The sequence below is a fragment of the Astatotilapia calliptera genome, chromosome 11, assembly GCF_964374335.1.
Source record: "Astatotilapia calliptera chromosome 11, fAstCal68.1, whole genome shotgun sequence".
Classification (NCBI taxonomy): Eukaryota; Metazoa; Chordata; class Actinopteri; order Cichliformes; family Cichlidae; genus Astatotilapia; species Astatotilapia calliptera.
The window spans coordinates 7,608,306-7,730,201 of record NC_137432.1 but is presented as its reverse complement, the minus strand read 5'-3'; the positions used below and the strand labels follow the sequence as shown (position 1 = coordinate 7,730,201).

Sequence of the window (121,896 nt, the reverse complement as noted above, 5' to 3'; positions counted from 1 at the left end):
GGGTATGAGCCAAGAAGCTAATGAAACCAATTGCGCAGATTAAATTTGTTGGTGTTACCTGAAACAGATGGAAGAGCGGAGGCAGACGAAGAAATATACCAAAGAAATATATCAAACACACCAAATAGTCGGCAGGATTAAAATTGTAGAAACTGTCCAATCATGTTGATTGCCCATAATAACGAGGAAGGAATAACAGCTAAGAAAAGGATGAAGAGTGGAAAGGCAGCTGATCCAGATGACACACCTGTGGAGGGTTGGAGATGTCTAGAAGAAAGATCATTGGACTTTTTAACCAGATTGTTTACTACAGACGATGCCTGAAAAATGGGGAAGAAACGTGCTGGCAAAGTATGTAAGGGGTGGTGCAGGACAGGTATGAGGGCAGTGAGATAGTGGTGAGCTCATTCTTGTTTGCAAGGTCAGATTGGAGTCTCTGTGGACTATGACGTTTACACATGACTTTGTGATCTGTAGCGAGCATAGAGAGCAGGTGGACAAGCTGTTTTCTTCCACCTACTCGGCGGAGCATTCTTCTAGAGCGAATACGAGGGATACAGACAGAAAAGTGAAGTTCCAAGGAGTAGAGGTACTGACGATGGGTAAATATAAATACATGAGATGAACATTTTGAAGCAAAAGCGACACAAAAGAGATGAAGAAGAGAGTGTAGGGAGGGTGGGGTGAGTGTCAGAGGTGAAATGTTAAAGGGAATGTTTACAAGATGATAGGGAGACCTGCTATGATGTATGATTTTGAGACAGTGGCACTTACAGAAAGGCAGGAGGCCAAGTGATTGACCAGATTGGAAAAAAATATGAAGGACATCTCAAGGTCAGATGGCTTGGACATGTACAGAAGACAGACGGTGGAGATACCGGACAAACAATACTGAATTTGGAGCTGTCGGTTAAGAGGAAGCCCACAGTAGGTCATGCAGATGGTTGGAGTAACAGAAAATGATGGAAGGAACAAGATGAGATGGAGCAGATGCTGTGGTGACCCCTAAGAGGAGCGGCAGAAAAAAAGAAGCTGAGCTTCCATTAAGTTTCCACCTACTGTAGGGGAACCTAAGGCAGAATTTAGCAACTTTCAAAGTTAAAAACACAACTTGGTAATATTAATATAAAATAACTTTATTCAAAGGCTATACATTACATTTTGTGGACAAAGATATGATTATTACAAAAAGTAAAAACATGGCTGGTTGTCAGTCCAGACTTTAGCAGTGTTACAATGTCAGTGGTTAATGACCAACAGGTCCAAATGTATTGAAAATAGTTCCTTCCAATGAATTAAAACTGTCTTTGCCTGCTATGATCAACTTATATAAAATAAGGTAAAGTAAGATGATGTACGGTGTAATTTAGTTTAGACTTTGCAGGTTCAGAGCTGAAACAAACCAAAGAGCACGAGACTGCACTTGGGATTGTTTTCACATACACCATAGAGATGACAGTGAGACAAGTTACACTGCAGAATACATACAATAGCTGTGCACAATTATGTCACATGTATTACTACAATGACCAACTCTGGGGACAGGAGTTCATTAGTGTTGTCATTTACAACACCCAGTGCAAACCTATTTTCAGTCGACATACCTCTTATAATAGGATCAAAGGTAAATATCCAGATGTTTACTGCAGCAGCAGAGTAGGAACATGGAAAGCTTTGCAGTGATCAGACGTGTAGTGCCCTGTCTGCAGAGCTTTTACAAATTTTGCACATGACAAAAACTTATTTGACACAAACAAAATTTGTTTCATGATAATCTGAGGGGTAAATGCAATGCACAATTTCAGCAACTGTGCAGGACAGTGCATTTGACACATTTTTCACTTCAACAACAATAGACTCATTAAAAAAATAATGGTACCAAGCCAAAAAATATATGTGTTTATATATATATATATATAGATATATATAATCAGTGCAGATTAGAAGTAAATCTGAATCTAATAGAAAGAACACAGCATTAGTGGTTATGAATGTGACTTTGCAAGGACATTAATGAACTCTAGTCACATTCTGGATAACTATTATTTTGACATCAACCCTTCTGCATCACAAATCCATCTCAGTCAAAACCCATAATGGATTTCACATTACACTGGATTTGGCAGATCACTTCCAATTATCATCATCATCTTTGTTCATTTGAGCCAGTGCCAATTCATCTTGTATTCAAAGCTTGCTGTGAAACAGTGGGAGACCTGAGATGGTGGTGGAGCCCATGGACAAGCTAGTCTTGTGAGCATAACATTTTGAAATGATCAGATTTTGCAAATATTGCATACAATCAAAAGTGGAACACATACATTTATGCCAAGAGAGGGTAGCTGTCTTCAGTCCAATTGATTGTGTAAAATCCCTACATAAGCACACCCATACATCAGTTAATCATCATGAGCAATAACTGAAGCTGTACTGAAGATTATCTGAAACACCTCAAAATGTAGAAGCCTGTCCTGAGTTGGTTCCAACTGCCTTACAGAAAGAGGTTAATCCATTACGCCTCCACACCAACCAACTCTGGGGGCATTGGAGACTTTGGATGTTTGCTTTCAAAGTGCTGCTTAAAGGTCTTCGGGTCGGGCATTTGTGTCTGGTAAAGGAAAAAAAAAAAAAAAAGACGACATCAATGAGAATGACATCAGTTTACTCAGATATATCAGCAAAACCATAATATGAGACAAAAGGTGTTTCACAATATGATCTCGACTGGTTGGATATTAGATTACATTACAAACACCAGCTTGTTTAGTCATTGTTAAGGCTTTGAGCTGCTGCCGCTCTGTAATCGCTTGGATAAGTGATAAATGGCTAGAGGAAACACAGAAACTTATTTACAGGTAATACAGAAAGTCACGTTGCCTGGTGAGTTTTCCAGTTAAAACATGTAAACAGGATGTAGCATGACAGCTCATGTTTGACTTCAACCTGGTCAGTCAATCCAGGAGCAAACACAGACTGGTGAAGAGGAAAATCGCCTGGAGTTCTGACAAATTTCAAAAGCAGTCCGATTCTGGACAAGCACTGAAGAGAACATGACTGTGAAATGGTCTCAGAGACAGAAAATCTGTTTGTCCCACTGAATGCAGGTAAAATCAAAAACAAATTGCCTGCATTTGTCGCTTCATTCTTCCAGGAAGAGCAGAAGCTGATGTCATTTATGCTAAACATTGGGCAGTGCTGTGCCAACCGAGCAGCATTGCATGCCACCACCTGTGTGTCAGATGACGGCAGTGACAAGAAAAGCTGACCGTCCTTGGCACAGGTGTGAAAAGAGAAGCAAAAGGTGTATGAGGGTATTAGAAAGGGATTTTAACCACTTTCCATCACACCTTTCTAACAATCGTAGAGATGTAGTTGAAACTTGAAGGGGGGTGGGGGGGCTGTAAGATTACTATGACCTGTTAGCTTGGCATACTTTATCAATAAGCTGTCAATTATAAACCTGCACAAATCCATGCTGTCCAGGTAAAACAGCACTGGGATGAATCCAATCTCGGTTGTGATCTGCTTTCAGCTTGTGACTCACTTCTGTTCTACTCTTAATGTTTTATATTTGATTGTTTACAAAATATAAGAAATGCCAAGCAATTCTAACTCAGTCTAGGAAAGCTTACTGACCTAGACTTTACTGAAATGAGATCATACCTAGTAATCACATAACATGGTGAAGTTATTTAAGGTAGCTGGCTGGGAGGTATAACTTCCAACTTCAGTGTTACAGTGAAGTGTGAAATGAGATATGGTATAGGTATTGACTTAATCACATTGCAAACAATATGATCAAATCCACTGCAGTGATTTGCCAGCCTCCTGTGTAGTGAGTTCCATCCTAACTACATGGTTAAATGTTAGCTAATGCTGCTAATGTCAGCTTTAGCCCATACCCGACACACGGTGCATGTGTATACTAAAGCAGCCTTAGCTGCAGCCTTCTGGTCATGGCCTTTACTCTTCTTGATCTCTGCCTGCTTTTTGGCGTTTTTCTGCTGGGACTGGAACTTTTGGTGCCCACGGGCCATTTCTGATGTTCCACCTGCCAAAAATATACAACAATTTAATCAACACAGCACTAGCAAGAAGATGACAAGCCTCTAATACAATGACTTTAGGGAAGGTGAAGGGAAATGCAAGGCACCAAGGGAATAAAAGCCACACCATCCTGAAATGCAGAGAAGTGACAGCAGCTGAGGGTTTGGCTTAAGCACTATTAATTATTTACAGCTGAAGCATACCTGTCTCCTAACTTAACTAGACTTCAAGACGTGCAAGGCAGCAGCGGCTGTGAAACGCCGTTTGGAACTAGGCTAACTGTTGCTTTTTGGGTCACATGCATCAGGCAATTATCTCGGAAATTTCCCCAAAGAAAATCTAAATGCTCATTTTCAAAGTTATTATAGACAGACTATAAGATTTAGGTCAGTATTGTAGGGACTGTATGAACTCTGTTTCTGAGCGACATTTTTAAAGCCGAACTCGTTTACTATCATCAAACCAGAATCAGTCAGCTATTCGAATAATAAGCACGTCACAAAATAAGTGTTGATGTCTCTTTTCAGTTGCCACATTGCATTACCTTAATCAGCAAATATTTAAGTTAAAATATCGTCCACCACTGACCACCGTGGGTGATGTAAGGACAGTCCTCGCCATGCAGTGCCCATTCAAGGCTAACGTTATTTGAAAATGCTGCTTTAGTCTTAACAACTTCAACTACCGTTTTTCTCACTTCGGAGACATCTTGATAACACTAAAATAACTTTTTTTTTTAGAAAAAAAATGTAACCATACATTTCTTTTCGTACTAATTCAGAGACACTAGCATTCAGTTAGCCGGTTGCTATCCGGTAGCTTGGATAATACATTGACACATACAATGAACACGACTTTAAGTAGACACTGAGCACTAAAACGTACTACTAGGCGTTTTGTAAATACCTTACCAGTTAAAAAAAGTACTTGTATCAGTGAAGACAATCACTAAACTGAAGCAGCACTACGCTGAGTCCTCTGGAACTCTCGCCTATCCCTGCCGTTTGGCGTCACCGCACTAGTGCGCATGCCCAAACCATGAACTATGATGCATTCAAAGATTTCCAGTAAACCCCATATCATAACAGTTCTACACGAATCAAGTTGGGGGCTTTACTGACAGCACATGAAGGCTCCATCTTTCTTTACAGGAGGAACATTTCCCAGGAAGAAAAATTGGCGTAATAAAACGTAAAGTAGTTATTTAACCACAAAAATACATTTCCGAACGAAACAACAAGAATAGCAAAACACCTTTGAACTCAGCAAATGTATAACAGTTTTCCCTTCAAGGTGCAAGACAAATGCATGCCACAAGGTGTCGCGATACAACACGAAGGAACAGCCACCATAGTTTTCTCTTACGCCAATTAACAATTAAGATGATATTCATAAGCTTTCGTAAAATACATTTTATGACACCGTTAATATCACCAATATAGCCAATTAAAATATCAAATTGAGTTGGAAGAGCGTGTGTTTTCGTTTTTTTCTGTTTTGCTGCTCACGGGCTTGTTTTTAAACACACACAGAACCCCACCAAAAAACAACACGTACATACAACAACGTACATTATATATAATTTAACGTTGGGCAGTCCACCTTTTACCTATTTTTCAAGACACGCCTTTCTGCTTTCCATTCACCAATGGGGAGCAGTCCTGTACTACGACGCTTAGAAGTATATCACCAATCACAGGGATAGCTTTCGTTTCCTCGTTTATCCTGCCTTAGGTGCTGTACTACCTCGGTCTTAATTGATCACCTTTTCCAAACAGAATACACCCCTGTCTCCATTTATACGGATTATTATCGATTTGTTTTGTTTTTGTTTGTTTGTTTGTTTTTAATATGGACATTTTCTTCTTACACTATGGGCATCGGGAAATGTGTTCGCGAGGATCCAGAGGATTTCATTGGCGGTTTTTAGTGAGACCTTAAATAGAGCCAGCCTTTCCCGGGCTCATTTTTGCAGTTTCCCACACAAACTTACCTGCACTAACTTGAAAGTCCAGTTTCTCTAGCAATCCTAGAAAACAGCAGGGACTTGAAGCAACATGGACCTGGACAGGTAAGAGAAAGTTTTAGCATCACTGATAATAACTTCTGTCAGTTTTAGTCCAGTTCCTTTTAGATATATTTTTTGTCTTCTTGCTATCAGTAGATGTGCACTGGAGCCTATGCTATATAAACACCCCCAGGGACACAAATTACTAAACTAAACTAATATAATTTATTTTAGAATGAGTTAATTACCGTTCACGTACCTGCACATAAACGTTACTGGTTTCGTTTATGCTTTCATTATTATGAAAGATTTCACAAAAATTTGAAAATTAAGAACTACCACGATGTCAGACGAAATTTATCTTCATGCCAATATCTCTGAATGACTTCATTTCCACTGGTTCATTTTTAAAGATATACCAGCAAAAGTGGACTTAAATAAACATGCTCCACATGGAGCAGGCAATTTGAGTGAAGTCTGGTGAGAAACAGCCTGGGGCATTTTTAGTGGCTTGGCACTGGCTTCTGTTAATGAAAGAATGACTTTGTAGTAATAACATGCCTCTCTGTCTTTTCCCATCGGTCGTTCCCAGCAAAAGGCTGGTGGTGGTGGTACCAAACGAAGTGTCGGTGGCCCATCGCAAACCGCTCGGCAGTGAGGATGAGGCATGGAAAACCTTCCTGGAGAACCCACTGACAGAAGCCTCAAAGGCCATGATGAACATCAATGGAGATGAGGACAGTCCAGCAGCTCTAGGGGTGCTGTATGACTACTATAAGGTATGAAACAAAGAAGAATAAAGGATATTGCCACTTATAATTATCTGATTTATTTTAGGCATGGAAAATCTTCCTGGAGAACCCACTGACAGCTGCCTCAAAGGCCATGATGAACATCAATGGAGATGAGAACAGTCCAGCAGCTCTAGGGGTGCTGTATGACTACTATAAGGTATGAAACAAAGAATAATAAAGGACATTGCCAGATACAATGATCTGATTTATTTTAGGTCTGAATTGCTTCTGGACTTGTCATAATCCTTTCAGGTTCCCAGAGAGAAGAGGTATACACCCAGTGCCATTAAGCCCACAGAGCCTTCTGCTCATGGGCACAGCAACTGCGGAAAGTTGGACATGGTGGGTCACCAGCTTCAAGCTATGGTGTCACTGCCTGTTAACCTCTCTTTAAACAACAGCACAACCACTGAGCACCAGCAGGGCTACAAATATGGAGCTGAAAGCCACGCAGGAGATTCTAGAGAAGGAGATGGTAAAGGTGGAGAGAATGGACCTCTTGCTCTGGTCAAGACAGAAAGCCAGGCCCCCATGCCACTTTCATTTTCTGGTGGCACCTGCCAAAAAGAGCCTAGAGACCAAATAAGGAGGCTGTATGAGCAAAGCTGTTATGATATGTCCCTCACTGGCTATTTGAAAGACGAACAGAGGAGCAGTCTGGACAGCACGTATGAGGAGCCAGTGGAAAAAGAGGTCAGACCTAATCTGAATAGAATTGTTGGTTGTTGCTATACAAGTTTTGTTGATACTGATAAGATTTTTTTTTTATTTGATACAAACTCCTTTTTCATTATTATTTCTTTTTACATGAATAGTTTGCTCATTAGTATCTTCTTTTACAGATGTACCATAAAAATTCTTCCTCGGGAGTCGATGAATTTCACCACAGTCTACCAGCGTAAGTTTAAAAACATGGCGATACTACAAAAAATTAGAATAACATTTATGTGCACACATCTTATCCTGAGAGAAGAATGACTATGAATTTTAGGTGCTTTTTAAAAAAAAATTGCCAACAAATCTCATGTGGGGAAAAAACATAAACACCGTTTAAGTTTCCCCATTTACTGTGATTGTTCTGTGAAGCTGCAACCACATTCATTGCATCACGAAGGGCATCCTGCGTAAAGCTATCAAATCAAAACATGCAAAACATTATAAACAAAATAAAACCTGTAAAGTCAGTCACAGTTTCCTTAACATGACACTGCAGGCGGAACTTATGGAACTATTTTCAGCATTGGATTAACCCTCATTCAGTGCTTTGGAAGAATGGTGTATGTGGGGGTTTAAGTCTAAAGAAACTGCAATGTGTGTTTTTTAAGGTTAACCAGGGTTTCGGTGTGTTTCAATGAATCTATGCGGCCCAGACACACACTCACTGGCCACGCTGTTTGGTACAAAATGCAATGCAATGTTCAATTGCTTGTTAACACAATATGATCTGATCAGCCAATCACTTGGCAGCAACTGGATGCATTCAGACAAGCAGACATGGTCAAGATGAATTGCTGAAGTTCAAGTTAAGCATCAGAATGAAGAAGAAAGGTGATTTAAGTGACAGAGGTTGGAGGAGAATGGCTAGACTGCCTTGAAATGATAGGAAGGCAGCAGTAACTCAAATAACCACTTGTTCCAAAAAAGAAGAGCATCTCTGAACACACAACACACTGAACTGTGGTTCAGTGTGCTGTGGCTACAGCTGCTCTGCCCGCTAAGAAGAAGACAGTAGGAATCAAAATTGGACAATAGAGGATTGGAAAAAACATTGCGTGGTTGGATGATTTTGATGATTTTGGCTCCAATAGGTGGATGGTTAAGACCTAATTTAAACAACATGAAAGCATGGATCCATCCTGCACTGAATCAACGGTTCAGGCTGGTGGTGGTGTGACGGCGTGGGAGATATTTTCTTTGCACTGCAGATGCCTTAGTGCCAACAGTGTCGCTTACACTCCACAGCACTACCTGAGTGTTGTTGCTGTCTACCTCCATCCCTTTGACCACAGTGTACCATCTTCTCATGGCTGCTTCCTGCAGGATAATGATGTCAAAAAACTCAAAGCATCTCAAAGCGGCTTCTTGAACATGGCAATGAGTTCACTGTACTCGTGTCCGCAATTATCAGATCTCAATCCAGTGGAGCAACTTTGGGTAGAACTGGAGATGTTCATCGTGGATGTGCAGCCCCGGAAATCACGGCATGTCATGGCAATGTGGAAAAAAAAGTCTCTGAGGAAATTTTCCAGCACTTTGTTTAATCTACACTATGAAGAATTAACACAGTTCTGAAAGCAAAAGGGACACTAGTAATAAAGTTTTTGTTGAGTGTATGTTGGGCTCAAGTTTGTTTAGAGTCATAAGTGTCTTTAAAGAGTTCCTCGCAATCTTCTTATCTGCTCATTTCACCCCCCCCCCACGATTAAAATGTTGATTTAAGTATTTACCTCTGGACAGTAATGTGTTTAGTATGTCAAAGGTGATGCTGACTATCTGCTGTTGCTTGACCTCTTTTACTGAGTCACATACACCAGCATTAATCTGCTCTCCTAGAGTGAAAGTTTTAAAGTTTTAACAAGTTCCTCCATTTGGCTGTGATTGCTTTAATTTGATAATATGACAGGAATAGAGTTTTTCTAGTGCACAAGCATCAACTTAAAGAGTTTTTCTAAAATGAAAGAAGCTGGTATATAATTTGATTTTTAGATTAGGATGTCCTTCATTTTAAAAGATTGTCTTAAGTCATTAATTTTTATCAAATATTAATATTGTCAAGGATTGCAAGAGTTCAATGACTGTAGTCCAGTTTCCTTATTGGCACACACAGGATTTAGACTTCAAAGCCTAAACTATATATTAGGAAGAGTGTATAAGGCTATATTTAATAACATTCAGTTTTATATTTTACTTTCACCTGTCATTGTTTTAGTAGTCATCTTACCAATGGCAGTTATGGAGCCCATTATGTCCTTACAGTGACAGCTTCCGGTACAACCTGGAGGCCACGTTATCTCTCCGGCCACGCCAAGGAGAAGGACCCATGGCCTACTTGAACCGCGGCCAGTTCTACCCTTTGACGCTCTCTGCGGCCGGCTTCAGATCATCCCTGCATCAGCCCAGAGGGAAAGTCGGAGTGACTGGAGTGACATCATCCCATGGAGCTGATAGGAGTCTATCCAGGAGTGATCAGTGCACCGTGGGAGGCTCTGAGCTGCCACAGAACAGTATTGTACAGGTGAGTGAGGGAAGATGGAGGAGGCTGAGGACTTGATCACTCAGTAGTGTGAAATATTTGACCTTATTCTACTTCATATTTTCCTGTAGAGTGTTATCATGGTTGTCTTTGGGGACGACAAGGGCAGAGATGAGCAGCTGAAGAATTGGAAATACTGGCACTCAAGGCAGCACACTGCCAAGCAGAGAGTGCTGGACATCGGTAAGACGTTCTGTCCTCACTACCTGTACAATAATGGTGTAGATGGGGACTACTAGATATTTTCACCTAAACCTCACAAAACCATTTAAGGAGAGACTAAGTAGGTGGCAGTCTTACAGGAGGCTCCAGGAGAATCCTGTCACATATCCAGAGCTGAAACCTGATATAATTTGAATAACAGTCAAGCCTGAATTCCCACAGGAGTGCTGTGGAAAGACGCTTATGGGTCTATGTTTGCATAGACGTTAACAGGAGAAATAGGTGGGGGCTTGGATTGTAGCCATATCATGTGCGTTCAGCAAAAGACGTGCCCCAGCCTGTGGCTTAAAACCGAAAGGAATGAACCAGGTGTCATAAACTCTGGTGAATTTTCATGGCAAGTATTGGCATGAACTTGCCACAGACAAGGTGGGAGAGTGAAAATAAGGCAGTGTATTTGGAGTTAATGGTGGAGTGTTGTGAACTGTTGAAAATATGAGATAATGAAATAGACATGCTGCCTGTAATGGGATTTAAAGACAAAATGCTACTGTAGGAGAGAAACGGTGGAATGTTAACTGTTATTGTTGTTCTGACTCAGAGGGAGCAGTTTCCTAGTTTGGGAAATGATCACTGCCTCAACCACTTACTAAATAAGTATACTGTATGTCTTTATGAGTTCTTGGATCAGTATGAACAATCAAAAATTTAGTTGACACTCAGTCAGGGAACAAATTATTTGAACCTCTACTGATTTTGTAGCTTTGCCCACTAACAAAGAAAAGATAAGTCTATAGTTTCAGCGGTAGGTTTATTTGAACAGTGAGAGACAGAACAATAATAAAAAAGAAATATTCAAATGTTCATGAATGAAATAAGTATTTGCTCACTGTCAATCAGCAAGATTTCTGGCTCCCAGGTATATTTTATCCAGGTAACGAGCTGACATTGGGAGCCTTCTTAATTTGTTACCTGTATAAAAGATAACTGTCCATAGAAGCAATCAATCCATCCAGATTCCAAACTCTGCACCATAGCCAGGACCAAAGAGCTTTCTGAGGATGTCAGGAACGAGACTGTGGAGCTACACAAGGCTGGAATGGGCTACAAGACCATCGCCAAGCAGCTGGGGGAGAAGGTGACGACCGTTGGTGCGATTATTCGCAGATGGAAGAACCATAAAATAACTGCCAATCTCCCTCGGTCCGGAGCTCCACGCAAGAGCTCACCTCATCGAGTTTCAGTGATAATGAGAACACTGTGGAACCAACCCAGAACTACTCGGGAGGAACTTGTCAATGATCTCAAGGCAGCTGGAAACCCAGTCACCAAGAAAACAGTTGGAAAGAACATGTACAGACCACTGAACATCTCAATGATTCAGAGGAGGACTGGGTAAAGTGTTGTGGTCAGATGAGACCTATTTGGCATCAACTTAACTCGCCATGTTTTAGGAGAAAGAATGTGGCTTACGACTCCAAGAACACCGTCCCCGCCATCAAACATGGAGGTGGAAACATTATGCTTTGGGGGTGTTTTTTCTGCCAAAGGGACTGGATCAAAGGAGGAGAGATGGGGACACGTACTGTCTTGGGTGAGAACCTCCTTCCCTCAGCCAGGACATTGAAAATGGGGTGGGTGGGTATTCCAGCATGACAATGATCCAAAACACGAAAGGCAACAAAGGATTGGCTCAAGAAGAGGCATGTTAAGGTCTTGGAGTGGTCGAGTCAGTGTCCAGACCTTAATCCTATAGAAAATCTGTGGAGGTAGCTGAAGGTTCCAGTTGCCAAACATGAGGCATGAAACATTAATGACTTGGAGAGGATCTGCGAAGAGGAGGGTCTCTCTCTCTCTATTATATAGAGATATATAGCAAGATACAAAGATAAATGTATAGTTGTTTTTGTTATGCAACTATGTTTTGAAAAATTCATACACAAAAAAGAAAATGTGCCTCCAGACAGGCAAAATGTTAACAGATCTGACGCCAAACTTCTCCTGTTTCCTCCGTTTGCCTTCAGCTGACTACAAGGAGAGCTTCAACATCGGGAACGTGGAGGAAATTGCCTACAATGCTGTGTCTTTCACATGGGATGTCAGTGAAGAAGCCAAGGTGAGGGGGGGGCTGTATGTGTCACACCATGGAAGCTGAACAGGTCAGACGACGTAAACTCTTAGCCCTGTGTGGGGAGGATTGCTTAATAAAAGCGCAAGTTTTTGTCTTTAGGACTCCTGGTCTGTGCTGAACCGCGTCAGTGGACTGTTTATACCTCATACTCTCACTCTAGTTGAGGGATCGTATGACTGGCCCCGATGACGGGAGGCGTGTCTCCTGCTTTGTGTCAGGTTATTTGGGGCTGCAGAGACGCCGGGTACAGGGCAACAAACCCTTGAAAACAACCCTGCTCAGGTTTCTACGCAGTGACGTCGGTTAGTTGGATGAAGACAAATTGCACACAGCGTGTAAACACACCCACAAACACACTAAAGAATGAGTCCACCCTAAGGTGTTTTGAGCCCTGGGGCTCCCATTCAGCTCCAGTTTTAATGGGAACTTCTCAAACTGCCTCGCTGACAGACGGGTAATTGCCGTTTTGCTGGTTTGTGGATAAATATTTACTGTGTGGCGCACACGCTTTTCACAAACCGTAATTGCTTTAAATGTGTGTTCAGGCGGTACTGTGACGGTACTGCATCGAGCGGTGTGTGTGTGATTGTACACCTGACCACAATCGTGTACCACTGTGTACGATTAGTCTTACAGAAAGGGAAGTGACTGTCTCGGATGGCACCTTTTATTATTAGTAGTTAAATCACTTTTATGTCAGGCTACATACTACAGGTGCAAAATTAGAGGAATCTTAGTCCTTTTAATGTGAGTGAAACTCAAGGAAGTCCCTGTGAGGTTGAACTTTTCTCTCAAGCTCTGGCCAAAATTCCATGGTAGCACCTTCATGCATGTTAAACAAATAAATAATGTTCAGTTCAGTTCAGTTCATTTTTATTTCAAACATTTCAAACATGTGCCTTCACAATCATTACAAAATATCATTCCATTATTTGTTTGAAAAGGAGTAGGCTGAAGTGTTTACTTATTTGTCCCTACCCCCTCAAATAATAAATAAATAAATAATGTAACCAGCATGTTTGGATTTTTGCCAGTATGTATATTCAAAGCATGGATGATCCTGTAGTCTGGCCTCTTGTTTAGAGGTGGTAGGTATTTTGAAAGTGAGAGCACTGAGGATTTAGCTTTTAACTGTGACAATATCCTCCCTTCGTCATCATTCACAGTTTGTAATAATCCCTTCTTCTGGGTTTTGCATATGATCTGCTTTGTCTAATGAATACAATTTGTCCTACTAAATATCAATTAGGTCATTAGAAGCACTGATTACACTGTGTGGCTGTGCTGTAAGATGTGAGCCAAGTGGTTCTCACCCTTTCTGCTGCACTCTGACTCACAAGCCTCCAGTATGAGGCCAGACCCCACCCCCCAGGGGAAATGAGGTGGAAAAGGTTGAGGACAAAACAATAGGGTTACTGTGAGGAAATGTGAAGCCTCGTGTCACTCCTATAATCTTTTTTTTTCTTTTTAGAAACGTAGCTCTCCACTGCTAATTTGACACCAGTTTAGATGAAATAAATATATCTATACTTTTTTTATTTGGTGGACACGTTATGTTTTGTTTCTGCATGCTTTGGCTGTTGCCAGGTAACAGTTGGCAACCTCCTTGTTACAGAGTGTGAAATGTGTTGGTTCGGGCGGGAGATGAGTGGCTTCCTGCTGCACACAACTCTTGTTTTCGTGTTTGTTTGTGCTGGTTGAGCGGATGGCACTAAACAGCCACTCTGCAGTGCCCTCGTGAACTTTGTTTCTCACCCCCCCCCCCCCCCCTTTTTTTAGGAAGGTACGCTTACACATGCGGATCGCGCAAACACAACAAGCCTCCCACGCACACATACACACGCTGCTAGCAGCAATGCGTCCAGCGCTTGTGGAGAAAATTGAAATGGCTTGGGTCTGTGGAGGTGTGAATTTGTGGAGGTGTGTAGGAGGCTCATTTGTGCTCCAGGCTTTTCCAGCAATCAGCCCTCACCTCTGCAGGTTCAGACACGATGCTGTTGATGCTGCGTAGTGGGAAAATTGGTGTTTAGCCGCAGTTATGAATCCACCGTGATCAGTCTCTGCCGACCTGTTGCTGAAGCTGCCCGTCCTGTTTAGCTGGGAGATTCATGTGGAAATTCTGTCCGTTTGGATGATTTGGCACCAATCATGAGAATCTGTTCCATTGTGCAATTAAATGTGTTAAGATAATGACATGTATTATTGCTTAAAGAGCACACTAAATGATTAAAATAGTGGTAGGATGGTGCTGTTACTTGGGTGACATTTTGTGAATTCTTTTCACAAGCTTTTAATAACCTGCAGATCTGCAGCTATGCCCAATTACTTTAGCTCTGGGAAAGAGGAATGGGTGGAGAAGAGCCATATATTTCTGAAATCTGGGACACTCGCGGTTCTGAAACAATATTAAACAGTTGATTTCTTTATATAAAATCCCACATTCTTGTACCTCTGTGTCTTTGAAGTGTTTTTACTTGACACATGCGAATTTGAAGGAGGCTTATGAGTTGTTGTGGCCTGTGAACTGCTGTTGTTGTGATTCATGGATCCTCTAAACTTTCTATCATTACCACACAGTTTGTGAGTCAGATACAGCTTCATTAGAAAACATATTGACTAATAACGGGCTCTTATGGTTAAACTAATGCAGGAATACCTTTTAGTTAATAGCAAGTTGCTGTTTATTGCTTTACAGGTGTTTACAAAAGTGAAATGGAATTCTGTAACAAAGATTTTCTTATTTGAAATGCACCATTTTTATGCCTGCCTCTTTAGGGACCCCTCCCTAAGATCCCACATTGTTCTGATTGGCCAGTTTCTGGAAACTTTGGTGCAGCAGCTAGTGCCCATAAGCTGTGCGGCATGTACTTTATGCTCTGCTTGTAGAAGTTGATTATATTGAAATTTGTATTCAACCTGACATCAACTCAGGACTATAATAGAAAGAATATGTTCTAAATAGAATACCCATGCTGGTATGAGGCCTGACTTGCTGGCCATTTTATTATTATTAGCATATCTCTTTCATTGCTATACAGATAATACCCAGTTATATCTATCTATGACAACAGCCAGATGACAAAAATCAATTGATGAAAGTACAGGCTGGCTTGTCTAAAAGACATAAAGACCCATATGTCCTGTAATTTTTTTCTCTCAATTTCAGACAAAACTGAGGTTGTTATATTTGGCCCTAAAAATTGTGCCTAATTGGTAGGGGTGCAACGATACTCGTATCGATATTGAACCGTTCGATACAGTGCTTTCGGTTCAGTATGCATATGTATCAAACAATACAAAATAAAATTTTAATGTATTTTATCAACTTTCCTTCTGACGATGCTGTCTGTGTTGAGCGCTCAGTGGATCTGCGCTCGACAGTGCAGCTTAGGCTGAGTAGTCAAACGCAGATTCACTGAGACAGAAGTTAAGCTCTCCTTGCAACATGGCAAATTGAACCTCCCCCACCCTCATTCAGATCTGGCGTTTGGAACTATTTTGGGTTTCATGTGACGTATGACCCTGAAGATAAGCGCCATGGACTAAAGTAAAACAGTATATTGGATGTGCCACGCAATGCTCAATTACATGGGTGGGAGCTAGTGTGTTAGCGCAGTTAGCTTGTTAACATGTTGGCCGTCCAGCCCCGGGCCACCCGCAGTAGCTCGTTAACAGAGATTTGCCGTGTTGTGGCGTTAACGTCATTTCAACGAGATTAATGCTGACAGCACTAGTGGGAACACAACAAATATGACAGCACATTTACACCGACATCACCCTAGTGCAAAGACAAGTGGAAGCAGACAAAAACGACAAGCACGCATGCTACAAACTTTACCCTTTACCCGAGTCATTTAGACAGCGGTTAGCACATGATTCTTCTTATGGGGACCTGATATGTTTAATATGCTGCTGAGAATATAGCCCAGAAGAAGCGTATAGTATAGCTTTTATTTTGGAAAGAGACATTTCTCTGTAATAAAGTCTGTTTTCCAAAGATGAGCGATTCCTCAATCAGATACAGGGCTCGCAAAATCGCCTGCCCGGGCTAGCGATTTTTCCAGTCGGGCTACCAAAATCTATCTCTGCCCTGCCCGTCTGCCTATCATAGGAAGGAAAAATATATGTCAATGCTTTTGCATTCTTTCGGAAATGTAGCTGGGTAATTATGTCATTGGCATCGGTGAGCCACTGTCAATATGTGACATATTGAAGTCGCGTTTGAATTTGCGCTTGTTTTTTGCTTTCACTTTGCAATCGCGCGAACTGTGTATAGAGAGCGACAGCACTGATTGGTGAGTGATGATAATTTGTGCACCAATTCCTCTGACATCGTCTTATCAATCGTTAGCTTACTATGCAAACATGACAAGTGAAATCTCCCGCAGCAAGCTTAAACATGTGAGAGGTTGATCGCGCAGAGAATCGCTGAGCTTATGTGAGTGCGTGTGTAAAAGCAGCAGGATATATATTGTAGAGGGTCAGGGCTGTTCGGGGTTCTGTTTGTACAGTTATGTTTTGTTTATGTTGCCATAGTGACGGGTGACGCCCTCTCGCTGCGACGGTGTGTCCTTCCGGGGTCAGAGGGCGCCCTGTGTGGTGTTGTTGTTGTTGCTGTGATGTTGCTGTGCTCCCTGGCTAGCTCACGGGAAGCAAGACAAACGATACCTCCGTCTCCTCCTTGTCTGAGCTCGCCACATTGGTGTCAGAAGTGGGATGATGGTGGCACCCCATGTTCTGACCCGAGTGACTTTTCCCCCGCCGGTCGTGACCGGCCGGTGCGCCAAAAGAAGGCACCTGGACATTTGCAGGACTTTGTGTGGGGTAATGAGGTCGTCGGGGACGACTGACCCCTTAGGTGGGGGCTATGTAGAGGGTCAGGGCTGTTCAGGGTTCTGTTTGTACAGTTATGTTTTGTTTATGTTGCCGTAGTGACGGTTGACGCCCTCTCGCTGCGACGGTGTGTCCTTCCGGGGTCAGAGGGCGCCCTGTGTGGTGGTGGTGGTGTTGTTGTTGTTGTTGCTGTGCTGTTGCCGCGCTGAGCAGTTAGCTAGCGGCAGTGTTCTTCTGCAGATGTCAATAAACGGCTGTGCTCCCTGGCTAGCTCACGGGAAGCAAGACAAACGATACCTCCGTCTCCTCCTTGTCTGAGCTCGCCACAATATTTTAGTTCTGCTGAGCCAAATAAGACAGGTCAGGGTGAAGAAGTGACAGCCAAAGAAAAGCTTACCACAAAACGGAAAAGTTATGACAAATCAGACTATAAGGCAAAAAGAAAGTGCAGCTTTATGGTTTCATGGACAAAAGAATTTCTGTGGCTGCAATATGACAAGCGAAATAACCAGGGCTTCACATAAGTGGTCCGCAGGTGCGCATTCGCTGTCAAAATAAAAAACGGGCACAAGATATGAAGTTGCAACGCGTGTTTGCATACATAAGATTTTCAGGAGGAGGACAGACATTTGTTTAGAACTCTTAAAGATTTCGAAGAAGCTCCTTTAAGCAATTACTGTGATGTTCCTCCACCTCCAAAGAAATGTCAGAAGGAGTCCGAACCACAAAAGAAGCATGTATTCTCGGAAAAGTAGTTGCAGGAGGTGAGCTGGCTTCAAACAAATGATGAACGCACAGAGATGTGGTGCGGAATGTGCCGTGAAAATTTAATAAATGACAAATTAAAAAGGCATGAACATTTTTTTTGTATCGAAAAAATATCGAACCGTGACACCAAAGTATCGAACCGAACCGTGAATTTTGTGTATTGTTGCACCCCTACTAATTGGATACTTTCTCTGCCAGAAAAGTGAGGAGTGTCCTCTTTGGGTCAGGGATGAGTTTTTGCCCCAAGTGGAGGAGTTTAAGTAACTTGGGGTCTTGTTCACGAGGGAGGGGACAAGGGAGTGGGAGACAGACAGACAGATTGGGGCAGCGGCTGCAGTGTTGCAGATATTGCCTTGTCCCGTTGTGTTAAAGACAGAGCGAAACGTCAGAGCGAAGCTGTCAGTCTACGTTACTGTCCTCACCTATGATAATGAGTTCTGTGTAGTGACCAAAAAAATTAGGTCGCGGATACAAGCAGTGGAAATGAGATTTCTCTGAAGGGTGGCTGGCCTCTCCCTTTGAGATAGGGTGAAGAGTGTAGTCATTTGAGAGGTGCTCAGAGTAGAGCTGCTCCTCTGCATCAAAAAGAGCAAATCAAGGTGATTGGGCATCTGACAAGGATGCCTTTTGTGTGAGTTGTTTTGGGCATGTCTCACTAGACAAAGGCCTCCTGGGCAGACTCATGACACCCTGAAGAGATTGCATCTCTCAGCTGGCCTGGGAACATGTTTTCCCAGATGAGCTGGAGAAGGTGGGGAGAGGGAGGTCTGGGTGTTCTTGCTTCTTGTTCCTGCCCTGCATGGCATGGATTTAGCAATGTTATATGATCATCATCTCTGCTTCAGTTTAAGTCACAAAATTTAAAAAACGGAATGTTTTGTTTTTATTTCTTTTTTTGTTGCTTCCTAGGTCTTTATCTCTGTGAACTGTCTGAGCACAGACTTCTCCTCTCAGAAGGGTGTGAAGGGGATGCCTATGATTATTCAGATCGACACGTACAGCTACAACAACGGCTGTGGCAGCAGGCCAATCCACAGAGCCTATACTCAGATTAAGGTCTTCTGTGACAAGGTAAAGAAGCCTGCTAGCACATGTGCTCAACGGTGAGCTAATAACATGGAATTGGATAAACCTTTTTAACCTGTTTTTAACATATTCTGACATTTTTTTCTGTTTGCAGGGTGCTGAGAGGAAGCTTCGCGACGAGGAAAAAAAGCAGCTCAGGAAGAGTATGAAAGGTGAAACCTTTTTTTGGTTTTGTTTGTTGCTAAGACGTGATTACAATTTATTTACAGAAATAAAATTGTTCATATTGTTTTAAAATCCACTGAAACAAGGTTACAAATCCTTGACCTTAGGACACTGAGACTTAAAAAGGTTTGCAAATGTAATCAATTCTGTACTTGAAGTTGTCGCTTGGCAACAGATGTTAAATTCACACTGCCTCTGGATTAGGGAAAAATGGCAGCTCGGGGTTGACCACGATAAAGAGGGCTGAAAGTGCGCTGTTCAAAAGCATTGGAGACCTGGACTCCCAGCCCGTTCTCTTCATTCCAGACGTCCACTTTGGAAACCTGCAGAGAGCGGGGCAGGTGAGGGACCACGCTCTTTCCAATACACACACACACACACACACACACACACACACACACACACACACACACACACATTCGTTTTGACATTTTAGTGAAGACAGAATTGACATAATGGTTTTTTTTTTTTGTTTTGTTTTTATTTTGTTTGCAGGTGTTTGCTTTCAACACTGAAGAAGTTGATCGAAATGGGTGAGTCCCACAGTGGCTTTGTGTTAGTGCACACTGCTCCACACGCTTAGACCTTGAGTTTATTGTTGAGGGTCTCTCCATGGTGAGAAGATTACAGAAGGTTGGACAAAGGCTAATTTTGTTTTTATCCTTGTTTCTACCTTAGAAGAAACAAACTGTTACATGTCAGGGAACCAAGAGCATTCCCATAAAATGACACGTGTTTCTGCATGTGTGTTCATCAGAGGTGTTTTAATGAAGAGGGTTTCATGTGTTGGCCAGGAAGACCTCTGTCCACCTGCACTAAAGAAGTCCAGAGTGGAACCAGAAAGAAAAGGTAACTTATTTCTCATTAAGAGTTTTTGTCCTTGTTGGTGTCGTGGTTTGACCTAATATTGTCTTCCTATACCTTGACTTTTCCAGTTCTACTATATGTGAGGAAGGAGTGTGATGAAGTGTTTGATGCTCTGATGCTGCGCAGCCCAACCCTCAAAGCTCTGATGGAGGCTGTGAGTACTGAGAATACATTGCTTACAAAACAGAAGTCCTTACTTCTACAAACCAATAGTTCACTGCCAAACGGTTTGTAGATGGGTCAAAGCTAATGTGACCTGTTGGTTTGCAAAGCCCTGTTTTTGAAGCATCATCTGGAGCATCTTGGTTGTTACCTTGTTAGCTTCTTCAAACCAGACGTCACAAAATGAGCAGTGGATCCAACAGTCGCAAGATAGACCTGTGCTTTATCCTCCTTTTGGCTAGTAATGTTCTTCGCTTTAAGATGTGAAACTAGGGATTGAGACCATAAACTCATCAGGAAAGTGTTTTCTGAGACTGAAGATGTGAGAAGTAGTTATTTCTGATCCTTCTTACATCTTACACTTTTCTGAAACCGGAATAGTCGCAAGAATTGAATTCATGCATGTATAAATGGGGAGAGAGAGAGAGATTCAGTTTTGTTAACATCTACTTTGTCTTCACAGATCTCTGAGAAATATGCGGTGCCTGTTGAAAAGATAGCCAAGGTTTACCAAAAAAGCAAAAAAGGGTGAGTCCAACTCAATAAAAACAGTTTCTTCTGCTTTTCACTCGCTTCCATGTCTGTTTGCTTGTTGGCTTAAGGTAGCTTTACATGCCAACCAGTGTCAGTAACCCTTGCTAATGAGGAGAAGAAGAGATGAATAAATATGCCCGTCTTACATTTAGAAGGCATATTTTAGCATAAACCAAACTTCAGGACAAAACTTTGAAATTAAATGAAGTTGTAGGGAAGCCGTGTGAAGAACAGCCGAGGGATCATGTATGTAGAAATCAATTTGCAATAGAGACATGAGCTGACCAGATCAGTTATTACCGTTAAATGTGTTTACTGTCTTTCCCAGGCTCCTGGTGAACATGGATGACAACATCATCCAGCAATACTCCAATGAGGACACCTTCATCCTGGCTATCGAGAGCTCAGCAGACTCCTGGCGTGTGACTCTGTCGGAGATCTGATGGCTACTAACCCCTGCACTGTCATACTCATTATGCTCCAGACGGAGGTTGATCAGTGCTTGGTGACTCTTTATCCATTTCATGTGCACAGACTCATGAACGCTGTTATCAGTGTTGTATGCTGGAGCCAAACTGTTCTTTGAAATCACACGGGAGTCTCTGCAGGCTTTCCTGTCCTGCATGGATCATTTTGAACATTGGCCCTTGGCTCTGGGGACACAGGCTCAGCAAACGTTGAAAACTTGTGGATTTGTTTTTAGGTTAGGAAAAATCTTTTGATCTTTCCTAGCAACCTTACCAGCTGGCAGGAATGCAGTTGTGAACCCTTTTTGCCCAGCTGTCACTAAAAACAGGATTCATCCCGGTCCGCACAAAGACAGCAGCAGCTCTCTGTGGTGTCAGGAAGAAGACGTCATAACAGATTAACAGCACAGAGCACTGCTCCGGGCTTCTCCTGCACCTTCTGTTATCCTCCCTGTACTTCCTCCTGTGATCGAAACTTTGAAATGACGTGACGGGCATTTGAAAAGCCTTTGCAACACCTTTGAGTCGCGTGGCACTGCTCTTTGCTTGCTACCTTCCTAATCAATTTTAGACATGTCTCGACTTTAATCTGAAGTGATGGTACTTTAACTCTTATTAGCATCCATTATGTTATTATTTTTTGATTGGTTATATTTTTACTGCATGCTAAATGTTTCCTGTTGGTGCCAGTGAAAAAATAACAGTTATTTATCCCAGCTTGTAACTACATGCCACTGTCCTGGGATCTATAATTAGATTGAGGCACCGTTATAGAACAGGACTTCTGGTCTAAATTGCTCTTGTTAAATTGTTCTGCTTCCTGTGTGTGTGTGTGTGTGTGTGTGTGTGTGTGTGTGTGTGTGTGTGTGTGTGTGTGTGTGTGTGTGTGTGTGTTAATTGCTTTTCCTCTCACTAAAGAGACTGCAGTCATTAGTATTTATGACATTCGTTAGGGACTCGCAGGGCCCAGCCGCTCTATCCGTTTACTCCTTTGAGGCTGCAGCAGCCGATCAGAGCACAGCAGCGGAGCGATCCTGTTCCAGCTCGGTGCGTCTGCCTGTATCCTTCATATACTTCACATGCAGTGAAGTACAATTTTTACGATGTGCAAATAAAAAAATAGTTTTCTATAAAGTCACTTCTTTCTGCTTCTGCCAAAATCTACAGCGTGCGTTTTTACAGCTCAACAGTGGCTACAACTGTCACCTGAAGTGTGATGCTTTCAGGTTTCCCTGTCTCATTTATGTAAATATAACATTTAGGAACTCCACCGATAAAATAGACATCCGAGATATGTTAAAAACTGTTACCAAATCAGTTTTACACCCATCCCAAGTGTCACAATATGAAGGCAAAATCACACATGCTATGAGCAGCCCTCTGATTGGCTACATCATAGTTCGGATGGCAAAACTGCATGAATTTAGTATCTTAACAGAAATGAGCACTGGTGTTCTGCATTTTGAATCAGTTTTCTGATAATTCTCTGGGGAAAACTTTAAGAAGGCCATTGAGTAAACATTCGTAAGCGAACTTCTCACGTGGGATAGGTCAGAGCAAGTTGTACCGGTGTCCTTTAAACTGCGTTTTAATACCAGACTCATCTTCTAGCTGTTATTCATTTTATGTCAAAACAGCTTTCTAATAGGCATATTTTAACACTCTCACATGGCGCTGTGAAATGGAGAAATGACGCCTCTATGTAATGTTCTGTATTACAGTTTGGACAGATCGCACTGATGGATCAACTTTAGGTCCTGAACATGGTTTTCAAAGTCTTTGGAATTTGAACATGTAGAAGGGCCTGATCACAATTGATGTTGTTGCTCCGTTGCCTGTTCACACTGTAATGAAGATGACGTGTCCAATAGAGGTGAATTATCTCACCTTTATCTTATCTGCTTACCATCATGGTAATTTAAGGGTTTGTAATTTGTGAAATTTTCATAGGAAATCACTTCAGACAGTTGACTTCCATCCACGGCTTAGCCTTGAGATAAACACTCCCAAATTAGAAACTGAGGGGAAATGGAATAACTTAAGATGTTAATTGATTTAAATATTTGTAATTACAGGAGTGGAAATGTAAGTCAGTATCTAATATGTACACCTGTGTAGCCAATTTATTACAACACTGGTTTACCATAATCAATAGCGTTCACACTGCACTGCTTAAAAGCCTTTTGGAAAAAGAATTGGAAAACACCATACATATTCATACACATCCTATTCATGTCTTTTTCATTCAAACGCATATACTGGTTACCAGTGCACATCTACAGTACGTGTATTAATGTTACTGTACCATTAAAACAAACTAACAAAAACAAACCCCAAACGGATCCTGAGGCAGTCAGGTAGGATGGAGTCATTGATTCATTTATTTTTTTAATTGAATGATCTTTGTTGTGATCACTGTAACCTAACACAACACATTTTGGTCATTTCAAATTAACATACTTAATTATGCACAAAGGTCACATTGATTTTTACAGGTTAATTATACTTTTGTTTGGTAATAGTGCAATTATATGGTAAAAATTGGTGTCTGTATAAAAAAGGCTGAGCATGACCTTAAAATGAATGTAAGCAGTCACATTCTTTAACTTCCTAAGTCTAAGGTTTTTAAAATGTAGCACAAAAAAAAATATTGTTAATGAGTTACACAAAAGTCGTACATTTCTATTGTCAAAATGTACACAGTGGTTTCAAACAGTGTACTTGAAAACTAACTGATCCAGGGATGTGTCTATATGTAAGGTTTCCTTTCACATGTTAAGGATTTGAAACTGCAGCTATTACGACGTGTCACTTACAGGCTAAAAGGAGCTCACTGGGCTGATTTAGAGTATGCACTTGTAACTTTGCAAAAGTCTTTTCTGTGTTTGTTAACATACAAACCTAAGCCATATTTCAGAGTTTATTAACCCTCCTTAAAGAAACTCTGTAAAGTAGTACCTGCCTTGAGGAGACCTCAGGTCAGCTGGAAGCAACATTATACAACAGGATCAACGAGCTTCTGCCAGTGTGACAGGTTAACTGTGACAGGAAGCTGAACGGAGTAGTTTTCAGTGGATGCTGGAAATGGTACAGACAGTCCTAGAAAGAGCAGTTTGGGTCAAAAATTGTATGTAATTGTAGTCATGCTAGTGATGTGACTGTGTATCAGAATATTGATGATCTCTCACTTCAGTTCAGACTGAAATCTTTAATCGGTGACTCCATTGGCATTTTTAGTCATATCATAAAATACTGGCTACAGGTGTACACCTCAGTGGTTTCTGAGGTTTTTGACTATGCTAGCATGATTAACAGTTGCCTAGTGGTCTTTGCATCACATTGCACAGCAATATTAGCACTTTAGGAATATAACCAGAATTCAACCAGCTAGCAGCCAGTTGAATTGAGTCCCCTCAAGTTGTGCTCATTGACTGATGGCAACATGTTTATGAATTAGACAGTAATTTTTTCCAAACCTCCAACAATGTCTCTGAGAGTGTTTGCAATCAGCCCAAGTCAGGCTTTGCAGAAAGATTGCATCTGGTGATGCCTTGCAATGAAAGGTAGTTGTGAATGTGCAACAATCTCGAGCTCTGAGGTGTAAAGATATCCCAAACATTTTGCTATTAGCTTATTGGGAATCACCTCATTAGTGATTATCTCGAATAATATCTTGTAATGTTATGTTGACTCAACTAAAGATGGTAACAGGCTGCCAGTAACAAAGTGCCTGAGATACAGTTATTTGCAGGTAGGAACACTGGTTTGAGTGGTGAGTCAAGGATGCCACTGAGGTGAAAAAGTAACAACCTAAATACTTTAATCATCTAATTCCACAATATTCCACAATTAAGCAAACACCACATGATTACTTGCACACAATATATTGTAAATTTAATTCTTGCCTTTGAATTTGACCCCAAAAGAAGAAAACAGAATCCTGTGTTCCAAATCTGTAGTCACTAAATACAATATACCATACAAAACCTACAAAATGCAACAATTACAAACATTTTGTTCAACGCTGAACAATTGTACAGTATAAATTTATACAATACTGTTTTTTTTATTTTATTTGGCACTTGACCACAAGATGCTTTCTTTACGTTTTAACAGAAACGATCCACATGACAGCGTTTTTCTTAAAAAAAAAAAATCATAAAAAAATAATAAATGTGACACATTATGACAGTATCATTGCAGTAGTTGTGATTCTGTTTGTTGCTCTGCATCTTTTTTCTCTTTACATAAAAAAAACCAAACAGCAGTTATTATACTGAACATTCAAAGCTTTTTCTAATTGGAACATGTTGCAGTTACTGAAACGGCTCGGCTGGGGCCTGGAGGAGGGCGGGGTTACATTCAGGGGTGGAGAAGTTTGGTTTTTCTCTTTTCAGGTTTTCTTTGAAAGCAGAGTGAAGAATAGAGAGACAAAGGAGAGGAGCACGGATTGAAATTATGATATTTATCCTGCGTGTGAGACTGTGGGGCCGCTGCTCACGGTGTGTCACGTGGCGCCGTGTTGGAGACACGATTGAATGGTGATTTAATGATGGAGCTCTCAGCTCTGATAGCTTAGTGCTTGTTTACAGTTGCCTCACTGATGTTGTGCAGGGAAGTCAACCTAAAGAGCTTCTTCTGTAAACCTACAGACGCGTCAGCTTTGTCGATCCACACTCGGTCAATAACACTGACGACACAGAAGCGAGCACAGGGCTGAATAGCGCTACCGTCTTGTTTGATATCCATAAACACACACTAAGAACACACACATGCGTGTAAGTCACATGCATATGTGCTATGTTAGTCTACCCCCCCGTACCCGACAACTGGTTCAACATGCTGCCTTTAAAAACATCAAAAGTGAAGAAAAAGCGGTTTTGTTCTTCACGCAATTAAAAGAAAAAAAGGTTTGCATGCTCGATATCTCGCCACAGCTTAAATAAACAAAGATTTAAAAAAAAAAATTATTATTAATATTTCACGACGTTTGTTCATTGAGCACTGAGCGCTCTGGACTACATGGGTTTGCTATACAAATGTAGAGATGCACTTTAAAATATCTACACGGTACTCAAATACTTGTTAAGACTACTTTTCTATTTCTGCCTTAAGCTAGCGCGCGGTGACGGCCTCGGCGTTGCCGCTGCGAAACACAGACAACGGAGCAGAGGGACGCTTTCTATCCTTCAGCGAGACCTCACAAAATGAAAACTACTGATCAGGGTGCTTATGCATAGTAGCGTAATATCACATGTTCTTGTTGGCCCAGCACAAAATATGAAACAAAGTCTATCAAGTCTGCAAAAAAAGAAAAAAAATACACAAACACACGTACACACTCTCACAGTAGAAAAGAGGAAAGCGGTACTCGTTCCGAGTGAAGGACAAACTTCACAGGTCTTCTCTGCAGATAAAAATGATCTTGCCTACAGTACTAAACACCATCATCTCTCTCGTGGTCTTGTGCACACTCTGTCTATTATACATGTTAGAGTGATGGAGGCTCTGTGCGGCCCTGGCCGGAGCCTGGGGGGGTTACAGAGAGTCAAGCAAAGACACTGATACAGAGACTCCAGTTTATACTGCGTATGTACAACCTACTGTAAACCTTCTTTAAACTTGGAAATGCCTATAGGAGAACTGAGGAATGCAATTACAATCAGTGGGGTTTAATAACCTGATGGGACATCAGTCTTAGTTGGAGTTCGGAGGGTTTCGGATAAACGGCTTGACAGAGGGGTGTGGGAGGGCTGGGAAATTTGAGAGTGTAGCTCCTGTGGCCATCTCCTGTGTGAAAGTCCTCAGTGCACATTGAAAGGCCTGTCTTCTTCATCCTCATCATCCTGTCAATCTTCATCATCAGACTCTCCACAGTGGAGAGTTGTGGGCATTTAGCACCCCAAAGAAGCACTGTGGAGACACAAATGAAGATCAACAGTCACACACAGGTGCTGACATGTTCAAAATATGGAAGTGTTTTTGATCAACACTTCCGGGCTTCTTCCCACTTCTTCAACCATGTGTTGCAGGCTGGTGTTGTTACAGGTAATATAAAAGCAGTTGAGATGCAATCCCACGTTATCTCATATCTAAATTAAATCTCTAATCTTTTTCCCATTTTTCCCGGTTTGCTGACCGGAAACAAAATCCTACATACTTGAATATGCTATCACATTTTAGAGCAGATTACGCCAGGCTAGGTTGGTAAGATTGCAGTCAATATTCTGTTAACCCTGCGAGGTGTAAGTGATCAGATGTGCTAGCCCTAATCCCACCCTGCAGCTGCGGAGAGCAGCACCAGCCACTGGTGGCAAACAGTGCTTTGCAATATTAAACTAAAATAAATACCTGAAACCCCAAACTCTTTTGAGATTATCTACAATAAAACGCTGAATGTGTTTCAGAACATTTTTGCTTTTGTATGTATTACTTTACATAGTTGAAGCGTATCATTATCACATGAGAAAATGTCTAAAAAGCCCCTGTTACAAACGTGTCCACAGCAGAGACAACATCAGCATGTCTATTATTGTTTGCATGAAACTCCTTATAACTGCGCTGTTACAGTTTGATGTTTGCACTTTCAACACAAGCTGAAACAGAGACTCAGCGAGGCTGCGTCTTGCTGCTAGCTCATCTTAAATTGGTCATGTGACTTGGACGCGCCGTTTGATTCCAGAGGGTTACGTCGACTGAGAGCCTCTCGATCTGTTTATGACAGTGAATTAAAACAGAGCATTTAATTCTGTTTTAATTGAATTAAATATAATTACTACCAGATACATCTGCTAATTCATTTTCAGAACAGGCCGTACTCGCTCACGGTACATTTCGTGCTTCCTCGCGTTAACTTTCTCTCACTGGTCGTTTGTCGGTTCAGTTCTGTTTTGTACTGTGCTGAACTTGGACTGCTATTAACTGGCAACAACACAAGAGGCCAGAAGTTCAAAACAACAACAACAACAACAATAAGTGTGTTCTTCCACACGTGAACTCTTATTATGAAGGAGTAATGTGGGCCCTCACACATGCTTCACAACACGTTTCTAATGTTTTGCTGATAAGGCGAAGTGGAGGAGAGACATTTGATGAGAAAGAACTTAACAGAGGATTCTTCTTAAGGGGCTTGAATTTCGTATTATACTTTTTTCTTGCAAACACACCTACCTATTCTAGCATTTACTTGCAAATTCAAAAGCCTGACTACAAAAATATGGTAAATGGCCTGTATTTATATAGCGCTTTACTAGTCCCTAAGGACCCCAAAGCGCTTTACATATCCAGTCATCCACCCATTCACACACACATTCACACACTGGTGATGGTAAGCTACATTGTAGCCACAGCCACCCTGGGGCGCACTGACAGAGGCGAGGCTGCCGGACACTGGCGCCACCGGGCCCTCTGACCACCACCAGTAGGCAACGGGTGAAGAATATTTGCGTGCTCTGCATTTCTTGGGCGTCTTGTTATCCTTGGTGGCTGTGGGTGCCATAAATAGCTGCAGTCGTGTGCAATAGCTTGTTTTCTTAGTGTGAAGTGTTGTTTTTGCTTCTCGTTTGCAGTTTGAATATTTATCCCAGGTAGAACCCCCCCGTTGCTTTTTCCTTCGGTAGTTAGATTTCCGTTCATGGTTCCAGATTGAGACTAACGTGTTTCCTTCTCTCTGCTTCACGAGAGTCAAATTCCTTTTATCCTTTGATGTTGTTTTAATCATCCATCCATCCATCCATCCATCCATTCATCTTCATCCGCTTTATCCGGGGCCGGGTCGCGGGGGCAGCAGCCTAAGCAAAGAGGCCCAGACCTCCCTCTCCCCAGCCACCTCCTCCAGCTTATCCGGGGGAACACCAAGGCGTTCCCAGGCCAGCCGAGAGATATAATCTCTCCAGCGTGTCCTGGGTCTGCCCCGGGGCCTCCTCCCGGTGGGACATGCCTGGAACACCTCACCCAGGAGGCGCCCAGGGGGCATCCTTATCAGATGCCCGAACCACCTCAGCTGGCTCCTTTCGATGTGGAGCAGCAGCTGCTCTACTCTGAGCCCCTCCCGGATGGCCGAACTTCTCACCCTATCTCCAAGGGAGAGGCCAGCCACCCTTCGGAGGAAGCTCATTTCTGCCGCTTGTATCCGCGATCTCGTTCTTTCGGTCACTACCCACAGCTCGTGGCCATAGGTGAGGGTAGGGACGTAGATCGACCGGTAAATTGAGAGCTTCGCTTTTACACTCAGCTCCCTCTTCACCACGACGGACCGGTGCAGCGTCCGCATTACTGCAGCTGCAGCCCCAATCCGTCTGTCGATCTCCGGCTCCCTTCTCCCATCACTCGCGAACAAGACCCCGAGATACTTGAACTCCTCCACTTGGGGCAGGAACTTGTTTTAATCAGTCTAATTAATTCAGTCTAATAACCTGAGGTGCAAACTGTGATCCAGTGATGAGAATAACGGCATGTCCACATCTATTCACAGCTAAAGATGGGAGGGGAAAAGGAGTCTGCGTATGGGTATCACCACAATCTCACAGGATGTAGACAGGATGCATTGTTTTTTTGCCCTTTGTTGGCACAACCAGTTTCAGTTCTGAGTCCAGAGCTTTGTTTATCAGTCTGCAGGATCTCTTTGGTCAATCCAACGCTCAGCTGGCACAAAAATGCCAGTTGTTTGACATTTATTTGAGCTAATGTATCACATTCATCTGTCAGTCACAGCCACAACTATTAAAATTTAAAGTTTTTTAAAGCAATGGATTTTTAAAATAGCATAGCATTTATATTTGCACACATTAACAGAATTATTTCCGAAAAAACAAAAATGATCACAACCAACATTATTAGTCCCCAGAATAAGTCAATCACTGGAACTCTGCACAGGAATGGACTGTGAGGTTGCAGACCAAGAAAAACTCCACTTCTGCAGAAGAGAACAACTTCAAGCCTGAGTCAAGTATGTTAAGGACAACACGGAAGAAGATTATGCTTACTGGAAACATCCGCTTTGGAAAGATGAGATGAAACTAGAGCTCTTTGGTAACACTCTTTGGGATGCTTCAGTGCATCTGGAACTGGGAATCCTTTCAATGTGGAAGGAATCATGAAGAAAGAAGCCTATGTGAAGATTTTCAGAGAAAACTTCAAGCAGTCACCAGCAAAACCGGCTCTGGGTCATCGCTTTGACATTCAACACAACGACTGATGAAGAACTACCTCCGGAAGACCAATGTGAACATTAATGGCTTTCTTGCACAAAGCCCATACTGAAAATCTGTGGGGTGAACTGAAGACCATGAAATATAGAGGAGCTTGAGAGATTCTCCAAAGAAGAATGTGCTGGGATTGCTCAGGAGACGTGTGTGAGGCTTGCTGGAAACTTCAACAAATGACTGTAGGCTGTGAAACAGCAAAAAGAGTTTTGATATATTTTAATTCATATTATCCAGGTGATTGAGAATAAAGTCTGCAGTGTTTTTTCTGTGCAAAATACATTTGGAAGAATCTTCCAACATCTTAAAGCTTTTAGCATGAAAAATTCTGTCTGGTTATGCTCTACAGCAGCTCTGTGAGAAAGGACGGCTGGGGAAACCTACAGAAATCATCATCAGCTGTCAGCTGCAGGGAAGAGTGCAGAGGTGATGATGACACGACAATGATTCTCACAGTGCTATACACAAACACTGAGAACTGCCAGGCTTCTCTTTCTCCACTGATTTCAACACACCACAACCTCATCTTGTGACACTCTGCTGTCAGATTGCTGTTGTAACTCATCTGTTGACTCACAGATCTCCTCTTCACATTATCTGATTCTTGGCTCTCGAAGTTACAGCTGACACCGGGAAGGTTTGTCTTGTAGTGCCGCAGGTCCTGCTGAAAGCTCAGAACCATCAAGACAGAAAAAAAGAGAGAGGTGCTCACAGAAACATTGTAGCTATCCTACACACGGGGGCTTTAAAAAGAAGAAGCTTCTTCTGAGCATCAGCACCTGCTCCAAAATACCAGGCCACCTCCTACAAAGTCTCTCATGTCAGTCCATGAATTACATGCAGCCACAAAGTCACTGACACTGTGGATGACCCATCCCACATCCTACACTGCGCACGCAGCCTCGGAATAGATTCCCTCCAGCAGACGTCTTCTCTGCCTGCAAGGCAAAACCGCTCGTAGGAGAAGCGCGTTTGTTCCTGAGGTTGAACCTCAGCCCTCCACCGATCCGACCACACAGCAGCACCGTCAGCGCGAACAGCACGACTCTAAACTGAGCACTCTTTGTTGGATCGGTGTTTCTTTTTTACACTCTCAAGTTTAAATTTACATTTAACTTAACTTTAACTTCAAAGACAGAGACAGAAGTGAATTTTACTGCTTAAAGGAGCCTTACAGGTTGTGTCGATGCCTCAGATTTAGAACTGTCCAGCACTGCTGGGGTCACACTGCAACAGGCGCACGATGGAGGGGTCGCTCTTTGCTCCTTTGATGAACTCTTCCAGAGACAGTTTGCCTGAAAAAAATCAGAACAGAAATGATCTTTTTATCATTCATATTTACGTCCACAGCATAAAGCTGAAGAAGAAAGAAGCATATATACCAAAACAGTGTGAGATAAAGTGCAACACACTGGTGAAGAAAATCCTCAAACAGGAAATGTTCCTGCATTTGTCTGGCAAGTGTGACTGTGTTGAGTCCATTAACATTTTAAGTGAGATTATAACAATTTCAGGGTTAATCTCTTATGCTTATTTGGTAGCATCTTTAGTTCAGAGGCTTTACAACATGAACGGTACATCCTAATATGTTCCACTTCTCACCAAAAGGTGGCAGTGTTGAGACAGGTCCTCTCTTCTCTGATCACTAACAGACAGACTACAGCTATCTCCCCACGAGTTGCTCTCCACTTGTGATTCTCATTACAAGAAGTAAAAGACTCTTCCATGCTTTAGTCATTGCGCTCTCTTGCTCTCGCATCATCTTGCTCCCATTTTTCTCCCTTTTCCTCTCCATCACTGCCCCACCCAGCACCATCATCCATCTTTCTCTTCCTCCTGCCTTATTTGTGCCTCTCCTGTGCTGAAGGATCACGACACAGAGCATTACTGATGCATCAGAGAGCTGCACAAGCATCCAAGTCTAACTGTGTGTGAATCTCAAGTGTGACGTATGTGAACGGTGCTGGCAGAGCAGAGCTTCTTTATCTCGTATTAAAGAAGACTTTGGTGACAGCTAATCAGGTGGTAGTTGGATGGAATCACTCAAACAACAAACTTTTCATCCAGAGTGATAAACATCCTAAAGCAATTATCAGTGAGAGAGATCAAAGATCAATACACAGGGAATAATAGTCTTTGTGCACTTTATAAACTAGGCTGTGTGAAGTGTGGATAATTTCATGCTTTTATGCTGAAAGTTAAAACTACTGGAAGTAAATGCTACATCAGAGTACTTCTTACCGTCTCTGTTGGTGTCCATCTGCCTGAAGATCTTCTCTGTCCTCTTCTCAGGTGTCGACTCATCCTCAGGCATCTTCATCACGGACGACACCATCTTATATATCGCCTACAGAGAGACACACACAGTAAGGTCAGATGAGCCGGGTACTAATTTATGCCTTCAGCTGTAGAATCTCACACACATTTGAAAATGATTGCAGCTGACAGGCGTGATTCTGGCCGGCATTTTTCTATTGGTTGACACGACTTTTCATTGTCGCAGCAGATCTGCTGAAACCTCTTGTCTGCTTCTGCCTGCGTGTATCTTGCGTTATGTGATTGGAGATGTTTAGTGTCTTTTTAAAAACATTTACTGAATGCTTTATTGCTTATTTTCACTGCTGATTAAACAATGAACAGCTGAGTGTGAGGTCTGTTTTGCAGGCTGTAGATAATGTATGGCAAAAGGAGGGATTCCTGACGCAGTCTATGTGCTGAAGATTTTGACCTGTTCAGTTTTGTAAGAGATCGTCTATTCTATTTTTGTAACTAGGAGACTTTCTGGGTCATTATAAAAACTCTACTACAAAACTACAGTTTGAATAGCTCACTCCCTGCTTTTTTAAAGGTTACCACATTTGCAACTACATAATCTTACTTTTGGACACCACTAGAGTAGCTTTGCATAATTCGCAGTTCATAATAATGCTTATTTAAACTAAACATTGTGATTGGCTGTCCCTCGCACATATACCCCCTGGTTTGTCCATCCATTCGTCCTTTCACTTAACTACTTATCCAGAGAGTCCCCTGTGATATTTGCTTTATTGATATTAGGGACATTTATGGTGACAAACACGCCGGTTATTGAGCATATTTCCACAGTATGTCCACCTGTTCAGAAGTGATTCCAATATGCCAGCTTGTTGCACTGCGTCGCCGCGCTGTGACTGCGTATTTGTGCTTTAGGTAGCGAGGCTTGGAGACCAACACACAGTCTATTTATCAGTGTTGTGTCTCCTTTGCTTTCTGTTGCATTGCAGGCTGTTTGGCAGTAAACAGTGAAATCACAGCCCACTCTGTCTCTAATAAGGAGGCGGTTTTGAGGGGAATGGGAGCTGACATGTGAACAGATGAGGGATGATTGTGATTACAGTGCAGCCAGAGCTTTATATAGGTGCTGGTTATGCTGCCTATTACCAAAGCGGCAGGGCAGCTCGGGAGTTCAGGGACAAGAAGCAGCCAGAGTGACTTCACTTTGGAGATGGGTCTGTTATTAATTGGCATCCTTCGAGGTGCTGTGAGTAAAGTGAGCTGGTGTTGCATGTTAGGGATTTAGCTGCTCATCTAATCCAGCGAAGCAACACGCTGTACAATAAGCTCACATTTCTAAATCCCCAAATTACAAGCAGCCAGTAAGAAGTGAAGCGACGTGTGAAGCTAAGGACGCTGAGCCCAAGAGAGTCGGAGGATTTTTCTTCAGAACTTTCTAAAAGGATGATTCTGTGAATACGATACTTGGAAATTCCACCTTTTGGTTTTTCCAGTAAACTATTGTTTGCTTCAGCTTCATCAGGGAACAAACTATACTGGTCTGTGCACTCAATTTGGTTGCCCCAACAACCTTTGTAATAATTGGATTCGTTTGGTGTGTTTCATGTTTTGAACAGGCTCTATATAAGAAGCCAACACCAGAGGACAATCTTCTACTTCTTATTTTAAAGGTTTAATCACTGCTAACCAACTAACCTCGGCCCTTCCTGTCTCACTTACGACTTCACTGAAGATGACATCATTCAACAGCCGAGGCATCTTTTTCTTTGGAGCTCTGTTGCAAGTAGGAGGAAAATACCGCAGAACAAGGACTACCAACGAGAGCTTTAGCTTCACTGGGCCTTGGATTTCAGCAGTTATAAATTCATTTTTTTTCCCGGCTGAGAACCATGGCCTCGACTAATAGTCGAATATAGAAAAAACCAGAAGGGGCGTGTTTGGAGGTGTTGTCTCCTGAAATTCAGATAATTTATCTCCAATTACAATGAAATTACCACAGAAATGAGAGATTGTTCATTATTCTTAAGCTTCCTTTTAAATGTGCTCATATGTTATTTCATTAGACTGACATTTCAAATTAGGAAGTGTGTCATCAGTGACAGTTGTTCATTGGAAAAGTGAGTATTTTTTCCTACATAGTCACACTTTTTGTTACTGCAAATTTTCTAGAAATACTGTGATAAATTTAGAGGCTATATCGCTACCTGTCATGTTACTGAATAACACCGGCTTTACCCGAGTTAGCCTCCTAAACCAAAAGTAAAGCCAGTTCCTCAGCCTTTGTCTTTCTTCCCCTGCATCCAAAGACAACAATCTTTGTCTTAATAAGTCAGGTCTTTCTGTGGTCTTTCTCTTCACATATGACACCCTGCCAAATGCTGTATCCTCCCTACAGTAATTGCCTGTCTCCATATCAACTCTCACTTCCCACTCTTACTTTGGATTCTTGTTATATCTCCTGGACTTAGCCTGGGCATTTTTTTCTCCTCCGCCAGTAAATATCTTATAATTTATCTGTAGCACCTGTGTAGGTTTCTTTTTTTTTAAATTGTAGAGTCAAGCTTCAGCCATCTAAGTAGTACCCATTGTGCAGCCTGAATGTCACAGGGAGAGAGAAGGCTCTTTCATGTGCCTTGAGCAAGCACACAATAATGTCTCCAGTGAAGCCAGAAACAAAGGCACAGGTGTGTGAGGGCAAATACAGAGAAAAAGACCTAGCCACTTGTAAGAGTGAAGGAGAAGAAAAGCAGGATTGCATAGGGCTCTTGGTTTTTACCTTCCCTCCGTATAATACAGGAAATGATGTGAAAAAGGCACCATTGACAGAGGAAGAAATGCAAAGAGTGAGGGAGGGCTTCAGCTTGGTCAGACTTATTTGTGGAGCCGGCTGAGCACCGTTTGAGTTGGTCAGCAGTAGCTACACAAACACAACACAGAGTCTCTCGTATCACCCTCACACCATAGCTGAATATGTTTCCCACGGCGACTTTATCCGCCCGAGCAGCCGTCTATTCATCTACTCTGCTATTCTGTTCAGTCCCTAAATTACTAGTATGAATGCTCTCTGCCATCTTCTTTTTTGCCAGTGGAGACAATGGACGTCCCTCTGTGCTCGTCTGCTCTGCTGAAGGCACCTGGTTTCAGATGAAAGGTAGACAGAGGGTAGATATCAACTATTGATGAGACAGAGTTCAGATTTTGTCATTATCTGAAAAGGATGATCCGGGCTGGCGGTGATCCATCCAATTCAATTACTCTCACAGCAAAGATAATTATGATCATCACCAGCATTTACACACTCTCTGCAGGAGAGAGCATTAGCTAGCTGGGAAAAGCTGGAGCTCCCAGGCACAATGGCGAACGGAGGCGAGAGTGCATGGGAAATATGAAGACCACAGTGGGGGAACAGACAGGGTCCTTAGAGTGAAGCACTGGCAAGTGATATTAAGATAAGATATTCTCACATGAATATAGAGGAGAATATGAATGATCACAAAAGAAGACAGAAGAGCTCGTGTGATTATTGTACTTGAGTGAACAAGGCTCTGTTTGGATGACGTTCAGCATGTTTAACATACGTCCAGCTAGTTTTGACCATTACTACGCCACCATTTGTACATGTGAGGTTGAAGACACTGTCTTATCTTTAGAGGTATTTGGTAAAGCACATTTAAAACGTGATAATGGTGCTAGATTCAGCCATTGGACCAACAAGGTGATTGCAATTCATTCTGAGCTAGACAATAATGTATATAATAAACCAAGCAATACATGGGAGCTGGTGCTGGTGGTGCTACTTGGAAATATCAGGGAACCAGAAAGGTCTACAGGCACTTGGATGCAGGGCTACTACTGTTAATCGTTCACCATTATCACCAGGACACAGATACACAGGAGAAAATGAATGCATTTACCTTTATGAGTCACCTGTCGGATCTGCCGTCTGATTCTACTGGAAGCAGCGTGTGACTGTGATCACACTAATCTGAAGGCTTTAGTCAGATTCAAGGATTCTTTTTTAACTTTAGCAATTCCTTTTAAAGGTCTGTCTGAAACCTTTTCTCTAAAATAACGTTTTCAAAATCAGAGGCAGAGCCTGGAGCTTCCAGACCCCTCTTCTGTGGAACCAGCTCCCAGTCTACCTTTAAGCTTAGGCTTAAAACTTTCCTCTTTGATGAAAGTTATAGTTAAGGCTTAAGGTTTCCCTGAATCCTCCCATAGTTAAGATGAAATAGGCCTAGCCTGCTGGGGGCTTACGCTTATGCCGAGTGTTTCTTTGTCCCTCACCTCACCTATGTGTTCATACATGTAATTTTCAGCAGTTATTAAACTCTGGCTTACTCTCTTATGATTTGCCTTTTATCTAATATCTCTCCTCTTTTTCCTCAGCTGGTCACGGGCCATGGCTGCCCCTCCCTGAGCCTGACTGAGGTTTCTTCCTGTTAAATGGGAGTTCTTCCTTCCCACTCTCACCAAGTGCTTGTTCACTGTCTTATTGTTGGGGGTTTGTTCTAATAATGTGCAGTTTTATCTTACAATATAAAACACTTTTGGGCGACTGTTGTTATGAATTGGCGTGATTTAAATAAAGCTGAATTAAACTGAATTAAAGCAAGCCTTTTCTCTGCAGAGGCAAGGGGCCCTAAACCAGACCACAAGCCAAAGACGAAAATAGATGAACATAGCGTGCGCGTCTGCACGTGACACTAAAAAGTTAAGATGGCACAGAGTTCTTCATAATCATGCACTTCTTAAAGCGTTACCATTTGCAACATACTTGCACTCACACGTGCTCCTTCAAAATTCATTCATATTCACATCAGCTGAATAGACGCGAGCATCTGAGTCACTGCTTTCTGTTCTTTTGTCCTTGTGAACAGTGACACCTTTTACTGGAAAATGGGCAGAGGGTTTATGGCGTCAGTGTGTAGAAAGAAGTGCCAGTGTGAAGTCTGACTAATAGTGGTCTTAAAGTAATGGGACTAATTTAGCCTTGAATCAATGATAGGTGAAGCAACACAGCCTGGCTAGCTCAGGTTTAAGGCATTGTCATGTAAACGGTGGTTCAGATTGTGCTGAGAGAAAGTAAAGCCACCATGCATTGGTGAAAAGAAAATCAATTATATTCACAGCACTTATTATTATAGATGCCAGAATGAACATTTTTAGGGCAACAAAGAGTTAATCCACAGCACGCTGGATGGGATGACTCATAGAGACCACCCCAAACACAAATATCATCAAGCTGCCTTGTGCCGTAAACTATTCAGACCATGTTAGCACGTATCAGTTTTTATTTCATTACAATTATCCACCAATATATCACTGCTTAATTCCTTTTAGTCACCTCCTCCTCAGCCATATAGAGCCATAGTAACACACACAGATGTATAGTCACAAATGCGCACACACTGCATTCCTTTTGGGTTAATCTGTAAAAAATAATTGCTTCTTCTCATTGCTTCCCGTTCTTCCTCCATCCCGCCTTCCCCTCATTATCAGGATACACAACATAAATGGCCTGTTTTGAAAATGGCTCACACACTGAAGATCTGATGAGAGTAATTTGAGTGAAACTGCAGTGGGAGAGACTGGCCGGCATGTAATTGTGAAGGAAGTCAAATATAAACTGTGTTTGTGCGTGTGTACATGAAATAGTCTGTTTACACGAAAGGCTTTTGCAGGAAATGCCACCCACGCTCGGCTTTTATCCTGCTTTTCTGTCTTAAAGGTGAGCTGTACCTGGCTACACGGATCAGAAAGCAGCTGTTGAATTTTTCACAGAAAAACAAAATGTGGCTTATTTCAAAATGATCAGAGTTTGTATTGCATTTCATCTGTTTCTTTTATTTCCTTTTCTTTCTTGGACGTTTGAAAGTCTGCATAGTGTGCTGCGCTTTTTAGTCTGCCTTCATTATCTTAATAAATAACAACAGGTGAGCAAGCAGTGTGATTTAATACAGACGTGCCTCCTCATCTGCCCAGCGCTGTAGCTTATTCTGGTGAAACATGCACTCAAACATGACAGGGCAAGAAATAATAGAACCTGCAAGCCAAAAGGATACTGAAAGCGATGTAGCCAGTGTGGATTAGGCTGAGCCCGAGTTCCATTTGTTCCTGTAAAAGGTGTGGAGCAGAGGGAAAATCTGCTCTTCTCCTATCATGACAGGGCTACAAGCCATATATAAGATGGAGCTGAGCTAATTAATCTCTGACTGTTTCCAAAACTGCTTTTACTTGGCAGCACAATGAATGTTTCCAATCAATCCAAGTGTACCTTTTAAGTACACTGACATTTTAATGCTGGCAATAAATAAGGGCCTGAATGACGTAGCTCTCAAAAATCATGTCAATGTGGAGTCACATCCAGCACCATGAAGAGTGCTGGAGGCCACAGTGATGTTAGATGTTCTCCTTGGTAGGAAATTTTCTGTATTTTAGACACTTTTCCACAATCTACACAGAAGACTCACCTGCACAATCTCCAGCATCTCAGCTTTACTGATGTACCCGTTCCCGTCCAGGTCGTACATACTGAAGGCCCATTTCAGCTTCTGCTCCAGCTTGCCGCGCGACGTCACACTCAGCGCGATGATAAACTCCCGAAAGTCTATTGTCCCATCCCCGTTAGCGTCGAACGTGCGGAAGACGTGTTCGGCGAACTTTGAAGCGTCTCCGTAGGGGAAGAAGTTACCGTAGATCTTCTTGAACTCCTCCATGGAGAGGTTCCCGCTGGGGCAGTCCCTGAGGAAGCCCTTGTACCACTCCTGGATCTCGTGCTCGGTGAAGTCGGTGCTCTCCAGCAGGTCCTGCATCACCTCAGGGCGGAGCTTGCTGTTCTGCTTCCCCATGTCGTCGGTCCTGTCAATCACTCAGCTCACAGCTGGGAACACAGAGAAGACAACGAGCTTGATTTTGAGATGTGACAAAAGTAATAATGTATTTTCTAGTGCTTTTAGCGTTAACCGCTGCAACCATCTTTGTATTTTCCCATAACTCCATGAGTCATGTTACACATCCACGAAGAACAAATGTCTATTAGTGTGAGACATTCAATGAAAAAAAGTTTTGCAAGGGCGACTGTTGCATACATTTTTCCACTGAAGAGTTGCTCAGTTTAGACCTGTGCTGTGTTATCAACTAGTAAAATCAAATGTGTCTGTTTTTCTTTATAAAGCACAAGTTCATATTTGGACTATCAGCTACACAGATGAGCTAGCTGCTGTCTCCTTTAGTAGCTTCGCCTGATATGAAGCAAAAATGTAAGCAAGCCCCTCAGACGTTACGTTGATCACTCCTTTTTTAAAACTAATGGAACTTTCCATGGAAAATAAAAATAGCTCTGTGGACCCTGAGTGCACACAGCACCAAAAGTACATGGATTTAATTACTCTATAAAATCTCCGCAAACACACTTAACTGGCTTAGATGCGCTGGAAGGAAAAGGCAGTACAGTCAAATGATTTGGAGACTGATCTGCTTAACAAACATCGTTCAGATTCATAACCTCTCGAGAAAGACAATTTCTCTATTGTCTTCCTGGAACTTGTGATATCAGTGTTTGCGGTCCAGGGCCCGTATCCCTAAAGATTCTGAGAATCCTCTCAGAGAGCTCCTAACTTAACCTAAAAATTCCTTGCCAGGAGTTTTAGCTTAGAAGTGATTCCAGAACATTTTCAGTGAACTCTGAGCAAGGAATGGATGGAAAATCCTATCTTAGTGAGGAGGTGTGGTTGACCCCGTTGCTAGGTATGAGTCATCATTTCAAAAGCCGTGATTGGTTGATCCTACAAGTTTGATGGAAATGAGCTTTTGGTGATAATGAGCAAAGGATGTACCCTCAAATCAATAAACATATTATATACTCTAATCTTATGCTGACTGTAATTGTAAATAATATTTCACATTCAAGAAAATATCTGGAAAATGAATAGTAAGCTGTAGGGGTTATAGCCATTAGAATCTAAAATATGTGAAAACTTAAACTCATTACACCCTGTTCAAATAATGATTCGTGTCTTATTTGCTCATATTAATATCCTAGCTGGCACATTTTGTACTTTCACTCCCATATGGACCCCGTTGAAAACAAGATGGCCTATCTCAAGAGGCTGTCCTTAATGAAGTAGAAATCACAACGTTACAAGTCCAGTGTGGTCTTAACGAGGGTAACACGGCTCAGCTTTTAGCAATGTCTGTGATTGCAGACCCAAGTCATCACTGCTGCATTGTTGCATTTTCCCGGTTGCCAAATACCTCGGGGTTGTGATTACTTTCGTCTCCGGTGTAATAGCGTTGTGGCGTCGAGTTGGTGAAGTAATTGCATCTCTAAGGAGATCCACCACAAACATGATTCCTGCACGATCCAATCTGTAGCATCTCAATAATTCCCTGTCATCCAGTGTTTGCAGGACATCTCTCCTGCCTCTTCTGTTGGCCATTTTGTGCAGCTGCTTAGGGGAACTCCTAAGCCACTAAAAGTCCTCTTCCCTGCTCTTAGCAGATCTCGCCTTAGGAGCCCTTTTAAGCGCTAGGAATCTTGAGGAATAGCTTTTATATTAACTGGGATTGTCGTGTCACTTTTAGGGGAAATTCTAAGAAAACGTCATGACTCTGAGAATTTTCTTAGAATTTGGCCGCTAGGAGCCACTTTTTGCACAAAGATTCTTTAGGGATACGGGCCCAGATCTTTATAAAGAGGTTAAAGCTTTACGATCCCCATCTGCAGGCTCTGAGCTGAAATGTTCATGTAAAATGAGAATGTTTACTTAAAGTAGCGACAATGATGATTCATTAACTGGGCCTTTATTTGAGCTAGAGCAAATGGACCATTGTATTACTTTTAAGACAGTAAAAGCGACGGCGCTCATAAAAGCTGCTCATTAGATTTCGTGTTGAGCAATTGGTGACTGCTGGCTAAGAAGATCATGAAACTTCTCAGGGAGCTGATGTTTATTTGTGTATTTACTTTATTCTTTTATGTGTCTTTAAATCACCCAGTATTTCACTGTTTCCTAGTTAGGCTATATAAAATGAAAATGCTTAACAGCTGGGTCATTCAAATACCCAAGCACACTGTTTCTTCTTAAAATGTCCACTCCCAAGCACAATCGTGTTATATAATGCCACTTTTGTTTTGTCTGCAGTCAATTATGATATTATTTCTTGATGACGCGTTATTTATTTTCTTTCTTACTGCACTGGAGACTCAGTAAGGCATGGAAATACTAACAAATACAGCTTTTAAGTGGTCTTATCTGCCCTTTTGGTGACACAAACAGGAAGTGCTTGCTCCTAATCTCAGAGAGATTGCGCTCTCATTACACTAACTATAGTGTCAGTGTGTATGTGAGTGTACAATATATGCACAGGCATATTTTTCAGTATGAATGCAATCAAAGTATATTTAGAAGTACCAAGCTATGGTGACTGCATATGCTTTGGAATTCATGTGTTGAGGCTGTGTACATTTGTGTACAGTATATATTCAGCTCTGTGCGATGTGCTGTTAGGCCTGCCTTGGCCTGCACTCTGAAAAGGAAATTAGTCACTTATGTCTTCAAAACCACCATGAATAAAAGCATGTTTTAGGAAACCATAGGAAATGAAAGCCTCTTTTTTTACGTCACGACGAACAGCTCGTTCACAGTACTGAATACTGCAATCTCAGAGCGAAATGAGAACTAAAAAAAGAAGGTGACTTCTTTGCAGTCCCACCCACCAGCAAGTTCAGGTCATATCAAGGTATGACTAAGGCCGTCACCAAGGAAAAATATCCCCAGTGTAAGCAAGGCTATTTGAGAAGTGATAAGTTAAGTGAGTGCTGAATTATCTGAGCTGCAGCCGTGCTCTAAATCATGGTACAATAACCAGGCAGGCGCTATAGAACAGCTACCACTTCTCTTCAGTAAACATGGCGATGAAAAGTGCCCTGATGCTTGGGGTGCTATGGTCATAATCAACTGCTTGAGTACCATGTGACTGATGACACTTATACAATCGCCTTTGTTTACTTTTTATTAAACGACTTCTGCTAACACGTAGGGCACAACAAAGAACTGCAGTGGACTGAAAATGTGGGCCGGGGAGATGTTAGCACATACAGCATGCGCGCTATAATCCCAAAGTATGAATTCTGACAAAAGTTAAACAGGACTAAATGGTCAAAAACTTTACAGCGGTGTCAAAGAGTATGCAGGGCTTGAACTTCTCTCCTTTTTGTTTGTCACACAGCTGTTTCTCTAGCTTTTCTGTGAGCAACCAAACGCAGCGGTACGAAGGCCTACGGCAAGAGAATGTCCCCATATCTAAACAATTATCACGTCTTGCCTCATGATATTACAGCTGGCTTTTTCTCTCCGAGTGGCCAATATAAACACTGTATTTCCAACATGGTCAGACACCACAAATTCATTTTCTTTTTCTTTCCAACTGCTCTAAAAAACAGCAGCTATGCAAGCAGCACTAAAGGTGGTCCTAAGCCCAGCTGCACTTTGAGCTACATTCTTAAGATGCGAGGCCGACATCTTAAGATGTCTACGGAATAAAGATGCAACAGCAAGATGTCCATTATAATTTCAGGCCTCAGTGAGACTGGATGCATTCAGACTTATATCATGTTCAATGTTGCAAACAAGATCAGAAGTTTTACAATTAATATTTAAGGGAACATGAATCCAGCAGCAGGTAATGGAAATAACATTGGTATTTATCCAGTATATATACTGGGAATTGTGTGTGTCTTTAGAGAATTTCACTGCAACCTATCACATATGGTAGATATTACACTGTGAAGGTGTAACATCTACCATAGAGAGATGCTGCTAATGTAACCAAATGTGGCTGCAAAGCTTGTACAGAATATGAAACATTAAGCTATTTGTTTCTACACCAAGTCTTTAGTTACAATTTTGACACTATTCGGAAATAAAAATGAAGCAGTGCTTACTTTCAGGTGGTTTCTTCAGTGTGCAATGGTGCACTCTCTTTTATTAGATGATTCATAGAAAGAAATACATTCAAGGCCTTTAAAATTAAATGAAAGGAAATGACGGACACATGTGATTTTTCATTTTTCTTCTTTGAAGCAGGTGAAGCTGAACAAAGGTTTTGGTTGAATAACTTTCAAAAGCTCTGACTTAGTGCCAATTACCACACTGACCGAATGTCAGCAACGGACCCTCGGAGCGGTTACACCAGAGTCTGTCGCCAAGCACTTCACCTAATGAAATCCACAGCCGTGACCCTGTCTGCTGCTCTAACACCAGCCTGCGTACACACACAGACACATGCACACTTACAAATCTGTAATTAGTGACCCACTGTGCCCTGTCACCTGCTATTTCCAGCGCGTACATATACGCTCACACAGCCCACTCACCCCACACACCGCTGCAGCCATGAAACCACTCTGCCAGTCCCGATGACATGCTTAGCCAACCGAGGATGCTCCTGGCAACCCACTTGATGATGACATGGATTTTCAGCTGAAGCCTGTATGTGTTTTTTTCTGGACCACTGGAAGTTCTACGTTTTGTGGTGGTTTCATCTTCATGTGGTCTTTTTTTTAATGACCAAAAAGTTCCTCAAGGAGAGAAAAAACAAAACTGGCTACTTCTATAATGGATAGCGATTCTTGCGAGTAACATTATCATTAATAAATTCGTGTTATTGAAAAGTGATTTTCGCTATCCTTGGTAAAAATACACAAAGGGGAGTGTAAAACTCTGATCTAAAGGCCTGGCAATCCTTAGGACAACAAATCAGATAGATGTCTATGTATATGTACTGCAATGTGCACAAAGGATTGACAGCAGCTGACATTAAAACGAGTAGGCACTGCTGAGTGACAGGACACGTGTCAGAGCGTCTCAAGGCTGCTGCATCCTTCAGTGTGCTCTTCAGAACGTCAGACAGTGGAAAAGCTGGTTTCTTGCATTTCAGGCTGGGGGTGCTAAGTCCTCATAATATGTCCTCCAAAAAAGCCTACACTCTTGTGTTAGATAGGCTAATAGATGGTCCCATTTGAGTTTTGGGCTTCTTCTAAGCTTTACTGTAAGCTGTAGTTCCAAGCATGCCTAGGAACCCACTGTCATGAGCAGATTATCTACTGTGTGGAAGATGGATAGTGGTCCTGGATAGTGGATCCAGGCCAACGTTAGTGATTTTTGCTGGATTTTAAGACGTTTAAACTCTAGCAGTGACCTGTAGTAGTCGAAATTTTTCAGGTTTTCATCCTAGATGTCTTTTTATGATAATCAGTTGCAGGTTAAGCAAACAGGGTAAGGATCTTATCTTGGTTTCTAATTACTACACATGGAAAACCTTGAAGGTAATGTAGTGACATCCAATTTCAGCCTCAATGTAAACACAGGGATTAAGTGGTTCCAAGGCACAATGGGGGCTTGGCTTAATCACTGACACTGGGTAAGAGGTAGGCTGTGTGTTGGACATGGCGTCGGTCCAGATACTAACACTCAGACCTTCACGATCACATCCTCACCTCCGCTGCTAGGATCACCAATTAATCTAACATGCATGTCTTTGGATTGTTTGAGGAAACTGGTGCGCTTGGAGAGAAGCCACGCAGGCACAAAAAGTTCAAGTGAGAGCATCAAAGACACTTTTACTGTTGAATATGACTTCAGAAATTGACTTCTACTTCATCAGTTGATTTATTTTAGTTGTTGTAGGGAGAGGGAGACAGCAGCTGCAGCATTCTTTAAACACCAAATGAACTATCATTCAAAATGAGCACAGTCATTCAGATTGAAGTAAAGTCTATGCACATCTGGTTGACTACGGCTTGGATTCACATTCACAATTTACAGTCCTTTCAGCTTTGCTGAAGAGACTTTCTGATCACTTCCCCGGTGGACAAAATCATTTCTTTGTAAAACAAAGGTTGCAATCAAATTGTATGAACATGTTTATGAGACAAGTGAAAGAAGAGAATACATATTCAGTAAATATTTGTAGTATCGATATGAATCTTATAGAGTCTTTCATCTTTTTCCTCTTTGATTCATAAACTCCTCACCTTTCTCTTGCACCTTGTTTTTCCATTATTTAAATGCTCTTCATCCTCAGCATTATTTCAACCTACACAGGACCAGCTCTCTCTTATGAGGCAATTCCACTGCAGTTACCATAGTAACATTCAGCAAAATCATAGAGCCATTGATGAGATTTCTGGCTGCATGCACAGCAGACACATGCACATGGGTAAAAAAGCACACACACACACACACACACACACACACACACACACACACACACACACACACACACACACACACACACACACACACACACACAGTACTCTCAATCAAATACACTGTGCTCTGTGTGTAGGTGTATGATAATGGTGGGGGGTGCAGAAATGTGAGGTGCAGTACCAACTGTGGTTAACTGCTAAACAAATTCAAAAAAGGTAATAAAATGTTAAAATGGAAAGAGAAAGTCAAATAACCGTAATCACAACTGGGTAAAATTGGCCAACGCTACAGTGGTCTGCATGAATCCTCCATTTGAAGCATCCATTCAGTTTTTTATACACCGATCAATTCCAGATAGAGACGTGCAGCTTGGTAACTACAGTTCTTAATTCCTTGAGGGATGTAAACAGGAAATCTAATGCTGCAACATCTTGAGGCCAGATTTCTTTTTGTCTATTGCTGTCTCATACGTGCCATTCTTCTCATGCTTGCATTCACACTGACACGTACGACTACATGCACAAGAAATACCTGCGTGGTGGACCTGGAGCTGTCAAAAAGTCGAGTGGAGAATGATGCGCACTTCTCATTCTCAGTATTTGCAATCTTTGCTGCGTAGCAGAAGAGGAGGAAGCAGCAAGCAATTTTTGTCCAGAAGGAGGAATATACTGCAGATGGTAATATAAATGTTAGCTAGCTACGTTTATCTTTTTTTTTTTAAGACACTGATGTCTGTGGATTGGTTTGCTGTTTAGATGTCACCATAGCTGTTGCACAGAATAATACATGGTCTAATAAGCATGATGAATGTAGAATTTTAAGGATTGATACCAGTATCGATATTTGGCAATGTAAAAATCAGATATTCTCATAAATCTGTCGATGCTGTTTTGGGTTTTTTTGTGTTTGCGGTGTTCCAAACATCTGCATTGCCAACAGGGAATTTGCAGAATATCATCTGGTGGATAAACTATGCAAAATCAACATGGTTGAAGGGTGTTTCTCCTGCCTCTTCTTTACTTTTTTAATTTGATTGTTTGCTTGTTATATAGTTAATATCGGCCGATACTGTCGGCCTGCAGATAAATCGGTCAACACTTACACTCTGTGCAGTAAGTAAATAGTATACATGGAAAACAAGACGAAAGTGTACTAGCAACCCCCCCAAACTGAGGCACAATGTTTTTATTCACATAAAATCAGCTGGATGTTCTGAGTCCTGAAGCAAACAACATATCAACAGCCCATTCTTCCTAAAGTGTACATTATGAACGATTACAGATAAAATATTTTTACAGTAAAACCCAAACTATACCTAAACTGCCCCAATAGCTGCCCCTTATTGAAATCACAAGCAGCAGCACTGCACCAGTTGCCCGTGTAGACAGAATCTTGAATGGAGAAGACTAACAAAAATAAATGTGTGGATTTTAAGATGTGGGCTTGCTGTGAAAACCTGATAACTCTGGAGAAACAATAGTTGTCTCACAAGTAAGGAGGTAAATTTTTCCAGGTTTTCTCACCAAATATGCCACGAGATGTTGAATTTTTCTTTTTAAATGAAGTCGAAAATTGTTGCTTGAAATATTGTTTTAGCTGTGTTCTCTATAATTTCCGTTCCTTTCTTACACACTGACCATTTTGAGAAAAACATACAGTTAATGAACAAAATCTACCAATTCATTTAGTCATTGTTTCTTAAAAGTAAAAAAAAAAAAATTACTCTAAAAGACGTTGCTGTTATTTTGCAATTTGTGATAAAATGATGTTCTATTTCTTCAACCAATCCAATAAAATTAGCTAATTAGCTTAACTGTATCTTCTAATTCAACCTTGTAAATCCAGTTTTTCACGAATGCCTGGGTGGTATAAATGACTATAACACCTTGGAGAACAGGTACAGCTATCAATGCAATGTAGTTGGAATCATTTGTATTGTAATTAACTTTCACTGGTATCTTGGTTTCCAAAACTGAAGCGTGCTGAATTAGCTAATCACATCAGACTAGCACAGTAGTGAACTCACTGTGTTTACCGTTTTATTCCCTGGCTATCTTTTAACAGGGACTAGACTGTAAAAAAGAAAAACAGAATCTCAAAATTGCTAGTTTTCCTCCCATGTTGGAAAAAATGTTGGTACAAAGTGGCATTTGGTAACTGGTAGCTGGTTAGCATGCTAATTCACCAGATTACTATCTAGTATATAGATTGTAATTTCAATCAGAAGCCGTAGTAGTATTTCTAGGGTAAAACTGAAGCGCTGCAATGTAACAAGTTTGTAGAACTGGGCTGTGATGCCTACACACAGGGATGCAGTCACACATGGAATACCTGGGATGCTTAACTCCATGTAACTCATTTGCTTATACAGATACAGATCCTGTTTTTATGTCAGGATCCAAAGACTGCTGTTCTCTTTGGATCTGTTGAAGCTATATCAGAGAGTTCTGTCAGTTTTACTCCCTATCACCTCAACTCGTACATACACTGTCTGACTCGTACAAGGGTGGCTGTAGCTCAGGCGGTAGAACAGGTCAGGTTTCAACTGATTGAAAGGTTGGTGGTTCAATTCCTGGCTTCCCCTAGTCTGCATGCCAAATATCCTTGGGCAAGATACTAACCCCAAATTGCTCTCTGATGCATCCATCGGAATATGAACGCGTGTGAATGTTACCTAGAAAAATGTCACTTAGAAAAATGTGCTAGTGTGAATGGGGCTATATAGGAACCAGTCCATTTACCATTTACACTATAATACATGGAATCCGTGTTATGCAATGGTGATGTTATTGATAAATGTGGCAAACAAATATGAGATTTTGAGTATAAGATACAGAAACCTGTTCTAAAAGGTTTTCATTAAGTGCAGGGATACTTCATTTGGAAAGCTTTCTTCTATTTGCTAAAGCACTTTGCATGACACTGCTAATTTTTAATTCATAGGGCTTTTATTATATTATATTTATATGCCGCATATATCTGAATGGAAAGTGCAGATGCAAAATCTGCACTTGGGAGAGCAGTTTGGGATGCAACCCCTGAATAAAACATATATATTCATCGGATCTCCAAGAGACTGTGAGGTGCAAATATAAAGCAGTCATTTTGTTGTTTTTAGGAGAGTGACTGAAAAAGAAATGGCAGTATTGTTAAAAAAAGAGAGAGAGAAAGTTTCCCATGTTTTTTTTAGAAACATCTGCAGCAGTTTAAGTCTCCAGAACAATGGACAGCAGGAATGAAAGGGGAGGGGGAGTACAACAGAGAAGGACACACAAAAATAGACATTAAAATAAGAAAGAAAATGCTGAGGAATGGATGACTACTCTTTCTGCTTATATCCTGCTGAGCCTGAGGAAACCCACCTCCTGCCCCAGCAGGAAAACTGTACAACAATTCAAATTATTCATCACTTAACTTGGGGGGGTTAAGGCCTTTGGTACATGTTTCAAATGAATCTTCATTAACTACAGTAGTAAGGCAAATCTCTAACCAGTCTGTAACTTCCACTGGTACCAAAGAGGCCTCCAACTGGCTAGTCAGCAGGTGGATAGAAGGTGACTCTAAAACCTTTAAAGTAGGACGTGTGAGTTTGCAGCAGTTGGAGTGAAGTCTGTCTTTCTAGGATCGAACTCCTTGTTTCGTCTCAGTTTGTTTGGCTCTTTCCCGTTAAGTCGCTACCAAACCAGAGACAGCATTTGAAGTCTTGTCACATTGATTGTTGCTAGCTGGTTAGCTGCCCACGATCGTTATTTTCAGCTGTTATACTTTTAAAAGGCCTTCTTAGTCTTCATTAGGTTGCTATGGTAACAGACCTGATAGCGGGTGGATGAGTAGGCAACCGCACACACTGTAGTGTCTATTGATTTAGGAGCAAAAGGAGCGATCCAGTGAGATGCACAAGATGACACACTTCCTCAAGTCAATTTTATAATCAGCTTAAAGGTTATGTAATTCAATCTGTGAAGCTGCAGTGCAGAGATCTGTGGCCATGCTAAAGGTATTAAACATTAATTAATTTTAATAATTATTTATACAGGCTTGTTTATTTGCATTAGATGTACAAATGTATGATGGCCCAATGAATCTGTAGAATAACAACAACATCTCAGCTCAACTATTTTGACTGTTATGAGAATCAGGTCTGGTTGCATGCCTGTGTGGAAAACTGTTCTTCTCTTCTGTGTCCGAGAGAAAACGACCCCTGCCTTGTACTCCGAGGTCGTGTCTAATTTGCTTGGCTCTCCATCTGTGTAGCCCTGGTGGGAGCGCTCTGTCTGCCTGGCACTAGATCATTGGACCTGCTAAATTGGTTGGATGACTAACTCCTGGGGCCCAACAGGGGGAAACAGAATAGATGTCTGCCCTGCTGTTATTGTGGTGATTACGTCTGAGGTCTGCTGCTAAATTTCATACAAGTGAGTTTTCTCAAATCCCAAACAGACCCCATTTAGCTCAGCTACTGAGCTTTGCACTGTTACACAGCTCTGTGGGTAGAGGTTGTCTTTGTCAGAGATAAAAGCCCAACTTCAGCTTGGAAGCTAATTGAGCTAAACCTAAATCTATGAACTTGCTTAAAACTCTACAGTCACTTTTCTATTGCACATATATTTTAACCCTTGTATGGTGTTCAGGTCTGTGAGACCCGTGTTCAGTTTTTTTCAAAAGAAAAATTAAACAATTAATTATTTTTTCACGTGTAAATGTGTTGTGTCTTTCCACTCACTCCACTTGATTATAACTGATTTATTTATAACATTTTATATAAAAGAAAAACGAGAAGCACATTAATTCATAAATGTGATCTAACAAAGTTAAAGGGAAAAAATTAACCATGTTTGCTGTTCATATGTCTTGTAATTGGGATGAAGTAAACATCTGTTGAGTAATTTAACATAAAATTGTTTGATAGTGTTAATTTGGAAAGCCAAAACTCTAGCGGGTCCACCAGACCCATGAACACTGGCTGAGTAACAAAAATACGAACACCACACAAGGGTTAATACAAGAACCCAATGAAAGGTCCTGAGATCCTAGCTATTTCATTCTACCGTATGCCTATTTCAGTTATTAGCGCATACATTTATAGGTAACTATAATTTGTGATTAATAATAAAGTATAATGTTAGTGATGGTGATTATAAAGCGTTACCAAGAAAACTTCACGGTGCTGTGTACTACCACATGACAGCACTGTGGAATAAACCTTTAAATGTTCTCCTTCAGACGAGTCAGGACAGCTAATGGCACAAGTTCATAGTGACATCCCAGAGAAAGCAGCAGAGGATGACAAAATAGCACTCTAAGAATAGCAGTCGCACTGAAATCATTCCAGAGTTGGACTAGAACACAAACTTGACGTAGAAATCACCCAAATTTCCAAGATTTATGGTATCACGGCTTTTGACTTTCATGGACTGATTCCCAGAAGTTGCATGTGGTCGGTTTACATTGTCATAACTGGTGCAGACATCAGTTCCCAGATCCACATGGATCTGGGAAAAATCTGAACTAGATGTCAACCTCTTATTCCACGCAAAAGGAAGAGAACAGATTAAGCAGCTTGACATTTTTCCATCACTATAATGTCAACTTTTGCCTGTGTTATTCTTTTCTTTCCAAGTGAATTTTCCGTACGAATGACGGCTGATAACAAGAAAGAAAAGCACCTGCTCAGCAGCGATAGAGTGACATGGCTGTAAACTGTGCTGAACTGAAACTGATAAAAGCTGTTTGCAGAGTAATTATAGGAGCAGCTGGGGAATGCACGTCTGTTACAGGACTGAGGGTGCGGCCTGTAACACTGTATGCATTAATGAGAGAAAGAGTGGGAAGAGAGAGAATGTGACGTGGGCAAAGCCTGAGTCTGGAGATGGTTCTGACTGAAGAATGCCCCTGGGGATGCAACAAAGCTGGCTCTGCTTCCTGTGGTGTAAGAAAATATAGAAACAGGATATAACATCACGGAAAATAACAAACAGCAGGGAAGTTACATCACAGTGTGAAGGTCAGGGGTCAGGATTAACCCGGGGAACCGGGCTGTGTTGAAGAGAGATTTTGGGGCATTAAGATTTCTGGATATTCAGACTGTCAGTCAGCTTGAATAAGTCTGTGTTGTTCCAAGTAAACTGACATTTTCTAACTGTTTGATATTAACATAATTTGCTTTAGTTTTAATGGAGCTTAATCCTGTACATTTCAATCTGTTGCCAAGTTAAGAAAGATATTTTAGGTTTGTGGCAGCAGTAATAACGACGGCCCTTTGTTTGACAGAAGAGAAACAACCGCAGGAGCTAGCTAACCAACAAAAGCCAATATATTTATTATTAAAAGTAAAGCACCTGACGTGGTCTGCAAGAACAAAAAGAATATCTTGCACAGTATCTGAGGCTCTTATTTTGAAACAGTGAACATTTGATTCCAAGACTGGAAATAAAGCCTGAAATTTATACTTATTTATGCAACAGGTTGTTTAATTTAAACATGTGCAGATTGAAGGATTTAGATATTGTTAATCATCTTTACATCAGCCTCCTGGTTTAAAGTATTTCTTTCTTATCTTTCTGTGTTTCTTTCTTTTCCACATGTCGCTTAGATGAGTTCACCTGTGCAGTAGGCCAGACTGGGTTTTGTAAATGTCAAGTTTACTGCAACATTTTTTCCCCTTTTGCTATGACTGGTATGTGGCTTTGTAAATACTCTCCCTCCCGCACTGATGTGAACATTCTGCGGACAGCCTTCTTTGCAGAATGATGTCTGCCAGCCTAGACGTCCACTATCTTTATTTGCTGTTTGGAAAAATGACATAATAACACTGATATATACTGATCTCACAGACACAGACATAACCACAGACAGACACACACATGCACACGGAAATCTCTCTTTGCCCTTCAGCGGGAGATAAAAGCTGAGTAACCATCAAACGCACAAGGTTACCACCTGTGATGATGAGGCAGAACAAAGGAGACACACATTATTGTGCGTGAGTGGAAAACAGCCACTGCAAACTGCATTAAGAGGTCAGTGTATCGTAAAACGTTAACCACAACTGTGCTCAGTGTCGTCTGTTACTGGCAGTAAAAAGGCGCTACAACGTAAACGCAGACGCAGCTAAGTGATGTTGAATCGTTTCAAAATCTATGTTTATGTTTTTTTCTCCAAAAAATAAAAAATGTAAAATGTCGTCACAAAGACAGAGCTGGGAGACACTGGGCCTCAGTCGCAAATATGTGAAACTGAATCAGCCAGAAAAGGCAGAGCTTTCTAAAGTGTTTCCTCTGGAGTGGTTAAAAAAAGCTGCAATACTCGAGAGTTTTTAATGAATGTGTTTAAAAAAAACAACACAAAAAAACCACTTACAGATTACAAATGTGATCACAATCGCAGTGTCAGACTGCCTGGACTTTTAAGAAAGTGAAAGTGTAGTAATCTCTGTTTTTTAATGTTTATAATATCCCAAAGTCCAATTTGAAGCTTTGACAAGTAAATACAAATAACATTTCAAATGCACATTAATACATGTTATGTTTTAGATTTACAGAAAAAAAAACTACCCAAAGATTTTTAAGAACAAGTTAATATCGACTGAAGAAGGACCAAAGATGCAAGAGGAAATTACTGTGTAGATAACTGATCACACATTATGAAGGAAAGTCATGAACAGGATTTGTCATGTGGAAAAAGACACTCATAATCTATGGTAGACTAATCTGTGTGGATTTACAGCAGTTCTGTAACAGCTCACCTTTAATAAACGGCTTGAGATCAGATTTTCCAACCCGATATTTAAATTCAGCATTTTTTTAGTGACAATTCGATGATAGCACTCATCTGCTTATGCCTCACATACCCTAGTAAGGCATGCATCCTGCCTGCCAAAGGTCTCTGCGAGCACTGAGGAATTCCAAGTAGCTATGGATGTGAGATTCATCACGTAGTTGCCACCCAGTTATTTGGATCATTCCTGATGGGATATAATTTACTGTCTATACTGTGAATTATTAAGTGCATCTGGTGTGAAATTTAGAAAAACAGAAAAAAAACTTTAAAACTAAAAAAATCTTATTAAGGACATCTCATCGCAATATGTAACATTTTGTTTGCTGTTGTTCTTGTATAAAATATTTGTTTCATGATTATTTCTGACTACAAATGAGAGGAAAACATATATTACTCTTTTTGAACGTTACTTTTGTGACCAGGACAATAACATTACACAAAAGCAAAGTTTGAAAAAAGATAATGCTGATGGTCTGATCAGACCGACAACAGTAAGAGCCACTTATTTATACCACATTCATTTCTTTCAAGCTCTCAATTTTTAAGCAACACATTTGACTTGGGGCAGCACAGTGGCACGGTGGTTAGCACTGTTGCCGCACAGCAAGAAGGTCCTGAGTTCAATTCCACCATCAGGCCGGGGTCTTTCTGTGTGGAGTTTGCATGTTCTCCCCGTGTTTGCGTGGGTTCTCTCCGGGTACTCCAGCTTCCTCCCACCGTCCAAAGACATGCAACTTGTGGGGATAGGTTAATTGGATAATCCAAATTGCCACTAGGTGTGAATGTGAGTGTGAATGGTTGTCTGTCCCTATGTGTTGGCCCTGCGACAGACTGGCGACCTGTCCAGGGTGTACCCCGCCTCTCGCCCAATGACAGCTGGGATAGGCTCCAGCGCCCCCCGCGACCCTGAAAAGGACAAGCGGAAGCGAATGGATGGATGGATGGATGGACGTTTGACTTGCTTTTGTAGCACTTTGTGTTATTTTCAATCCTCACCGTGTGTGCTTCTAAGCTCCTCATCTGAGTCAGGCCATCGGTCTCTACTCAAATATTCTGAGCTCGTTTTCTAACGGCATCATCGTCTGCATCTTGCTAACATGAAACGCTATGTTGCATCACATGGATGATTTTCTCTTTTGTTTAAAGACAGTCAACATTAAAGGTTTCTTTGTAGTAGAGCAAAATAAATAAATAAAACAACAACCCAACAAAATTATAGATTTTTATTTCAGACGGCCATCATTATTATCCTAAGTGAGTAAGCAACCACAATTATGTAGCGTCTGGCCAGTGTTGTTCTGCTGGCAAAAGTTTACTTTCTTAATACTTCACTGTATGAGAGCTGAAACTCAAGGACAACAAATACATTCGTGGAAGGAATGCCAAGACTGCTAACCACACATTCAAGAAATATGGAAATATTTAACTTGCAAAGCCCCCATGGGGAACGCAGCAAATAAGACGACTAAAGATAGAAAAGTAAAGTTTCTTGTGCTTTCACATTGTTTTACACCCTGAAGATAATTTACAAAGTGTAAGCAGAAAGTAGGAGTGTGCAGTGTAGTGAAATGAACTCAGATAAACATTCTCAAGCACACACAGAAAACTTCTCAGTAAACCTAAGACAAGTATTCTCCAGCGAGGAACTCCCATCTTTTGTGTCCCGCGTCTAGCATGACAGTGTGCGCGTGTGAATTCCATTCCGCGGCTAAAAATAGAACATCTGTTTCCCATAGTTCCTCCCCACCAACACACGGGAGCCTATAGACCACGGCCATCCTTCAAAAATGATCTGTGAGCGTAACCTTCTGTGGGACCTTTTAGCTGCAGGCGATCCTTCAGAGCCCTCTGCTCTCCTCTGGGGCTGGATTTCAGCTCAGTGACCTATGACCTCTTCATAAAGAAGCCCTTTGGAGAATGACAAAGAGCCTGACCGACCAGCTGTCCCTCTAAACCTCCATAATCACTTGTCTGTCAGCAAGCGCTCACTCAACATGTATATCACAGACATGAATGCATTCAAAAGGGAATGGGAGCTTAAAGTATCTGCACAAGCTGCTCTGGAGCACACTTTGTTTTTGGGATCAATTTATCACCGTTGCCATTCTCTTTTGTCCAACACATATAAACTGTCGCTCAAATAAAGCCTAAAAATAAATGTTAACACATTATAAGCAAAGTGTTTTTGCTTTTTCAATTAAAAAATTGAAAATCCAAATTGAAGACTGTCACTCCAGAGCAACTCTCGAAGCCACGGTGAAGTAATTCCGTCCATTAATAGACCTGTGGTCAAATATACTAACGTGTTGCACTAAAAAGTACTGTCGCTATTTACAGAGAGCGCAATCACAGACTGTAAGTGGTGGGAAATCTGAGATTTTTGCGACTTAACCTGTTTCATATGTTTTTCTGGGAGTTCCTTTTTCACAGGACAAAATATAAACAGAAGAATATTTAGATCACGCGCACAAATTGATTTAGAATGAACTGTGAGTGCACCAGTGAGTGTTCAGAAAACAGGGCAGCCTTTGCAAATCACCCATAAAACTAACCACACCTACGAGCGCCATTATGGGATTCCACTAACGCACTATTTTAGTCCGTTTAGGAAATCTGTCGTAAATGTCATAATTCTGACAGTCTTTGAAAATACCCAGGTCCCAGTGCTAGAAGCCTCTATTCTCAGACAGCCAGGCATGTAATAATGTATCCCATCTGGTCAATTATTAAAGTTGTTCATCTCAAGTGTGGCTGGAGTCCCTGCCTTGTGAATTCTTTCATCCTCTCCATGCACCTTGGAAGCAGGTGAAGTTGTGCCAGAAAATTTTTGCTGCGATTTTCCATCTGATCACAAAAGTCATACATAATCCAGTGTAACAGCACATTATTGCAGGGTCTTCACCTTATAATATAAAGCGCTTTGAGGAGACTCGGTTTGTGATTCAGTGCTACATAAATAAAACGGAATTGAATTGAATTAATAATGACATGAAAGGAAACGTGCTCTTGACAAGTAAAGACTAAATTCGACCTGTCTTTGCAACGACACTAACCAGAGTTTCCAGACAGACGTGCACCTTCTAAGTGCATGTACCAGCGGCAGCATAGACTGTTTGTTGGCAGTGACGGTGTAACAGTGCAGGTTAAAGAAAGCAATGTGCATCGATTGTGATGACAACAAAACACGGCTGTACGTAATGAATGTGCGACGCATCCATCTAGCTTGATGGCGCATTAACAGTCAATGAGCAGGAACGCTTCACCCAGAGCGAACTTCAAACTCAAACCACAACGCCTCGGCAGAGGAGTGTAATTGCCTCTTAAGTGGCCCGGTACTTTTTGTTTTGACCTTTGCGTTGAGTGCACGTAAAGTAGTGAAAAATGTCACAGCTGCCTAAGTGCAGTAATCAAAGCCACTGACATTTCCACACTCAAGTCAAACGTGTTTCTCGGCACCAGCTCCATCAGTAACACTGGGACACTACACACACACACACACACACACACACACACACACACACACACACACACACACACACACACACACACACAGAAACAAATAAATTCTGTCTGACTAAAAGTGCAACAGTGAATATCTATATTGTTATGCATATCTTTTAGATGTTAGCACTGATGCGAGTAGCACTCTTGCATGTTTATATGAGTGGGCCCATACTTTCAAAGTGTTTCCACCTCAAATTAAAGCCACGTGCTACACAAAAGCAGAAATTATAGCATAACACTTTGTTTTTACGCCATTAAACAAACCATCAGCGGCGCTGCGTGTTTGCATGAGCAGCCCTTTATTGATTTTGTGGCATGTTCTCCTGTTTGCACGCGACAACCAGGCAGTTTTGCTAACTTTCCAATGAACCCGGCATAGCGTGTCTTTACAGCACTACGTTCTACTTTTATTCTTGGGCTATAACAATTTTTCATGATAAAGTGATCAAAATAAATCCTTTTTTATCCCTAATTATCTTACTCTGAGCAATCCTCAGCATTTTAACTCTTGTCCCTTTAAGCCTACCATTATTCAAACCAGAAGGTTAAGCTAACGTTCTTCTCACGGGCTGTCCTCTGGCTTCACCTCGGCAATCTGAATATGCTACTCATAGGCACCATCTCCTCCACCTGCAGGTGCAGAGGTTCAAAACTCCAACCAAAAACCATCCTGTCTCATACTGATTGACAGTTTTAAAAAGAAAATCAGGTCCAGAACATCTGCAGGAACAAAGATACAGCAGGACATGTTTTGGTAAATGTTACACTTTTTGCCTGAATATGGTGGATAAAGTCTTTCAAATAACAACTGTATGTATATGCTTTGCTATCGTTGCATGACACAAAGGCACTGAAAGGCCGGATGATGTGAAGAACCTGTGCTGTCAGGAAATACCAAAGGTTACATATCTCCCTGTGTCATCACTCACAGCTGCTTTTATATGTACAAATTCAGCTTGCAGCACTTGCAGCTTTGCTATAAGCAACATGTGACAAGACATTTAATCTCACATACAGCTTATATTGTTATATTCTGACTCCTCAGCACACTCTTTTATAAATTAAACAACCTTTGCTTTTAGCTTTAGCCTAGCTGAAAATTCGGTTTCATCAGTGCTCTGCTGACTAAAAAGTCCTCTGAGAATTGGCGTGAACAAATAAACATGATGCTGTTTAGCTACTGATGGGCTCAAAAAAAAAAAAAAAAAGAAAATGTAGCCACTGTTGTTTTGAGTTTTTTCTCTAGTAAAGCAAGGAAAAGTGCTGATAACTTTCTTACATAACTAAGAGTTTAGAGCAGTCTAAAGCCTGAGCTTTTGCCTCACAGGGATTATGTGTACACACACTGACCTCATTATTTGACATTTTTACCATGGGTCATCCCATGTCAGCTCACCAAATGCTTCCAGCCTGCCTGTCTCTGATTTCCCGGAAGAAATTACAGGGTGACGATACAATTTTGAAGTTTCCACTGTTATTTTCCTCATAAAAATCTTTTTGTGATGAAGATGGGGTCATGTTGAAAGCATCAATTTTTGTGCTTCCATAGTTAAGGCTATACTGGATTAATGGTTCATACATAAGTTAGCCTAGTGCATGAGACACACATTATAGAATAGACTTTCTGTCACAATTATTAGACTACACATTCTGAGGCTGCAGAAGATATGATATCATTTATGATATAATATCATAAATTTTGGATATGTTGCTATCAGACACCAAATCTTCCTATAAAAGTCAAATAGAAATTGTTAGATGATGATGTCATTCTACTGGAACATTATAATAGACTCAAATATGCTAGTGCAGATTGTGCTATCTAACTTTCAAGCAAAATCAAGCGTTGAGAAATTTTATATTAAACTTTTATATACATTTTTTTTTTTTACATTCTTTTATATTGAAATGATCAGGCTGAAAATGTTTCTGAAAATGTAAGTAATTGATATGTTTGATGAACATCTGTTGTGTTGGGACCTTGAGAGGCACAGAAACAACATTCAAGCTCCAGATAGGAAGGGCCCAGCCAGACGGTGGATTCAAATCCAAGACTTTTAATACCTTTTTATACCATCTAAGAATATTTTTTATATTCAAACCTAAAGTGAGCACTGAATTAGTATTTGAAGTCTTGAAGACTTCTAGGTTGAACAAAGTAAGAGCAATCCAGACCGGAAAAACATCCAACTGCCTTCCTAAGTGTCTGTCTGTTCTCTTATCTCTGTATATTTCTCACTTAAATTACTTTTTTCTCTTTCTCCCTGCCTTTGGCCATAAATCAACAGTTACATAAACTGCCTTCAAGTTAGTTTCCACCAGTGCTAGATGAGACTCCCTTAAGTACAAAACAGGATGTTATAGAAGCCTGGCTCGTACAGTTCAGCTGAGCATGTGTGTAGCAGAATTAAACTTCTCCAGGTTTTTCGGCGGATGTGGGCATAAACACATCGCTCAAACGTCTCTGTGTGAGTGTGGGCTCGGTTGCTAGAACACGAGACGGGAGAAGGGTCGACTTTTTCCATGATATAACCGTATTAAATCAGCTGAGACCGAACATATAAATACACGCGAGCTTGGAGAGGCTACATTTGCGCTCACCTGGGTCCAGCAATAACGTTCTCATTCATGTGCACTGAACAGAAACAGAGCCAGTGATGTGCACACAACCAACTGCCAAACTCTGCTCCTGTCACACACCTGAAACCACACACACGCTTGCATACACACTGTGTACGCTTGCAAACTCGCACTTTTACACAGGTGATGCAGCTGATGTTTGCACAGAGCTCTGAAGCTGCAGAGCAGATGAAGCACATCAGCAGCCTAAGAAATAAACAGCTTCAACTAATGATTATGATTATGCAATTCTCTAATATTGCACTGTTTGCTAAGGCATTGTTAGATTTAAAGCCAAAAAAGTGCATTTAGTATGCCTGGGTTCCTTAAAGTAGATCAGTATTTATCATTGGATGACATATTTTATGTATGATGGTAGAAAAAGAGCATTCCTGCCTCAGTTTTGGGGGCATTTGGCCCTTTTTGATTTAGAAACAGACAGAAAGCTGTTTTACAGTTTAGCTATCAGATGCAGTTAATCACTGTTTTCACGCAGCCACTCACACGGAACAATGAATAAAACTGCGATCTGGGCGTGAATTTGATTTTTCAGCTGTATACTGCTACCTTTCTCTGTATTTTAATATGTGTCTCCTCTCTGCAAACATGCTTTCATACTGCCAACATTCCCAGCCTGTTGAACAGATATGAAGACAGATATAATTTCTTTCTGTCCCTTGACTCATGCGGCCCATTTTGCAACAAGGTGAGACCCTCAGGCTTACAGGACATTTGGGACTGCTTAACATGGAAGCTGCACTTAAAGTAGAGCAACGTATGCCTTCAACTGTAGCTTGCACAAATTATTACGTGGCAAAATTCATTCAATTTCAATGTTTTTGAGGTCAGTCTAGGAATAATCAGCTGATAATCCATCTGAAAGGGGGCATAAAAAGGAGTGACTTATGTCTGTACTGTTTATTTGCCTAAACCATCTTATCTAATAACATTCACAGATAACAAAATCTTTTTAAATGGACCATTTATGGTATTCTACAAAGACCACACTTTGAATGCAGTACACACACACACACACACACAATTAGGCGAGTGCTAATTTGTGCCCTAATATTCTGTACAGAGGCGGACATTTCATTAGATGACACTTTAGATACAGTGACAGAAACCGGTTACATGCTTTTGGCCGATCTCCACTTCATTCATTTGGGAGGAGGGAGGCACTGCTGAGGAAAGGATGAGAGGAAGAGATAAAGTCTCGCAGTTTAAGAGAAGCAGCGAGAGAGACAGAGGGAGGGAGGAGGACTGACGAGTGGATCCAAACCACTTGTTATCCGCATTTCCCCTTCTTTCCACCCTATTTGGGCTAAATACTAGCTGGCATGCTTTTGTGAGAGGCATGCAGGGAGGTGGGGGGGGGGGGGGGTGTCTGGTGGTGAAAAGGGGAGCTTGTCAAGCTTGCCAAGAAAAGTCAGCAAAAAAAGAAGAAAGAAATAAACTCCTCTAGACAAAAAAAGCTCTTCTATCTTTCCATTATTGATTTGTTCTAAAAAAAACAACAACAACCATTTTTGTAGTGCATTTCTCTGAGGCTTTCCCATCCCCTCTGAGGGGGGCAGGTGGCAGCTGCTCTGCCCCCCACCACTTCCCCGCCTCTGACTCTCTGGCAGACAGAGTACGAAGCTCCAGCCCACACTACTGCCTGTAACATTAGTAAAGCTTTGAAGAAAAAGCCATGTGGAGCTCCACACACGGCCCCATGTAATGTTCACACTCTCCTTCCTTCTCTCTTCTATCTGTGCACTCACTTCCTGCAAGGGCTTCGAAAACAGATCCGCCTGTGTTTGCTGCAAAAGAAAGCAACTAGTCTTCAAGAGCCGACCCTGAGCGGGGATCTCCCTCGAAACCCTCCGACATCACCCGGCATTTCTGCACTTAATACATTCCGAAGTTTAGATTGAAAGGTGACAAAAAAAGCACTCTTGACACACACACACAGTGTCATTTGCCACTTCCCTTTTGCACGGGTACGTGTTTTAAGTACACGAAACGAAAGCCATCCTTGATCCAGCTTTAACTTCACTGCACACTGTTCCAGAAGCAACCGCTGGCTGATAAAGCACACAATACACACACACAAAAGAGAAAACACAGGAAGCTTACCTCACTTTGTAGCAATGTACAAGCTGTTCAGCAGTCCATCACCCAGCACTTTCTCTCTAGACTAACTTTGTGGCACTAGCAGCAGCAGCAGCAGCAGGAGGAGGAGGAGGAGGAGGAGGAGGAGGAGAAGCAACAGGCGAGAATAAAAGAAAGCACCAGAGAAAACAAATATGAAGCAAGAACGAGAGAGAGGGGAGGGGGGGAGAACAGTCGAGAGGGGGTAGGAGGAGAAGAGTGCCTGAGAGAGTGAAGCAGAGCTGACGGTGACTGACTCCCAGACTCTCCTAGTCTGAGAAGGTTTATTCAAAGCCCACAAACTAATTGCTTCTCAGACTGCTTGCCTGCCTCCCAGGCCTGACGTCAGCAGTCACATGACCTTGCTGTGGTGTGGAGGGGAAATGAAAAGGGGAGGGCAGACAGCGAGTCACAGAGGGAGAAATAAAGAGACAGAGAAAAAGACACAGGGAGAGAGAGTGCGAGAAGGAGAAGCCGGTGTTGCCTTGGTAACAGGAATTCTGCACCACAATGATTTCAATAGGTCATCTGACACACAAATGCACGCACGCACACACACACAGATTCTTAGTGTTAAAACACAGACTCACGATGAGCAGTTGGAGCGAAGGAAGAGGTAAGAGAGAAAAGGCGAAGTGGAATAAAAAAGTTTCTGTTTCTCCAAATCTTATTCAAAAATGTGTTACAAAAAAAAATCACCACTTCACCCGCCCGTACAGTGCCTGTCTGTAAAGCTCAAGTTCGAAACCTTCCATATATGTTGCGTTGGCTTCCAGAGGTAACTGTTCACTTCTGTTGTTTATGCTGAAACGTCTAACAATACTCAATTTCTGCAGGACCCCAGTGATCTATTCAAGACGTGACTACTAAAATAAGTGTGTGGAAGTGAATAAATTATTAATATACCCACATAAACTTACCAAGTTTCATTGATTTAGGGAAGAAGAGACAACAACAGCTGAGTTTCAGTTGTGTCTCTGTTTTAATGTCATTATACTGTAAAATTAAGCTGTAGATACAAAAAAAGGAGCAGTATGATTATACCTCCGTGTTTTATTGGAAACACTACATGCACTAGAGTTAATGAGGCACATCAGCCTGATTCTTTCAGGTAGCAGCGTTTGGTTGAAATGTGCCACAAATGTCCTTTTACAGGAAATAACACACTGATACTCAAGTGGTTTTGAGGTGGAGACTTGCAGGAGAAAATTGATGCCACTCACACACGAGGGGTTAATTTTGAATGTTTTAGTCAGCAGCTTGTTAACCAGACATAAGAGCAGGGAAATGGCTCTGTGCAGACATAACAAAATCCATGTGTAAACATGTGTACAGTTCAGTAATTTATGAGTGTGAATATGGAAGACAAAGGCTCTAGGACGGTTCTGGTCTCAGCAAAAAAAAACACAGACTTCATACAGGAGATGGATGTTACTTTGGGTCTGCCAAACTTGGACAAGGTGGAAGTGCCTTAAACCTGCTTTCTTTCTAATGGCCAACAGGAGGTGTATCTTCTGACTCCTGAAACTAGTCCCCCCCATCCAAGGCACACGACTGTTCAAAACATCTGCTTATAGGAGGCAGCCAATCAGAAGTGTTAAATGAAAGGGATCGCAAAGGGAGCTAAAACAGCTTGTTTCAGAAAATGAATGGTCTGAGGGGGTGAAACAAAGCCGTGTACACGATAAATTTGGATTGTTTTGAATTTACTGTAGTTGACAAATAGAAATTTACAGCTAGAATAGACCTAAATAGGACATTTCTGACATAGTGAAGCAGGCTAACAGATTTCACAGATAACAAATCATTACACGATATAAAGAAAGACAAGAACATCCCATTGATATACTTTGGCATGAACTTAAAGGCTTTCTTTCTAAAAACTGCATTTTGTATTTACTTAAGTTATCTTTGACTAATATTAAAATTGTTTGAGGTGTCAAATGTACAAAACAAAGTTATCATGAACGGGGCAAATACTTTTTGCAGCACTGTAGGTGCAAATATGTTTTTCTTTTTGTACTAGCAATTGTAGCATTAGCATTACATACTCATTTGTTGAAGGGTCATTACACTACCATTTCCAAAATGTTGTTTGCATTGTATTAAGTGTAACTGGGCCAGAGCCCAGTACGAGACAGCGAGACAAAAAAATGGCCAAAGAACCTCCTTGTCCCCCCTCCCTCCCTACACTCATCCAGTCTGTGAGTATGAACAGCTTTGGCATGATAACATCATTTGAATAGCATCTGCTGGCCAGTTGAAAGGAGTGCATTGGGGCCCAGAACAGGGTGGGGATGTGTGGAGGGTGGGGGTGAGGTCAGCCAGGAGAAAAGCACCCTCGGGTTGAACTACTGTGAATAAGGTTATGTATGAATGAGTCAGAGGCACAGAGAAAGAGACTAAAGAAAGAAAAACAGGGTGAAGAGAAGCTACAGAGTGCAAGGAAAAGTCATTCGGAGAGAGAATTTAGAGAGTCTGTCAGGCTGGTAAAGTGACTGAAAGACATATTAGACTAAAGTCTGAGTCCTGGGATTAGTGGGCTGGCTGGTGATGCCTTAAGGTGAATGCAAAGTCTTTCAGAATATGATTTGGCAAAGGAGGTGGGAGAAAATGGTATTTATTATAACCACTGACGGATGATGATGACTGCTGTGAAGTATTTTTTAACGCAGGAGATAAGTAAACATGCTGCAGTAAAATTGTATCATCCAGGATGAAAAATGCATACAGAACCATATAACGGAGTGGCCACTTGAAGCTCGCACTAAAACTAATCAATCCTCAAAAATCTGGATTTCAAATCCAATCAGCATAACACATGGCTTGGGTCTCTATAGCGAAAATAGCCCATCGAAATAACTGGATTATGGGCGTGTGTTATAGGCATCATATGAGTCTGTCCTGTTGTCCGTATTCACAATGTTGTGAAAACTTTTAAAGCATGTTTAAAATAATTACCTAAAAATAATATTGTGCAATTAACAAGAACCTGCGTCCAAGCTCGGGACAATTTGCAGAGATGTGGTGACATAAAACCACATGGATGAGTCTGGGTTTGGCGGTTGCCAGGAGAATGGTACTTAGTTTGACCGCACTGTGACAAGTTTGGTGGCGGGGGATTATGGTGTGGTGTTGTATAGTTGTAGTCGGGCCCCTTAGTTCCAGTGAAAGAAACTCTTAATGCTTCTTAATGCATACCAAGACATTTTGAACACATTCATGCGCTTAACTTTGTGCGAATAGTGTGGAGATGGCCCCTTCCTGTTCTAACATGACTACGCACTATTGCACAAAGCAAGCCCCATAAAGACATGGATGAGCAAGTCTGGTGTGGAAGAACTTGACAGGCCCAAACAGAGTCCTGACCTCATCCTGGTAGAACACCTTTGGGATGAATAAGGGTAGAGACTCCGAGCCAGGCCTCTTGTCCAACATTGGTGTCTGACCTCATAAATGTGCTTCTGGAAGAATGGTCATATATTCCCATAAGCACACTTGTGGAAAGTCTTTCACGTGTTGTTGAAGCTGTTACAGCTGCAAAGGGTGGGCCGAAATCACGTTAAACCCTATGGATTAAGAATGCCATTGCACTTGAGTTCATATGTGTGTGAGGCACATGAGCCAACACTTTTGGCTATATAGTGCATCTATTGTGCTGTATATAGCGCTGTGGAAACACTTTATGTACATATTTCCAGAAAACAGATGCATTACTGTAGACCACCTGGTGTGGCTGCTTTCGAAGCAGAACTTCTACATGCATGCAACCAGTTTCTGGGTATTTGTGTTTGTGCGTGTGGTGTGTATGTTGTGTGTGGATAACAGGCACTAGAGAGAATTCCTTCCTCCTGAAGACTCAGGAAGCAACAGCCTGGGCGGAAGAGAAAACAACAACTCTTTCCAAGGCAAACCCTTCAGAAGTTCTTCCTCTGGAAACGGAAACAGTCCCTGAACACTGTGTCAGTGTTTCAAACACATTTCTAAATAACTCCATTACTGTTTAACTTGAGTTTCTAAAATCAGCTGAAGGCATTAAAATAAACTAAGGTTAGAAACAATGAAAGTTCCTGAATTGGCAAATCAATCAAAACAAGCAGTGCATGAATGCATTCTTATGAGTGGGTTGAAGTTTTGGTGATATTAATATCAGCAGCTGGGCTGGAGGTATTACATAACAACAGCTTATAAAATGGATAATCAGCAGGTCAGCTGAGGCAGGCCCATGATTGTCAACAAGGTTTTGAGTTGTACTGGGGCATTAGTGTTTGATTACGCACTATATTACAGGTCTATTTCTGTGCTACCAATAACAGAGAGAACATTGATTATTGCAGAAAAATCTGTCAGTGCACTTGGTGTCCTGAACATTTGATTTGGTGTGAAATCATTTTAAAACAAAGTTTATAACAAAGGACAACAAAACAGTAAATTTTATTCTGACTGTGGTACTATTTCTGCACTAACCTTTACAGTGAGATATTGCGATTAAAGCTCGGGATGCACGCAATGTGAGTAGTAGCGATCCAATAGCATAAAGACAGAGACCTACGGCTGCAAAATGGCCCATTTTATAATTAAAATATACCAGTAATATTAATAAAAGCATTAGAGAGCGTTTAGCAAGAAGGTTCCGGGACACTCTGCAATCTAGCTGGCAGTTAAGAACATTATCTACTAACCATATATAACAATGGGCTGGCATTGAGGACAGGGTGTAAACCCTGTCAAACAGAACTTGGAGCAGAAAAAAAATGAAAAGATTTTGCTTGATAAGAATTACTTTCACATATCCTGATATGAACTTTGCCCTTGTTTAAAATTAACAAATGTGATCTCACATTTGTACGACATGAAATAAGGAAAATATTATTGTTTTCTTTTAGGATTTCTTGTGAAATTCTAGCATAGGGGTAAATAAATGCTGATTTCGCATGAACTGTTGCTCCATCCTTATCAAGAACTGCTTGGAACAGCATGAAGCATTTCTGTCACTGCATGTCAGATACTGTTAATTGGTATTACAGATAATGTGGCATTGCACAATTGCAAGTCTTGCATTTCTGTGCAAGTTCCAACTGCAACACACACGTATGGGAATCAGCAGAAACCTGGCTGGCAGAGAGGAAAGTGAAATCATCTCCCACACACCATATGGTTATGAATGTAACAATGCACTGTCCTAAGAGGAGACAGAAGACATCCACATGCCCACCACCAACCATATAAATGTGCAGTCATGCAGAAAATCCCATTGGGAAAAATAACCTGTAAAAAAATGAAAAGAAACCCGCAAGGAGGTCACTTGACTGCAAATCCTCCTTCACCCTATAGCAGTTGGAGTCAGGGAGTCTGGCATATAAAGTATATACACAAAGCTGTTCTTATAGCTTTCCATTATTGCCATACGTTCAATTCACAAATCTCACTACACTCAGTAGAACCACTAATCAAAAGCAAATCTCTTCCTTGTGTGTTATGCAACTGCAACACAAGGGGAGGGCAGACTGATGCGCCTCGCTGAACAGGCTAATCCAACATATCACACTGTTTGCCAAAGCACATGACGACAGCATCTCAGAGGTCTGTGTAGTGCAACAAAACACATACGGTAATGCATATTAATTTAATATAAAACATCAGTTGAAGGAGAAAATGATTTGTGCACAAAGTTAAAAAGAACTTGAAAGAGATAAAAACATAAATACATGTCTTTGAGATTGATTAGCTGCAACATTGAAATGATTCATCGCATTAAGGCTGTTATTTCTTTTGCAGACGTTGTTTATATGATGACAGGTATCGGACTGGGAGCAGACCCTACATGTGGACACTGACAGTCAGACAGTAGAACACAGTGAACAAGTGAGTACATACAGATGATAACACACAGGAAAAAGGCAAACTGGGAATAGAGCAGTGTCACTAGGCAACAAATGAAAGTAGTCATAGCCATGCTAGCTGCTGTGTGAGCCTGCATTTGGGCACAATTCAGCTAAACTGTAACATTAACATTACTATGAGGAGCTGGGTGTTAAGAACAACATGTCACCCTTTCATTTGTAATTTCCATGAATGAGACATTGGGAGCAATAGACGTTTCAACAAATTGTTGTCAGAGTGGCTATAAATGTATCAGGAAATGTAGACAGAAAAATGTTACAATTAATAGGTCTAATTTTGCTCATTTCAGATGTCACTAAGTAATAAACTACTACAAATACACAAACATATTAACTAATTTAGGCTAATCAAGTAAATAAATGGGTGGTATCACATGGAAATACTGTATCAGTAATCACAGCCAGAGTAAGGTTATAATTCTCTTTTCTTTCCATTCTGTAGAAACTATGAAAATATGGCAACCAACCAAATGAGAACTGAAACGTTCATCAGCTTAAACTGCATGTCAATCAATATGATTTTATCATCTTTGGTCAGTAGCAGATTTGGCACAGTTCCCTGTGGTCTGCATGGAAGACATCGACTTGTCTGCAAACACTAGCCAATAGGGGTGCAACGATACACAAAATTCACGGTTCGGTTCGATACTTTGGTGTCACGGTTCGATATTTTTTCGATACAAAAAAAAATATTCATGCCTTTTTAATTTGTCATTTATTAAATTTTCACGGCACATTCCGCAACACATCTCTGTGCGTTCATCATTTGTTTGAAGCCAGCTCACCTCCTGCAACTACTTTTCCGAGAATACGTGCTTCTTTTGTGGTTCGGACTCCTTCTGACATTTCTTTGGAGTTCTAAACAAATGTCTGTCCTCCTCCTGAAAATCTTATGTATGCAAACACGCGTTGCAACTTCATATCTTTATTTTGACAGCGAATGCGCACCTGCGGACCACTTATGTGCAGCCCTGGTTATATAGCTCGTCATATTGCAGCCACAGAAATTCTTTTGTCCATGAAACCATAAAGCTGCACTTTCTTTTTGCCTTATAGTCTGATTTGTCATAACTTTTCCGTTTTGTGGTAAGCTTTTCTTTGGCTGTCACTTCTTCACCCTGACCTGTCTTATTTGGCTCAGCAGAACTAAAATATATATCCGGCTGCTTTTACACAGGCACTCACATAAGCTCAGCGATTCTCTGCACGATCAACCTCTCACATGTTTAAGCTTGCTGCGGGAGATTTCACTTGTCATGTTTGCATAGTAAGCTAACGATTGATAAGACGATGTCAGAGGAATTGGTGCGCAAATTATCATCACTCACCAATCAGTAGTGAAAGCAAAAAACAAGCGCAAATTCAAACGCGATTTCAATATGTCACATATTGACAGTGGCTCACCGATGCCAATGACATAATTACCCAGCTACATTTCTGAAAGAATGCAAAAGCATTGACATATATTTTTCCTTCCTATGATAGGCCGACGGGCAGGGCAGAGATAGATTTTGGTAGCCCGACTGAAAAAATCGCTAGCCCCGGGACGTCGGGCTAGCGATTTTGCGAGCCCTGTATCTGATTGAGGAATCACTCATCTTTGGAAAAGAGAGTTTATTACAGAGAAATGTCTCTTTCCAAAATAAAAGCTATACTATACGCTTCTTCTGGGCTATATTCTCAGCAGCATATTAAACATATCAGGTCCCCATAAGGAGAATCATGTGCTAACGGCTGTCTAAATGACTCGGGTAAAGTTTGTAGCATGCGTGCTTGTTGTTTTTGTCTGCTTCCACTTGTCTTTGCACTAGGATGATGTCCGCGTAAATGTGCAGTCGTATTCGTTGTGTTCCCACTAGTGCTGTCAGCGTAAATCTCGTTGAAATGACGTTAACGCCACAACATGGCAAATCTCCGTTAATGAGCTACCGCGGATCGCCCCGTGCGTGGGGCTGGATGGCCAACACGTTAATGAGCTAACTGCGCTAACACACTAGCTCCCACCCATGTAATTGAGCATTGCGTGGCACATCCAACATACTGTTTTACTTTAGTCCATGACGCGCTTACCTTCAGGGTCATATGTCACATGAAAACCAAAATAGTTCCAAACGCCAGATCTGAATGAGGGTGGGGGAGGTTCAATTTGCCACGAGCTTAGCTTCTGTCTCGCTAGCTTGCCCTGCGCTCAGTGAATCTGCGTTCGACTACTCCGCCTAGGCTGCACTGTCGAGCGCAGATCCACTGAGCGCTCAACACAGACAGCATCATCAGAAGGAAAGTTGATAAAATAAATTAAAAATTTATTTTGTATTGTTCGATACATATGCGTACCGAACCGAAAGCACTGTATCGAACGGTTCAATATCGATACAAGTATCGTTGCACCCCTACTAGCCAACCATTTGCTAAGCAGTTGCGAAACTGTTTGATGGAAACTAGAAACTGAGACAGCTGGGCTTCAAACTAAAAGTTGTGCAATACCACTGAAACCAACATCTTTTAACATCTGCAACTTTTACTTTGAAGGTGAACTGTCTCCGTTTCTGGTTTACACTGCAATTTCTCAAGTTTCCACTTGGTTAGCAATCTGCAAGCAACCATAGCAATTCACCCAGTTATAGCCAGCAACTATTCGCAAACTGGTCCGAGAATACGTATCTGTAACAAACCCACAGCAGACCCGGGTGCACGTTCATGCTTTCAAGCATCTCTTTATTAGAACTCAAGGTTGCCATTCGCTCTGGCTGAGCAGGTGGGTGAGCTGTTGGTGAACCCAGTGGTTGCTCCGTGGCCCTCCTACGGGTAGCAGGAACAGGCGCAGGCACAAGCCGGGTACAAGCCGCTCCCACCCGAGGAGTGGGGATGGGTGCGGTGGGAGGCTGCTCAACATAACAAACAACCAATAACAACAAACACAGGACCCAGTACAATATTTAAATCAGTGGGGCATGATTGTGGATGCCGTGCAGGAAGTCATGCCCCGCCACAGTATCTTTCCCTAGTGACTGGAGGTTGCCAATCAGCTTCCTGCCCCAAGTGACTAAAGCCTAACTAGAGCACTTGTGGCTCCTAGAGTTTCCAGAAGTTGAATGGGAGGCAGACCCTTCAGCTATGGGGCTCCCCTGCAGTGGAACTAGCTCTTGTGTTCACACGACAGACTCTAATTTGACCTGAAGCAGAAAAATGACTGTACTTCTCTCCTCATATTCATTAATCATATTAATTGTGTATGAGTCAAATGTGTCTATATTTCCTCACAGTCCAGAGAGATGAGAAGATTGTTACTTACAGAATGGATTTATTTAATTCTATTTATAGCTAAAGAGGTGGGCTGTGAAGAAATGGGAAATTTTCAGTGAAAGAAAGGTTTGTTATACAATCGGCAAAGTGTCTCAAGAGTTACTCAATAGCATTACAACCCACTCTTTCCTAAATGATTCAGAAGGCTGAAGACAAGACTGATGACCAGTCTGTCCCATCCCATTGTTTTTTATGGCAGATGGCAGGCTGGATGCAGAGAAAGGATTAAGCAGAGCCCACTGTCTCAGTCTCTCTCTTATCAGAACACAGCAGGTTGGGAGCCAGAAGCAAGAAAAAGCAACATCACCACCTCCCCTATGAGTCACTCACTGGTCCCCTGCTCACTATTACTTAGAGCCAGCACGAACACAATGAATACATATGTAAAGACCCAGCATACAAACACTCCCACAACTGCAACAGTCTTACAGAAATAGAGCCGCTGGGTTCACATACTGATGACTGCCTGCTGGGGAGAAGGGAACAGATAGATGCAGCTCTCCAATCAAATGTCAGACTTGATCAAATTCAAGAAGGAAGCTCAAAGCAGCAGAAGATATTTTGGCATTTTGATTTCTATTCACCCAGAACTTCCAGTGAGTCACGCAGAATTTTTTTCCCCAACTTTGGACAAACACAAAAAGGTTGATGAAAAAGAGCTAACACTGTAAACGGACTGATTGCACTGCAGCGTGCACAGAGTGTTATCCACTTTCCCATTTAATTCTCACATGTGCGTATCTAAACTTTCAATTTAGATACACAAAAAGAGTTCCTGCCCAAAACAGCTAACTGTGATTGCTTCCATTGATAAAATATTATCAGTAAACTGAAATCAAAATTCAGTGACACCCCACCTCCCCTTTTAGATTTTAGATTAGCAGAAGCGGAAGAGGTTCCACTGACTCCAAGTGACCTCAAGTATGAGTGGGGGAGGCGCAGTTGCTGGCTGTCCTTGTTTTTTGCAGTAGACCTCTTATATGGACAAGCTGCAGCTGTCTGTAACTGTGAGAGACATGTCTGTGTGTGTGTGTGTGTGGGGGGGGGGGGGGGGGGGGTGTGGCTAACAACTAAGACTGAACATGTGTGGATCAAAGACCAAAGGATGCTCGGTCCATTTATCTCTTTTAACACACACACATGCACATATTTGTCCGTGTCTTATGAGTAACTGTAACGGCCCTTGTTCAGAGGGAGATCTGGGGGCCTGGGAACTGTGTCGAAATCACACTGGGCTTCCTCTGGCTCATCTTGGAGTCATGGGAATCAACACTGACTAAAAACAACAGGGCTCATGCATGCCGCAGAGTGACAACTCCACATTTCACCAATTCAGACTGGACACAGCAAACCATCTTCACAAGGAAACGGAAAGAGAAATCTCTTCTTTATAATGATGTAGCTCATTTCAACAAGTGTTAGTACTGGAACATTTATATATTTTGTGGGTATCTGTGTCAATGTTCCCAGAAAGAAAAAAATCCCACACACACTAGGTTACTTCTACTCCCAACTGAGAATACCTGCTGCAGTTTCACATTAAAAGCTTTCAATATGGTCAAACACAAGATGACTTGTGTACCAAAGTACTCACAGAAAATACTATGTGGTAATCATAGCCTGTATAAAAGACAGACATGTCTTCAACCTGAATTCTTTGAAGTGGTGAGCAGATGGGCGACTCCCTTGAGTGTAGAAAAACTTGCTGTATTCCTCATTTTCAAAATCAGGTCCACCCCTCGCTTGTCACAACAGGTTTAAAAACACCTAAATCGTGATGATGAAAATGCCGGTGGCTATGTCTCTAAATTATGTACAGTCTATGGTATTTTCACTTAGCTTTTTCAGTTACACTGCTTTCACTATGGCCTTTTGACCCAAGTCAACAGGGCTTGATAAAAAATGATCAGGGTTACACCTAGAATTATGTTCCTGGCCTGTGACCCGTAGAATCAAAACGATCAGATCTTATTTTAAAAGACTGAAAGCGCCGCAAACTGCCACTACTATCAGCACTACTTTGAAAACTGAACAATAGATTGCTCAGTAATTATGAAAACTTTTGTTTTTTTTTAAAAACAGAAACCTCACTGAAGCATTTAGTTTAATAAAGCTTAATCGGCTTAGTGTGCCACGGTGTTCTTTGCCTGTTATAAAAATCTATATTTGTAGGGTTGAAATGCAGAGAAAAGGTTGGTACAAACACGAGTGAGCAATGTGTTCCTCCTGATTACCCCACAGGTTCACAGTGTACCCTGGTTTGCTTTATCACTCTTTCATGTTGGAGGTGTGATAATATTAATGTGGAAAGAAACCAGTGGCTACTGTTTTGTTTTTTTGTGCTAACCTTTACTTGATTTTAGAGCACAGGCTTGGTCAGATCTGCAAAAAAACAGGGTGCAGCCACAACAACCTGGTGCTGAATGCCCAGAAGACAGTGGAGATTATTGTGGACTTCAGGAAGCATACAGCCCCACTCCCCCCCATCACCTCTGTGGACTCATTCCGCTTCCTGGGTACCACCATCACCCAGGACCTGAAGTGGGAGCCCACCATCACCTCCGTCATCAAGAAAGCCCAGCAGAGGATGTACTTCCTGAGGCAGCTGAAGAAATTCAACCTGCCAACACGGACGATGATGCAATTCTACACTGCAATCATCGAGTCCATCCTCACCTCCTCCATCACCGTGTGGTACGCTGGAGCCACTATCAGGGACAAACAGAGACTGCAGCGTGTTGTGCGCTCTGCTGAGAAGGTGATTGGCTGCAGACTCCCATCTCTGCAGGACCTGTACACCTCCAGGACATTGCGGCGTGCAGCTCGGATCTCAGCTGACCCTTCTCACCCTGGACACAGTCTGTTTGACCTGCTCCCCTCAGGCAGGAGGCTCCGGTCCATTCGCACCAGAACCTCTCGCCATAAGAACAGTTTCTTCCCCTCTGCTGTTGGACACATGAACAATAACCATATGACTGTTCCCACCACTATCACATGACCCTACGCTGTGTCACTGCATCATTCCATGTTTTGGCACTGATCACCACCTGCACTCATGTATATATCTTTCTATGTAGCACTCTTAATTCTTATTCTCATGTATATATCTCATGTATAGCTCATGCACATATCTTTCTACGTAGCACTTTTAATTCTTATCCCTACTTTTATTTTTTCATGTCTATTTAAGTGCTATTTATGACACTATGTTTGCACTGAAGCACCGCAGCAATTTTCTAATGTTGTAAACCTGCTCAACATTTGGCAATAAACCCCTTTCTGATTCTGATTCTGAAAATAGTTAAACAAAACTAAGAGTCATCAGAAGCCTATTAGCCCACCACGACACCCATTCATTAATATGATTTATTATCTGTACACCAACACTATCGTACAATATTCTTGTGAAAATAAGGTTTTCATGTGAGTGCACATAGCTAGGTGAAAACCAAGTGCATCCCATGATTCAGCAGCTTGTAGCTTCAATAACTCAAAGTAATCTTTAGTAGGACTCTGTCAGTCTCACACTGTTGTGAAGAAATTCAGGCCCACTTTTCTTGCTTTAGTTGAGGTTTGCAGGCGCTTGTTTATGCACAGAGCTCCCGTTTTCTGGGGGGGGGAAATCTAATATAACTACTGTACATTTCAGAAGGAAATAGTCAAATTAACTTGGAATTATTGGAATTAAGCTTGGTCACTAGGTCTGATATATTTAGAAGAAAAAAACTGGAAGAATACCAAAGCTGAAATCTTATTTTTGAACAGCAAATCCTTCTAAATCTAAAAGTAAGGACAGGCCCAGCTGTGTGCTGATTACTTGAAAGCTGATCAACAATCTATCTGTCTAAACTGTCATTAAGCCTTCAGATTATTAAAAGAAAAATGAGAAAAGAATAGAAATTATCCTTTTTTTAAGACGTCAAAGACTGTCTGAGTACAACGTGCAATGAGGAGTGAATGGAGACTGAAAAAAATGACAATCCAGGACTTCGGTTCATTATTATCCTTTTTACCACAGAGATGAGCCATCTTATAATAACTACCCTTCAATTCCAGGCATCGTTTTTGGACACCGAGCTGCATGACCTTCTCTTTGCAAGCGCAAAGTGTTTGTCTCAGCTTCAACAATGAGAGCTGATGCCATTAAAGCTTTTTCCTGTTGGGCGGCTGCAGGGGAAAGTGTGAGGAAAGCTACCTTCCGTGTTGCAGCGGCTGAGGGAACAGAACAGCTCCTGAGGTTCCTGTCCTCTCTCCCCAGGCTTTCTCAAACAACACAATTTTGGCACAGCACAGTGTGGTAGCCACAAACTCTGCAGGCAAACTGACAACTCTGCATGTGTGTGAGAGGGTGTTTGTGTGTCAGTGGAAGCAAAAGAGCATATTCATCATTACACAACAAAGGAAGAATTTTTCTTTTTTCTTTTTTTTTTACGCAGACGCACAGATTTGCTCCCTTTCTTTTCTCACATATAGCCAGCGCTTTGCATTACCTTATGAATTATGGAAAAATAAATTGTTTTTATTGTCAGTCATGTAGAAATGTTGAAACAGTATAACTGAATCTCCATGACTTGCTGAGCATTAGCTGTGTGTTTGCAGAGCAGCAGCAACATGAGCCAACTATCTGTATCTACACAGGAAACATTATTGAGCTGCAGGTCACCTGTGTTTTGGCAGAGCTCAGAGCCCAGTACACAGTCACTGTAGCTACATGGCAACCGAATAGCAGAAAGTCTGGTTCACCAAATGACATGTATAAAATATAAAGCTATATCGGCTGCTTTTGGGGCTTTATTTTACAAAATAATGAGAAGTAAAATCTCACAATATGAAACTATGATGATAAGGTGCTCATAATGACAACAGTACTGCAAAACATCTATTCTGTGATACCTGATACAGTGCATTATTGGTGGTGGTGATGATGAGTGTGTGTTTTCTATAAATCTAGAATAAATATTTCTCAAAAATAAATGTTTTAAAACCTAATCTATCAGTGTGTAAAGTCTCACTGCTTAACGCCAGTAAACTGCAGATTGCACTCAACTGAATTATTACTGATACAAGTTGATGATTCAGTGAATATCACTTCCGTCTGATGACAGTAATATGAGTGAGTTGTTGAGCATATCCTGAATATTTCTGTTGCTACGCGCTACTGTTTGTACCACTGTTAGCTGCTGTTAGCCGGAGTTAGCTGCTGTTAGCCGGAGTTAGTGAAGCTTTCTTCAAGGGGATCTAATGTTGTTGGAATCTGACACTTAACAAATAAACTCTGATACAATGTGAAAATATAAACAAACTATTTATCAAAGGAAAAGTTATTTTTAGGATACTCAAACCTAACATTAGCTGGTGTAACGTTAGCTAATTAGCTGTTGTAGCTGCCAACTAGCTGTTGCTATTGTTGGCTCGTTGTCAGTTGTCTGGAGATGATAGAGTTCCATGTCTAATCTGCTGAGAATAAGTAATGAGCCTGTTAATGCAGGTTTTTGTGTTTTAGAGCCTTGACCTTGGTTTAGGAGAAGAGGTCTGAATGTTTTTTAGCTTTGAGTGTGACATACTAATGCTGATTTTTTCAATTCAAATTATTTCTTTGTAAGACCTAAAACTGACATCATATTAAAAAAAATGAATCTTTATTCAATGCAAAATTTTTGTTACATTTTATAATTTCCCCCAAAACTACATGAAGTTACATCATCTTCTCACTTAAACAACTGAAATGAGGCCCGCTGTTGGCTTGTGTTCATTTGAGAGTGTTGGATAGCTTTAGCTGATTTGTCTTATTTAGCTTTGTAAACATGTCTGCGTTCAGCTAGGTAAAAGTGATTTAAGTGTCTGATTCGGTTTGTTGTTATTAATGTCTTCGCCTGTTGCTATCAGTGTGAGCGGAACTATGTGCCTGCACCACTGTGTTTATGTTGTGTATGCATGAAATGTACTGCATCATAACTGGACATATTGGAGGCTGACCTGTTGGTCATAATTGGATATAGCTGATAATACTTGAAGTTTGCAGATTCTGGCTCATAATGATAATATAAAAGATTGTAATCCTAATTCTAAAAAAGTTATCATATTATATAAAACTGAGAATTTGTTTTTGCAAATCCTTACATGGTGTTTTTACATGTTTAAACATTTTTTGGAATTGGGTTGTGTGTGCCGTTATCTATTTTAGAAATGCTTTCAGTAAATGTATATTATTTTTCCCTGCTGCCCCTGCAAACAACTTACTTAACTTCTATTCACGTGTTCCTAATGCATAGGGACCAAAACAAAATACGTTGCCACCAGTATATATGAGTAAGAAGCAGCCAACACAATATACTGCAATATTAATACTTTATCCAAATTATAATGGGGGGAATATCTGCACCGAATTAAGATAAATCTGATCCCTCACTTGGCAATAATAGGGATTGTGACAGGAAATAAAAGTGAGATTAATGAGAAAATAAAATAATAATTATCGTTCAGTGATGATGATGGCGCAGTATCATTGCTCTACGCTGTGGGAAGAGTCGAGTGAAAGGGCCTCCGTAACAGCTCCAACTGTAACTCCAAACATGAAGTGTTGCTGCAGTGTCTTTCCCAGAATAGTTATTCAGTGGGAAGGATTTGCAGTTTGGAAGACAAATAAAGACATAGCACATCATGTGATAACACTTTTTAGTGTTGGGTAATAATATTAGGGAGCTTCTCGATAAACATCTCAAAATAGACTTGCTGATGTCAGAAAAAACATTTCTCTGATCTTTTCTGTGAAAAAAGAGACGCATAATGTAATAATATAACTTTATCACATCACCTTCCAACCAAACAGTAAGCAGGGAGAGAAAAGAGAAATAAAGATCTGAGAACACATTTGTATACAGATAACAGTCAATCCATCAAAACACATTCCCATAACAGTTCCTTCAATCCACCGATGTCTTTGAATCATGTGGCATTATTTGCCCTGGCTTTGTGAGCTCTGGTTTGGCTCAGAGCAATGTTAATAGGCCTATGAGTGAAAGCAGAACCACCAGTGTTTACGCACACTCACGTTCTCACTCTTGCTTGACCGCTCTCTTGCACACACAAACATATGTAGCACGTAGCTGTCCAGGGCTTGAGCATATTTCACACACCATTTGTGACTAAAACAAACATTAATGACCTGGTAGTTGGCCTGTCTGATGTCCGTATATGGAATGTAACTTCTGGCTCAATAACAAAGTTAGTCAGGGAAAAAGAGGAAAGCGCTGAAACAAAACTAATAATAGCATGAAAAATCCATGACGAAGGCCAGTTTTGGTTTTCAGGAGATGGTATTCAATGCCATTACATCATCACGCAGCCATTTAAGCAGGCTAATACGAGCTCACCGTAATGGGCCATTAACCGTTATAGATAGCAGTGTGGCTTTCTAATTTCATCCATTTTGGGTTTTGTGAAGTTGTTTTTTCTTTTTTCCAGTTTCTAAAAGCCTGTGATGGAGTGGCTTTTAGAACCCCCCACCCAACACACACACACACACTGTGTTTTCATATCTTTGTGGGGACATCTAATTGACATAATGCTTTAACTAGTCGCTTACCCTATGGAAAATGAATGAATAATCCTAACCCTTAGCCTGAACCTAACCGTCACCCTGACACTAAAATCACATTTTGAGTTTGAAAAATGCTTTCAAACTCGTGGGGACTGGGATTTGTCCCCATAAGGTCTGTTGGTCCCCACAAATACAATAAACGTCCAATTTTTGGTCCCCACAAAGATATGTAAACACGAACACACACACACCTGCAGGTGCATGCTTTCCATCTGGAAAGTCATGGAAAGGAGGCACAAAGGAAGTAAAATAATTTAGATACAGACACACACACACACATAAGTGTGGGGAGCTAAGGTTGTCTTTGAACAAAATGTGACAACCGCAAGACCTCAGCCTTTCTCTGGTACCATGGCAACATGTTCTATGCATTTGGTAGGTGAGGGAAAGGAGCAGATTCAGGTGTAATCAGTACAACAGTCATAGGGATCAGCCACTGAAATCTCCTCTGTGTGTGTATTCAAATCAAATTCGAGCAATTGTGTTTAATGAACAGAAAGACTACGTTGCAAGAGATTTACATTTTATTAGCAGCAAGCATCCTCCCGAGCTCTATTTTTCTAATATATCTGTGAGGATAAAGCATTCCTATAAATGACCAAACATCACTGACAGCTGAACAAGAAAAGCATGTAATTGAACTTATGCATGTTTATCTGACCTGCTTTGCTTCATTTTAATGTGGTGAAGCTGAGCTCATGCTGTTTGTGCTTTTGCGCTGCGGCAGGCTGTGGTTGTGGTTTGATGGGCACAGGGATCCCAGCCATATTGAAATCAGGCAGTGAGTGGTGCACTTTATGAAAATCAATTACAAATTGCTGGCCCCAAAGCAAATCCATAGTGCAGATGAGATGGCATATGGGACACTGTTCTGGATAGATTTCTCATAGTGTTGTATTAAGGGACATGACTTGCATTTTCTGTCTCTAAAACCTTCTGTAATGATCCGTTGTACTCATTCTGAATGACAAACTTCAAATTAAACGTTTACCTTTTGTGCTTTGTCTTCAAATCTTTAAATTATCCTACCTACACAAGCAGGCGTCATGCACAGGCTGGCCCTGCACCCCAACAGTGGTGGGTACACAACATGATGCAAGTGTGCTAAACAGGAATAACCCTGCGTAGCAAACAAGATTTTAAGGACTGAATGTAAAATAAAAAATAAAATGGCATTTAAAACTACATAATGCAGAGAAAGACGTAACAATGTATTGCTAATCTCCTAGGACACCAGCCCAGGCAGTGTGGGTGTCTGGACGAGACGCGCTTGCTTGCTCATTCGCTCATCTGCTCAATAAAACTGGGCTGCGGCTGCAACGTGTTGTCTCCCTACCATATTTGATGTGGTACACTCCCACATGTAACCCCTTCCTCTTATTCACTCTTCCTCTCACCCTCCCATACTCGCAGCAGACCGGCTGTCATGATTTGCAGCCCACTCGTGAACGTTTACCTCATATAACTGTCGCTCCGGCAATCTTTCATCCTACTTCTCCTCTGCTGAATGCTGGGTGGCAAACTGGAGCATTATATAAAGAGAATCTGGGCTACACATGTGTGTGGATGTGTGGTTTATTCACCTGTACTAGTTACAAAACTTTCTAAAAATTCATTTTAGGGTAATTATAAATAATAAAAATAATACTGCTGAGTTCTGACCTTTTGTTTTTTGTGTGGTTCAGTTTTTCTCCAGTAGTTTTTCACAAGATTTCCTTAAGTGTTACTATGCCTCCTTAAGCATCATTCAACCATTAGACAACCTCACAAACACAGGCAAACTAAGCAAAATGAAAAAAATATTTCACTTCAGTGCTATTTTATTTTATTCATACACCACTAAATCACAGCAGTCACCGCAAGGTGCTTTATATTGTAATTTACGGACCCTACAATAATACAGAGAAAGCCTCAATAATGACACAACCGCACACGAACAAGCACTTGGTGACAGTAGAAAGGAAAAACTCCCTTTTAACAGGAAGAAACTCCAGCAGAACCAGGCTCAGGGCGGCATAGCCATCAGCTGTGACCAGCTGAGGGGAGGAAGCCAGGACAATGACACACCAGTTCCCTTTAAATGTCTTTATTTCAGAAGACAGTTTTTGATTGTAGCACATGTGTGCATTAGAAAATGGAGCATAATCTCATTCTCTATAGTCCACTATAGTCGCTACAAATCCCTCTAACTATAAGGCACATACCCTGATCTTTACACTTGTCTGCCAGTGACAGGCCTTCCAGCCACCACAGCACTCTCGATGGTGGGAAAGCCCTGCACTAATTCAGGGCATGCCCATTGACTCCTGGCCAGTCAGAGTGTGAAGCCAAAGCCTGTCAGTGAGGCTTAGCAAGTCCTCTCAGTGATGCCATCACTTCTGACAATCTGCCTGGCCTCAGCACTGCGGTGTAACTTTGTGGCTGCTAAAGTGTTACAGTAGCACGTACAGTTTTTAGCAGTTCAGCTGTCAGTAACTGCCTGACTCTTATCTTGCTTTTTAGCATCACCAGTGTGGATGCCTGTCAATGGTTTTGGTTTAGCTTTGTGTAGTTTCACCTATGTAATATTCAGTGCTTCCTACATACACCTTACTTAGGCAGGTCATAGACGTAGAGTTGTGAAAAACAAAGTACACCCTTTTGCAGTTCAAAGGTGCTACATATTGGGAAATAAGAAAACAAAGCTAAGACTAGGGATAGGTATCGAAAACCGGTTCTTGTTGAGAACCGGTTCCCACTGTTTCAATTCCTTGGAATTGTTTGCCATTTTTGCAAACGATTCCCTTATCGATTCCAGTCGCCCCGAATGATGTCACCATGTTGCGGAGCGTCATTTACCTGGCAGGAAACATGGCGGCTCAAACGCTCAAAAGTTTGGTTATACTTTACGAGAACGGATGACAACAGGGCAACTTGCAATACTTGCAAAGTAGATATTTCATTTAAGGGAGGAAACACTACGAATATGCAAAAGCATTTGCTCACAAAACACGCGATAAACTTAAATGAATGTCGTGTTTTTAATTCCGCTCCGGACTCGTGAATCTCAACCCAGCAGCAGTGGTAATGTTTGCACGTCCTCTCCCGTTAATGCGGCAGGTAAATAATCAACTAACAGTGCATATTATGTTTGCGCAATCTGCCTTAATACAAAACCTGCCATTACTGTGCATTTAGGTGACCATGATGAGAGAGACAGACAGAGTCTGGCTGGCGCTCGCTGGCAGTTCTCACTGCAGTCTACAGGTAGCGTCTCCTGTCAGGCCAGGATAGACAAATGTCGCCGCGCAGTGACTAAGTTTGTGGTCAAAGGCTTGAACCCATTTGCCACAGCAGATGGTAAGTGAATGTGTTTAATTGTAGGCAGGGACATTACTGGATATTCTTGTGACACCCCATTGAAGAGCCGTAGGCTGGATCTCTTAAGATCTCACTGTTGGGTTTGTAAGGTTATGTTACTCCTAAATTTCTATCTCGTTCAAAGAGAAGATATAAAACAAAGTTCTAAGCTAATCGACCTTAGTGTTCTCCTTTTTTAAAAAGAATCAATAAGAGAATCAATAAAGAATCGAATCGTTAATGTCATGGTCCCTGTGCCTGCCCAGCCGGCCTCACAAGGCTACACTTGTGTTTTGCTTTTTCTCTCCCCTACCTCTCTGCCTGGGCGGAGCTCACAGCTGGCTCCCACCCTTGGCTCACACAGCTGTTGGCGATCAGCTGATGGCGATCAGCTGATTACCGATCTACTATTTGAGGCTGGGTCACAGATCCTCTCATCGCTGGATGATTGAGCTACTGACGTTAGTCTTTCTTTTGGTCTTATACCTTTACGCCCTACCTTCGTGATTTGTGAGTGATTTCTCCCTTCCCTATTCCAGTTTATCTTCCCGGACCTGTGACCTCCCTGCGGTACGGACGTGTGTGAGTCGGATGTGAGGACGTGAGCGAGCGTGAGAGAGAGAGAGACAGAGCCTTCCCCTAATCCCCTGGAACCCTGGACTTTCCCCGTCACTGTATATAGTATTGCACTGGTGTGTAAATAAAGCGTGTTCTGATACGTCAACCTGCTCTGCGCTTGAGTCCCTGCTTTCAGTTTGTGACAGTTAAACAGAATCGAAAATGGAATCGGAATCGTGAAAATCTTATCAATACCCATCCCTAGCTAAGACGCAGACCTAGTATGCAAAAAATAAGTGCACCCTGTGATTTAACAGTATCTAAAACCACTTTTAACACCAACAATTTGGAAGTAATTGTTTTGACTTTAACAGTAAGGAATGTTTTTGACAAAAAGCTCCCCAATAAGGGCTGAAAATGAGTGAAAAAGCAGCTGATGTCCAAAGAAAACTTCACAAAGCCCGGGAAACAATTGTTGAAAGCCACTTCCAAAAGACCATCAGGGTGTACACCTCACCCCTGGCGTCGTTGCCCACCTCTCAATTTTAAATACACGTAGACATTGAAGGCTAGCAGGAGGGACCATGCGCTTACCTGCTGCTCTCTGGCAGGTAGCTCCATGCCCTCCTGGGTTTTAAATGCACCTTAGAACACACATGCATCAACACTACAATGAGCGGGTGGAGGGAGGTTTGGAGTCTTCTCTCACCCCCGTTCTCTGCGGCCTGCTGGAGTGGGGGGGCTAGGAGGAGGAGTTGGCCGTCCGACTGCAGTCTGGAGTGTGGGGCCTCCCTGCTGCTGCGGAGTCGGGGCGGTCTGCCTCTCCCCACCGCAGGGAAAAGGGTAACACCACCTGGGTCTGGGTGCAGTTCCCCCCTCCAGGGGCAAGGGTACCTAGACCCGGTTCGTAGAGTACGCTTGGGGAGTGTGATCGTGTGTACAGCGTCTCTTTATGTCTGTCTCCACGTTGGTTGAGTGTGGAGTAAGTGCATATGAGAGCATGAGGGTGGGAATGGATGTTTGTATCTGTGTGTGCCTGTATGTCTGTGTCTATATGTCAGGTTGGGTGTCAGGCGCCACCTCTCTGGGGACATCTCAGGCTCTCCAAGGTTTGGAGGCCTATCTCCCCCACCACCACTTCCCCTGCCAGTGGCGGACTCCCTCAGGTGTCGGTGCGTTGGTGGTTCTTTGTGTCTGGGGATGGGCGTCCAGGTACACACCGGCTCACTCCTTGGCGGCCGCTTATCGGGGCCTGGAGCCTGGGGCTCGCTCGGGCCACTTCGGAGGTGGGGTGCCCCCAGCCTCTCGGCCTGGGGCTCGGTCACTCAGGCACAGCTGGCTGCCGGCGGAGCTCACAGGCGCGTCACTGCAACCCCCCCTGGCTTCTGCTCCGCGGCTGCTGGGTGAGCCCTCATCTGGGACTCTCCTCAGCTCTTTCTGGGACAGTGGCGCGGCTGCCCCTCTGTTAGTCTTCCTTGGTCTCTTGTGTTCTGGGGGCCTCTGGATGTCTGGAGTTTTGATCTCCTCCATACCTGCTTCATGCCCTGGAGGACGGGGCTGTGGCCCCCCCACACCCTCTAGCAGATCATTACATGAAGGAACCTTTTAAAAAAACAAGCGCGTCCATGCTCACAGGTGTACACACGGGTGACCAAAAAACCCAAAACCCAAAAAAAAAGAAAAAAAGAAAGCCACTTCAAAAAACTGGCAAAAGTCTGGCTCCTTGGAAGCAAAATGTAGACTTTTATAGACTTTTGCACACAATACTGTAAAGATCATGACTACCAATATTTAAAACAAAAAGCTGCTTTACATGAGCTATAAAGGGACAAATGAAATCCTCTTTTTTTGTCATTTTGACATGAAAATGTTTTTATGTAGGATCTTGTGAAGCCCATCACAACACTGCTAAGACGCTGGCAATTGGTCATCTCTAGCTAACAGAGAGAAAAGTTATGGCAGACTGACAGATATACAGAGAAACACATACACAGAGCAGAGAGGTTAAATATAACAGACAGCTGGTGTGTACAGCTGACATTTCAACACGAGACACAGAGGGATGTAGCTTTCTGAAGGACACCGTGCATATCCTCATACCTCCACTCGCCAAACAATTAAATTAACAGTTATTTGTGTCTGCCAAGAGGATTAAGCTGTAAAGTGCTATGTCATGTCGTAAAGGCAAACAATCTCCCTCTGCCCCGCTTTAATACAACAGTCTGAAATCAGCATATACACTTACAGTAAGTATGTTTGAGAGACTGCAGCTCTATTATAGTAAACCATTTCACACTCTCAATTTCACTAAAATCTATTATTACGTTTAATGCCAACAGTGCTTATGATCTAACACAACAGACAGGCACTCAGTGCAGCGCCGCGATGACTCACAGGTCAGAGATCCGCATCGAACCAATTGGGAGGCCAGGTGTCAGCGCTGTCATCTCTGACACACAAAATTACTCTGTGACACGCACGAGAGAGAGACGTCGGGCGCCTTTCATTCTCGTAACCTCTCGAAACATAAAAGGCTGCTTTAACTGCTTTCTGTAACATGGCAACAGATGCGTTTTCACATCAAAATCTTAAGATGATGTGAACTCCTGTACCCAAACGCTTAATTGTGTCCATTAGAGTGGTGGTTTGATTATCTGACACAAATCAAGACCTCAGTGGATGAAGGACTCCAGGATCCTTTAATGAAACTCATTTCATTACGTTTATCATCCAGTTCCTGTTTCTATATTGGTGTACTTCTACATGAATGTCACAGTGTTACCATACATGGGTACGTTTTGGTATTCATTCACAAACATCAGCACTCGGTTCACTGTGAGCAACACCTAGTTTCCATGTTGTGCTATGTATGCAAAGCATAAGACTGCGTGGTATTAAATAATTAGAATAAATCACCGAGCTGTTTTCTGTGCTTCATTTCAGCTGTTAACAGATTTAATTCATCTGCCTCATGCACATCTTTATTTGCAGGAAATGGCAAAGATAAAGATGGATTTATTATTGTTTTTACTGTTACAACAATCTTCATGCCACAGTGAAAAACAGAAGCAGATCCATTCAGCCTGTGATGACACAGGGGCTGTAATAAAAAAAGTCTGGCTTGCATGTTGAGGCAGTAACATCAGTCAAAGATCTCTCAGAGGGTTCTTGTAAAATTAGGTTTCGGTTTGCATCACACTGCCATCTCTGTGAGTTACTGCAGCTAGAAATCTAAATGTGACATCCTAAATACGAAGAACAGGAACAACAGAGTTTTTTTAAAAGTATTAAACAAACACTAGACTCCACCTGTGAACGCATGGGTAGGGTGCCGGGCGCAGAGCTTCACCTGACACCAGCGGACGGCACATCATGTTCTCACTTGTCACCACCGCGTCTGTGCGAACCATAAAGCAGAGTCGGAATGATCAAGTTTGATCTCAGCCGCACTCATGTGGAGCAGAGCGCAGCCACAGGAGAACAACTGCAGAGCTCTGTGTGAAGAGGGGTGAACTTGGATGCTGGGATATTGTGTGCAGGTGCTGTGCTGCTTCAAGCATATTTGATGAAGCATGTGTCTTGACATTTCTTCTTCACGGGACATCGTGGATACACTGTTTTAGCTTCAGTCTTTAGGTTTCTTGGCATGTGACTGCAGTGATCTGGGTTGTAAATCAGCGAATTGCATAATACTGCACTCAAAAGTGTTCCAGCCCTTGTGATCTCAATATTTATAAATGAGCTTCCCGCCTGTAATTTGACCTGTTTACATCCTGACAGCAGTATTGAGCTCAGTGAGCTGCAGTGTAGCTGCATCCTTGGTTTAAATGAGGAATGCCAACAATCCTAGCTATCCCTCCTGGGAAAACCGAAGGACAAGCGCAGACATTGTTTCCCACACTGTGCTCATCATGTTAGAGAAAATGAGCCAAAGAAAATCAAACGACCAGCTCACAAGTGTTACCATGCTGTCATAGCTGGCTGGATTTCTACATGTCAGTTGCCCATCACAGAGAGCATGTCTACTCTTCTCATCCTGCATGCTACATACATATTTTTTTTTATTTCTAGTAATGTGTATATGATTTTAATTTGTGTATGATCAACTGCCAAATACAAAAAATACATCACATATATTTTTTACTGTATCTTAAAAATAAAAATGACAAGTAAGAGGGGGGAGGAACAGCTAACGAGAAGTTCCAACTCAGACAACACTGATAATGAAAGTGCAAGCAGGGAGTGACTAGGCAGCTAACAATGAAGTGCAGTACATGCAACCGAATTAGCACAATGGGAATGCTAAGTTGCTGTGTGTACAGACAATGTTGCCTATACACTGTAAGTTGCACTAAAGTTATTACAAGGCACCAGCATGTTGGGTCATGAATTAATATTGTACAAAAAAGTGTCTGTGGCCCAACCATGAGCTGCTACAACCAACTAAAAGCGCTGTTAAGACTATTGCTGGTGGAAAAGTTAGTCTAGGGCTCCATTGCCTTTTGTTTTGATATTCATCATCTTTTAACAGCCTTTGGGTTTACAGGGTGCTTTCGTCTCATGAACTTTCTGTTAGAGTGCAAACACTTAACAGAAATTCATACCAACACCCAGTAAACCTAGCATGGGAAATAGGTTACACTGCATGCTCTGAGACCACACTGTCAACCACGGTGCTGCTCAATGGTTTTCTACTAACAGACGCTATTCTTTCTCCTTATGAAGCTGGAGCCTCTTTAACTGATACTATAAATAATGAGGTTTTGCCAGCTTTAAAAAAAGACATTGTTGGAAAAAGGAGCTGCCTGAATTACTGCTCAGTTACACACAAGCACAGCAAACTTAATGCGGTTCTGAAAAATAATATGAAATAATATATCCCTAACTGAAGCTCTATTCAAAATTTACCAGTGAACTTTCTGCTTCGACATGTTTTCATTTGTAAATCACTCAAACATGGATGATTGGCCTTTAAGGACACAGTGTTTGATATGCTTATAATGTAAGCCCACCTATCCATTTAAAAAACAAATGCAATACCACAGCTATAAGCAGAGCGTGTGGTACAGTGCTTGTGTCCCTTTCACTACACAGAGCGAAGGACTTTGGTATGCAACCCACTGAGATGAGTTTGTATGCAGTCCTCCAAAAAACCCCAACAATATGCAGCCAAGCGTAGACGATGTTGTGCGAAGGTCAAACGCCGATTGGCTGAAAAGTTGTCTAGAACAGGAAAGAGACACCTCCTTCACCACAAAGGGAAACAGGTGTGAAAAAATAATGAACGATCAAAATAGCAGCGTGAGAAGAACAGTGCTGCAGCAGACTGTTTGAATTGTTTCTAGCAAATCTTTTTTACAACACATATATAAAAGCAACACTACAACCATTAACTTGGTAAGATAAGTGTGGCATTGAGTCTTAGTTGGTTTTCTAGTAAAGGGGCGATTTGAGTTCGAATCCCAGCACTACCCTCCTCTTAGGGGAGGAATGGTGTCCACCATGAAGCTACCACACTGGTGCTACCAGCTGTGGAGACCCCGTGTTGCTTGTTTTGGTATGACGGTTAAACACGTCATTCGTTTTCTTCCGCTTATCCAATTCAGAGGGGCAGGGGATCTTCTTATAGGGGGGCTGGATCCTATGAAACATCAAGTGTTTGTTCTTTTTGGGCTTATAATGTGCTTGTGCTCCCTAGAAATTCATACGTAGTCAGCCTCGTATGCATTTCTTTGGACTGTGGCAGGAAACACATTCCAGCCAAAGCTCTGAGACAACACTATCAATCACTTTGAACCCAAATCAGGTAAGTAATGAAAAGGATGCCACTCACCAAGGTGAGCTTTCTACTTCTGGTAGATGAATTTATGCTGGTAGTCCTTATCCACCAATAACTTTATCTGAAAGTTACCAGCACCTGAGGAAAGACAGAAAATATAATTTTTAAACTTCAATTTAATAGCAGGACGACTTTACCAGTAGAACAGCAGCTGTTTATATGAAGCTTATGTGTGAGTTCTATTAGGAAGATCTGTAATCAGTCATCTGCCTGCTTTCCTGGGTGTTAGGCTGCTTTTCTGCTCTTTACATCACTACCACTTTCCCACGCTTTCAATCTCAGTACAGACTTCATTACTCTAGTCCAATCATTTCCTTGTCTGCCTCCTTTGAGCCAATCAGCCTCCACTTTGCATGCAACCCACCTCCTCTCCATCTCCACCTCACCGACACCTCAGCCAGAGCTCCATCAAAGCCTCAGTTCATCTTCACCACCAGCAGCACCTAGACTCTGGGGGGGTGGGTCCTGTCCTAAATCCTATCACTGCTGGGATTTCGTGCTGCCACGATGGGTCATCGAAGTCTAATCGCAGAATACATGAATTTTTCTATCACAATAAATCATGTTCAGTTCAGAAGTGAATGTAGCGTATTCAACATGCAAGCACGAAGTCTGTAACCATAAGTGTACTATTCTTTGTTTGTTAGAGTGCATGTGAGTTAATGATTTAGGGTCAGTGACCCACACAAGTGTGAGAACTGGTTTGACTGCAGCGCTGCCTGTACTGACTCTTGTCATAGACTTCACTTGATTAAAGCTGCTCAGTTGCAAGTTGCCATTTTCACTATTGTACATTGTAACACTTTGAACCAGAGAACTTTACACTGTACCCATTCATACACATGCTACAAAGAACCATGCGGTGCGTTGCCCACTAAAACAGAAGACGCTGCGGACTAAACACTGCACAATCCTAAGAAAAATACAAAGGAGACCTATTATGCTCATCTTCAACACTATTTGTGTACTATTGGACTCAACCAGAGCAGCTTTACAATATTCACAGTTCAAAATCACTGCTGTCTAAAACAAGTAGCTTTACCTTCTCTCCCTTCAAAGCCACCCAGCATTCTTGTGATTGGCCGCACCGCTCAAACAACGAATTTGAGCAAAAGGTGGATGGGTGCCTGCGCTGTGTGCATGAGAGGACTGTATCAACAGGTCCACTCTCAACTGTCATCACACACAATGTCTCACTTTTAGGCTTACAGACTCGTTATTTGAAACCTTGTCGATAGTTAATATGAGCATCATCACTGCCCCATATCTCCAGTATATATATTTCACTTTGAGCAAGTCATGCGCTTTATCACATGCTGTCATATAAAAAACAGAAAGATCACTTACACTTGAGTAATATCTTACACTGTTAAAGCATCCTCATATTTATCTTCAAATATTCCAGGCCTGACCAGAGGGCACGTCTTTCTTCATAAAAACTTCTCCCGCGGTCTAACGATCCGCCTCCTTTCTCAGATGTCTCTCAACACATGTAAAAAACTAAAGACAGATGGTGTCCTTGTGATAGATCTGCACCTACCAGGGCTGTGGACTGTTGACTGTTACATGTATCTAAAAAAGAAAAAGTTTTTTCTACTTTTTACTGCTGTCATATTTTCATACAACACCAGAAGGGAATTCAAAATGATCCAATACATCAGAAAGACTTCTTTACGTTTCTAGATAGGGGAAAAAATAAAATAAAAAATAAATAAAGCGTTTTTCACTCTTAACACAAAACCCCAGCTTGTCAGTGCTCTCTGGTGGTCAAACTCAGATTATGGTGCCTGTTCTTAGGGGCAGTTTGCTATGTCTGTCACTCCTGCGGTCGCTTTTTAAAGCCTGGCGTTCAGATCTGATATAATATGTCTGAATGAGCACGGCTGATTTATCGGCGGTGCCTGTCATCAGAGATATGTGATGCATACAGACTAAACAGAGTTAAGGTTTGTTTACTCTTCACCTGTGTGATAAGGAGCCGGCTGTATCTCAGCCACCAGGAAAAATCTCTCCAAGGCAGATAAATGTGGGCGTGTACATCCACACTCAACTTCAGTTCATATGTAATGAAATGATCATGGGCCCGAGTAAAACAGGAGGCGATGCCTGCCCCCCCCTTCAAATCACAGCTTAAGACTCCTTTAGGACAGAGTTGTGATGCTGAGTGAAGGTTTTCAAAGCCTGATCGCCAACAAACACAAATTCAATTCAGCTTAAATCCTCCTGAGCTTTCTTTCTCCAAGCAAACAGTCCGAGTTTGAATCCGCCTACAGCCCGTAAACACGAGCAAATCGGAACAGTATGCTAACTAATGTTAACAGGCCAGAAAGGACAAATGTAATAACAGATGAGTTACGTTAGTTTCTGCTATTAAAACCTCATATTACCCAGCTGTGCTCGGATACAGGACGCGGGTACGTGCTGAGCAAACCTGCAGCACAACAGCAAAAAGTAGACCGCTGTAGACCACACGAGTGAGTCGCTTTATGTTTGTGCTCGGCAGTCATTTACCACAGCCATTTGCGAGGAAACAAAAGAGCTACACATGCTATCAAATAGGGACAAACAACTTCACAGCGGTCACTCACCACTATGTTACAGTACACCCGGGGCTGGCCTCTTCGTCTGCCGGCTAACCTGAGAGCCCAAACCGCTCAGACACAGGAACACATGTAGCCCCCAACAAGTGTCAGCGAGCGCGGAGTCAGAGCAAAGATAGCATAGAAAAGATGTGCTGCCCAGGAGAGAGAGACGGTTATACAAATGGTCTATTGCGAGGCATTTCCCTGCATTAAAGTGTGAATGTAATCATTAGAAACTAAATAAAAAAAAATTTGTTTTGCTCAAACAAAACATATTTTCTTTGCAACACACGAAAGGCGTGTCTGTGCAAATTTTGCGGTACCAAGAAAAAGAGCGGAGTGGGACCTCTGTTTTTTTTCTTCCGCTTTAGCCACCGCGAATCAAATTACATTGTAATGACTTTGTACTTGACTCTGGCGCCATCTAGTGGACAACTAGACAATAGGGCTTTTTTTGGTGGTGTCCCCAAGAAGTGATTTTCGATGTTTCTCTCTTTCTCTCTCTCTCTCTCCCTCTGTGTGTGTTTTAATGTTTAATACATTTACTTATATTGGTAAGTAGACTGTAGTAAATAGGATATATGAAGGGTAATATATAAAATAAAGACATGACCAGTTCTGCAAGTTTTTTTTGTGACTGCGTTATTGTACTGACCTTATAATCATTATAGCACTTTTTGGTCCCTTGTTGTGTTTATATGACTGCCATGTTGGATTTGTCTCTGTTTTTGATGCCTTCTTTGCCAGATCTCGCTTAAAAATACATTTTTAATGTCAATAAGACTTTTTACTCAGATGGATGTACAAAAGTCACTTTGCTAAAACAGATTGCAGCTTCTACCTTGTGGGAGGAATGTTCTTTCTGCCTCAAAATGATATCATTCATGAGCGATATGTTTGACATATTTTTGACAGATTATAGTCCAATAAGTCATTTATATTAGTTTAAATTCCTGCAATCATTTTTTTTTGGCAAATACCAGAAATCAAATTTTTGCAGACGATCATTTTTGGCATGACTGTGTTCCTAACTCAAATAAATTGAAAAAATAAATAAATAAATAAATAAATAAATAAAAATATCTTCAGATCATGCACTAAAAATATTGATCTCTTGAGAAAAAATAATGCATTGTAACAGATTTATCTAATTTACTTCTAAGTACTTTGTCACTCTAGTTTATTACAGTTTTCAGGTATCTGTACTGGAAAAAAACACGAGAGATAACTTCAGACAGAGATGAAATAAGATGTAAGACAGAACTGGATAGAAGAAGAAGAAGAAGAAGAAGAAGAAGAAGAAGAAGAAGAAGAAGAAGAAGAAGAAGAAGAAGCAGCAGCAGCGAGGTTTCATTTAAAGGCTCAATGGGCTTTGTTAAAATGTAAAGTGTCCTCATACCAGATCTGTATCTGATGTGATTTTTCATATTGTGTAACGTCCTTCAAAACAAAACTGATGCATGCAACCTTGTGTCATTCAAAGGTATTTTAGAGCAGGGTAAACAGTTTAACTTGTCGTACTGTGAAGAAATCAAAGCAATGTGTTGGACTGGAGTAGAGCGGCTGTGGTGTTCCTGGTTAGTTAGATTACATCAAGTGTAGCAGAGATGAATTTGAATTTAAGCTGATGATACAGAGATTCAACCACTGAATTCTACATTCATACCAACAGCGTGGCCTAGTGGGGAATGGAAATCAGCTAAATAGCGTGTGAACTCATGGGTTAAATCTAGTTGAATACAGTTGTGTAAAACCATTCCAGGAGCAGTAAACCTCAGCACTGATCAGCCACTAACTGATCTTCAGCTTCTTCCACCTGCTCAATCCCACTTTAACACCTGCCTGCACTTATTCTTCTGCTTAGGTGTAGAGGCAAACTCAAACCTGGTCATGATATTATGTTATTAGTATATTAATCTAGCATGGCTTTCAGTTAGCTTTTCACAAAAATCCAGAGAACACTACTACTTTTGACCTTCTTTAAGCACATTTCAGAGCCTGTGCTTTTTCACTTATACCTGACTAAAGACGTTGAGTAAATACTTTGACTTTTACTGGAGGTTTTACAAAATGTATTTATTTAGTTTAACACATATGTACACATCCTAAAAACCCCAGCACATCCACACCAACAAAAGAAAAAATTGTTGTCTATTCACAGTTAATAGGAAGACTATCCCATCAATACTTGAACATTTGGTTGGTGCAGGAGTGTCAGTGAAGATCATGGATGGATAACCTTTACTTAAGCAGCCTCAAAGAGTGAGTTATACTTATGCTTTTGAACTCAGGAGGTAGAGCAGGTGAGCTGCTAATTGGAAGGTTGCTGGCTGGATCCCTGGTTGCTCCAGTCTGCATGTCAGAGAGTATCACTGGACAAGATATTGAACCCTAAGTTGCTTCCTGGTGCATTCATCATAGTGTGAATGTTAGAGAGAAAACACTTAGTTTTAGGGGGGGGGGAAAGGTGCTTTTGTGAATGAGGCATGTTGTATAAAGCACTCTGAGTGCTCCAGTAGAATAGAAACATGCTATATAAGAACCAGACCATTTACTATTTTATCATTTCAAAATAGAGCTGCACAGCATACTCGGACTACTGTGATGTTTCAGTAAAATGATATGAAATTAGTAAAGCTAATGAAGTCAGAACAGCTGGAAACTAGCTCTTCTTCTAAGAAAACAGAAGCTGACTCTTTGCTGTTACTTAAAGGGTTTTTAGTATGTTTAGTGTAGGTTTCTGCAGTATTCAGTGACCCAAGCAGAGGAGCATCAGTGTGGAACCAAAAGCGGGGTCCAACAGTGCTGGTTTGCCTGTTTGCTTGAACAGAACGCCTACAAAGGACAGGGGCCGTGTTATCTGGAGCCACAGTCAGTTCAGTTCTTCCGTTTGTTAACCAACAGTGAGCTGAGGTTTATACAAAGATGCACCACCAGGTGGCGATCAAGTGCTGCACTCCATATTCATGTGGTCCTGTGTCTCTCTTTACCTTAGAAAAGGCGCCAAAATAAAACCCTGCGATTCAGATAATTTTAGCCCCAAAAGATACTGCTCTTTGCAAGAGGTTACTTTTTTTTTTTTCAGAATTACTGATTATACTACAAACAAGTGTTGTTTAATTTGAGAAAGACAAAACATCTACAATAGTTTTCTGAATTTTTGAACTACAAACCAAAGTCAGCTATTTGCTATTTCGAGCTTCTCAAATCCAAACATTTAATGCTTTTCTTACAGGCGTCTGTAAACTAAATACATCTGTGTAGTGCTGGTCAGACACCTAAAGCTCAGAAATTCTACATTTTACAATATTTGCTACAACTAACCAAAATAATAACCGCAAAAAAAATAAAGAAAATTATATTTTTCGAATTTAATCATCTAAAACAAAGGCAAGAAAAGTTTTTCAGTGGACTCTCGGATACTGTTAACATTTCACGAGTCTCCAGGAAGTTACCCCACATAACCTCTGCTTCTGTTTAGCTGTAAATAACTCACGGCTATCATTAATCTCAGCCAAACTCCACTGGATCCCAAACGAGATTTATCACTGCCGCGACTAGTATTTTTCCAACTCATGCACTTGCATCAGTTGGATCTGTCCATAAATCTACTCTCACTTTAATGAGCGGAGAGGTAATCAACACCAAGTGATGCCAGGCGTGGTAATAAATTCTGCAGGAATACTAATTGGGGTTTTGAAGGGTCAGAGGACTGTCCCTCCAACATAAAGCACTCTGTCACATGCTTCTCACATTCTGCTTCTCATCTTATGCACCAGTGGTTGCTTTATTAAAAGCTCTGGATGTCTGAATGATAGATTTTGGAAAATATGCATTGTATTTCCTATATATGAACTGATCTTATCTGTCATGTGGAAACCGCAGCAGCCAGTTATCAGGGAACATACTGTCTGTGCCACTCATTGTTAGACTTAATTGAAACATTGTTTTGGGGTCTGTCTCTGTCTGGTGTGGTGTGGAGGAGAAAATGCCAAAAAATAAAAATAAAATATTGAATCAGTCACTTTGTCTATTGTCCAAATCCACTTTTTGTTCTGCTCAGTCTTAATTACTGTTAATCACAATTAACTGTCCAACCCCCACCCCCCAAAAAAGTAGATCGAGGGCCAAATAACAATTCTTCACTAGAACAAAACCCACCGAACGAAGGCGGAGAATTCTGTGAGAAAGAAAGCCTAGTGATCAGAGGAGGAGCGTGAAAATGGCCTAAAAACAAAAGAACGTGTCCAGAGGGGAGGATTACATTTATCAGGACCGCAGAGCCGCCACGCAGACAGAGACGGGATCAGAGAGGGATAACTCGCAGAAAGCAGGCTTAGAGAAAAGGGAGAGAAAACCGGGGAGCGGCCTGAATAATAAAGGAGTAAATGCGTGACACGACACACACACACACAAACACACACGTGCAAAAAAAAAAAGAAGTTTTTAATTATTTGGGCTGTATTTTGGGACATGAAATTGCTAATTGTGTCAACAGTGATTCCGTAAAATTGTTATCTCCCGAAAAGATTTGCTCATGCCTTTTACGCCGTGCAGCATTTTTAAATGAATTAATTAGGCGATCACAGTAATTACTGTTTATATTGTTGTTAATGAGCCCAAAGGCAAGCGAGCTGCACTCATCCAAATTACACTCATGAGGCACGGAGCCAAGAAAAGGTCCAAACTAGAGTGCCGCATGTTAAACATTCCCCGAGTCTTCCTGGCAAAGCGATAACCGGGAGCGCGACGAAATTACACTCTAACCTCACATTTCCTTGTGACCAAACATCTTCCTCATTAACATGTGTAATTAGTTTTGAGGCTCTAATAAAAATTACAGATTTTAACTCTACCCTCTGTCTCCCCCTCCAAAAAAAAGCACTAGTGATCTGATATCACCTGCTGTTTAATATGCATACAAAGCAGCCCCGTCAGATCACAATCACTCTGTCATTTCACTTTATTATGTTCACTCATTCTTTTTTTTTAATTTCTCCTTCCTGTCTGTCAAATTTGCTCTGACATTTACTGGCTGCATTTTACCCGTGCTGTATTTCTGCAGCTACCTGAAGCACAATAGCTGAGCGTTCTAACAGAAAGGTCTTATTGTAAATATGATAATTCCATCAGGTGCTGTAATCAGGTTTGTGAGTGACACACACTGACAGCTGTCTGAAGAATTTTTTTGTCCCTTTGACTTTGTTTATTTAAAGAAAATGTCAGAGCAGCTGAGTTTATACTGCAGTAGAGGGGCACATCTTCAACTCGCAGGCTAATTTTGTGCTGCACGTTTTCACTCGTGACACAGAAGTGAAAGCAGATGTTTGTGAAAGCAGCAGTATGAGTTAATCATTTATATATTTGTCTATCTCTATCTGGATCCGGATGTCTTCTGTGTTGGCACACATGTTGTGTGCTGCTATTTTAGCTGCTGGGTAATTTGAGAGCATGGACATGGTGACGTGGGCAACAACAAAGCTAATTTAGCAAGTCTTCTCAATCCCTTTTTTGGGGTCATACTCAATAATAAAGGAAATTAAAGAATAATAAAACAAGGAAACACTGTAAATATAAACATGTTAATATACGGCACCACTCCTCCCAATATATTAGAAACAAGAAGAACTCAGAGAGCACAAACCTCCAGCAAAGCAGCTCTCAGTGTTAGCAGGATTTACTTTTAAGGGAATAGATATGATAAATGGACTATGTGAATTATAATGTGATAGTTAGAATTGCCATATACCAGTATCATCATTAGGACCAAAGGAAGTAGAATTTTAAACATGGTTTTAAAGTGAAAAGACGTTTTATAAAAGCTTGACGTATTCGACCTTGAAGAAGGAGTCAGAGGTCCAAAGTAACGTGATATTTAAAATCCCCATATATCATTCTCTCTCTATATATATGCTGTCAATACAAACAACGGCAAAATACTTTTGAGTAACTGTGTGAGGTCAGAGGCCAGATATGACATGATTTGACGCGGCCCCTATAAGAAATAGGCAAAACAGAATGGATGGATGGCATCGCGGAGTTCAAGCGTAAGGAGGATGCAGCTTGGTGTAATAAAAGACAAAGAAAAACCCTGTTTAGCTACACTTACAGTGCTATAAATTATTACAAATGAATCTCTAATAATCAGTGTAATTATTTTTCCCATTAACTGACCTGTCGATATACTGACCAGCTGTTTAGCCTCACATGAATCAGTGCCCTGCTGACAGTGTTAGTGCAGGTTGTGTGAAAATGAAACAGAGAGACAGAGGAGATGTTGCACCTGTGTTTCTGGAGGGTGGGGGTCATCCAGTGCTGATGAAGTCTCCCTGCCTCCTGCTGCAAAAGAACAAGAAAAAGATTTCACTGTTGCCTTGGCAACCATCACGCTTCCCCCCTGCCAGGCGCACACAAATGCACACAAGAACCAAATAAATGAATAAATAATGACACAAAAAGAAAACAAAAGTGCACGCACGCACGCACGCACGCACGCACGCACGCACGCACGCACGCACACACACAATCAAGACAGCAGCAACCTTGAACTTCTAAGTCATACCTCTGAACTTCTGTACTTGATGGCAGCACTAACAACACTTAAGAATAGAAAAAGAGCCCCCTCCCAGCCCACATCCCTCCAGCCCCCCACTACGACCCTAAATTTTCATGTAAAACATCAAAAAACAGGTATATTACATGTAACTGTAAGAATACATGTGCATACATGAAATACAACTTTTCCAGCAGAAGCTGAAGGCAGCAAAGGATTAACCAAGATCAGAGGAAATGGATGTGTCGTAGAAAATTCAATTATTAGGACAGAAGTTTAATTATAAACTTGTTTTGTTCTGTTTATTCCCGTTCATTTGGCCCTGCAGTGCCTGAAAAGTCACAAAACGCGAATGTAAGCGATGAACAAGGTGCAGGCATAGCTGATCTCGGCCTGTGTGTTTGGGCGGAGGGCTGGGCAGGTGCAGCGCAGACATGAAAGCAACACCAATCAGCAGCTCTGATTGAGATGTTACCTCAAACTGTTCTGACTGGGACCAGATGGAGCACAGATCCTTATTTATAAAGGGTCTCTCTCAGGTTCCACAAACACACACGCAAATAACACCCGCTGAAATGCCAGTAACACCTACTGAAATCTTAGGTTGCACTCAGCTCTACGGTGCATGATTAACACACCTGAGACATAAGAGAGTGATGTGTGTCATATGAGCATGTCTCAGAGAGGAGGCTCACACACACTGTTCAATTCAATTCAATTTTATTTATATAGCGCCAAATCAAAACAACAGTCGCCTCACGGCGCTTTATATTGTACAGTAGATCCTACAGTAATAGATACAATACATACACTGACAAATAACATTTACCAATGTTAACTCCAGTCTGTGCGTGCATGCACAGCTTTCTAATGAATACTGCTATCGGTTAATGCATTTGGAGCCCTGCATCACCGCCCCGAGACAGATCTTTTTACTCATCCAGTCAGGGGTTATTGATCAAATGCAACCTTTGTGTGCGTGCTACCCTTTGGAACTCGAGCAAACATGGGGTCGCTCAGTGTGAAGGCATTGAGCTTCAGTGCTGCTCTGAGGTGAAGAAAATGATTTTAGTCCATGTGAGGAAGTGATGGCTCTCTCTGATCGCCACCACAAACAGGCTAAGAGCAAATGCAGTGAAAGTAGTTCTTCTGTTCTCTCACTAGTCAGTGAAAATAAGGCGGCTCACCCCATATGCTTTAAAAGATGCACGTCCTCAAACACGTTGCGAGGTCCAGCTCCCTTAGCATCTCTATTATGAGACACGTGGAGCATGAAGCACTTATCCCAGCTGAGCCAAAGTCTTGGGCAGGTTATAGCTGTGGAAACAAGTCACCTACAGATCATCCTAAATGGTGGCAGATGTGGTTATTTTCAGATGACTTCTCTACTGCCCCCCCCCACACACACACACTTAAGGTCCCGATCAGGTGACAAGCCCTTAAGGAGCAGAGGAGGTGGGTACCTCGCATCGAAATCAATGCAAACAGTCCGTGTGCAGACAGACAGATCTTACACTCTTCAAGCTCTGGTGGGCAAACACTGTGATGTTATCTGACCTTAACATCACATTATAACTGTGTCCAGGTATAACCCCTCATCTCTTTGCAAAGTTCACAGCTGGCCTCTTCCCAAGAAAAGGCCAGTGGGTAAGTTGTCAAGTAAAAATCACTTATTGCTAGCTGAGACAGCTGTTTCAGTCTTTATACATCTAGGGAGGCACAACGCGACACAAAGATACATGCCAAGACACGGGGATACTGCATACAACGGATATTGTGATTAATATGACTGACAAAAAAAATCCGAACCAAATGTTGCATATTGTTGATACACATAAAAAAAATATAAATTTTACCACACAAATAGCCATAAAAAGACAGAAACTGCCAACTACAGAGAAATTGTTTCAATTATTTTATAATGCAATTATTAACAAATTGCATATTAATTCCTCTACCCCAGCCACCCCCACCCCCCCTTAGACGTTTATCTAAATAGATGCTCCCTAATTAATGTGTCTGGCGGCCTTATTATTCTTTGAGGATGATATTTTCCTGTGATGAAAGGCAGAGAAGGTCAATTTTAACACAGACCCACGGGAGTGAAGAGGACCAACACAGACTGGGTTTGTGTGTCCCTCTGTGTATGCATTTTGTTTACCTGTGTGCATATGTATATATCAGTATGTGAATGGATGCACATATGTGTGTGTGTGCGTGTGTGTGACTGTGGTTGTGCTGTGGCTGTCATCATTCATCATCATCTAAGTTTCATTTTAAAACTTCAAGCTTTTCCTGCACTCTTTGCTTGTTGGTTGAAGGTGAGGTGAAGGTTTAGTGTTGAGTAAAGTAATGAATTTATACATATCAGGTTTTTACAGTGCTCTAACGACTGGATAAGATATGAAATGTTTTTTTCAGTGAATAATCTCATTTTCCACTGATTACACCAGTTCATCATCATTTCATTTCACTTGAGTTCTTTCATCAGTGAAATTGAATCAGATCACAAGGACACTAGTCACGTTTACATGTTTCATATTTTAAAAAAGCTGGACATTTACATCATATAAATTCTTTGAGGTTTTCTGCATTCATTTCTGAATCGTCACATTACACATCTGCATTAGAAATGAGCAGAAGAGATGTCTTGGGAAGAAAGTATTATAACATTAATGTTGCTGTGTCATTTCTTTTCTCCTTAGGTTTGGATATTACGCCCGCAGACAGTAATTATATAAAAACTAGTGCTGCAGCTTTAAACTCACCATCTCAGAGATTAGGCTCAAAGTAGACTTGTTTTTCCACACGCTGTTATACAGCTGATCTGTTTTCCCTCTGTTTTAGAGCATTAAGGGAACCATCCTTTAATGTCTAATAAAACATCTGGGTACACTGTACTGCCCACCCATCCCAGGAGTACCTTTACACACTCTCATTCATGCCATATTTTGTTCTATGAGTCATTCCTTACCGTTTACCTCAGAATTCAGTTGCTAGCAATAGCGACTGGCTGAAACCCGCAATAATGAGACCTGCAATTAGCACCGGCCAATCAATGGGGTAATTGCAGAGCGAGACTGATGGACTGCAAGGGGAGAGGAGGAGTTTGCTGCCAGCACTATATCGATTTCCCTCAAACCAATTAGTTGGTTTCCAGCACTTCTGAGAGTTGGTCCCCAGCCATCTGCTTCCATAGTACAGAGAGGAGCAAAAATACTGTTGTATAGATTGTATACTACGCAGATTCCATTTCTTATTGTGCGTGGCTGCTGAGGGAATCTATTTCAGTAACACTGTCTAATCTGTTTCATGAAAAGCAGAAACTGGAGCACAGAAACTATGTTGTTGATAAATGTGCGCATTACATTCCTTGCTGTGGGCTGGATGTAACACCAGTTCAGTCATTGTAAACCAGAATCTCATAGATGGTAGTATTACATGAGCAGCACACCCTCACTACTAAAGCAGCAAGTCTCATGGAAAAAAGTATCATCTTTACCAGTTAATGATTATATGAGAAGACATGGACTTTTTCTTGTAAAGTTCTTTAGTTATACCAGCAAAATTTCTGTCTTTCTTTATTCTAATTCATGCAAAAAAATTTTGACTCACAGATATACATTTTTCTAACAGGTCTTCTAGGGGGACTACCTCGTGTGTTTGACAAAACTCAGATATGGAGTTTTGCAGGGGCTACATGAGTGCAAACCAAACCCAATAAAAAAAAAAGCAGGACAAATCTGCTAATGTTACCCTGTTAACAGTCAGGACATGCCAAAGCTGAGAAATGCTACACAGTGTATGTTAAGGGAATGTGAGAACTTGACAAGCTAATGTAGTTAGTCATGTGCTCCTTGGCTTTGAAGTCATGCCCAGCTGCTACTGTGGTTAGTGTTTTATGTTTTAGAAAGACACTATACATGGGTGCCAAGCAGACAGCAGCACATAGAAATCAAAGTTTCCCAGGCCTGTCATGCGTCTTTGCAGCTGCTAAGCGATAGTTGTGTTTAGACTCTGTACAATTACATCAGGAAACAAGATATCTGTGATTTATTAACACAGTACAGTCTCAGTACTGCTCAGGTAAAAACTTAGAACAGCTTCTGACTACAGCGGAAAAGGAGTTAAATATATTAAAAAACTGGTTTGATGTAAATAAGTTATCATTAAATATAAAGAAAACAAAATTGATTATTTTTGGCACTAGACAAATGAAAAATGTATCTAAAATCAGGGTTAATGGAATTGAAATTGAAAGAGTGTACGAAAATAAATTTCTTGGAGTGATGATTGATGATAAGCTGAGTTGGAAGTCTCATATAAACCACGTGAAAACAAAAATGTCAAAAACCATTGCTATTCTCTATAAAACAAAGCATGTCCTGAACAAAAAAACATTATACACACTTTATTGTACTCTGTTGCTTCCATATATGACTTATTGTCTGGAGATATGGGGTAATGCATATAAAACAAATACTCTTCCTATTTTCAAATTACAAAAAAGAGCTATAAGAATTATAAACCAATCAAACTATATAGAACCAACTAACATTTTGTTTATTAATCTGAATACCCTGAAATTTTATGATTTAGTTGAATATAAAATGGCACAGATAATGTATAAAGCACAAAATAACTTGCTTTGCCCCAGTACTCAGAAGCTGTTCAAAGTCAGAGAGAGTCAATATGACTTAAGGGGAACAGATTTCTTTAAAAAAACAAAACAAGATAAGGACAAATATAAAGCAGAGATGTGTTTCTGTTAGAGGAGTTAACCTGTGGAATAGTTATGACAGTGATTTAAAAAGGTGTGGTTCATTTTCCTTGTTTAAAAACATGTTTAAAAATAGAGTATTAGAAAAATATATAAATCAAGAATGAAAAGTGCAAAAAGGAGAAAAAAAAAACAACCTCTTGATTCTTTTGCTTTGATGTAGTTACTTATCTAAGGTGGAAAGCTTTTTTTTTTCTTTTCTTTGTTTTTTTGTTTTTTTGTTTGTTTGTTTGTTTGTTTTTTGCTTTGTTTTATTATTTTCTTCAAGCCCTGTGTACAGAAGCTGCATACAAAAAGATATTTTGTGAAAAGGGTTGGCGTAATAAGCAAATGCTTCAGCCAATACCTTTTGATTAGCCTTGTCTCGTGCTTTCTTGCTTTGTGGTAGATTTTTGTTCTGTTTTCACTGTTTGTTTGTTTTTTTTTCACTGTTTTCACTGAGATTTGAATTTGAATGCTAATCAATAAAAATCAAAATCAAATCAAATCAGATGTTCTGTTTCTAGTTTAAAACAGAACTATAGTACGGTGCTGTGCAAAAGTCTTGAGCTAACCATCATTCCTTTATATAATGGTAAAGAAATAGGTACAGATTTATTGAAACATGCGCAAGCATAAATGCATAAATGCAATACTTCTAAGATTAGAGTTAAACCTTTACTGTTTGATGAAGCTTATAGTTAGGCTGGATCAGATGACCCTGAATTGTCCCCTAGGTAATAGGCCTGTGCTGCTGAGGGGGCTTCCCATGATGCACTGGGTGTTTCTTCTTTACCAACATCTTTTCACTCTGTGTTGTCTTATGAGGGGAGGAAGAAGGGGCTTCTTCCTCCCCTCACCCCCAACCAAATGCCTCTCCCTGAACCTGGTTCTCCCAGAGGTTGCTTGTTGAAAGGGAGTTTTCCCTTGTCATTGTCACCAAGTGTTTGCTTATAGTGCATACACTGATTATTGAGGTTTTCTCTCTATTATTGTCTGGTCTTTACCATACAATATAAAGCCCCACAAGGTGAGTGTTGTGAACTGGCACTATATAAATGAAAGGGAACTGAATTTAATTTTGGGGATCACTGTCATGCTGAAAAAAAAGAAGTTGCAAATCAAATCCTTTCCAAGTGTTACAATTTCAAATTTTAAATATTATCTAATTTTTCTACACTTCAGCAGTTTCCTCATTTTTTACGCAATTTATTTTCTTTTCAATTAAAATAAATTTTTTTAAAGACCTTAAAAACCCCTGGAGAACTGTTACTCGTTAGAAGAGAAATAATACAAACTGAGTGGTGGCTGGAGAATTTCACAATGCACTGTGTCTAGTTAAAGGTCTTCCTTATCCAGTTGTGTGTAAATCAATAACCCTTTAGTATCAGATGGTATGGACTAACCACCTGTGCAGTGTTTCAGTCCACAGACTCAATCCTGTTACTACACTGTAATAAAGGGAGTCTTTGCTGGACTTGTTCAAATAAGACTGATCAACTCTGTAATCATTTTACTTCAGATTACATATGAAGAATTCATCTTTCAGACAGGTTATAGTTGGTAGCTACATCCACTCCCAATAAAGTGGCGCTCTACTCATTATCCTCTCTTTGCTGAAGTGAACACAGACACATACAAGGCTGGTATTGATTTGGAGAGCTATTTCCAAGATGTCTTTTTCCATTCATGCACTAGTAATGTGTAAAAGGCCAGTCTTTCCTCCAAGTGAAGCCATTAATGCATGCAACCTGTCCAGCCAGCCATAATAATAGAGCCACTTGAGATCAGCACCACAGCAGCAATTTTTTTTACTCCCAATGCTTCCTCTTCTTCCAGGGACCACAATCACAAAAAATTATTTTGCGCTTTTCACGGAGAAGCTAAATGGGTCTCTAATTATAATGACCTTCTCTGAAAAGGTTGAGCCATAATTGGAAAACAGCCCTAGAGTACAGGCCATCTTTTGCAGAAGTGGCTGAGATGGAGGAGAAAGAGAGAGAGCAAGACAAAGCTGGGTGAGGGAGAGAGGCACTTTAAGAGGCAGATCAATTCTGGAATCAAAATGGCAAAAATGAGAAATGAAGGAAAAGGTTTTCTTTCCTGTGTTTCTGTCTCTCCGCGCCTTCTTTCACCGTAAAAACAAGTTGCTTATTCAAATCTGTTGAGAGGCTCAGCAGATTCTGGGAAATCACGGGGGTTGAATGATTGATTTAGCAATAAATATGTTGCCAAGGCTTGTCTTGCACTGATCTTCAAACTGCAAAAGCCTTCTCTCACCTTTGAGATATATGTATGTAAAAAAAGAGAGAGATACTATATGCACAAACCTAGCCTACAGCCCATAAGTACGCTGTCTTTTTTATTTTTGATGAATCTAATTTAAAGTGTGTCTTGCAAAACATTTCCTCTGCAGCAAGTGAGAGAAACTTAACTAGGGTGATCTCTGAGGGACGAGACAGAAAAGGGCGAATGGATGGTAATTGCTGCAGAAAATTAAAAAATCCTTTCAGATAAGTTAGGCAGCATTTTTCCTCTAACTCGTTTTCCCTCCCATATCGTATTTACATATTTTATTTCTGCAGCCAAATTAACACAGGGCGACTGTATCCGCTCTTTCCATTACCAGACTAATAGATTTTAATCTATTGTTCTTTGCATTCATTTTCCTCAGACTCATCAGAAACGTGATGCGCGTGCAAACACACACACACACACACACACACACACACACACACACACACACACACACACACACACACACACACACACACACACACACACACACACACACACACACGTCTGTCTGCTGCGTATGTTACCCATCCTTCTCCTCTCTCCTCTGCCTCTTTCAGGAACCATCACAATGGAGCTGCAAGCAAGAACAGAAAACTGCTTCCTCAAGCACACTCTCTTCTTTCCTTTATTGTCTTCAACAAAGCCAGTTTATTAATCCAAAGGGGAACAAGAGAAGAGAAGGGGCAAGGAGCGCAAAAAAAAGTGGGGGAGAAAAGGAGAGAGAACAGAAAGGCAAGTCAAAGCAGTTTTGAGTTTCATCTCATTTTTCTTTGAGAACCGTGGGGTGTGAAAAAAAAAGAAAAAGAGAAATCAATTATGGAGCACACCTGAATATTATTTCGAGCACCCAGCCACCCACTCGCTGCCCGTCCCCTAGAAAACCAAATTACTCAGCAAACTTATCGCTTGCTGTAGCAGGTCTGGTATTAAAGAAAACAATCAAGCAGGCCTGGATTAATCTCTGACAGGCGCCTTATCTTTAACTTGCACCTTTGTTATTTTCTGATGAGCTGCTCTTTTTTTTTTTTCTTTTTTTCCCCGCCACATTGTACCATACCTCACTGCCCCCTTTCATTTTCTCTATGGGCCACGACAGAGGACCTTTCAGTTTATTAAAAAACCCTTTATTTGTGAAGAACAAAGAGGAGGCGAAGGCAAACAATAAGGTCAGGCAATCTCCTTTCTGCCAGCAGTCGCTCACCTGTTATTTGGAGTGTTATCAGTGCTGGGGAGGAATTCGCTGTGGGTGAGAGACGGACGGGATGCCGTACACTGCTTGTGCTGCAGCTATGTGAGGGGTAGAAGGAGAAAAAAAAGCTGATTGACACATATCAGCCTCCAGCCAAAGACCTCTTGGTTGCTCTTCATATCAAAGGAAGGAGGCCTTTGGCTGCTGTACACCTCTGCTCAATTGTTATACAGGTAGCAGATATTCAGAGGACAAAATCTATATATTTATACATATATATATATAATTCGGGCAGCTCTGACCGCCCGAGTCAGCCTGAAGCTGATGGTAGCAAATGGAGGCGAGATGTCTCACAGATTGCTTGTTGTTACTTACCGCTGACCCTCACATCTCCCGCCATTTGTCCTTGACTGCCCAAGCAGAGAAACACCTGTCACAACTGGACACAGTTGCACATTTGACAACAGTGTTCCTCATCAGGATGATGGACAGCTATTGATTTTTAGGGATCAAATGTACACATACATAAAGTAGATATGTACAAACCACCCCCCAAAACCCCAGGCAAAACATAAAAATGTTATAAAACAGTCCACAATGACTTGACAGCTCTTACTCGTTTTTACAACTTTACTGATCTTTACTTTCCTTTGTTTAATGACAGCGTATCTAATGGCGGCAGAAAGTACATTTCATTTCTCCTGGCTCCATAATGGCACCATCGAGAATAATTAAATGTTTTCTTATTAAACCCCACAAGCAACAACGGAGAACAGAGATTAGCTGTGAGGCTTCATATGTTTCAATGCAATGTAAATCCAATTTCCTGGAAAAATGAAAAACAGACAAATGACAGCATATTATTTCTTCGTGGTTGCAGCCTTGTGCAACAAAGTGCTGCACCCCACAGCAAAGATCCAAACAGATTCTTCGCCTTCAGCCCATCCCATTCCTGCCCTGATTCCATTAAATTCTTCCCGTCCCAATCTGCAGCAGCATCGGCTGTGACAAGTGTTGCTGTTCACCTCATCCACCTTATCTCCCTTCGTGCACAGAGCTTTCTCTCCTCTTTTGGTCCCCCTCTTATCTTCTTCTTCTTATCGTTCTTCCTTCTCCTCCTGGACTCTTCGATGGTGGAGAGAGGGAAACATGCAAACACACAAAAACTTACATACTCCAGCATATGCATTCATTTATGCAGATGAAACACAATTTTAGACTGCACTCAATCAGTGTGTGGACTTTATATGCGCTGTTTGTTGTAACAGTTAAGTAATACTGCATATATATATACAGGTACACAACATAGTCATAGAACACTTTACTGAGACATTTAACAAATATGTGTGGATTTAATCACAAATATGTGGACATGTAGTGTGTGTGTGTTGTATTTTGACACTGAATGGAAGACTCAGAGAGTGAAGATATGTCTTAGATCTAGTTCTCAAATCTTCAACTTATTGTATAATGAAAAATGAACAACTATACCTCCTGTGTAGACAGCTGGACTGATGTGGCCAAAACCTGCAGTGAGTTTGGAACATTTATACTTTGAACACACAACAGTTTACTTTATCCAAGTGTTGCCTTACTTACAGTGCTGCTTCCTGTTTTCTTACTGTTTTGCATTCTAGTCACACTTACATGTTTCAGATCATCAAAGAAATAGTCAAATTTGAGAAAGATAACCTGAGTAAATAAAAAACACTGAGAAAAAAATGATTGCCCCCCCCGCCACTTTTGGCAGCAAGAACTGCAATCAACCATTTGTGATAACTGGCAACGAGTCTTTCACATCACCGTGAAGGAATTTTGGTCCACTCTTCTTTGCAGAATTGTTTTAATTCAGCAAATTATCCAAGTCCTGAAGCAGCAAAGTAGCCCCAGTGTCATGGAAGCCAGGAGGCTAAAGCAAGAGCTAGGACCTAAAAGCAGATTCAAGCAGGGGAGACAGCAATAATAAATATTTAACTAGCTTCATTTGCTTAAACATAGGAATTAAAGGCAACACGAAGGAGAGATTTTTGGCAAGGAGGCGAGCAAGTCAAAACTGTGGGCAGAGGGAGAGTACGGCTAGAGAGAAGAGAAGCCTTACTTGGCGGGTGGAGTGTAAACAGCTCTGGTGAATGGCCAGTTGAGTGAGTAGGATGACTAGTTATTCCAGAGAGCCACAAGAGACGGTGCCAGGAAGACAGCCAGGTGGAGATGGTGAATGATACAAACCTGAGTGGTGAAGTGTGCGGTGACAAAACAGGAGCCTTGCCGTGGAGACCAGCGTCCAGAAGATCCTGAGCTGCAGGTGAGTGGAATGATGGTGAGACGAGGCAACTAGTAGCACAGAGAATATGAAGTAAGTACGAGATTTTAACAAAGAGCATAAAACAAGATCTGTTACCAATGTGAGGTTAGCCGATCGACTGGCTGACCTCAGAAATGAGGACGCAGATCCTAAATAACGTCTGCTGATTGCTTGTAGATCAGGAACAAGTGAACTGATCAGGTGGCATGATGAGGGCTCCGCCCCAGGGCAGATACCAGGGAACACGGGGAGGGCACAGGGAAAACGCTGGAGCTCACCCGGACCATGACACCCGGACCGTCACACTACCACCACCATGTTTGACTATGATGCCAAATGTAACAGAACAAACTTTCAAAGAAATTAAACTTTTGTCTTGTCAGTCGACAGAATATTTTTAAAGCTCATCAGGATGGTTTTTTTTATAGCAAATATGAGACGAGCCTTTGTGTTCTTTTTGGTCAGCAGTAGTTTGCTCCTTGAGACTCTCCCATGGATACCATTTTTGTCCAGTCTCTGCCTTATTGTTGAATCATGAACTCTGACTTTAACTAAGAATCAGAATCAGAATCAGAATACTTTATTGATCCCTGGGGGAAATTATTTTTTGTTACAGTGCTCCATTTTAAACCAACATTAAGACAAGACAGACAATACACTAACTAAGAATAGTACAATATATACATATATATACATACATACATACATAAGTCACTCATAAATAAATAGCTGGAAAAGAAACATGTGTAGTTGTAGCAGTAACCAGTGTGTTAAGTGGATGCGTTGTACAGGGAGATGGCCACAGGCAGGAATGATTTCCTGTGTCGTTCAGTGGTGCTTTTCGGTAATCTCAGTCTCTCACTGAACGAGCTCCTGTGACTGACCAGCATGTCATGGAGTGGGTGGGAGGTGTTATCCAACATTGTCTTTATCTTGGACAGCATCCACCTCTCCGACACCACCTTGAGGGAGTCCAGCTCCATCCCCACAACATTGCTGGCCTTACGGATTAGTTTATTAAGTCTGTTGGCATCTGCAACCCTCAGCCTGCTCCCCCAGCATGCAACAGCATAGAGGATCGCACTGGCCACAACAGACTCATAGAAAATCCTCAGCATTTTCTGGCAGATGTTGAAGGACCTCAGTCGCCTCAAAAAATAGAGACGACTCTGGCCCTTCCTGTAAAGTGCTGTGGTGTTTTTAGCCCAGTCCAGTTTATTGTCAATGTGTACTCCAAGGTATTTATAGTCCTCCACAATGTCAACACTGACCCCCTGGATTGAAACAAGGGTCAAGTGTTTCCTGGTCTTCCTGAAGTCCACGATCAGTTCCTTGGTCTTTGCCACGTTGAGCTGCAGATGATTCTGCTCACACCACGTGACAAAGGAGTCGACCACAGCCCGGTACTCTGTCTCATCATCCCTGCTGATGCATCCAACCACCGCAGAGTCATCAGAAAACTTCTGAAGATGGCAGGTCTCTGTGCAGTGGCTGAAGTCTGTGGTGTAGAGGGTGAAGAGGAAGGGGGAGAGGACAGTCCCCTGTGGTGCCCCTGTGTTGCTAATCACCTTGTCAGACACACACTGTGGGAGACGTACATATTGTGGTCTTCCTGTCAGGTAATCAACAATCCAGGACACCAGAGAAGCATCCACCTGCATCGCTGCTAACTTATCACCTAGGAGGGTCGGCCTGATGGTGTTGAAAGCACTGGAAAAGTCAAAAAACATGACCCTCACAGTGCTCGCCGGCTGGTCCAGATGGGTGTAGACACGATTGAGCAGGTAGATGATGGCGTCCTCAGTTCCGAGACGAGGCTGATAAGCGAACTGAAGGGGATCCAGGTGTGGTCTTACTATGGGTCGCAGCTGGTCCAGGATGAGCCTTTCCAGGGTCTTCATGATGTGGGAGGTCAATGCCAGGGGGCTGTAATCCTGGGGGCCACTGGGACGTGGCGTCTTTGGTACAGGGACGAGGCATGATGTCTTCCACATCACCGGGACCCTCTGCAGACTCAGACTCAGCATAAACAGTTTATGAAAGACTCCACACAGCTGGGGGGCACAGGTCTTGAGGACAAGGGGACTCACTCCGTCTGGTCCAGCAGACTTGCCTGAGTGAAGTCTCCTCATTTGCATCTCAACCTGGTATTGAGTGAAGGTGATGGGTGGGGGAGGGGTGTCAGGAATCTCACAGGAGGCAACATGTGAAGAGAGAGGCTGGCACAGTGGTGTGGCTCTGGATTCCAGGCTGACTACAGGTGAGGTTGTGGGGGTGGGAGCAGACACTGTGGTGTCGAATCTATTGAAAAACAGATTCAACTCATTGGCTCTATTCTCACCTCCCTCAGTTCCCCTGCTGTTGGTTGGCAAATGAGGCCTGCAGTTCTTTAGATGATGTAGTTTTTTTTGTGACCTCCTTTGGTGAGTCATCAATTTTGGTAAGCTGGTTCACCACTGTACCAAGTTTTCTCCATTTGTGGATAATGGCTCTCACCGCGGTTCACTTGAGTCCAAACCTAAGACTCTAAGAGTCTTTGTAACTCCCTCCAGACTGATAGATGTCGGTGATGTTGCTTCTCAGAATCTTTACATCATGGCATGATGTGTTATTTATGAGATTTTGTAGCCACTCCACTTTGTCAGACAGGTTCTATTTACGTGATTTCTTGGTTTAATTGGTCTGAACTCGGCTTACCCAAAAATGTGGTTTATCACAGTTAATCCATGATTGAACAAGACAGATAACAGTGCCAGGCACTTTTGGAAGCATTCCTCCCTTGATAAATAAAATGATTTATTTATTTATTTAAAACTGCATGTTATATTTACTCAGGTTTTCTGTGTATAATGTTAAAGTTTGATGACCTGAAACATTTATTAAGTATTGAAAAACAAACAAACTAAGAAATCAGGAAGGGGGTAAATATTGTTTCACAGTTCAATTTCAATTCAATTCAGTTCAATTCAATTTTATTTATACAGCGCCAAATCACAGCAACAGTTGCCTCAAGGCGCTTTATATGGTAAGGTAGGCCCTACAATAATACATACAGAGAAAAAAACCCCCAACAATCATATGACCCCCTATGAACAAGCACTTTGGCGACAGTGGGAAGGAAAAAACTCCCTTTTAACAGGAAGAAACCTCCAGCAGAACCAGGCTCAGGGAGGGGCGGGGCCATCTGCTGCGACCGGTTGGGGAGAGAGAAGTATGACAGGATGAAAGACATGCAAACTGACATGCAATTCACAGAACTGTACATTTATGTGAGTTTCACTTCTGGGATGGTGAGAGTGAATAAACAGTAAACATCCAGCTGGGTTGTTCCTCAAAGCCCTTCCAGGAAGCAAGTCTCATCTTTCCAGACACTCATTTGGGCAGTTTTTTAAAGGATGCATCTAAATGTCAAAAATAAGAATATCGAATATCAGAGTTCCAGGGTAAAAACATTTTTTCTATTGCAGAATTATCTCACTCCAATATTTCCGTGTGCCATGTCTTTCTTTTACAATGGCATCATTAGTCCTGGGTGACATACTGAGGCCAATGGCTCATAAAAATATACCTAAAACCAGCTGAATGCCTTGTAAGCGTCTAGAGGCTTTGTGGCCTGTTGGTGTTTGTATGCAGGGATCCTGAGTCACAGTGACAGGATTTCGATATAATTAAACATTTTTTATTTATTGATATTCATGTGATTTTAATGGAAAAGGAAGCAGTCCAGTCACACATGAAAACTACATGCCTAGCATAACACTGTCACATTTCTATTGTGTTTTATACAAATTTGGGAAATTAGGAAAATGTGAGACTGCCTCATCCACAGATGATTCAGTGTGAAATCCACGTTTTGAATTTCTTTCTTGTCTTTGAACCATCTCTTCTTTCCCTCTGTAAATCTAGAGATTCATTTATCTCCTCTGACATGCATTTTAAACTTGCACAGATATTTTCTCCCCCCCACGTTAGACACATAAAACGAATGACATGTGCACATTTGTATATCTGGAAGTTGAATGGTGCTCATTCATCTAAAAAAAAAAGAAGAGCCGAGTCTTTGCTGTGCTCTAATAGAGACCTGCAGTGGACACCGCAGTCGCCTCACAGCGCTGCTGATTCACAGCACTCCTGTTTGCTACAGTGCTGGGAGACACACTCGTCTCACATTTCTCTCTCTCCCTCTCTTTCTCCCCCTCACTCCTTATCTCCTCTCTCCTTCTCCTCCTCCCATCATCCACCTCAGCCAGGGCGTCATTGTGGCCCCGTGTGCGCATTGTTTGATGTTGTTTTAGAAGTAAATAGACGCCGCAAACACTTGACACAGTTGTTAAACAGAGAGCGTCTAAACGTCTCCTAACTTGACATCAAACACTATGCTAATGTCTGTTGCATTAGTGATAGGGAGCGCAGCGGCGAGGAGGGAAGCATACACGAGCAACACGGCTCAGTGCGACACACAGCAGAGCAGCACATCACAGCACAACACACCTAGAGTAGTGTACCACAGAACAAGATAATGAATAGAGAGGAGTGGCGTGAAGAGGTTCTTTCTTCATGCTCCGGGTGTGCTGGAGAGGTTTGGCCCTGCCTGGATACAAGAGCAGAAACAGACTGAAACGGACGCCTCACAGCCACCTTACAAAGGAGTTTGCTTGCTTAATTTTATGTTTGAAAGAGCAGATTCCCATCAGTCTGTTGCCGTAGCAGCTCCTCCATTCTTTCACCTACCAGAAATTTTAATTACACCAATCACTCCACCATTCTTTTGGAATAAATTCAAGGTAATTCAAACAAGATCTTGTAGAAATTGTATAGGTACCCAATTAAGGCAACAAATAAATGTTAATGAATCTTTCTGACAAGTGCAATCTTCTCTCTGTTTTCCTAACTCGTTATCCAATTCAGGGTCACGCAGAGGCTGGAGCTTGTCCCAGATTTCATAGTGCATGAGGTGGGGTACAAGCTGGACACACTGTCTATAACAACATCAATATCCCTTCTACCCTATTTTCCTAATAGTACTGTACCTAACACTCAATGAATGTTAGGGAAAGATGATGATAACAGAACTGGAATTACTCCATTGAGCAGTCAAAGGAGTTTAAATGAATACAATAGGTGGACACCAAATATTAGATTCCCCAATAATTATCCAACAAAATCTAAAACACGTCCACACATTCTCTGAGTCTTCCCGAGTTTGAGAAGCCCTTTTTGCAGGACACCGTGACATCATGGTAAAGCTGAACTGTAGCATTTAAAATGTCATCACTGCATCAGGTTATACTATTAGACATTGTGTGAACTGTTATTAGCATTTTTTTTTAAAACTATAATCAAGAAAAAAACTTCACAGTGACCATGAGCTTTGATCATCTTTAAATCCGAGTGAACATTTTTACCTAATTTAAGAAAGAAAACAAATATGGATCATTAGCATCAGGTGTGAAAGGTGAAAACCATAAAACAGCTGTGTCGATGCACAAAAAGCAGCTTTAGACACTGTGGATTTATTAACATTTAATCAAAACCACAGCAGTGTCCAACATGAACCATGTGCTTTTGTTTATAAAAAAAATAACAACTGAAACAGTCAGCATGCAGATCAAGGTAACACAGTTATTTGGTCCCATGCTAAATTTGTCTCTTTAAAAATAAAAATAAAAGCTGTGGGAACAAAATACACCATAGTGCCAAAAGTGTAGACTCACTCATTCAGGTGTTCCAATCACTTCCATGGCCACAGGTGTGTGTGAAAGAATGGTTCTCTCTCAGGACCAGTGAATTCTAGTGTGGTACTGTGATAGGATGCACCTGTGCAACAAGTCGAGTTGTAAAATTTCCTTGTTATTAAATATTCCACAGTTAGTGGTATTATAACAAAGTCGAAGTGATTGGGAATGACGGCAACTCAGCCACAAAGTGGCAGGGCGCGTAAAAGTCACAGAGCAGCGTCAGGGGATGCTGACATCCATAGTGCACAGAGGTTGCAAACTCTCTGCAGAAAGCTTCATGGAATGGGTTTCCATGGCTGAGCAGCTGCATCCAAGCACAATGCAATGCAAAGCATTTAATGCCATGGTGTATAGCGCACTGCTACTGGACTCAAGTGGAGAAATGTCTGACTCCACTGTGTCAAATGCAGTGTTTGGTGGAGTTTGGTTGATGGTGAATTATAGTGTGAGGTTGTTTTTTACGAGTTGGCTTGGCTCCTTACTTCCAGTGAAAGGAACTCACCAACCTGATAAAACACTTTTGGGATGAATTAGAGTGGCGCCAGGCCTCTTGTCCAACATCAGTGTCTGACCTCACACTGGACTTCTGGAAGAATGTTAAATATTCCCATAAACACTCCTAAACCGTTTGAAAAGCCTTCCAAGAAGAGCTGCAAACGATGAGCTGAAATCATAGGAAACCCTATGAATTCACGCAAAGTTTTATCTTTTATGTTTTGTTCTTTTGATTGTAATTGTATTTTCTATTCTGTTTTTCTTACTTAATAGTGGTATGTATTTTGTAACACTGTAAATGGGATTTTGTTTGTCAAAAGCAGGAATGTGGAACTGACTTCGAATAAACTACAGTGGAAGTGTAATCACAGTGTGGCGGATGCACTGCACCTTTTATACAACAATTGAGATATTTTTTTAAAATGGCACATTTTCTTAGTTAGAAATTGTTCTATGTTATGTTAATGTTAATGAAATATGGTTCATTAGATTATGAGTTTATCTATTTAGGTCACAAATCTCTGTGTTTGCAACTGCATTATAATAGCATTATATTTAGTGAACCTCTGTCCATCTCTAAAATGCTCTTCTCATACCCACTCATGTACAGTGTACTTTTTCTCCGTTCACACATTTGATATGTTTTCTGTGTTCTATTATAAATAAAAAAGGAATTTTGTAAATATGAGATTTGTAAATGTTTTTATCTTCATTTTACGCACCATTCTTGGAATGAGGTGGAACGCAGAAAGAAACCACGTACCTGCTGTACTCGAGACCTACCTGACCAACTACGCCTGAGCGGACTGACACCTGGAAACAAAAGGCTGCCTGTGAAAATCAGGCATAGAAGTATGAAATATTTTAAGATACAGTGTTGCTCTCAAACCTCTGAGCCTCATGTGTGTTATGTATGTTACAGTGTGTCCATCAACCTCTGTTGACCCTGGTGTTTTCTCCTCCATTCATTCATGTTTTCCTCAGACATGTCCCACTGTGCTGTCTGTTTTTATGACTCGTGTGTGTGTGAGTGTGTGTGTGAGTCTGAGAGAGAATTTATGACATCCAGGATGATGGTGTGACAGGAGGTATGATCCTCTCAGAAGGCTGCTGCTTTCAGACCCTGCTGTTGTCGTCAGTCTACCTCGCTCCCCTTTTTCTTCAGAAGACTGAGGAGAGTGGTCCTCACACCACCACCACCACCACCACCACCCGCTTTCTTTTCTTCTTTACCTTTTTTCTCCTGGTTTCTGCCCTTCTCCTGCTTCTGTTTCCCATCTCTTTCTTTCCCTCTTTTGTTCTTTTTCAAGGATAATCTGTCAAAAATCAATTCAGACTCAAATGAACTGATATCCTTGGATTTTTTTTTACAGCAGAAAAGAGGTGAATAACTCAGAAAAATAAATAAAATAAATCACAGGGCCTACATACGCTCAGGTTTAAACACTGTTTATACCAGCTAGAGCTGGACTATGCAAATCAGCATGCATATCACTATATTTTTTTAACATCAATTTAATAATAATTGTATAATCAAAACATAAAAGGATCTTACAGTGTGACATTTAATATTATTCTGGGATTGGTCGGTCATCAGGGGAATCCTGTTTGAATTTCTCTTTTCAAAGCCGTGCGTGTTTCAGGTCTTTGATTCACAGCTACAGCGAAGGAAACTGCAGCGTGCCACACCACGCTGTCACTCTGATTGATGTTAAATGGTCTTTTGAATGCGGACTCTCCCTGGTGTTGACTCTCCGTCTGCATCGCGCGCTCGGCTTTCCCTCGCGCTCCCGAAACCCACCGAAGAGGAAGACGACTAATAAATTAACCAGTCTCCCCCACTCCCGATGCTCCAAACTGGAAGTGATGGATGTGAATAAATGGGCCATAGAAACGCAGTGGGATTCATCCACTCGGCTCGGTCTGTCCTCTGTGCCATATTAGATCTCACTGTGTCACTGTGATGTGTCTTGTGAAAATGTAGGCCATGTTCACATAGAGGACTGAGGGAATAATACTTCATACCCAGACAAGTACATTAGCAGATTTATTATTATTATTTTTTTTTACCTGACTGGAAAGATGCAGAGGAATTCTGACTCTTGTTAGTCTTTAGTCTTTTATTAGCCTTTTTTGCTACTGCAGTTCGTTACAACAATACCCACAAACAGCTACATTGTTTCCATTGTTTTCTACAGCTTGGACAAACTTGATAGAAAATTAAGTGACTGAAGGGAGGATGTGCTCAAAAGCGGGAAGAGATGTTTTGTTTTGCCTTTTAAAAGGAAGGACAAAAAAAATATTTTCTGTCAAACTTAAGAGTGGCTCAAACCTCAAAAGTGGAAAACAAAAAGTCTCTTAGTCAGATCATAAAGCCTGTACATGGTTATTTTTTTCAAACTTCAATTATTTCTTGCTAAATTAAATTTGAAACAATATCATAATCATTGCAAGTGTTTAAGACCACTGCTGGGATCACTGTCAGCTCCTGCCACTCCATGCATAAAATGAAACGTGGTTAATGAATCACACAAACGGATCATGGGCTTTGCATCTCTGCTGTCTGGCTTTGTGTTCAACTTTAGATTAGGTGTGTCTTGTGTACCACTGAATAAAGTATATATTAAAAGTTTGACCATCTACACATGTGCAGTTACATGTTTTCATTTATATGACCACCAGGTATTATTCTTCACACTGCATCAATATAGAAAAACTCAACATTCATAGAGTTGCATTCAAACAGCAGTGATGTCGCTGTTTTGCTTATTTCCTTCTCTAAATGTGTATACCACTCATCACCGGTACAGATGTTAAATTTTTTCTATTCTCACTCTGATATTTTTGTAATAAATATGTATGTCTTCAGACTGGCCTCTCTAAAAAACAACAACAAAACAAAACTTTAAAAAGTCTGTTTGTTTGTACAAGCAGCTTGTTATTGAGAGTTTATTGTGAGAGCGCCCTCCTGTGGTCATTGTAATTATGATGACTGAGCTGACTTACGTGGAGGAAACGGGTGGATGGATGGATTATCAAAACACTGGACTTTAACATTGCAGACCACTGACGGATTCCATAACCCAGAACAATAACCCACTGACTGTATATAAAAGATGTATGTTCCCACCATGGCATCTCTCACTGGTTAGGTCAGTAGTAGAATTTTGTTGATAGTAGGGAAGATGTTTAAACAAGAAGTTGGATATCACTGACTGTATATAAACTGTATATAAAAGATGCCATTGCTTAGTAAAGCCCTGATGTCAAGACAGTTTTCTTAAACACAAGTAAGGGGCAAATGTGACTGAGAAATCAACTGATATTTTGTGTTCATTGGTCAACGTTTTGCATATCCGTAAAACATTTGCTGCATTATTGTCCTTCTTGACACAGATAGGAACGACAATGAGCACAATGTTGTATTTATTATAACTTCAAACTAGCGACTCAGGTCGTTGAGTAAGGAAGGTGAAGGTTTGTAACCGGTGCAGCTGCCCCCTGCTGGCCATTAAACAGAATGCAGGTTTGAGGCTCTTGCACTTCGGCTTTCAAATCTGAAGGCTAAGTTATCTTTTATAAACGTTTTATAAAGAAGTTATCAGATTTATTGCCATTTGTGGTCTTTAATTAAACCTTTATGTTCAGAGATGGGCTCAGTAACGCATTACTGTAATCTGATTACTTTTTCCAGGTAACAGATAAAGTAAGGGATTACGATTGCAAAAAAGTAATTAGATTACTGTTACTTTCCCGTAAGCACGCTGCATTACTGTGTTACTAAACCGTGATTTTGTTTGTGAGAATGTCTCGTGACAATGATGTACGAGCGTAAGAAACATAAATAAACATAAAACATTAGCGTCCGCTGTACACTCTGCGTGGGAAGAAAACTTCTTTCTACACCAAAAAATTAAACTTCAAATCTGAGCAAGTACCTAGCATGCTGCAACAGGAATGTGAAATTCACAGAGAAACTCCCCACGGACATGACCGCTGCGGCACCGGGCAAACCTCCACCTGCCCCACTCCTGCTAAACAGGCGAAAATAGATTTAAGAGCAACAGGACTTAGTGCTGCTGAATTTTCGATTTTATTGATTTTTTGCATCTAATTGAAAGAAAGTGTAAACACAAAAAAATGTTTTATTTTATATGCTGGAATATGCAGAAAATAGGTTTAAATGTTAAACTCATCTCTTCCAGTCGGAGAATGTTGCATATAATTTAGGTTTTGCTTGATGCAATGTGCATAAAGTTAAAAGATTACATGTAATAAGTTTTAAAAAGAGACTTTTTAATTGGAATCAATTTTATATGATGGATTATGCAGAAAAAATTGAATTGGGCTGAATGGTCTATTGCTTTATTATGTATACAGGTTGTGTATCATGTTTTAAAACTAACTAAGTAATAAAGTAACAAATTACTTTTGAAAATAAGTAATCAGGAAAGTAACGGGATTACTTTCTTGGAGAAGTAATCAATAATTAGTAACTAATTACTTTTTCAAGTAACTTGACCAACACTGTTCTTGTTAGATGTCTATTAATTTAAGGCATTTACTTCCATTCTTCAGCCCAGTGATTATATCATCCACAGAAACAGACCAAACTCTGAACATGAGCCTCAAAGTGAACACTAACCAGTCCACAATAACACTGAATATTTTGTTCATTTTAGTTTTGCACTACAATGACTGTGAGCGCTGCTATCAGTGAGAAAAAAAGACGGTCTTCTTGCTCACTGAAAGAGAAGTGTTACCTCTGGTGGGAGCCTGTCACCTCCTACTCTTTTACATCTGCCCTGGTCTCCTCCTCCTCCACTTGCTCCTCCTTTCCCAGCAGTGCGGTGACTTCTGCTGCTTAACACATACATGCTCACACACATCTTGACGTCTCATTTAAAATTAAAGGCATAAGTACTGTTTTAATAAAGCAATTTCATTTCCTTAAGACAAAAGTTTTACACTTTTTACTTGAGAAAAAAAATCCGTGGTGTGCTCGAGTTGTGTTTCAGAGCTTTTTAGTATGTGAGTTTTTAATTTGAAATTATAAAGATATGTTTTTACTAGTGCTGTCAAAATTATCGCGTTAATTGTTAAGATCAACGCGAAATGTTTAATGCATTAAAAAAATTTAACGCTGATTTTGTTTTTTTTATTAATTTCCTGTAATCTAAGACCTTTAAATTCATGAGCACCTCTGGAGGAGGGGGCAACAGTGTGCTATGCTGGCGTTTGGCCTGACAGAAATGATTAGAAGAAGAAGAAGAAGTGACACCATGCTACTATCTAGCTAACCTAGCTAACACACGCAAGCATGGACGAGGGCGGACTTTTGGGTGGAAAGTTTCTCTTTAAGAAGTTGCCTGATGGCTTGTTGGACAAAACGAGAGTAAGATGCACAATTTGCAACGCTGAATTCAAGTACCACAGAAGCAGTTCATCACTGGCGTATCACCTGAGAGCAAAACACCCAACTGAATCCACCTCTACGGGACCTCGCCAGTCTACGCTTCAGGAGTATGGTGCTTGTGGACGAATAACAAAAAATGTGAGAGAAAAGGTAACCAATTCCTTGGTTGTTTGGATAGCTAAAAACTGCCGACCAGTTAGCATAGTAGAAGATGATGGACTGAGAGAAGTCATTCGTGCTGCATCAGGAGATGAGTGTTACAATCTGCCCTCGAGAGGAACCATTGTGTCGAGACTGCACACTTTGTATGGGGACCAGAGGGCTCAGCAGTCCAGCAAGCTTGTGCAAGTAAGGAATGTCGCTCTCACCGGAGACCACTGGACTTCGGTGAACAACGATAATTACTTAAAATATAAAGAATAAAAAAATGTAATTGGAGCCAGGCTATTAATAAAGTAATTGAGATTAATCGCAATTAATAACAGAAAATTGTGAGATTAGTTAGTTAATTTTTTTTAATCTATTGACAGCACTAGTTTTTACTCTTGTGTGAGGTTAGAAAAGCTGACATATTGATTTGTACAATGAACTTCTTGAATAAGAATGAAGTAATTTAAAAGTCAAACATCCACTAAAACTTTCTGGCACTGAATGGAGATTTAATGAGACAGGTTGTTTGTCTAGACACATATTTACATATTAACAGTGGATGGAAGTGGTAAATAATTCAGCTGCTCACATGAGACAGTAGTTCACCAGTAAGCAGAGCACGAGCTGTGTATGAAAACTATTATTAAAATACAAAATTAGTCAGAAAAGTAAAGAAGAGCAGTTACAGTTGCATATTGGAAGACCATCCTGCTTCATTTGGTCATAGCTGTCGTTGCATGCGGTGCCAGCAAATACAGTTTATTATTCCAGGTCAGAGAATTCTGGGAACAGCAAAGCAAACTAATATTTTTTTGATAAAAGCGTCAGGCAATAATCGGACTTCGTCTTTTATTCTGAGAGCAGCTACAGTTGGATTGTAAGCTGCAACTGGCATGAGTGTGTAAACAGTGCAGCGCAGTTAGCTGCATCCGTAGAAGGTGAGCTGCCTGCAACCTGCAGTTCTTCATGGCTCCACCTTCATCTTAAATTATTCACTACAATAGTTTAAACTGCTGGAAACATCCTAATAAAGGTCTTCACAATAGAGGTTAGTACTAACCGGAATGAGAAAACGCAGCTTTTTACTGTGTTTACTACATAATAAAAGTCAACATTCAATTCAATTCTATGTTATTTTTATAGCGCTAAATCATAAAAGCTTTATGGAGAAATCAAGACAATTTATATTGTAAAATAAAGACCCTAAAATAATAGAAAGAAAACTCCAACAATCAAATGACCTCCTTTGAGCAAGCATTGGTAACAGTGGGAAGGAAAAACTCAATTCTAAGAGGAAGAAACCACCAGCAGGACCGAGCTGAGGGAGGAGCAGCCATCTGACGCAACTGGTTGGGGGTGAGTGGAGGGAGACAGGACTGTGGAAGAGAACCAGAGATGAATAATAACTAATGATTTAATGTCTTTTACCAGTGAAATAATTGTATTGTAAAGCTGCAGCAGGAAATGTTTTATTTGCATTAGCTATAAATGAGCGGCTCAATCATAGGCTCCGTCTCCGCTGTCTTATCTCATTCAGGGACAGATGACAGGCATCTATTTAAATGAAAATCTTCAAGACAGCTGCAATTTCACATTAACTGTGCAGACATCTAACTTTTCAGTTCCAAAATTCAAAAAAAAGAAAAAGATGCACCCCCAGTTTCAAATTAGCGCTTTAATTACCACCATAGTGTTTTCACATATGCTTCAAAGCTGTTTTATGGCACTATTACATAATTTAAAATAATATGTACTAGTGTTCAGCTCACAAGAGCAGAATAATCACATGATTATTGTTTTAGAATCCATTATCCATAATGCATTAGTAGTAAAACAAAATGAATACCATATGGCACAAAACAA

General features: G+C 41.3%; 3 protein-coding genes and 1 long non-coding RNA gene across 6 annotated transcripts; 2 read left to right on the top strand and 2 right to left on the bottom strand.

Moving 5' to 3' along the window:
• Positions 1–1,115: 1,115 nt before the first annotated feature.
• On the bottom strand, positions 1,116–5,106 carry LOC113031428 (zinc finger protein 706-like). Its single transcript, XM_026183495.2, has 3 exons — positions 4,959–5,106; positions 3,903–4,051; positions 1,116–2,608 (listed from the first exon to the last, which is right to left on the bottom strand). Exons 2-3 carry the CDS (start codon positions 4,035–4,037, stop codon positions 2,513–2,515), a joined length of 231 nt encoding a protein of 76 aa, XP_026039280.1. The 5' UTR covers positions 4,038–4,051; positions 4,959–5,106; the 3' UTR covers positions 1,116–2,512.
• A 652-nt stretch (positions 5,107–5,758) lies between these two features.
• On the top strand, positions 5,759–22,411 carry LOC113032657 (grainyhead-like protein 2 homolog). The gene is made up of 16 exons (XM_026185672.2): positions 5,759–6,118; positions 6,648–6,813; positions 6,893–7,006; positions 7,102–7,542; positions 7,692–7,747; positions 9,826–10,084; positions 10,174–10,285; positions 12,289–12,380; positions 18,906–19,067; positions 19,177–19,234; positions 19,452–19,588; positions 19,743–19,780; positions 20,005–20,096; positions 20,183–20,268; positions 20,740–20,804; positions 21,139–22,411. Exons 1-16 carry the CDS (start codon positions 6,105–6,107, stop codon positions 21,251–21,253), a joined length of 2,007 nt encoding a protein of 668 aa, XP_026041457.2. The 5' UTR covers positions 5,759–6,104; the 3' UTR covers positions 21,254–22,411.
• Positions 22,412–25,072: 2,661 nt separating this feature from the next.
• ncalda (neurocalcin delta a) lies at positions 25,073–91,292 on the bottom strand. 3 transcript variants are annotated; one of them, XM_026185674.2, is made up of 6 exons: positions 91,140–91,291; positions 88,546–88,629; positions 39,228–39,637; positions 32,722–32,827; positions 31,656–31,775; positions 25,073–27,190 (listed from the first exon to the last, which is right to left on the bottom strand). In XM_026185674.2, exons 3-5 carry the CDS (start codon positions 39,603–39,605, stop codon positions 31,678–31,680), a joined length of 582 nt encoding a protein of 193 aa, XP_026041459.1. In that variant the 5' UTR covers positions 39,606–39,637; positions 88,546–88,629; positions 91,140–91,291; the 3' UTR covers positions 25,073–27,190; positions 31,656–31,677. The 3 variants fall into 3 exon arrangements, with proteins under 3 accessions (XP_026041459.1, XP_080163890.1, XP_026041460.1); XM_080307764.1 differs by lacking the exon at positions 88,546–88,629 and having other exon boundaries at positions 91,140–91,292; XM_026185675.2 differs by lacking the exons at positions 88,546–88,629; positions 91,140–91,291 and adding an exon at positions 61,995–62,845.
• Positions 33,972–37,317, top strand: LOC145431742 (uncharacterized). Its single transcript, XR_013912024.1, has 2 exons — positions 33,972–34,871; positions 37,144–37,317. It is a non-coding gene; the product is annotated as an uncharacterized LOC145431742 (long non-coding RNA).
• Positions 91,293–121,896: the final 30,604 nt, after the last annotated feature.

What these genes read in the sequence shown, in the direction of transcription:
- LOC113031428 (XM_026183495.2), bottom strand. Translation starts at nt 4,037, where the DNA reads ATGGCCCGTGGGCACCAAAAGTTCCAGTCCCAGCAGAAAAACGCCAAA. An exon ending in ACACATGCACCGTGTGTCGG is followed by an intron (nt 2,609 to 3,902) that starts GTATGGGCTAAA and finishes TTCCTTTACCAG; the next exon opens with ACACAAATGCCCGACCCGAA.
- LOC113032657 (XM_026185672.2), top strand. An exon ending in ACCTGCAGAGAGCGGGGCAG is followed by an intron (nt 19,589 to 19,742) that starts GTGAGGGACCAC and finishes TTTTGTTTGCAG; the next exon opens with GTGTTTGCTTTCAACACTGA. An exon ending in AGTGGAACCAGAAAGAAAAG is followed by an intron (nt 20,097 to 20,182) that starts GTAACTTATTTC and finishes TGACTTTTCCAG; the next exon opens with TTCTACTATATGTGAGGAAG.
- ncalda (XM_080307764.1), bottom strand. Translation starts at nt 39,605, where the DNA reads ATGGGGAAGCAGAACAGCAAGCTCCGCCCTGAGGTGATGCAGGACCTG. An exon ending in AGATGCTGGAGATTGTGCAG is followed by an intron (nt 32,828 to 39,227) that starts GTGAGTCTTCTG and finishes GTCTCTCTGTAG; the next exon opens with GCGATATATAAGATGGTGTC. An exon ending in GATGGACACCAACAGAGACG is followed by an intron (nt 31,776 to 32,721) that starts GTAAGAAGTACT and finishes GATTTTTTTCAG; the next exon opens with GCAAACTGTCTCTGGAAGAG.